Source organism: Cynocephalus volans, chromosome 15, assembly GCF_027409185.1.
Source record: "Cynocephalus volans isolate mCynVol1 chromosome 15, mCynVol1.pri, whole genome shotgun sequence".
In the NCBI taxonomy this organism is placed as follows: domain Eukaryota; kingdom Metazoa; phylum Chordata; class Mammalia; order Dermoptera; family Cynocephalidae; genus Cynocephalus; species Cynocephalus volans.
The window spans coordinates 71,367,452-71,511,630 of record NC_084474.1 but is presented as its reverse complement, the minus strand read 5'-3'; the positions used below and the strand labels follow the sequence as shown (position 1 = coordinate 71,511,630).

General features: G+C 37.7%; 1 protein-coding gene across 1 annotated transcript; it reads right to left on the bottom strand.

Moving 5' to 3' along the window:
* Positions 1 to 49,033: 49,033 nt before the first annotated feature.
* On the bottom strand, positions 49,034 to 103,819 carry SLC30A8 (solute carrier family 30 member 8). Its single transcript, XM_063080121.1, has 8 exons — positions 103,749 to 103,819; positions 89,835 to 90,034; positions 75,370 to 75,516; positions 71,154 to 71,307; positions 60,730 to 60,880; positions 58,972 to 59,077; positions 50,642 to 50,776; positions 49,034 to 49,179 (listed from the first exon to the last, which is right to left on the bottom strand). Exons 1-8 carry the CDS (start codon positions 103,817 to 103,819, stop codon positions 49,034 to 49,036), a joined length of 1,110 nt encoding a protein of 369 aa, XP_062936191.1.
* Positions 103,820 to 144,179: the final 40,360 nt, after the last annotated feature.

The following is a 144,179-nucleotide window of genomic DNA, read 5'->3' as shown; positions in this document are numbered from 1 at the left end:
GTCTTGATTTTGTATCCTGTCACAATACTGAATTCATTTATTAGTTCTAGTAATTTTTTGGTGGATTCTTTGGGGTTTTTATGTATAGGATCATGTCATCTGCCAAAAGGGATAGTTTGACTTTCTCTTTTATGATTTGGATGTCCTTTGTTGCTTTCTCTTGCCATATTGCACAGGCTAGAACTTCCAGTACTATGTTGACTAAGAGTGGGGAAAGTGGGCATATTTGTTTTGTTCCAGATCTTAGAGGAAAAACCTCCAATTTTTGCCCATTCAGTATGATATTAGCTGTGGGTTTGTCATATATGGCCTTTACTGTCTTGAGTTACATTCCACCTACACTAATTTGTTGAGTGTTTTTATGATGAAGTGGTGTTGGATTTTATCAAATGCTTTTTCTGTGTCTATTGAAATGATCATGTGGTTTTTTCCCTTCATTCTGCTGATCTGATGTATCACATTTATAGATTTGCATAAACTGAACCATCCTTTCATCCCTGGGATGAATCCCACTTGATCATGGTGTGTGATCTTTTTAGTGTGTTTCTGGATTCTGTTCACCTTTGTTTTATTGAGAATCTTCATGTCTGTGTTAATTAGGGATATCGGTCTGCACTTTTTTTGTTGTGTCTTTTTCTGGTTTTGGTGTGAAGGTAATGCTGGCCTTACAGAGAGAGCTTGGAAGTATTCCCTATCTTTAATTTTTTGGAAGAGTTTGAGAAGAATTGGAATTAGTTTTTCTTGGAATATTTGGTAGAATTTTGCAATAAAGCCATCTGGTCATTGTCGCTTCAACCTCGTTACTCATTATTGATCTGTTTCGGTTTTTTTGTTCTTCATGACTCAACTTCAGTAAGTGTTACGTGTAATTTACCCACTTTACCCATTACCAGGAATTTACCCATTTCTTCTAGATTTTCCAGTTTGTTCACATATAGTTGTTTGTAGTATTCTCTTATGATCTTTTGTATTTCTCTGGTATCAATTGTAATGTATCCTTCTTCATTTCTGATTTTATTTATTTGAGTCTTCTCTTTTTTTTTTGTTAGTTTAAGCTAGAGGTTTATCAATTTTGTTTATCTTTTAGAAAACCCAATTCTTTGTTCTCATCAACTTTTTCTTGTTTATTTACCTCTAATTCATTTATTTCTTCTCTGTTATTTGGTATTTCTCTCCTAGTGATTTTGGATTTGGCTTATTCTTGTTTTTCCAGCTCCTTAAGGTGTAACGTTAGGTTATTTATTTAGAGTCTTTTTTCTTTTTTGATGTAGGTATTTATTGCTATAAACTTCCCTCTTTGAACTGAGTTCGCTGTATCCCACAGGTTCTGGTATGATGTGCTTTCATTTTCATTTGTCTCCAGAAATTTTTAAATTTCCTTCTTGATTTCTTGTTTGACCCATTCATTGTTTAGGAGCATATTGTTTAATTTCCATGTATTTGCACAGTTTCTAATGTCTTTGGTTGTTGATTTCTAGTTTTATTCTATTGTGATTGGATAAGGTAGTTGGTATAATTTTGATTTTTAAAAAATTTGTTGAGATTTGTTTTATGTTCTAATATATGGTCTATTCTAGAGAATGTTCCATGAGCTGCTGAGAAGAATGTGTATTCTGCATGAAAAGTTCTATACATGTCTGTTAGGTCAGGTCAGCCTATAGTAGAGATTAATTCTGATGTTTCCTGGTTAATTTTCCTTCTGGATGATCTGTCTTTTGCTGAAAGTGGGGTATTAAAGTCCCCAGCTATTCTTGTATTGAAGTTCATCTCTTCCATTAGGTCCAAAAGTAATTAGTAATTGCTTTTGATAACTGAGTGCTCTGGAGTTGGTTGTGTACATATTTAGAATTGTTATATCCTCTTGTTAAACTGATCTCTTTATTATTATATAATGACCTGCCTTATCTTTTTTTACTTTCTTTGGCTTGAAGTCTATTTTATTTGAAGTAAGTATAGCTATTCTTGCTCTCTTTTGGTTTCCATTTGCATGAAGTATTTTTTTCATCCCTTCACTTTCAGCCAGCATGTGTGTTTATTGGTTAAGTGAGTTTCTTGTAGGCAGCATATTGTTGGTTCTTGTTTTATAATCCATTCACCCACTTTGTGTCTTTAATCCAGGCATTTAATCCATTTATGTTTAGGATTATTATTGATATATAGGGACTCATTGCTGCCGCTTTTGCTATTTTTTTTTTCTGGTTATTTTGTGGATTCCCTTTTCTTTTTTTTCTGGTCTTACTGTCTTTCTTTGTGGTTGAGTGCTTTTTTCTAACTTTACATTTTGCTTTTTTATTACTTATTTTTAGTATGTATTTTCTAAGTTTTTGTGTTATGGTTGCCATGAGGCTTTAAAAATCATGTTATAATTATAACAAATTATTTTAGACTAATAGCAACTTAAGTTTGATGTCTAAGAAAAAAGAAAAAAACAAAGCCAACTCTATGCTTTGGCGTCATTCCCTCCCAATTTTTGACAATTTGTTGTTTTGAGATACATCTTTTAATATTGCCTTTCCCTTATACAGTTGTTGTATATGTTAGTGTCTTGTTAGGTTTGCCCTTTAGTCCTCATACTAAGGATGTAAGCTGTTTATTCACTACTCTTGTAACATCAGAGTATTCTAAGGTTGTCTGTGTACTTACTTAACTAATGAGTTATGCAAATTCATATGTTCTCTTGCTGCTCCTTAGCATTGTATTCTTTCAAATTGAAGAATTCCCTTCAGCATTTACTATAATGCAGGTCTAGTGCTGATGAATTCTCTTAGCTTCTGTTTGCCTGGGAAAGACTTTATTTCTCCTTCATATTTAAAGGTTAGTTTGCCTGATACAGAATTCTTGGCTGACACTCTTTTTTCTTCAACATTTTGAATATATCATCCCATTCTCTTCTGGCTTGCAGGATTTTTACTGAGAAATATACTGAGAGAAGGATTGGAACTTTACTGAAAGTTAATGTTTCTTTTCTCTTGCTGCTTTCAGTATCCTCTCTTGGTCTTTGGCTTTTGATAATTTGATTATGATGTGCCTTGGGGTATTCCTCTTTGGATTGAATTTGACTTTCACCCTCTGAGCTTCCTGTCTCTGGATGCTGTCACCTTTCTCCATATTTGGGAAATTTTCAGCCATTATTTTCTTAAATGTGCTTTCAACATTTCTTCCTTTTTCCTCTCCTTTGAGTATGCCAATCATACTGAGGTTATTTTGCTTGAGGGAGTCCATATTTGTTGCATTTCTGTTTCACTTTTTCTTATTCTTTTTTTTAACTTTGCTGCTCTGCTTGGATAATTTCTTGTTTTGTATCTTCAAGCTCACTAATTCTTTCCTCTTATTGATTAAGTCTGCTGTTGAAGCTTTCTGTTGAGTTTTTCAATTCAGATTGTGCACTTTATTTCTAGAATTTCTATTTTTTTATTGACTCTATTTAAATTTTGTACTCTTTAAATATTTTATCCTTAACTTTTGTCTATTTTATCTATTAATTACTAAGTACTGTAAGGAAATCTCCATCTATCAATTTCATTTTAGCAGTGTTTACTGATATGAAGCACATCTATTGAGTTTTTTTTTTTTTTAATTTTATTTTCTCGATATACATTGTAGCTGATTAATGCTCCCCATCACCAAAACCTCCCTCCCTTCTCCCTCCCCCCTCCCCCCCAACAATGTCCTTTCTGTTTGTTTGTTGTATCAACTTCAAATAATTGTGGTTGTTATATCTTCTTCCCCCCCCCCCCGGTTTGTGTGTGTATGTGTGTATGTGTGTGTGTGAATTTATATATTAATTTTTAGCTCCCTCCAATAAGTGAGAACATGTGGTATTTCTCTTTCTGTGCCTGACTTGTTTCACTTAATATAATTCTCTCAAGGTCCATCCATGTTGTTGCAAATGGCAGTATTTCATTCGTTTTTATAGCTGAGTAGTATTCCATTGTGTAGATGTACCACATTTTCCGTATCCACTCATCTGATGATGGGCATTTGGGCTGGTTCCAACTCTTGGCTATTGTAAAGAGTGCTGCGATGAACATTGGGGAACAGGTATACCTTCGACTTGATGATTTCCATTCCTCTGGGTATATTCCCAACAGTGGGATGGCTGGGTCGTATGGTAGATCTATTTGCAATTGTTTAAGGAACCTCCATACCATTTTCCATAGAGGCTGCACCATTTTGCAGTCCCACCAACAATGTATGAGAGTTCCTTTTTCTCCGCAGCCTCGCCAGCATTTATCGTTCATAGTCTTTTGGATTTTAGCCATCCTAACTGGGGTTAGATGGTATCTCAATGTGGTTTTGATTTGCATTTCCTGGATGCTGAGTGATGTTGAGCATTTTTTCATATGTCTGTTGGCCATTTGGATATCTTCCTTAGAGAAATGCCTACTTAGCTCTTTTGCCCATTTTTTAATTGGGTTGCTTGTTTTCTTCTTGTAAAGTTGTTTGAGTTCCTTATATATTCTGGATATTAATCCTTTGTCAGATGTATATTTTGCAAATATTTTCTCCCACTCTGTTGGTTGTCTTTTAACTCTTTTAATTGTTTCTTTTGCTGTGCAGAAGCTTTTTAGTTTGATATAATCCCATTTGTTTATTTTTCCTTTGGTTGCCCGTGCTTTGGGGGTCGTATTCATGAAGTCTGTGCCCAGTCCTATTTCCTGAAGTGTTTCCCCTATGTTTTCTTTAAGAAGTTTTATTGTCTCAGGGTGTATATTTAAATCCTTAATCCATTTTGAGTTGATTTTAGTATACGGTGAGAGGTATGGATCTAGTTTCATTCTCCTGCATATCGATATCCAGTTATCCCAGCACCACTTGCTGAAGAGGCAGTCCCTTCCCCAGTGAATAGGCTTGGTGCCTTTGTCAAAGATCAGATGGCAGTAAGTGTGTGGGTTGATTTCTGGATTCTCTATTCTATTCCATTGGTCAGTGTGTCTGTTTTTATGCCAGTACCATACTGTTTTGGTTATTATAGCTTTGTAGTATAACTTAAAGTCAGGTAGTGTTATGCCTCCAGCTTTATTTTTTTTGCTGAGCATTGCTTTGGCTATTCGTGGTCTTTTATTGTTCCATATAAATGTCTGAATAGTTTTTTCCATTTCTGAGAAAAATGTCTTTGGAATTTTGATGGGGATTGCATTGAATTTGTATATCACATTGGGTAGTATGGACATTTTCACTATGTTGATTCTTCCAATCCAAGAGCATGGAATATCTTTCCATCTTCTTGTATCCTCTCTAATTTCTCTCAGCAGTGGTTTGTAGTTCTCATTATAGAGATTTTTCACCTCCTTGGTTAACTCAATTCCTAAGTATTTTATTTTTTTGGTGGCTATTGTAAATGGGCAGGCTTTCTTGATTTCTCCTTCTGCATGTTCACTATTGGAGAAAAGAAATGCTACTGATTTTTGTGTGTTGATTTTGTATCCTGCTACTGTGCTGAAATCATTTATCAATTCCAACAGTTTTTTTGTAGAGGTTTTAGGCTGTTCGATATATAGGATCATGTCATCTGCAAACAGGGACAGTTTGACTTCATCTTTTCCAATCTGGATGCCCTTTATTTCCTTCTCTTCTCTGATTGCTCTGGCTAGTACTTCCAACACTATGTTGAATAGGAGTGGTGAGAGTGGGCATCCTTGTCTAGTGCCTGTTCTTAAAGGAAAAGCTTTCAGCTTTTCCCCATTCAGGATGATATTGGCAGTGGGTTTGTCATATATGGCTTTAATTATGTTGAGATACTTTCCCTCTATACCTAACTTATAGAGGGTCTTTGTCATGAATGAGTGCTGAACTTTATCAAATGCTTTTTCAGCATCTATAGAGATGATCATATGGTCCTTGTGTTTGAGTTTATTAATATGGTGCATCACATTTATTGATTTGCGTATGTTGAACCAACCTTGCATCCCTGGGATGAATCCCACTTGATCGTGATGAATAATTTTTCGTATGTGTTGCTGTATTCTGTTTGCTAGTATTTTAGTGAGGATTTTTGCATCTATATTCATCAAGGATATCGGCCTGTAGTTTTCTTTTTTGGTTATATCTTTACCTGGTTTTGGTATCAGGATGATGTTTGCTTCATAGAATGAGTTTGGGAGATTTGCGTCCGTTTCAATCTTTTGGAATAGTTTGTAAAGAATCGGTGTCAATTCCTCTTTGAATGTTTGGTAAAATTCTGCTGTGAATCCATCTGGTCCTGGGCTTTTCTTTGTTGGGAGCCTTCTGATAACAGCTTCAATCTCCTTTATTGTTATTGGTCTGTTCAAATTTTCTACGTCTTCACGGTTCAGTTTTGGGAGCTTGTGTGTGTCCAGAAATTTATCCATTTCCTCCAGATTTTCAAATTTGTTGGCGTATAGTTGTTTATAGTAGTCTCGAATGATTCCTTGTATTTCAGATGAATCAGTTGTAATATCGCCTTTTTCATTTCTAATTTTTGTTATTTGAGTCTTCTCTCTTCTTTTTTTTGTTAGCCATGCTAATGCTTTGTCAATTTTATTTATCTTTTCAAAAAACCAACTTTTTGATTCGTTGAACTTTTGAATTGTTTTTTGGTTTTCAATTTCATTCAGTTCTGCTCTGATCTTAATGATTTCTTTCCGTCTGCTAACTTTAGGATTGGATTGTTCTTGTTTTTCTAGTTCTTTAAGGTGAAGTGTTAGGTTGTTCACTTGCCATCTTTCCATTCTTCTGAAGTGAGCATTTAATGCAATAAATTTTCCCCTCAATACTGCTTTGGCAGTATCCCACAGGTTTTGGTATGATGTATCATTGTTTTCATTAGTTTCAATAAACTTTTTGATTTCCTGCTTGATTTCTTCTTGGACCCATATGTCATTAAGTAGAATGCTGTTTAATTTCCATGTGTTTGTATAGTTTCCAGAGTTTTGTTTGTTATTAATTTCTAGTTTTAATCCATTGTGGTCTGAGAAGATACATGGGATAATTCCAATTTTTTTGAATTTATTGAGACTTGATTTGTGAACTAATATGTGATCTATCCTGGAGAATGATCCATGTGCTGATGAGAAGAATGAATATTCTGAGGTTGTTGGGTGGAATGTTCTGTAGATATCTGCCAATTCCAATTGGTCTAGAGTCTTGTTTAGATCTTGTGTTTCTCTACTGATTCTTTGCCTAGATGATCTGTCTAATATTGACAGTGGAGTGTTCAGGTCCCCTGCTATTATGGTATTAGTGTCTATTTCCTTCTTTAGGTCTAATAGAGTTTGTTTTATAAATCTGGCTGCTCCAACATTGGGTGCGTACATATTTATGATTGTTATGTCTTCTTGATGGATCAGTCCTTTTATCATTAAGTAGTGTCCCTCATTGTCTCTTTTTATGGTTTTTAGTTTAAAGTCTATTTTGTCAGATATAAGAATAGCCACTCCAGCTCGTTTTTCTTCTCTGTTTGCATGGTAAATCTTTTTCCATCCTTTCACTCTTAGTCTGTGTGAATCTTTATGGGTGAGGTGGGTCTCTTGTAGGCAGCATATAGTTGGGTCCTGCTTTTTGATCCAGTCAGCCAGTCTGTGTCTTTTAATTGGGGAATTTAAGCCTTTAACATTAAGAGTTGTTATTGAAAGGTGTTGATTTATTCCTAGCATTTTATTGGTTGTTTGGTTGTCTTAGGTGTCTTTTGTTCCTTGCTTTCTGATTTACTGTTTGGTTTCTTTGTTTGTTGGTTCCTTAGGTTGTAGATAGTGTTTTTGTTAGCTTGTTTTCTCTTCATGATTGCCATTTTTATTGTACTAGCAGGTTTAGATTTTTCTTAGGTTTTTATGGCAGTGGTAGTTATTTTTCAGGAACCAAACCCAGTACTCCCTTGAGGATTTCTTGTAAGGGTGGTCTTGTGGTAGTGAACTCCCGCAGTTTTTGTTTGTCTGAGAAATATACTATTTGCCCCTCATTTCGGAAGGATAGCCTTGCAGGGTAGAGTATTCTTGGCTGGCAATCTTTGTCTTTTAGTATTTGGAAAATATCATCCCATTCCTTTCTAGCTTTTAGGGTTTGTGATGAAAAGTCTGATGTTAACCTGATTGGGGCTCCCTTATAGGTGATTTGACGTTTCTCTCTTGCAGCTTTTAAGATTCTCTCTTTGTCTCTGAGTTTTGCCAATTTGACTATGACATGTCTTGGAGAAGGCCTTTTTGGGTTGAATACGTTTGGAGATCGTTGAGCTTCCTGGATCTGAAGATCTGTGATTTTTCCTATACCTGGGAAGTTTTCTGCCACTATTTTGTTGAATATGTTTTCAATGGAATCTCCATTTTCCTCCCCTTCTGGAATACCCATGACTCGGATATTTGAGCGCTTGAGGTTGTCTGATATCTCTCTCAGATTTTCTTCCATGTCCTTGATTCTTTTTTCTTTCTTTTTGTCTGCTTGTGTTATTTCAAACAGCCCATCTTCAAGTTCAGAGGTTCTCTCTTCAGCTTCGACAAGCCTGCTGGTTAAACTCTCCGTTGTGTTTTTTATTTCGCTGAATAACTTCTTCAGTTCAGCAAGTTCTGCTACATTTTTTTTCAGGACATTGATTTCCTTGTATATTTCCTCTTTCAGATCCTGTATACTTTTCCTCATTTCATCATGATGTCTAGCTGAGTTTTCTTGTATCTCATTCAGTTTCCTTAGAATTATCACTCGAAATTCCTTGTCAGTTATTTCAAGGGCTTCTTGTTCTATAGGATCTAGAGTATGAGATTTATTAACTTTTGGTGGTGTACTTTCTTGATTTTTTGTATTTCTGGTGTCTTTCTTTTGGTGTTTATTCATTGTGGCAGGGGGTTTCACAGTCCACCGGTTTAAGACTAATGACTAACTAGGATGTTGCTGTGGTTCCCAATTTGGTATGGCTCCCGCCGTGACTGCTCAGTTGGCCTCTAGTGTCTTGTGTGTGTGGTTGCCTCGGGTCTTGGGCTTCTCCGGGGATCCACCTTTCTGGTCAGCTTGTACTCTGCTGGGCTGGTGGATCACGTACCACAGGGTGTGTGATCTCTGTTGAGCTTTCACTTTCTGTACAGGACTTCTCCCCGTTCCGTGTGCTCTGGCCCAGGCTGTTAGATCGTGCAGTGGCGACCCCACTGGGTGTGTGGTTTCTGACGAGTCTCCGCCTTCCTGGCCGCACGTCTCCCCACTCTGTGCACACTGTGCTGGGCTGGGGCGTGTCTTCTGCACCCCTCGTCTATCAGCTGGGCCTTCAAGACCCTGCTCAGCACCGCCTCGCCCAGGAAGTCTACCAGGTTTCTGCTAGGCACAGACGACCGGTCTCTCTGGGTGCCTTTGTAGCACTGTGTAGATCTTTCTCGGGTCTTGTTCACCTTTGTATCCCCCCGGTATAAACCGAGTCTAGTGCCCGCCTGCAGCCTGCTCTCCGGCAGGTTCAAGCGGACCTGGGAACTCTCCTACCACACTATTCCCAACCAGAAATTCATTAGGCTTTTTTCCAAACTGGTGGTTGCAGAGATGGTATCTGTCTCCCAGTAACAGGAAGTTTACCGGGGCCGGAGTCCAGGGTGTGGTGGAGTGACAGTCGGCCCGCCCGTACTTCCTAGCCCTCCCAAAACTGGTCGGGACGCCCCACACCCCCAGCCCTGCCAGAGAACCGCGGAGGGAGTGGGAGAGGAGGTCGGCCCGCAGGGTCCGAAAAGCCCCGCGCCAGGCCAAGCAAATGGGCTCAGTGATGGCCGAGCAGGGCGGAGCTGCCCGTACCTGGGAAAATGGAGGCAGCACCGTGGCAGTGAGTGGCCTGGTGGTGCAGGCGGGAGCCGCGTGGGCATCCACCCCCCGAACAGAGCTGTGCCAGAGATCACTCACAGTGCTGTGCCAGGTCGGGCGCTCGCTCTGTCTCTGGTTTGTTGCCTTCCGTGTTCTCGGCGCTGCCGCCTCGGGCTGTTCAGTCGCGGCGCCGCTCGGGCGCTCCCAGGAATCTTCTTTAATGCCGGCCTGAAACCTCGAATCCTGAATAGGGCAGCTGGCCGCCTTCAGCGCGGCCCCGGCCTCCGGGATCCTGGCTGCATCCACAGCAGCCCTGGCGCCGTGTTCCCTGTTTCAAGACTCACTTTTGCAGCTAAGAATCAGTTCTTTTCCTGCTCCACACTTCAAAGCTGTTGCCTGTAAATGAGGCAGCCTCTCCTGCCGGGGGCAAAGTGGCGTTGAGCCCCCACGACCGGCCGGCAGCAGCAGTCCTCCCTTAAGAGATGGCCAGAGGAAGGTCCACAAGTTTCCCTGCTGCCTGAGGCCCAGTGGCCACCTTTTCCACCTCAGCTACTCCGCACCAGCCGCCGCAGCCGCCACCATCTTGAAACTTCACATCTATTGAGTTTTTAGGTCTAGTGATTATTCTTTTTTATTTCTTGAAGTTTTATTTACTTTTCTAAATCTTCTTATTCTTTTCATGTAATATCTTGTGTGTGTTTGATGGTTTTGATTTCTTTAACTCTAATTCATCATAAATATATTTATTTTATGTTCTCTTTCAGGCTGTCATTCTAATACCTCAAGCTTGTATGACACTAATTCTGCTGTTATTTTATGTGTTGACTTTAACTCATTTAAATTGCTTTCTCATATGTTTTCTTAAAAGTAGCTAATTTTTAGCTGATATCTTTCAGGAAGTGAAAAGACAATTAAATTTGGAACAAAGATGAGATACAGGGAGGTGAAAGGTTGCCAATTCCTGGCAATGTAAAGATGAAAACAAAAGGAACAATCTTTTTTTCAAAAAAGTGTTAATTTATTATACATATATGTGGGGTACAAAGTTGACTTTCAGTAACTGTATACAATATGTGATGGTCAGATCAAGATAGTTGGCTCATTCATCATTACAATACATAATCATTCTTTGTATCTGTTAACTAACTTCTTGTTAATCTCCCTTCTTCTCCCCCTCCTCTCCTCTTTTCCACCTCTAGTATTTTATGAAAAGTTTTCTTTTATGAAGCACGTAAAGCACAAATCATAAAAGAAAAAAAATTGGTAAATTAGACTTCATTAAATTTAGAAACTTCTTTTTGAAAGACAGCCATTAAGAAAATTAAAATACAAGCCACTCACTAGGAGAATATATGTGCAATGCATATATTTGATAAAGGATTTGTGTCCAGGATCTCTAAAGAACTCCTATATCTCAGTAAGAAGACAAAAAATGGACACAAGATTTGAACAGATTTCCCAAAAGAAGATAAACAATAAACAAGTGAAAAGATACTTAATATCATAACCCATCAATGAAATGCTGATTAAAGCCAAATTGAGATCCCACTATATATGTCAATTAGAATTATCAAATATTACTAACAAGAATGTAAAGTACAGTAATCACTTCGGAAGCATGATTAGCAGTGTCTTATACAGTTAAACATATACTTACTGTATGACCCACCAATTCTACTTTACCAAATAGACAGAAACATGTATGTCTGCATAAAAACTTCATTCAAATGTTCATGGCAACTTTATTCAGAATAGCCAAAATAAACAAACTACAGATACACACAATAACATGAATGAACCTGGAAAAACATTACTAAGGCAAAGAAGCCAGATCAAAAAGAGACATACTATATTCTTTCCATTTACATGAAATTCTAGAGGACTCAAAACTGATGTATACCTGCACTAGAAGAACGTGATCAGCAGTCCCCTGGACCAGAAGTATCAAGGGTAGATTCAATGCAGAGAGGTACCAGAGAACTTTTTGGCATGATAGAAATGTTCAATGTTTCATGTATGGTGGTAGTTTGCATAGGTGTGTAAATTCATCAAAACTCTTACAACTATATACTTGTTTATTTTTCATATCTAAGTTATAGATCAATAAATCTGACTCAAATAAAACTATAAGAATCAAAGTAACTTGTTAATACACCAGTGGTCAAACATCAGAGCGATTCCAGCAACAAAGCTGATGATATTGATTCACCAAACTGCTGCCTCAGCATCCCTCACTGTCCTAATTCTGTACAAGGAAAATAGTGTCCTCAGAGTCTGAGGAGGAGTTATAACCAAAGGACGGATTAAGTACCCGACTCACTCACAGAGGTCGGATGTAGGAAACCAGGCAAGTACTTATTTTCATGTCTTTCTTTTTTTGTAGTGGCCACCAGTCTAGATTTGTATCTAGGGCTGACCAAGTTAAAATCAGGGGACCTCAAGCACAGTGAATGAGAAAAATGAAAATACAGTCCTATCCTTAGGAACTTTTAAAATTTTTTATGGCAAGATACTTTGTTGAGACATTCAGTACTGTTTTCTCATCTTGTAGCAAGTTCTTAAAAAATTATCGAAATAAAATTTTCTTCCTTCCTTCATTTCCTCATAGATAGCTGACACTAAGTTGTTTTGTGTTTCAGAGACTGAATGAGAGATTCCAAGTCCCCAGGCTTTTGTATGGGAATCTAGAGCAGGAGTTGGTAAACTTTTACTTAAAGGTCCAGATGGTAAATATTTTAGGCATTTGGGGCCAAGAAGAAATATTATAGGGGTCCTTATGTAACCATTTAAAAATGTAACTATTTTAAAGGAAAAAAACATTTTTTTGATCACAGTTCATAAATAGACGGGCTGTTGGCCAGATTTGGCCCTTGCTAGATCTTGTAGTTTGTCAGCCCCTGGTAGAGACCTACTGAGGAGGATTAAAGTTCATTTTTTCTTAGGGACATTTTTCTTTGGGGCCAAAGAGAGGAGGAGAGGGGTGATAAATTCCAAGGGTATAGAAGCTGAGCTCCACTTTTGTTCAATATTCAGGATAGACAGTACCTTTGACAGTGTTTGGTGTTCAAAGGGGATGGGGTGGGGAGCAAATGTCAAGGACAGTGGCCTACGACACCATAGGCAGGTTGCTCTGTAAGCCAGCTTAGCACTGAGTTAGTGAAGCTAGGTCTCTCTGAATGGACTGTGGAACCTTAGGCAAAGAGCACCAGGACTAACAGGCCTGATGCAATGAAGCTCAAAGGCCCTTGCTCAAGTTCACAGGATTGCATAAGTTCAGGATCCAGGACAGCCAAGGTGAAAAGTGCAGCTCCTCTACAAAGACAGACATTTGCTATCCCATCGTGGCTCTGGGGGCTCTCAGAAGCAGATTTAATTTGATTTAGGAAAACAAAGAAGTGTGATGTTCCATATGCCGGAATATTGTGAAAAAAAAATCTACCATATACTATTAATTGATATCATATTTTCAGAATCCAGGAATGTGCTAACTCAGAAGCAGGATAAATACCCTATGTAAGCCTATTATATTCTCCAGACTCCATAAACTGACTTGTTGCTGAGGCAATTAGCACCAAATGGGCAAAACTCACAATATTTTCTATGGTTTTTCCACTTTCTGACTCCTTCAGAATAAAAGAGGCTTTATAAATCTTAACTAGCTTATCACTGTCATAGCATAAAAGTGCCATCCAGCCTTTCTTGGTATTACAGTGAAGGAGCATTCAACCCTTTTACTGTCAAAGAAATCTGTCAGCCCCTACTCCAAAGGATGCTTCTGTTGCTGGGTCTTATTATTTTTCTTACCATTGTTGATAATGTGCACCCCTTCTTCTCAGCCTTCTAAAGTGTTTGGTAGATTCTGCCAAGGAGACCACAGTGGCAGCCCAGTGCCTGGTGTGTGAAATAACATGTCAGCGTTCAACCTTGCTCAGCAATGAGAATTGGCATTTCTAGGACCTCAGATTCTCCAGAGCCAGCGCCTTTTGCTCAGAGTGGATAAATATATAGATGAAAAGAGCCTTTATCGCACCTATTTCTTATTTATTTGATTGCATATTGTGCTGTTTTGATTTAAAACCCTCTCTCAAATTCCTGATTGGATGGTATCTATTATCTGTGGTTGTCACTTGCAAGAATTGAACTTTCTTTTCTTTACTGCTCTTATGTTCCTGTGGTGGGTGAGAAATGGCCTTCTCTGTGCTTTCATTTTCACAGGCTATCCACAAAAACGTTGACAGGAAAGTCCCACAAATGCACATCTGGAGTGTGTATAACAAACAAAAAAATAGTCTGAAAGTAAAAATAACGAATAGAACTTGAGCACTGAAACAAAGGGAAAGAAGAAAAATATACTGAAGTCATGTTTTTATAGTTAGAAGCAAAAGGAGGCTAAAGATCTCAAAATAGAATGTCAAGCTACTTCTCCCACTTTCTAAGCTAGTTAATATTTCAAAAATGAATTATTTTCATGCTTAAAGAAGTGATTATAAGCTCTATTCCACAAGTTTGTTTTGAAGATTAAATCAGAGAACATGCAATATGTAACTGGCACTTTGAAAGTACCTATATAAGTTTTGCCCAGTAGTAAATAGCACTTTTACTACCTGGAGTCATTGATATTGCATGTTATCAAGTGACTAGAAGAGAGGAGATCGAATGTCCTCAATACAAAGACATGTTAACATTCTTTAATGATGAATATGCTAACTAACCTGATTTTATCATCACACATTTTACACAGGTATTGATACTCAAGTCTGTATCCCCCAAATACATATTATCAGTTATGTTTCAATAAAAAATTTTTAAAAATAAACTGAGTCATTGGAGAATGTCTAATTGTTGGACTCTTTACAAAGGTGAGGGTAACGTTTAGGGAGCTATAAGGGAGTGTAGTTTCCCAGGGCTAGCAACAGTGGGGAGCCATTACCTCTCCTAGCCTTGAATGGGTGAGAGGTGGTTACCAGTACCGAGGGGAGCAGGTGTGGAAAAGCTCACCTAACAGGAGTTGGGTGCAGTAGAGAGATCCAGTCAGCCCATAGCAGCCCAGCAAGGAGATAAGCATACGAAATACCCCAGTCCCACTCTCCCGCTGTTCCCCGATCTCCTGCTTGTGTCCCATCCCCACTCTTACCCCACCCCAGTTAGTGTAGAAGCCAGAGAGCTAGTGTGGATACTGATGCAGGGCAGGGCAGAGAAAGGTGGAGAGCAGATTAGGAGGGGCAAGTGAAGATATCCCAAATAGCAATAAATGCTGCTCTTTCCTTCCTTTCACACTTTCCACTTAAGGATTTTGGGAAGGTGGGCATACATTTATTCTAAATATCTGCTCATCTTCCTGGTTCTTCACTTTCCACTGAGCAGCTAGAGTAGTCTTACAAACTTGTAAATCTGAAGGCCTCACTGTCTGCTTAGAACTCTCAATAATTTACCTTTGCTCTGGAAAAGCCCTATGTGATACAGCTGTGCTAACCTCTCCAATCTCACCTGGGCCACTTTGCTCCTCTCTCATGATACTCAACTCATTTTGCCCCTTCTTTAAAAAGCCACCTTTAAGTCCACTCCAGGGTCTTTGCTCTCACCACTTTGCTTGTGCTTTTCCTAGAGCTGTTCAAGTGTCTCTTCCTCCTCATCCCTCAAGCTGTACCTCAAACACTATCTCTGCTGAAAATCATTTGTGACTATGCATTCTAAAGGAGCCCTTATGGAAGACATTGTCGGTTTTCTACAGAAAATCCAATCTTCTCTTCTCTTTCAAATGAACAAAACTGCAGCTTTTCGTTGAACACATTGCTACATGACTGAAGGGCTACATTTTGCAACCTCTTGCAGGTATGTAAGACCAAGTGACTTAGACTGATGAGAATGTGTCCTGTAGGAATACTAGAAAGTCTTCCAAAGGGATGAGGTGTTTCCTTGTCCTCATTCTTGTCCATCTTGCTGCTTGGAACACAGATCTGATGGCTAGAACTCTGCAGCCATCTTGGACCATGAGAACAAGGGTGATACCTTGAGGATTAAATAAGACTGAAAAGCTAGAAGAATGAAAGATCTCAAGTAATCAAGCCTGAACTTCTAAAATGTAAAATTTCTGTTCACTGAGTTTAAAGTATTATTGGGTGTTTGCTTTTTTTTTTTTTTTTCCTTTCCCTGTCTCTTCTTACATCTCCCAGACTTTCCCTGGTACTCTTCACAATATTGTTTCATTTATTTCTTTCATTGCACTTATCACAATCCGAAAGGATCACATTTATATATTTGTTTAGCTGTGTGTATCACTTGTTTCTCCTAACTAGAGGATGAGGGTCTTGTCAGTCTCACTCCCTATTTTACTTCTACTCCCTAATCAGTGCCTGACACACAATGTAGCATTCAATAACTACTTTGAACGAATGAATAATTTTCTTCTAACTTAGTCTGTAGATGACAATGGTTACCTGTGGGCCATATTTTCTTAATGATTTTCTTATTCTCCACTGGAATGGTTAGAGTGAAGAACACAGCCACTGTGGCTGTTTAGAATCGAAGTAATAAAATCATTTCTAAAGTAGAGTGACTTTATATTTAGTTCATTGAAAAACCAATACTCTGTTGGGAATCAGGACCTAAAGTCACATAGTTATTGTCATTGTACCAAAGACAGCCTGAAATTAAATTTCTTTATTAAATTGGTCTTATACCTTTTAAAAGGATCAATTTAGAACTTTTTTCATACAGCTTCTAAGAGGAGCGTTCTGCTAATGAAAGTCTCCAGGAACTGCCTGAAGGTGAATACATATGTACATTTAAGATTTAATCCTGTGGGGCTCTTTGTACAATAATTAATACTGTGGGGATTTTTCTCCCAAGATAAGATATTTCGTAAATCTTAATGAGTACTCCCTGAAGCTTGTCTATAATACAGTCTTTTCAACCCCATATGATGTAATTCAACTCTGATTTTGTCCACTCAATTTTATTTCTAGTCTTCTGGTGGCAATGAGGAAAAAAATGTGCAGTTTGATTTCTCCTGAATTAGCAGCTCTTTGATCATCTGCATTGCTCAAGATAATTTGGTCTGGGATAGGTTTGTTCCTGTTAACAATAGGAGATGTTGACAGAGGTGGTTGGGATGTGGGTTTGCGAATTTGGCTAGATTTTCAATGTAAAGTGCTCTGGGAAAACTGAAATAATGAAAGATTCTTCATAATTAGATATTTATAGGTATATAATAATAATAATGCTAACATTTATTTAGCATGTACCAGGCACTCTTCTAAACCCATTTCACTTATCATCTAAACTAATTGTATTACCAAGAGGTATTATTTTCATCCCCATTTTACAGATGAGAAAATTGAAGCAAGAAAGTTGGTCAAGATCGTACGGAAAGCAAATGGCAGAGCTAGGTTTGAACACGGGCATTCCTGGCTCCAGAGTCTGTGCTCTTAATCAGCATGCTAACATTACTTCTAAAAAATCAAATCTTACTTTCTGAAGCACTTTCATATGTGAAACTTTATTGGACTGTCACAAAATCTATATTCAGGAGGGTGAGACAGACAGTAATATCTTCATTTTTACAGTTTACATCACAGATAAAGCAAATCTTTCCAGGGTGAGGGCATTTCTGGCTTGTCTCTGTTCCTAGACAACCCCCTTTGTTAAAAACTTTTACACATTCCCTATTTTATTCTCTACAAGTGGCTTTCCCAAATTTGTCCTTTGATAATTGCAGTCTCTTCCTTTCTACTGGCTCCTTTTCTCTTGCTATCCAATTTTTAACTTCTAATTCCTAGAATATCACTCATTCACTTCTAACTTCTTGAAATTTGACCTCCAACTTAATCATTCTACTAAAATTGATCTCTCCAAAGCTATCAGTTTATAGACTGCTATATATAGCCTGAAGTCCACCCAAACTGGTTATTAACCATTCCCCTTACATGATATCTGACATCCGTACCATTTCCTATATCCACACCTGTCCTCACTGTCTGAATGCTCCCATTCCACTCTGATGTTCCTAGACTTCCATTAGCCTCTAGGGTTTCTTTGTGCAAACAAAAAAAGATATCTCTTGCTCTAGGTCAACGGTTCTCAAACTGTGGTACCAGCACCAACAGCATCAGCTTCTCAGCCCCACTTGGACCTACTGAATCAGAAACCTCAGAGTGAGGAAAGTAATCTGTGCTGTAACAAGTGCTCAAGTGATTCTGATGCATGCTAAGGAGGAAGAACACTGCTCTTGAGAAATAGTGCCAGAATTGCCAACAGGAGACAGAGACAGGATGTTGGCTCCCACCAGCACCCCTCAGCCAGGTTCCCCTGCCTTCCTTCCCTCTCTGAACTTTTCTCCTACTACTGTTTCTTCTCACTTAGTTCATTGCAGTCTCACTGACCTCTGTTATTCTTCTAAGAAACAAGGTGCATCTTGATTTCAACCACTTTCCAGTTGTTCTTTATCCCACAAAGAATATTCATTCCCCCAAATAGCTAATCTCTTACCTCCTTGAAATCTCCATTCAAATGTCACCCCAGTAATGTCTCACCTAAAAACCATTCCTTCAGGGTCCCTGGCACTCTGATTCCCCCTTATCTTTCTCTAGTTTTCTCCAAGTCACTAATTACCTTCTAACATGTCATATTATTGAAGTAAATTATCTGTATCCCCTACCAAAAATTATAAAAAATTTGATCCATTTAAAATTTTTTTTCAGCTTTATTGAGGTATAATTGACAGGTTAAAACTTAAATATATTTAAGGAGTATAATGTGATGTTTTGATGTACATAGACATTGTGAAATGGTGACCACCATCAAGCTAATTAACATAGCTATCATCTCACATAGTTAACAATTATGTGTGTGGGGGTGGGTGTGTGGGTGGGTGGGGGTGGTAAGAACACTTAAGATCTACTCTGTTAGCAAATTTCAAGTATCCGATACAATATTATTAACTATAGTCACCGTTCTGTACCTTAAATCTCTACACCCAATCCATTTATAGCATCTGAGTCATCTTTAAGTGTTTGGCCAAACTATTGGCCTTTGGTCAATACTTTGATAAAAGCTGTATTATGAAAGGGTCTCATTACACAAGATTTATATACAAAACAGATTTTGACTACAATTTGGAAATAATGCTTGGGAATAACTAACCTGAATGCAGAAGGGTCCTCTCCCTGAGTAGAGTAACTCCCTTATCTCTAAGTGAAAAAGCTTTGTTAATAAATGTATTAAGGACTGAAGTTTCCCACTTACTGGTCAGCAGAATTAAGTTAATTTCCCATCATTGAAGATGAAGTCATTCAAGGGCAACCACAAACACTCTGGTTTCTGGCCTTTTTTGGAGAATCAAATGAAAACACTGGCTTTCTAGGAGAGTGCTAATGTCAGTGACCCAAGCTGCTGTGGAAGTGACAAACAAATTGGTTAGCTTGGGGCAGGGCATGACCTCCATACCCTGAAGTAGAGACTTCTGAGAGCTGCAAATGAGCCTCCTTTCTGTAAGAAGCAGTGTTTTTGAAAGAAGCCAGGCAAACGTGGGTTCTCACTCTGGCTCTGATACATTCAATAGGTCTGTGACCACAGGTGAGTAACTACCTATCCCATAGGGCTGGTGGGAATATTAAACAAAACAAAATATTCACATAGTCAACTTCTATTTATTTAGTGCCTGCTATTCACCTGACATGTTTGGTGCTAGGAACATGGTGATGAACAACAGAAAAATTAGAAAAGATACTTATGAAGATTTTATACAATCAGATATCACACAAATAAGCAAATAAATGACATAACTACAGATGGTGGCTAGCATCATGACATACAGAACAGAAAATTGTGCTCAATAACAACTGGTTGGGGTGGTAGGAGTATCATTTTACATAGCGTAAGCTCAGCTGTGAAGAAGCCTATCATGGGAAGAGGTCAGGGGAAGCATATTCCAAGCAGAAAATTTAGTAAGGGCAAAGATTCCCTGAAGAGAAAAGAGCTAGCTACATTGAAGGAAGTCAGTGTGGCTGGAACATGGGGAGTGAGGCAGAGGGTGGCGTAAGATGCAGTAATTGAGGCAGACACTAATTGTTTCCCATTATGCCCTTGTTTGCTCCTGACAATATCCTGATTTTGTTTGAAACAGTGACAGATTACCTTGGATGTGGGTGGCCATGTGACACAGATCTGGCCAATGAGATGAGGCATGACTCCCTAAGGAGAGCCTTTCTCTTTGAATTAAAAACAATATCAAGATCTCAAGCAATAAACTCTTGCCTTTGTCCTTTATGCTTCTTCCTTCTTCCTGTCTGGAACACTAATGCAGTACCTGGAGATGCAGCAGCCATTTTGTGGCCATGAGGACAAAAACTCCATGGTACAGACACCATGGAAGAAAGATAGAAGGAACCTGGGTTCTTGGATGACTCTCTTGATTAGCTGCTTGGACTTGCTACTTTTGGAAAACTGTTATATGAGAAAAGTTGATCTCTTTCTTTTTTGACTCATTTTGTCAAGTTTTCTTTTATTTAACACATAACATTTTGTCAAGTTTTCTTTTACTTAACGCATAACCACAATTCCTAACTGATATAGTCGTACAGGTCAACAGAAGTCAGACCATACAGGGCTTTATAGAACATGACAAAGAATCTGAAGTTTAAGGATTATAAGCACATAAAAAACAACCAATTACATTTAATGATATATTTTAGGTTTTTAGTAAATGGCTAGTACTACTATTAAAATGGCAATATTCATATATTTTATGTCAGTTTTTAAAAAAAATCTTAGATCAGATTTTATACAATTACAAATTTTTTTTTTCTCAAAACTCTTCTCCATTCTCCTCTCCAAGGCAAAAATCTCAGAAAATCACCCTTAATGTACATTGGGTTAACACCAGTGTATCATGCTACATTAGGCGCCAATGATTAAACTGGCACCATCTGGACTAAAACATGTTATCTTTGCCTGATGTCAAAAGAGCAAAGACAGCAGAAGTCATATTCAGTGTACTGGAAACTTCTAAGTATCAATCCACAGAAACCTGCTGAGGTCGAGAAAGCATAATCCCAATAGTGACAAATGGCTCAGAGCCCTGGAATTGTCCAGTAAGCCTGAAGGAAGAAATGGACAGAGAACACAGCTTGCAGTCGCAGGAGACATCACTTCCCTGTAGATGAGAAATGGAAAAGCTGCATCTGTCCTCTGCTCCCTGGCACAGACAGCCCCTGAGATATGGGTTAAGTGAAAACCTGGATCTCCATAGTTATGAGGTGAGGCCTCTAGCACTTGCATCAGGATCATCACGAGGTTGTGTTCTGTATAATACATATAATATAATGTGATGTATACACAGTTGGAATGTTTAGGTACAGTGGCATAAGAGGGTATCTGCGGAAGACGCCCTCCTCTTTCTGTCTGAGAAGAACTATAGAAATATTGTTTATGAGTTGTAAAATGTACAAAGTAAGTTTATAATAACTACATAAATTTACTTACACTGACCATCATATGTATACATACATAGATACATGTGCATACATATTTCATGGACGTATATATGTTACATTTGCATATGTATAGATATATGTATGCATGCGTGTATATATATAAGGGTATTTCAAAAAGTTCATGGAAAATAGAATGGACAGATAGTACAAATGTTTCCATGAACTTTTTTGAAGTGCCCTCATATTCTTACGCACATATATTTACAAGAGTCATAAATTACCTCAAGATGTAAAATTACCTAAGATGGTGGCAGGTAACTGTTAAAAATATGTCTCAGGCTAAAATTCAGCTGAGATAAAAGTTATCTGTAAGATTAAGTAAAAATCATCATGGCAATGGGTCTCAAGTCCAGAGAAGGTGAGTAGGGATGCCCCACAGGTAGGTAGATAAAGCAAATACAACCCTACACTAAGTCTAACATCTGGAATTCAAGACTTGGGGCAATCACTTTATCACCACACCCAGACTCAATTTAGTGGATTAAGCATCCGACAAGCCACCCAAGATAAAGAACATGCATGTGCCCCTCTCCCTTGAAATTCCACCAGAGACAACCTTATCTTCTACTCATCTGCCAGTGAGCCTGAAGATCACCGTGTGTGATCCATTTGACAGCCACAAATGAGCCAAAAATGAGGGGGGAAGCAGGGATAATGACCACCTGCACGGAAGCCCACCATCCCTCTTTCTTTGTTCTCTACCGTCCCCAGTAGCCCTGGGGCAAAGATGTCTAGTGCTGACAAACAGTAATTTTGAAAATCACCCCCCAAACAAGAGCCTATAAAAGGTACTTCAAAAAGTCCATGGAAAAATGTATGTGTCTTTTAATTCTATTTTTGCATGAACTTTTTGAAGTACCCTGTGTTTTTGTACGTAAATATATATTACACGTGTGTTTATATACTCTATGAAATAAATTATTCTGAATATACGGTATACGTAAGAAACTCAACAAAATCTTACTTCCTGCTGACTTGCTAGCTAGTGAAGCTGAGCTTTTTGGAAATTTAAAAAGCAAACTAATTTGCAAAATAGATAGCAAGGGCTTCCATGTGATTATCAAGTATAACTTTCAATTTACAAGTCTTTCATCTGCCCTCACTTTTCATTTGCCCTTCTTTTCTTCAACATTATTTGAACCTCAGCAGTTCCATCAGCATGAAAATTCTGAAAAATTGCCTAAAGTCTTCCCCAAAGAGTACAGAACTGTTTATTTGGGTATTTTAAAGTACTTTAATTGTAGGACAATAGTCTCTGGATACCTGCCTCATAGGTCATATAGATTGGTAAATTCAAACAGCTCAGGATTAACCTCAAATAATAATAATAATCATAGTAGTAGCAGCAATAGTAGTAGTAGTAGTAGTAGTAGTAGTAGTAGTAGTAGTAGTAGTAGTAGTAGTAGTAGTAATAGCAGTAATAATCACCATGTTGATTGCTTTACATACATTGTTTTAGTCAATACTTTTGACACAGCCTGCAAGATACTCTTTTAAATCTGAAGAAGTTGGCTCAGACTTATCAAAACCACACAGCTGATACATGGCAGAGGTAGGATTGAACCCAGGTCCATCCTACTACAAAGTTGATTTTCTTAACTACCTCTCTGTGTTGTTTTTGAAGGGACTAAAATCATGCTAACTTGCATGTTGCACAAGAACTATGCTGAAACCACTGGACCAAGATTATTGGTGGTTTTACCTACAGATGCCCAAACCAAAGTTAATAGAGAACCAACAACAAATAGGGCAGGTGGAGACACTAATACAGGAGAACTCATCCAGCTTGAAGCAGCATAGTGCAGCTGAATGCTAATGTGGCAGAAAGACACACTGGCATATGTGGTAACTTGAGATAGGCTGATTCTGAGCAGAAAGCATTTTGACAGCCACTGGAACAAAGGAGCAAAACAAAGTGACAAGTGACATCCTATCATAGGCAGAGCTGCTTATCTAGAATGTAGCTCAGAGAGGTCAAGAGCTTCACTCATAACCTTGGGCATTATCAGCACTCAGATAATTATAAGTAACAATACCCCTATATTGTCAACTTCTAGGTGAGTTCATATGTATGCACTTGTAATAGTAAAAATTTATTATTCACCAGGCCAGGTGGCTGTGTGGAACACAGAATAACCAATTGTTTTTATTATTTTTAACTAAATTTCTGCAGACTATATGTTAGATTTAACATATTTCAACCACCAACTTTTGTCTTTGAGGACTATAGAATCTGGTGGGAAGATAAGCACATAAACAGCTACTAGGATACATATCAAAACATGCTAGAAGTACTGGCATTCAATATTCTCCAAAGACTTGTAATATTGGGCCCATATTGATAAACTTGGAATTATATTTATTATTGTGTAACACAATTTACCAACCACTACAAAGTAGGCTTTCATTCATTCATTCAGGCAGGCAGTATTCCTCAAACCTCTATTAAATGTCATCACTGAACATATACTTACAGTCAGTATAGAGTGGGGGGAATATTTTTTGAATGCAGAAATATTTAATCATATGTGATCATTCCTACAAAGGAGAAGTTCAGGATGCTACTGGAGTGCAACCTACAGGATCTGAACCAGGCCTTATCGTGTGTCATTTAAATCAAGACTTGAACAGGAATTTAGCTCTTTTCGGTAATAAAGGGTGAGACTCTTCTAGGCAGAGGAATAGAATATGCAAAGTTCCTGAAGGAGAAACTTGGGACTTCTGATGAGTGGGAATGGGGCTGGAATAATAACAGAAGGGAGGAAGAGGTGCCAGATGAGGCTGGAGAGATGGATCATGAGGGCGGCATTGTCAATCTTATTGCCTATTTCAGACTTTAAGGGCACTGAGAAGTCACATGAAGGATTTTAAGTTGAGGTAAGACATAATTACAAGCCAAAAATTCTTCCAGGCACTTTGCATTTGTTAGCTCTACCAGGTGGATAATCTGATCATCATTATTGCACAGATGGGGAAGTTCAGTCTTAGAAAATTTCAGTAACTGATGTCAGACAACCAGCAAAATCTGAAGTGGGATTCACACCAGGACAGTCTGGCTCCAGGATCCACCTGACACCGCCTCTAATGAGTAGCTTTGTGTTTCAGAAGACTCTGGATTATTTAACATGTTCCGTACATATTTCTTCAGTTAGAAATGTCAGTGAATGAGAGTAAGATTTCAAGAAGAAATCATCGGGCATCTATCTGCCTTGGGTGTGGACAGCTAGTGGAGGCCTTTTAACAAATGTGAACGTTACTACCAGAAGTACTTTCTGCAACTCTTAGACATTTAGCACTTAAGAGGTTCTGCAGAAATGGGAAGCAGTCCATATTTCAGCAACTTCCATTAAGTTGTCATATGCCTTCCTTGCGTTTCCTGCCATATGGCAAGCCTTGGATTAATAAGCTCTTCTTTACTTAGTGGAAGTTTTCTCCTTTCACCTACCCAATCATCCTGTATTCTGCTTCTACCATCACAGTCCAATAATTTTACTGTGAGGTGCACAAGGTCAAACCCAGATCTTGGGCGGTGGTGCTGAATCATTTAGCAACTGCAGCCAACCTTTAATGAAGGCTAGAAACATACTGAGCTTTTCCTTCCCTGGAACCACCACTACCGCCCATGTTATAGAACAGTGAGAATCACCTTCATAAGCAAATGTGCCTTTTCTGAAATAGTACGTGAAACTCTCTCCCACCCAATTCCTGAGTGTGAGAAGCAAGGAAAACGTAGTACAAAAAGCTAATTATTTAGTTGTGTTTTGTGTATGTTTGTATATGGAAAATTCAGGGACTAGAGTTGTAGAACTCTACATTAATTGTATTTTAACTAAGCATTTTAAGCTGTTGAAAGTGATTGCTTTTCAAAGTTAACTTTTAAAATAAGTCATATATTCACAATACAAATACCAACACAATTTTCCACCCATCCCACTAATATATTATATACACACACATACATATGTGTATATACACATCTACATGTACATATGTATACAAAGAGAGAGAGACTTTCAATTCTTCCCTCCCTAATTTACTCAGTCCTCACCAGACCTCCCCCAAACAGGTAACTTCTGTTATTAGTTTCTTGTACAGTATATCCTTCCAGAGATTCTTCAGGCATAAACAAATACAAATATATATTCTTATTTTTCCTCATTCTTTCACAAAAGTCAACATACTATACACACTATTTTGCAGTTGTTTTTCACATAACATATAAGTATTTAGGGAGCTTCTTTCTTTATTTTTTAAACCATAGGTGACCTGTGACTCTTGAGCATGTTGCTAGTGCAACTGAGGAACATTCTGTTTTTTAGTATGTTTGTTGAGATACAATTTACATATCATACAATTCAGTCATTTAAATTGCATAATTCAGAATATTTAGTATATTAACACAATTGTATACCATCACCACAATCTAATTTTAGAATATTTTATCACCCCCAGAAGAAACCTAATACCCAATAGTACTCAATCCTCATTTCCTCCCCCAAACTCCCCTCCCTTAGTCCTAGGAAACACTAATATACTATCTCTATAGATTTGCCTGTTTTTTACATTTAATTTAAATGGAATCATACAATATGTAGTCTTTTGTGACAAGCTTCTTTCACCTAAGATAATGTTTTCAAGATTCATTCACATTGGAGCATCTATAGTATTGCATTCTTTTCATAGATGAATAATATTCCGTTGTATGGATATAGCACATTTGATGTATTCATTTATCAGCCAATGGACATTCATTTCCACTTTTGGCTCTAATGAATAATGGTACTATGAACATTTGTGTTCAAGTTTTTGTGTGGAGGTATGTTTTATTTCTCTTGAGTATAAGAGTGGCATTTCCAGCTTATATGGGTAACTCTATGTTTAACATTTTGAGGAACTGCTAGATTGTTTTCCAAAATGGCTGTACCATTTTACATTCTCACAAGCGCTGCATGAGTTTTCCAATTTTTCCACATCCTCACCAACACATGTTATGGTGTGTCTTTTTTTATTACAGCCATCCTAGAGTGTGTGAAGTGGTATCTCATGGTTTTGATTTTCATTTCACTAATGACTAATGATATTAAGTATCTGTTCATGTGTTTATTGGCTGCTTGTATATACTTGGAGATAGGTCTATTCAAATTCTTTTCCCATGTTTAAATTTGGTTATTTGTCTTTTTATCATTGAGTAGTAAGATTTCACCATATATTCTGGATAAAAGTCCCTTAATCAGATATATGGCTTGCAGATATTTCCCCCATTCTGTGGTTTTGTCTTTTCTCTTTTGCAAAAAAAAAAGTTTCTAATTTTGTTAAAGTCAAATTTGTCTATTTTTGTTATTGTTGTTTGTGTCTTTGGTGTTGTATCTAAGAAACCATTCCCTAACTCAGCTTTATAAAGATTTACTCCTAGGTTTTCTTCTTCGAGCTTAGTAGTTTCAGCTATAGGTCTTTGACCCATTTTAAGTGAATTTTTGTATGTGGTGTGAGAATGGGTCCAATTTCATTCTTTTGCGTGTGGATATCCAGTTGTCCCTACACCATTCTTCGAAAAGACTCTTTTTCTCCATAAATTGCTTGGCACCCTTGTTGAAAATCAATTAACTGTAAATGTAAAGGTTTATTTCTAATTCTCAATTCTATCCCATTGAGTTATATGTCTATTCCTAACGCTAGTACCACACGGCCTTAATTACCACTTCCCTGTAGTAAGTTTCGAAAGTAGAAAGTGGGAGCCCTACTTTATTCTTTTTCTAGTGTTATTCTGGGCCCCTTGCACTTTCATGTGGATTTGGGATCAGCTTATAATCCTTCTCATATGCTACTGGATTTGGTTTGCATCTCCAATGGGTGGATAGTTTATTTAGTCCCATATTGATAGACATTTGGAGGTTCTTAATTGTTTGCTGTTAACAAATAATGCTGTGATGAGTAACATCATTTTGGACATTTTAGTAGAATTACTATTAATAGAGTACATAAAGTAACTACTTTGATATATATTGTTAAAAATCCTTTGTAGAGCTTGAACCCATTTTCACTCCTGCAAGCAACGTATAAAACTGATTATTTGAATACAGGTTTGACAACTGAATATTATCAAACTTTTGGATATTTGCCAATGTAATATGGGAGAAATAATTCCACTTTAGTGATCATGGACATGTTTTCATGTGTTTAAGAGCCATTTTCATGTCTTTTGTTTCTAGTGTCTGTTCCTAGGCACTGCTTTTGTTTAATGAGAATACTGGCTATAATTATTTTTTTATGAACTAGATATTGTTATAGGAGCATTTTTTTTTTTTTGCATTAGAGACAAGTGCAATTTGGCCTTTGTTTTTAATTTATTGTTTGTTATACAATTTTTAAAAACATTATTTAGTAAAATTTAGAGACATTTTCTTTTATGGTGTCTGAATTATTAGCCATAAAAAGAAAGGTGTCTGTTACTTCAATGTAATAAACCATTTCCCTTATCTTTTTTTTATCCATAAGATTTATGCTTTTGTTTATCACATTTAAATAATTGATCCATTTGAAATGTAGCCAGGTGTAAGATGTGAGGAAGATTTACAAAGATCTTTTCCAGAAGTTTCATTTTTTTGTCTCATCAAAACTCATTGTATAGTGTGGAGGTTCATCAAACAACTACAGATAGAACCACAATATGATCCAGCAATCCCACTACTGGGTATATACCCAAAGGAATGGAAATCAACATGTCAAAGGGATATCTGCACTCCCATGTTCATTGCAGCTCTATTTACAGTAGCTAAAATATGGAACTGACCTCAATGTCCATCGATGGATGACTGGATAAGGAAAATATTGTATATATACACAGTAGAATAATACTCAGCCATAAAAAAGAATGAAATTCTTCCATTTGCAGCAACATGGATGAGTCTGGAGAAAATTATGTTAAGTGAAATAAGCCAGACAAAGAAAGAGAAATACCATATGTTCTCACTCATAACTGGGTGCTAAAAAAGAAGGAAAGAAGAAAAGAAGGAAGAAAGAAAGAAACACAAACACAACAATATGTTGAACTTTCAGAATGAGTGAACAAACTGAAGGATACTAGAGATGGGGGGCAGGGAAGAAGGGGGTTTGGGAAGTGACAGGTAGGGTAAAGAGCATAAAGAAAAATCATGATTTGTAATAATGAATCTGCTAATAATAAATAACAAAAATTTAAAAAGATTTACTTACAGTCATGCATAGCTTAATGTCAGGATATATTTAGAGAAATCCATCATTAGATGATTGTGTCCTTGTGCAAACAACAGAGTATATTGTGTAAATATCAGACTATCTCAGAAACCTAGATGGTATAGCCTACTACACACCTAGGCTACATGGTATAGCCTGGTGCTTCTACATGAGTAATACTTCGTGCTATGTTGTTACAATGGCTATGATGTCACTGGGCAACAGGAGTTTTTCAGATCTATTATAATATTATGGGACCACTGACAATTATGCAGTCTATTGTTGGCTGAAATGTTATGCAGTGCATGACTGTATTTTTATTTACTTGAGCTGTTACCATTTTATATACTATAGTCCCACACTAATATAGATCTATTTCCTGATTTTTCTATCCTGTTCCACTGGATTGTCTTTCTATTGATGTCTCAGCACCATGCTTCTTTATTTGTTGAAGCTTCATAATGCATTCTTTTTATTTTCTTATAATCTAGTAGGTTGATTTCCCAAAATCATTTTTATCTTTCTATATATTCCTTGATATACTTATTTGCTTATATTTCTACATAAACCTAGAAAAAGCGAATCTAGTTTTTAAAAAGTTAATACTTTTATCAGGTTGGCATTATATTTATAAATTGACTTGGGTAATCTTGACAGGATTACAGTTGTGATGTAGACTATTCCTATCCAAGTCATAATATTTATCCAATTTTCAATTATTTTTGATGTTCCTCTACGATGTTTTATCCTTTCCTTTGTATATATCTTGCACATTTCTTCTTAAGTTTATTTCCAAGTATTTTATCTCTTTTGTTGCTATTGTTTATGTTTATAAGATTTTTTTTCTATCATATCTATTAACTTATTCTTGCTTTGATATATGAAAAATATTGATTTCTGCATCATAGTTTTGTAGCAGTATATTTCTCTGAAAACTTGTTTTCAATAGTTCTTAGTTTCCAGAGTATGTACATATGTGTGTGGATATATATATATATATATAAAATCATTATCATCTGGAAATAGTGATGGTTTTACCTCTTTCTAATTTTTAAAACACTTTCTCTTATGTAATTGTGTTAATTCATATCTGCATAGTAAATCAAATAAGTGTCAATTTGTGTGCTTATAGTGGGTATTTTTATAAGTGGAATTTAGTAGGATCTCATCTTTTTTATCAATTGTAACTATTTTTGTCTTCTAAGTTGGGTCTTTAGGCCATTCACATTTAATGTGATGTTGATATGGTTGTATTTAAATCCATCATCTTGTTATTTGTTTCTATTTATCCTGTATATTTATTGTGCCTTTATTTTTCTGTTTTTGTTTGGGTTAATTGAATTTTTTTAATGATTCCATTTCATCTCTTGTTGATGTATTAACTAGAACTTTTTGTTATATTATTTCATTGGTAGTTTGGGTTTATATTATACACATTTAACTTATCACAGTCTATCTTCAAGTGATAGTGTTTCACATCACATATAGTATAAACATAATATAGCAATTTACTTTCATTCCTCTTTTCTGGCCTTTTTGCTATTGTTGCTCTCTTTTACTAGTAGAAATTGTGTAAATCCTATTAAAATAATTTTTTAGAGAGTTGACTATCTTTTAAATAAGAAATGCCTTTAGTTTTATTTTTGTACTTACCATTTCTGGTGTTCTTTATTACTTTGTGTAGCTCAAAATTTAATTTTTATTTCATATGATTTTTCTTCTGCATGAGAGACTTTAAAAAATTTATTTTTTATATTGTAGGTGTACTTATGATGGATTTCTTCAGCTTCATTATGTTTGAAAATTTTTACTTTGTCTTTGTCTTTTATTTTTTAAAGATATTATCACTGGATAAGAAGTATAGGCTGACAGGAATTTTTTTTCATTATTTTAAAAATGTTGCCATATCTTCTAACTTGCATTGTTTCAAAAGAGAAATACAGTATTAGCTTTGTCTTTGTTCCTCTGTGGACAATGTCTTTTTTCCTCTTGCTACTTTTAAATTTTTTTCTTTATCATTGGTTTAAACAATTTGATTATGATAAGCATTGGTGTAGTTTTCTTCATTTATTGTGATTAGCATTTGTTGGGCTTCTTGGACCTGTGGGTTCACAGTTTGGAAAACAAATTTTTGGCTATTTCCACAAATATTTTGTATGCCTTTCACCCCTGTAATTGGGGATTTCAATTACACACACAATTACTCTTGAAGTTGCCTCACAGTGTAATAATATTTTGGGGTTTTTTTCCTCAGTTCTTTTTTCCATTTCATTTTGGATAGTTTCTTTCTGCTATGCCATCACATTCACTAAACTTTTATTTGCAATGTCTCTTGAACTTATAATCCCATTTAGTATTTTTTTGTTTTGTTTTGTTTTTTATCTCAGACATTATACTTTTCATCTCTAAAAGTTAGACTCGGGTCTTTTTCATCTCCTTATTTCTACTTCACATGTTCTATCTAGCTCCTTAAACATATGAAACAGCCGTAATAACTGCTTTTATGCCCTTTACTAATTCTATTACCTGTTTTATATTTTGGATTAGTTTCAATTAATTGATTTTCTACTCATTATAGATTGCATTTTAATGTTTCTTTTCATTCTTATTATTTTGGGGGGTGGGGGCCCCAAACATTGTGAGTTTTACCTGTTGGGCACTGAATACTTTTATATTTTCATAAATATTCTTGAGCTCTGTCCTGGGTACTGGTTTAGTTACTTTAAAGGAGTTTCATGCTTTGGAGTCTTGTTTTTAAGCTTTGTTTGGTAGAATACTATTTAACTTAGAGTTAATTTTCCCTACCATGTGGTAAAACCACTTCTTTAGTACTCTAACCAGAGCTTCTCAAATTATAAAGATTTTCATTACGATTGTTGAGAACAGTCTTGTTTGAGTTATGGATTATTCCCTTTTGTCCTTTCAGATGGTCCTTTCCAACATTAATTAGCATTCTCAATCACACACACTGATCGGTATTCAGGTGAGGACATGAGGAAGACTTCCTGAGCATCTCCAGAACTCTCTCTCATCACCAGTACCATGCCCTGTAAACTCTTGTCACTTTGGCCTCCTGGCTCCATCTCTTCCACACAGGGAGACTGCCAGACTCTGACTGGATTTTCCCTCCCTGTACCATAGCCTGGAAACTTTTTCAAGGCAATAAATTAGGAAAATCATTGGGCTCACTATTTTGTTCCCTGTGTCTTCGGAATAATTTTTCTTCATTGCCTGATGTTCGATGTCTTGAGAGCCATCGCTTCATATATTTTGTTCATTTTTTACTTGTTTAAAACAGGAGGGTAGGTCTCTGGTAAGCCATTTTGGTTGGAAGTTAAAGTCTCAGATTTACTTTTTGTGATCTGTGTTCTACTGGCCTCTCTCTATGCTTCTCCATTTCTTTCCATGTTCCTTCAGCTTAATTCTAACTAATGCTGAAAGCTTTAGGTATTTACTAGAATCAATGGATTGCATCTGCCTCCTAGGGTGACTGGAAATGGCACATGAAAATTTTAATTTCTCCATTCTTCTTGTGTTGCCTGATAATCTAAAAGAGAACATGAATGTTGTTGACATTATCAAATAAAAACCACTTCGGTTTCCATTTCAACAGCAACTAATGAAGTGCACAAAATTCTAGTTTCCCATTCTTTAAGTAGAACAGATTGAGACATATTCAAGACCAACCAGTTTCTCAGGATATTTAATGTTTCCAGGACACAGCATATAGGGATTGCATTTATAAATTCTATGGTTAATGAACCTTGATACTATTTTGAGTATTATTCAATAGCTGGGGAAATTTTCTCTGGAGCTATGTGACCATCATTATCACCATTATTATTAGCATAATTGGCTTTCCCAAATGAGGCAAAATTCACTATTCCTTGGGGTAGTGGGCTCAGGAGACAGAATGCAAATACATAGTATTACTTTCCTTCTTCATTTTCAGTCTGTTCACTCCAGCTCCCAACTTGTCACCTTACCTTCTCCTACTGGGGAATTTTGCTCCTTTGGTCCAAATCATTTTTCATGTTTTTCACGTAGCCATAATGAGCAATGGGATGGAAGAGGAGTTTAGAATAAAGTTTTAGAGCATATGTTTTGGAATGACACAAACTTGGGTTTTAATCTTAGTTCTATTACTTGTTAGTTTGGGGCAAGTCACTTAAACCCTTTGAGCTATTTCTCATCGGTAACATGAAGGTAATCACACATACATCATGAAATTCTGTTGAAGGTTAAATACAGAAATGTATTTAATTTCTCAGCCCAGTGCCTACACCTTGCCAGGCACTGCTGTCATTATTGTTGATATTATATTAATAATATATTGTAATTATGATTATCATTTATAATAAGAAAATCTTAAGACCCATTTTTTCCCTCTAGCAACCAGTTCAGTATCTCCTGTCCCCTGTTCGAGACTTCTAAAAGAATGTGCCAAGCTAGGGCTGTTATTGCCATTTTTGGTTATTTCACATTCACTGAGCACTGAGATGGTGCAGCGTTTGTGGGAACACAGAAGGAGGTGGGGGAAGGTTCTTCCACTCCGAGTTGAGCAGAGATCCTGTAGCTGGATGGATGTGTGGTGGAGAACAGCACAGCCAAAAAAGACCATCTGGACCAGTGCAATCAGAGTTCAGAGGAAACTTGTGGGGCCTCCGAATAAACCAAGTTATTTGGCTTTTAATCAACTTAACATTAAAATTCTCCAAGCCCTCCTGTCTAATATGCTAATTCCTCCTAAAGAGGCATGTGATGTACAGGAGCCCACATCAATCAGGCTGCTGTTTTCTTCCACTTCATCTCATTTTTGTCAGCTGGATTGATCCACTGGAAAGCAGAGACTTTCCCATTAAAATAAAGCAGTACTCTAATTTGAATAAACACCCCTCACTTTAAGAGACCTGAACACACTTGGGGAATTAAGGCCTTGACACTTTAATAATATTTCTCCTAGAAAAGACGGCAGATTCCTGTTCTTGTTAGAAAAGCAGGCAGCCTTTTTCAGGCCAACAATACCTTCCAGAATCACCCAGTCCTTGACCTCCTACCCTCCCTAAAATTGTCTGGGAGCCAAGGGTGCCCAGAATTCTGGACATAACATTGGTACAGAATATGTCTCCTCCACTTGGTTAATTAGTGATAGGATTTCATTCTAAGTCAAAAATGTATCCTGTAACTGTTTTCTATACTTCTTTACTTGCTTCAGCCCAGGTAAATGGCATTCAGAGAACTCTGTGTCCACGTTCCCACAGCAAGTTAAGCAAGACCTTCCTATTAAACCTTGTATTATAAATTTGAACTGTTTCACCGACAATGCTGGTGAAAAGTTAGATCACACCCTCTGCTTCATTTTCCATGGAATTACCTTGACTTGCCCAGATACAGTGCCACATGTATAAAAGCTGCTCAATCAATATTTGCTGAAAAGAGCACAACAGTTACAGTCTGAAAAATCATTTCTCAGCATCCATGGATTTGTATTTGCAACTTTAGCTCCATCAGAATTTACTTTATTTTATTTTATTTTATCAATATACAATGTAGTTGATTTTCACGTCACTTTAACAATTCCTCTTTCTTTCCTCCCTCTTCCCCCTCCCCACCCATCAACATCATATCTGTTCACTTGTCTTAACAAGTTCAAGGAATTGTTGTGAACTTGTGTCTTAACAAGTTCAAGGAATTGTTTGTTTGTACATTTATTTATTTATTTATTTATTTTTAGCTCCCACAAATAAGTGAGAACATGTAGTATTTCTCTTTCTGTGTCTGGCTTATTTCACTTAAAATAATTTTCTCTAAGTCCATCCATGTTGCTGCAAATAGTAGTATTTCATTCTCTTTTATAGCAGAGTAGTATTCCATTGTGTAGATATACCACATTTTCCTTATCCAGTCATCTGATAATGGACATTTGGGCTGGTTCCAGCTCTTGGCTATTGTAAATAGAGCTGCAATAAACACTTCAACATGATGATTTCTATTCCTCTGGGTATATTCCAGCAGTGGGATAGCTGGATCATATGGTAGATCTATCTCTAATTGTTTGAGGAACCTCCATACCATTTTCCATAAAGGCTGCACCATTTTGTAGTCCCACCAAGAGTGTAGGAGGGTTCCTTTTTCTCTGCAACCTCACTAGCATTTATCATCCTCAGTCTTTTGGATATTAGACATCCTAACTCAAGTGACATGGTATCTCAAAGTGGTTTTGATTTGCATTTCCTGAATACTGAGTGATGTTGAGCATTTTTTCATGTGTCTGTTGGCCATTCGTATATCTTCCTTTGAGAAATGGCTATTCAACTCCTTTGACCATTTTTTAATTGGGTTACTTGTTTTTTTGTTGTAAAGTTGTTTGAGTTCCTTGTATATTCTGGATATTAATCCTTTGTCAGATGAATATTTTGCAAATATTTTCTCCCATTCTGTTGGCTGTCTTTTCACTCTGTTAATTGTTTCTTTTGCTGTGCAGAAGCTTTTCAGTTTGATATAATCCTATTTGTTTATTTTTCCTTTGGTTGTCTGTGCTTTGGGGATGTATTCATGAAATCTGTACCCAATCCTATGTCCTGGAGTGTTTCCCGTATGTTTTCTTTAAGGAGTTTTATTGTTTCAGGATGTATATTTAACTCTTTGATCCATTTTGAGTTGATTTTGGTATGGTTAGAGGTATAGATCTAGTGAAACTAGGTCCATCAAAATTTATGTCTAAACCTCGTAGTCAAGTAGTATTACAGGAAGATCTCAATAAGCAATTCTCTACGATTCAGACTAGCAAATAGTCAGCATGTATATGAATGTGTGTGTTTTAGATATTTTGGAGGTTGGAGAGAGGGGGAGAGGAAAGAGGTACATCTATTGTAAAATTTCTACATATGACAATATATTGCCCTACAGTAATCATCACAGTTAATAATAATAATAGTAACCACTGCTGATTATATGATGGTCTATGCTTCACAAAGTGCTTTTGCCTGTGATATTCCATTTGATCTTCTTAACAATTGAAATAAGTAAGAAGGATCTGGATTCTTATTCCCATTTTATCTGTGGGAAAACAGAGCTCCTAGCGTCTGCTGTAAAATAATTTACAGTAACAGAATTGACTATGTCAACACCTATTCTATTACACTTTCTATAACCTATTCTCAGCTGACACTCCACTTTCTTAAGGTCTCCGTCAGGGATCACTGAAATCACTCCTATATTTTAAACATTGATATATTGCATAATTGTTCAACAAACTATCCACTAATTACTTAGATACTAGGTACCACAATGAGTTGGGGGGAGGAGAAAACACTAAATGAGAAAAAAGATCACTGCTTTTTCAGAACTCAAAATCTAGTTAGGGAAGTCAAAATTGTAAATAAATGTCTTTGTTGGATGTTATAAGTACCTACAAAGTGTCAAATAAGCAAAGAAGAAAGCATGACTCTTCTGAAGGTGGAAGTCAGAGAAGCTTCAAAAAGAGTTGATCTATGGCAGGGCCTTGAAGGATAAATAGACGGTGTGAGGAAGAGAAGAGAAAAGAAAGGGCATTTCAGGTAGGAGAAGTGAGCAGGGTCACAGAGTCATGAACCGTGTGGCCAAATTGTGAAAAGATGAGAAGCTCAGTGTGTTACCCACATAGGATATTTGGGAAATGTGATAGTAGATGAAACTAGAGAAAAAGTCAGGCAAGATGATCCGTACTGAGAAATCTACTTTGTAATACACTGTGTCATGTATATTTCCAGAATTTATTTTTTTTAATGAATTAAATTTTGGTTTTTTAAAAGAGCATATTTTATTCCTTAGCTAATCTTGAAAACTATCTTTTTAAATTGACACATAATAATTGTACATATTTATGGGGCACATCAAATCAGGATAATTGGCATATCCATCACCCCCAAAATTTATCATTTTTTTGAGTTAAGGACATTCAAACTTTTCTCTTCAAGCTATTTTGGAATATACAAAAAAAATATTAACTATAGTCACATAGACCATGAGAACTTAACAAGACTTGATTTTTAAAAAGACAAGGTTTTGTCAATAAGCATTGCACGTAAGTGTTTGATTAATAAACATTGAAATTTCTTCTCTAAAGGAGGACAAGCTTGTCGCAAGGCAGGTGTAGATAGAATTTGGGTCTTGGGGTCAACAATGGAGATAATCTGGGCACCATGGGTTTTCCTCGGTGGCTGCATATGGGAGAGAGATGGCTCCTGCAGATCCAGAGAGGGAAGCCATGCCTTAAAAGGAAAACAAGAAACAAAAACAAAAGCCCCAGAACAGGTATGGGTCTATTTTATTATAATCTTGTTTAGATATTGGCAATGGCAGATAGAAGAAAGGCTCCAATAAAGAGATGCATCTCAGGACTACAGAGATGGGACTAACTAGTCATCCAGCCACCCACCTCTCCAACTGATGACTCTCCTGACACTGACTGTGGGTTACATTTCCCTGTGTACTGTCGTCTCTGTGTGTGTGTGTGTGTGTGTGTGTGTGTGTGTGTGTGTGTGTGTGTGTGTGTGTGTTTTAATAAACAAATCACTTCCTTTTTTAATCTTCTTTCAAATTTTAGTCTTATTCAAAAGTTTTAAAAGTTTTAGTCTTATCTTACAACACGGCATTTCTTTGCAGGGGGGGTTTGGGTACTTAGTAAATCTTTGAGCAATTTGTCTGAAAATGCATTTTACCAGAATAATACAAACCTACAGAACTGTGGCATGACAAGCTTCTGCTGTGCATCCAGTAGAGAGCTTTACAGTTTTAGGGTTAGGTAAACTCAGCCCTACCTTGGCATCAATATTTCAAACACCGCAATTTTTATTTGACTTTGCTAAATATGGAGGGAAGTGGACATATATTATTCCACTTTCATCACATTAATATCCTCCACCCAGGGTATGTGTAACTTATGAATAAATTTTATTACATTCTCCTCAATTCCTAACCCTTCTCTCCACTCCACCCCATTCTCCACCCCATGTCTCCACTCTCTGAAGCTATTCTATCTCTGTGAGTGACAGGGAAGGAATTTACACCTATCTCATCACCTGAGACAATGCGCTAGCATACCAGGCACTATGCTAAGATTTTATAAGCATTATCTCTAAATGCAATTTACTATAAACACCTTCCAAATATTGCCAGGCTCTACACATTTGCCTTATAACTGCCCCACACACGCACCACGTTTGCTTGAGAAAACTTCTTTTCCCTTTCTGTCTTTTCCACCTCCCGTTCATTTCTACCAATTTCTTAATATTGTTGTATATTTAATAGAATTGGGAAAGGGCCACAAAAAATGATTACATTGTATATTGATAAATATAGTGATTATCCTGTCTTAAACATCACATATTGCACACAGGTACTAATATTCAATGCTGTACCCCACAGATACGTACAATCAATTATGATTCAATTAGAAAGATAGAAAGATAAAGAAAGGAAGGAAGGAAGGGAGGGAGGGAGGGAGAAAGAGAGAGAGAGAAAGGAAGGAAAGAAGGCAGGCAGGCAGGCAGGAAGGAAGGAAGGAAGGAAGGAAGGAAGGAAGGAGAGAAAGGAAGGAAAGAAAGAAAGAAAGAAAGAAAGAAAGAAAGAAAGAAAGAAAGAAAGAAAGAAAGAAAGAAAGAAAGAAAGAAAGAAAGAAAGAAAGAAAGAAAGAAAGAAAGAAAGAAAGAAAGAATCTAACTTTTAAAAGTCTTCTGATAAGGGTCAGAAAATTTTTCATGGTATATTTTGATCACTTAATTCTTCAAATAAGTCTGTCCATCTTTCTTCTTTTTAAGAACTCACACCTTCTATGATACTATCAGTGTGGTCCACAAGTTCATATTTTAAGAGCAGAGATCTAGTTCAGAGAGAAAGAAACTTTCATGCTCTCAGTCCATGCTCTGTGCCAGCCACTGGACTGAGAGTGTCACATTAGTTATCTAATGATAGCAACAACCTTGTGATATCGTGTCATTGTCCCCATTTTATTGTGAAGAAACTGAACTCCACTTCCTAATGTGGCCAAAACCATGCAGCTAGAAATAAGTTCTACTGGAATAGAACGAGGGGCTGAGTGAATCTAAGGCTACAATTTAAATGCAGATATCTGGTGTTTGTAATGAAACATGTGAAGGAATTAAAATGCCTCACTACTGATAACTGTTGAGGGTGACTAGAAGAGAATATGTGCTCCAGATAAGATAATTTATTGAATACTATTCTGTGCTAAGTGTTATTATTCAAAGACAAATAGAAATTCACATTTTAAGGAGGGAAACACACAAAGTGAGAAAAGCCAAAGCACAGGCAGGTGAGTAGTGGAACAGGTGGCAGTGAAGACAGAGGGATTGGAATTGGGTAGAACATCAGGGAAAGCTCTCTGGATGAGGAGCCATCTGAGCAGGTTCTCAAACGAAAACAATAACTGGAATTTATTGAGAACTTTGGTACAAGAAGCACATTGCGTCAAGTGTTTTACATGCAGCTTCCCATTCAATCCTCACAACTATCCCAAAGTGGGTATTATTAATTCCTTTACCAAGAATAAAACTGAGGCTTAGACAGGTTGACTAGCTTGCCGGTGCTAAGACAGCCACTGTATCAGATAAGGACCAGTGAGACCACATCAATTTATTTATATTATTTTATATTTCATTACAATTTTAGCTAACCATTAAGGAACCCCTCAGTGGAGCTAAAACTCTGCCCTCTGAGCAGGAGGCACTGATCAGCTGATGCTGGCATCTTGGCCTGGAGAAGGTCACCATGGAACTGGGATCTGAATCTCTGATGAAAGAGTCCAAGAAGCTGGTGCTTTTCTCTGAGGTGGTGTGATAAGGCTGGTTCTGTGAGTGTTGGGTAAACTGCAAGCTGGAAATACTGCAGGAAAGAGAACACACTGCTGCTGCCAGGGTGAAGAAGCATTGCCGTGTTGACACTGATCAGGAGATGATTGAGTAGAAAGCAAAATGAGAAGAAAGCCCCCTTTTTCTCCTTCTAGGCTTCTGATCTCTCCGTAGGGTCTCCTAAGAAGGAGCAGCTAGCAAAGGAGAAATTAATTAACACATTCCCTGTCCCAGCATCTTGAAGACAACTACAAATGAGAGAGCTGGGAGCTGAGAGACAACAGCTTATTAACTGGCACAACCAGGCAATCCCACTTCCTTACAGTCTTTTCACTCTCCACTCTCCTAGATGACTATTTCACTCCTGCTCCTCTTGGTTTAAATCTCCAGTACCTCCTCCTTCGTTGTCACACTCAGCTGATGACCGTGCTTCCTACCTCACTGAGAAAACTGAGACAATCAGAAGAGAGTGCCAGGTCACCTCCACCACATCTACCCACCCACCAGCAGAATTCCATTACTCTAGATTCTCTGTTCTTTGTGTAAATGCCACTGTCCAGCCCAAGCCCACTATTAATACACTAGATTTCGTCCTTTCTCGCTCACTCGTGTATGCCACTCCAACTATGCTCTCCTCTTTCTCTGAGATAGTGGCAGTTTGTACTCACCAATAATCCATGCGCTTCCCTATGTTTCCCAGCTTCCTTCCAATTAAGCTAGGGCTATATGATTAGTTTTGGCCAATGGACTCTGAGCAAAAGTGAGACACGTTCATTAAAAAGGCATGGTGACAAGTTTATGATGCAATTAAAAGCCGGTGTTTCTCTCCTGTCTCTTCCCCTGTTCCCTCAGAGGTTAAATGTTCCAGATCCACACTTACAAGGTGGCAGAAGCTTCATCACCACGGACACCTGCATGGTTGAATGGCCCCAACAAGACTATGACTTTTGTAGCTACAGCCCAGACTTCTCTCTTGAACTGTAGGCTCATATAAACAACTGTCTGTTTGACATCTTGTTTGTTAATAACTCAACTTATTTAATACCAAACTCCTAATCTCACCCCACCCTGCCCCACAGACATACTCCCCTCTAACTTTTCTCAGCTCCATTTCTGAAATCTGTCCTGGCACAAACATTCCAGGCCTAATGCTACCACTCACATCATTGCCCAATACTTGGTATCATACGATGCAGGCACTGACATCTCAATAATTGCAATTCAGCAATATTTTAAATCCCTGATATGAATTGAAGTCTGCTGGACTAATATAAACTTATTTAAAGCAATATTGTACACCCTGACACTTCACTAACATGTAGTGGGTCAGTAAATATTAAAATGAGTTGAATAAATGAAATGAATGAATGAATGAAGTCTCAGGATACAGAGTTAGAGGTTTTCTTCAAAATCTATACATTAAAGTGTCTCTACTACTGTGAAAATGTTTATATTTAGGTAAAAAGATCCTCATAGTTGAGGGATAAGTGATAAATTCTAAGGTGTTTAAAAACCACCAAAATAATAAGAAAAAATAATTGTATGTCCTCATCAGCTGTGTTTGATCACAGTACCTCCCTTAGAACTTTCTTCTTAGTCAATGTGAAAGATTAATATAAGATCTCGAAAAATCCTCTTTGTGGCTTTACATTGATAAAGGATGGGAGATTGAATGGAAAGGGAATCTTGTTTATGAATTCAGAGCTTCCTGACCCAGGGAAATCTGAACTATCCTTTCCCCATCTAAATTGATACAAGGTGCTGAACTCTATGAAAAGGTGGAAACCAGAAAAAGAGGCTTCATCTTTCTAGGACATTAATTATTCATAGAAAATATTGCTCTAAAAAAAATGCCAACCCAGGGTATTCACACTTTTCTGATCGTGGATTTTTGCCATGTCAGAGTTGATTTTAGAGTGGAGAATAGGACAGTAACAGAATTTCTTTTTCATCAATCCCATGTATATGCTGAATAAAATCCCCTCTCTATTTTTGAAAGAATGGGGGAGGGGTGGAAAAGAAACTGGGCATTGGTTTATTAAATCCTTACTAATTCCCATTTGTAGAATGTAGTTTAACTTCAAAGGAGAGCCCAAAGTCACATCTGATCCTAATTCCATTGCACAGGTTAACTCACCACGGTTTACAATGTCTTCAGTACAGCTGGTGCCCTTTCTTCTGCAACACCCTCAAACACTCCTAAACTCTACAGATCTAGAGAAATAGCATTTGATGGTATCATTGGACTGTGTGCAACAACCGCATGGTTTTAATGGCTGTAAATAAGACAATTAATGTTTTTAGCAAATGGGTACCCCTTTGAAGAAAGGAAATACGGGGCATTTATCTCAATACATTATCTCCGGGGCTTGACTGACACCCCTGCAGGGGGTGCAATTCAGTCTGACATCTCTCATCACTTCCTGGCCTTTATGGCTGATGAAGCACAAGGTTGTTTTTTAGGACTGTCCAGGGCTACCTACCACTGCCTCTTACCACCAACCTCTTACCCCACTGGGGTTTCATGTCCATGAGCAGGATGATTTCAAAAGTGCCCCGATCCTCAAATCATCTATTATTTCTCCTAGACTAATTTGCTCCCTGGTTCTTTTGTCCCCTAAAAGATTGAGAGTGGAAGAGAGTACTCTTGTTACAGTCTCCACCGATGTCATGAAAAACATTTTCTGCCATGATTTTGGTGATAAAAAGATGATGATGAATTAACCCCAATTCTCTCTTTTCCTGATTTTGTTTTAAACAACATACATTAACATTTAAAAATAGAATTTAAACAGGTGCCCAGTGCCAGAATGACAAACACTAAGTGTGAAATTTCAAAGTTAGGAAACTGAACCGCAGATGGTCACCTTTTATTTTTTTATTTTTTTAACATCCGCCTTCACTGGACTCTTAAGTGGCCTCATCACTGTCAAGCCAAACAGGACTTGTAAAACTTGGGAAATGGGTATTCAAACACAACATTTGCTAGGTGCCTTTAATGATTTCTGTAATTAGTCATTTAAACAGATTGCCCTGTGATACAAAACAGGGAATGCAGGGATCTGAGCTGAGAAAATTATTTCCTAAAGGCACTTTAGAGCTAATTGAGGAAAGAAAACTTTTGTCTCTTTGCTGGTGTTCTGGATCGTATTTCAGTGGGTGGGGGTGGAGCTGGAAAGCAACATTCTCCAGGAATCGATAAAATGTATATGCCTGGGAGCACGTTTTTCTTTTTGACACCAGAGCACTAAAGGCCTTTGTAGGTTCACAAAATTTAACAGACATTAAGTGATCCAAATTTGCCAATGGCAATTTAGAAACCAGAAGAAGGAAAGAAAGCCAAAGAAGTGATATCTTACAGAATAGAGTAAGACCTGGGAGACCTAAGGCTCTGCCTTCATTGAACTGGAGAGTTGTACTTCTTGTTAACAAATGTACTTTGAGTGACTAATTCAACATTTACTTCAAAGAAAAAAGAAATTTTCAGAAACTATCAGAAAGGGATTCAACTATTTTAATTGATCCATGACTCCCTCACCAGGTAACTCTCTGTTAGTAAATGTCTTTATCTCAGCAAGCCTCAGTTGCTGCATTTTAGAGAAAGGGCTGTTTAATTCTCTCCAATAAATTTGCCTCTTGCTTGTGGGAGTTGGGTTGATGACTCCACATCTTGTAAAGGTTAGAGTGATTTACAATGTGCCTCTGTTTGTGCCACTTACTTTTGTATATAATAGTAGTAGTTCATATGTAGTGCATGTTAACTGCATGATATGCACAGGTCAAACCCCTTTAAGTGTTCTAATTTATAAAATTCTCATACACCTGAATAGGGAGGTTTTACTGATCAGGAAAAAGAGGGTCAGAGCATTTAAGTCACTAGCTCGGGGTCACAGAGCTAATAAAGGGAAGCGCTAAGATTCAAACTCAGGCAATCTAACTTCAGAACCAATGCTTAATATATAAATATCCTTTCCTTCATGTCCTTCAACATTCTCATTTCCCATCTGTACCTAAACATATGGAACACATAAATTTCTTTCATGGGCCCTAACCTCACTGTAGAGCCTTAGATAAATTTTAACTGGGTGCTGGTCGACAGAGAAGCATATTAAAGATGGAGGGTGGTGGTAAAGTTGACCTGATTTCAGTACTCAGGAGAATAAAGCACATTGCTTTGAAAGACATAAAAGATCATTAATGTCTCAATAGCCAGACAGAATACAATGCCACAGAGTAAAGAATTGTCCTGCACTATTCCACTAACTTCAATGACCTGGAGTTCTGACCACACCAGGGAAAGGGCAAAGAGAGTCAGGACTTCAAAACTGATGGACGGTACATAAAGCCCCTTGGTGGCATCTGCTTTTTCATCTTAAAATCTCCCTTATAAATTGTCTTTCACTTTGCAACAAAAACATCAGCCATCCAAAGTTTTCAATCTTGCCAACTAAAAAAGTAGAATTTCAGGGAAATAGCCGAAATAGCCAAGGGCAGTGGGACACTTCCTCTGTTTGACATACAAATCTCTCCACTTTATGATTACCTGGCTTTCAGTGCATTTTAGACATAAAATCAAACCTAAATGTGGTTTGTAAAAGGAAGCAGAAGCAAACATTACACTAGAACCTGTGTTTGCCAGGTCATCCGAGTTTCAGGGTTCTGTCTGCACAAAATGCCAAAAAGCAAAATCATTCGGTGGCCCTTGAGATAGAGGAAATGATTTGGCATGAACTCTCCCTTCTGTTTTGAGAGCCAGATGTGGCAGGAGACGCTAGGAACCTGAGCCACTCCAAACCTGGTTGCCTAAGTGTGTGCATTGAGGTGGGGAACACGTGTACTTGTCTCCACTGAGCAGGAGGAGCTGTCCGTAGAATGCTAAGTAGCTGTTTCAGTGGTGCTGATTGATTTGCAGACATGGCACAGATGTGACCTTCTCCATCAAAGTCAATGTTTTCTTGGCCCTCGAATTTTCAGAAAAATATAAATGTAAATGGAAGATAATGATGAGGCCCACACCTAGCCCCAGAGTCATTGCCTCAATAATTATGAATGCCTGCTAGGTTTTCAGCACCTTGCTAGAGGCTGACATGAAATAAAAAATCACCTAAGATGTAACTCCTGCTTTCTATAATATTAATAACTATAAATTTGCAAAAATTATATAGTTTTAAACATCACAGAGAGTTTCCTTTTCCACGCATATTTGCTTTTCAGATTAAAAATGAACAAACACAAGCATGCCTTGAACATGGTTTCCTTTTGTCTAGAATGTCCTCCTCTTCCTCATCTGCTTGGAGAACCTGCATATGTAATTCGAAGTCCAGCATGGCTATCCCCTCAATGACATGAAGCCACCATACCCATTCAGCAATGCTCATTACTTTCTCTTTTTACCCCCCACACCTTCACAATTCAAGATACTGTTGTCGTTGTCTATGTGTGTGTCTGACTCCCCTGCTCAGTGACCTCCTATGGTTGAGGTTCATCTAAACTCTGGCTATTCTTTAGAGCCATCTCTGGGTAACTTTAAAAAAAAATGCAGACGTTCAGGTTCCAAAGCAGACCCATTGACCTGGGATTTCCAGGATGTTGGCTGAACATCTTCATTTTAGTTTACGCTCAACCAGGACTTAAAAGCATTCATTGTGCCTGATTCCTCTTAATAGCGCCAATGCTTAGCACAATGCCTAGAACAAGGCAGGTGGCTCAGATCATGCATGTGGACTGAATGGATTAATCACATCTATTTTATTCCTCCTTGCAGGTGAACATTTAATTTATCTGTGGCGCCAACTTGCTAGGGTCAACTAGGATGTTTTTGTAGATTCTTCTTGAAGATCTCTGGGTTTCTACAACCATATTCTTTGGATGGCCCCAGTGTTTGAGCATTCTAGTAGGTGAAAATATTTTGTTTTGAATCTTGATTTTATAAAGTTTTGCAATAAGCAGGTTAGAATTTAAAAATAGGAAGGACTTATTGCCAAAATGTGGTGGGAAATAAAGACTGGCTGTAAAAGACCTCTCTGTATATTCATACTTATGTCCAAGTCCAGACCAGAAAAAAAAAAAATCCCAAGAAATTATCTATTCAAAGGTCTGATAGATATTTACATGTTCAGACTTAACATATTCAGAATGAAACTTATTAACTCCTCCCCTAAGCAGCTCTTTCTCCTTGTTAGAAGCAAGGGCTGAAGTATAGATGATAGTGAGATGGTATCATATGATCAAGGTCCCAGAATGATAGAGTGATGTCTAGCCAACTGCCCCTCTTCCCTGTGGGGGTCCTGGAGAAGTAGCCATTCAATGAATAATAGCAGAACATGAATCAAAATATAACTGCACTAATATCTAAGTCAGGATCCAATAATCCAGTGAAATACCTCATGGTTTGGAACACACTGCTTGGGCTGGAGGTTGAAGTGAGCCATCCATTTCTTTTCTAGTAGGTATTTAAATCTAGATCTTGATAACAGTACATTTAATTCTTTCTGTGCAAAGAGTCAGTGAGAAGGAGGGATGGATGGCCAGATCTGCAGAAAGGGTCTAATTTATCCACTTAGCTCTGTGCTCAGAGGAGCTAGAAAATAAAAGGAGAGAACTATGCCTGGGCCTGGCTCAGGGAGACACATTCTGCCTAGGTTTATTTACCAAGGAAGCAAGTAGGAAAAAAAAGAGAGAGAGAGCTGGTTGTAAGACACAGTAACTCTGTCTAGTCATAAAACTTAGCCCAAAGAATGTCCTAGCCTCAGACAGATCATATTAAATATTCCTGCCCCCTTGATGGAGAATCTGGAAAGTAAGTGGGAAGAAGTGATCCCAGAGTGAATGGAGCAGCCTCAAGTTACCTCTTTTAATCCTGCTGGCCTCTTGTTGAAAGGCAGCCATCCCAGCCTCCAAGTTTCCACATGCCAGGCAACCTCCATTCTTCTTTTAAAGCCTGTAAGTTTTCTTTTTTTTTTTTTTTTTTTTTGTGTGTGTGTGTGTGTGTGTGTGTGTGTGTGTTTGGTTATTACAACTTGGGAGTGGGGAGTGTGACTAATGGGTAGAGCAGCCCAGGGCTACTGCTAATCATCCTACAGTGCACAAAACAACCCTGCACAACAAAGAATGATCCAGCCCAGAATACTGATAGTGCTGACTGGATTGGAGAGCACATTTACTCTCCAATTCTATGTTAGAGAAAATATTTACCGCTACTTTTACCATACAATGAGTCTTCTTCTTTACATTTATTATCTCATGTCATTACAAGAGAAACCCTTCGATGAAAATAGAATTCCCATTTTTTTTTATATATATATATTTTTTTATTTTATTTTGTCGCTATACATTGTAGCTGATTATTGCTCCCCATCACCAAGACCTCCCATTTTTGGATAAGGAATCTGAAGCTCAGAGAAATTGAGAACCAGCTCGTGGTCAGACATCTGAAGAGAAGCAGAAAGGGATGGAACTTGTATTAGTCCGTTTTGTGTTGCTACAACAGGACACGTGATCATTTATAAAGAACAGAAGTTTATTTGGCTCACAATTCTGGGCCAGCTGCATCTGGTGCGGGCCTCAGGCTTCCTCTACTCATGGAAGAAAGTGACAGGAAGCCAGCAGGTACAAGCAGATCCCATGGAGAGAGGAAGCAAGAGAGAGAGAGGGGAGGAGCCAGGGTCCCATAAATAACAAAGTTCTTGGGGGAACTACCCCCAACCCCCCAGGGAGAGCATTAATCCATTCATGAGGGATCCACCCCGATAACTCAAACAGCTCCCAACACTGTCACACTGGGGATCAGATTTCCACATGAGTTTTGGAGGGACAACACATCCAAACTCTATCAGAACCCATGATCTCTAATTTCCTCTCATGTTCATGTGCATGTTCAGTCCTCTACCACGGAGTTGATTTCACCCATGCCACTCGATCTCCTCCTTTCCTATCCCCATTGCCAATGGCATAACTCAAGATCTCTGGAGTAAGATCTTTTGCCAGGTCAGCCCATAACCATTTCAGTTAGTTCAGGTGTTCTCTTTCCTTAACCGGACTCTTGTGTAGACAGGGTCAAATTCAGGGCTACCTGGGACAGGATACCTCAAGGAAACACTGTTGGTCCTTTGCTTTTAAACTCAATTTATTTATCCCAACTCTTTTGAAGAATGTAGACTCATCTTTTGCATACAATTCTGAAATAATGACTCACAGTTAATGCAGATTATTTGGTCAAAAAGCCACAGGAAAAAAAAGAGTTCAAAGAGAAAGCATAGATGGGCTTTTAGAGAAAAAAGATCTGGCTCTCAGCTCCTTACTGACTTGACCTTGCTTCTCTCTCCTGCTTCATGTATATTTCCTTTAATTCACCCTTTCTTTACTACATTTTGGCCAGAAGGGCCTTCCTCAATTCCTCATATGCAAAGAGTTCTTTCTTCAGGGTGTCTACTCATGCTCTTGCTTCTTCTAGAACATATTTACTCCTATAATTCACTTGGCTAGCACCTACTGTTTGTTCAGATCTCAACTCAGATGGTATTTCCTCTCCTCCTATCTAAATCAGCCTTTCTTCCTTCGTATCACTTGCCACTACTTGTAGTATACAAAGGTACCTCAAAAAGTTCATGGAGAGATTCATATTATATTTTAATTCTATTTTTCCATGAATTTTTTTGAAGTACTCTTGTTTTGTTGGGTGTATTTATTCATGGAATGCCTGTCTCCCTCACAGAATGGAAAGAGCTTCATGATGCAAAAGCCATGTTGGTCTGGTTCACCAATTCTCAGTCCACAACTACTATCAAAGAATATTTTTTGAATGAATAAGTAAATGACATTGGTTAAGTTACTCAGCTTCTTTGAGTCTGATGTCCTTATCTTGGCAATAATAGCATTAATTCCAACTTTCCAAAGTTGTCATTAGAATGTAATGAGGTGACACATTTAAATAGCCCAGTACAGTAATTGGGCAATAGCTGGTGTTCCATAAATACTACTCAAGACCTGTGAGTTCTTAATTCATTGAATAAATTATTTTTCATGTGACCTGGGATAAGTACTCTGCCTCTCTGTGCTTCCTCTTTTTATGGTTGTTACACCATATGAAAACAACCAAATAGCAGTAATTTCAAAATTTTTCTTTTGTCCAGAACTTTTATCCAGAGAAGTAAAATATAATGTGATAGTTTCAGACATACTACAACAAAATTCAATGCAAAATTGAGAGAGGAATTTCTACACCATTCAGTAAATAGTGACAAAAATGTTTCCCCAAGTCATGCATGTCACAGGTTGGTGGGAGAGCCGAGTTCTAGTGGGATTTTAGGCATCCAGATTCTCTTTTATCCGTGATGTGGCTCTTCTTATTTTTGCTACTCATATTTTGGGGGACTTTTGTGACTACTTGTTCTTGCCACTGATTCCTGATAAGATTTTCCTGAGTTCAACTTTATCCACTCATCCTCAGGATGCATTACTGAAGGGAGGTGAACCTTTCATTGCTTGTGGTTATAAACAGCTGTTATTTCAGCCCCAGTTAGCATTAACCTGTACACACATTCCTGTAATTGAACACAGCTACTGATGAGTATGTAATCCAACTGATAGATGGATCTAAAGGCGTCGTCATTCGTGGTGGATGGAGCTAAATAAAGAAGAATAAAATGTGCATTGCTGTGTCATGACTTTTTCAAATGTCTTCTTTTGGTTCCAGAAACTGCACAGCAGCATACAGTCGCTTATCAAATGTGGGAAGCTCACAGTGTTACTGAGCTAGTCCCGAGGGTCTTCACAGAAAAGGCAGTCAGGGTCCTGGTCAGCTGGAGATTCCATTTGAATGGTGAGTGAGTGCACAGTAAAGGTATTGCTAAGGGCTCTCGCAATCTCTCTCCGAACAACCTGGCTGTCCTGGCTGGCTGCTGTTGATAAAGAACCATGGTAAGATTAGCACTGATTGCACACACATGGGTGACTGCTAAGACTCCAGCTTCAAGTGCTTTGTCTTTGATTCTGTGGGGGCACAGGCAGAACAGTTAGAAGAGGCCATGTTGGCTCTGACAATCAGCTACATGCACAAAGACAAGGCAGGGGGAAGTTCTAGCACAGCAACGTGCCCTGTCGCTATGGGAATTCTCCCTGCCCACAGTTATCTCTGGAGTCTGGCACTCCTAGGAGAATGGAAGAGGAGACAAGCCCTGGAAAAAGCTAAGCCAGAACTATTATTTCTTACCCAACTCCCCCCCCACACACACACACCAGCCTCCAGGGATCTCTGGGTTGCAGCCCTTATCTGTCATCAGAGTTTATATCAAGCCTAGTGACAGGAACTAGGAAGCATTTAGAGCTCCCCATAGACCTTTCCTACAGCAGCAACCCTCACTGCCATCTTTTTTCCTGTCCCGAATGGTATCAGGAGACTATAAAGTCCCCTCAGTAGAAACCTGATTGTTTACCAGATTCTTCCATTTGCAGTGAAATATTGGTCTAGTGAATACTATAAATTCCCTGGAGCCAGATCCGAGCCCTGTGAGAAGATGAGGATGTCTGAGAAAGCACAGTCCTCAAATGACTGTCACTGATGTTTGTGTCCCCTGCTTCTAAGTAATTTCTTGAGACATTTTGAGCCTAACATATCACCCTTGGCCTGAGTGCCCTCTGAGGCAGTGAAAGACCTTTCACCACCTATTGTCCCTGCCCTAGGACAATATCATAGGCAAAATTACCTTCTACTTGAAACAGTAGTTTTAAGCATAAACCAATATCCTAAGAATTATCTCACATGGTTACAGGATTTCTAACTGTACAATGAAGGACCGACTATTAATTCCTACTAACACAATAATTTAATGCATGTTACCAAATGACTAGAAGTGAGGAAATAAAATGTCCTCAACACAAATGATTACATTATGTAATGATGAACATGCTAATTACCCTGACTTTGTCATCATACATTGTACACAGGTATTGATACCCAACTCTGTACCTCATAAATATGTATAATCGATTATGATTCGACTTTTTAAAAAAAGATTAATTGTTGAACGCATTTGTATTATTTGACTGATGGGGCACTAAGCCAAAGAGGTAAAGTCAAATTTTCAGAGTCCAAGGCCATGAGGTTGGGTGGTACTTTAGCTCTTCATTCTGCCTATCCTCTGCCCTCTGCAGTCAGCCCCAAGTCTGTCATCGGTATCACTGTTGCTATGACAACATCTATAAGTCAGTTGGTCTTCAAAGGCCCTCAATAGTACAAAATACTTTAACGGTTGTTTTGACAGACAACAGACACTAAGGGCAGCCCTACAAAAAGAAGGCAAATTACTGACTGTAGTTAACAAGAACTGAACTTTTTCCAGGCTATTTATAAAACTTACTGACCTGTAGCAACATGAACCGAGAGAATCACCTGGTTCGTTGTTAGAGACCAGATGTGCAGGCTGTGCACAGACTCCACTCCGTCGACCGTTAAGATGAGCTCTTTCACACCATTGTAATCCAGGCTCTTTGGCACACCTGACATAAGGAAAGAGTGAAGGGCTGTTGTTATCCAGTTAAATACCGCAGCTCATCGAGATGACTAAATGGGCTGCCAGGTCCTCACCGAAACGTCAACTTGCTCTTCCCTTTCTTGATGTCTTAATTCAAATGTTTACAAATCAGCTTCACCTGACAATTTCAAAGGATTTACCATCGATCCAAAGTTCACAGACTGCTATGGTTTGAATGTGCCCTCCAAAACTCAGGTTGAAATTTAATTGCCACTGTAACAGGATTAAGAGGTCATCAGGCTATGTCCTCATGAATGAGTTAATGCTGGAGTGAGTAGGTTATTGCAGGAGCGGGCTCATTATAAAAGGTCAAGTTCAGCGTCCCTCTGTCTCTCCCTCCTTCCTTCTCCCTTCTCCTCTTGCTCACTTTTTCCTCCTTTCTGCCCCTCTTTTCTCTCTCCCTCCCTCCCTTCCACTTTCTCTCCCATCCTCTCGCCTTCCACCACATGAAGACGCAGCAAGAAGGCCTTTGTCCAGATGCCAGCACCTCGATATTGAACTTCCCATCCTCGAGAACTATGAGCCAGTAAATTGCTGTTCATTATAAGTTACCCAGTGTCAGGTATTCTATTATAACAGCACAAAATAGACTAAGACGCAGACCAAGAATATTTTCAGAATTTACTGTAGTAAACAACAGTAATTGTCCTTACTTTTTAGGGCGTATTATTAAACTCATTGTGCTTTTCCCAATTTTCTTTGCATACACTTGGAATGCAAGATAAAATATTATGGGATTTTGTATCAAATAATCCCAGGTTAGCATTTTGACTACAACTATTGTGAATTTACCCAAATTGTGGAACTTCTCTGATGCTCAGCACATTTATAGTAAAATAGGGGTGATAAGATCAAAAGGTAGACCACGATGTTCTCTGAAAAGCAAGTCAGAAAATATCTACTCTTTGTAAACTGTATACAAAAGTTGGTTATCCAAGAGGTCACTTAATGAACTGTGTTAATAGGGGATTCTAACACTGTAATGCCATCTTATAATTTGGTTTCTAAGTTTTCCATTATTTTAGCTACATTCACCAGCATTCAATATCCAGGAAACAAAATGTAATAGTTTGACTGTCACCCTTGTTTCTAAAGTGACAGTGTGGGGCACACTGGGAGGTGGAGAACCTGGCAGCCAATCAGCTATTCTTTGGTGCAGAAGGAACTGGATGTCTCTAGCCTGGAGAAGAGAAGGCTAAGGGAAGTATGACCACTTTCCTCAAATATTGCAAGATTTGTCATATAGAGGATAAGAGAATATGAATGTATAAGAATGCTTGCTCCGGCTAACTCTGGAGACAGAAGCAGAGCCAATGGTGAGTTGGAATAGTAAAACAGATATCAACGCAATACAAGAATTTTGGGGGGAAAAAAAAGTAAAAAACAGCACGAAAGTGGTAAAGCCGTTTGTTGAGATAGATAAATCCCTGTCAACCAAGGATGAGAGAGGATGCTGTGGAAAAGATTTCTAAGCACAACTCTTTTTTAGCCTCTACTTCAGTACATACACACACACACACACACACAGACACACACACACACACACACACACACACACACACCACAAACACCTGGGGTGTTTATTAAAAATAAATATGTCTCTGCTCAATTTCAGACCTCCTAAAGGAAATTTCTATGGATGGGTGTAGGGAAAATATAGGAAAATGGTCAGGGCCCCTCAGATGTTCAGAATCTTGCCAAGCATTTGATGTAAATGTGTGCCCAGGTGTTCCTTGGTTATTGTCTAATGTAATTGCACATGTGTGCCCAGGTGTCCTGGGTTATGGACTTTAGTGTAAAGGATGAGTGGCTCTGATCCACAGTGCCCACCCTGCCCTTGGGCGGGGGGGGGGGTACAGGGAAGCTGCTACTGCTGCTGGAGGGAGGCTGTTACTGCCAGTGCCCCCGGGACCCTCTAGGAGGCCACCACCGCTACTGCTTCTGCTGCAAGCTGCTGCTGCTGCTACTCTTGAGGACTGAGCTCATGTCAGCAGCCAATGGCTCCCGGGATCTTTCCCAATTACCTAGCGTGGACCTGTGTGTGAGGGGTCTGGTGATCCAGCCAGGCATGTGAGGGGTCTGGGGACCCAGCCTGGAATATGAGGGGTCTGTGACCCAGTCTGTACAATGGGTTTGAAGGGTATGAGCCCTAGCCTGGACAATACAAATGGAAACTTAGTATAACTAAAATAATGAAACACTTTGGCTTTAGTTATGAAATCCTAGCCATACAATAGTCATGTAGCAGTACGATGGGGCTCTGAAATCTACAGGTTTTCAGAGTGGTTCTCAATCTTGCATGCATGTTAGTATTACTGCAGGAGGCTTTAGAAATCCTAATGATCAGGTTTCACTAAGACCAATTAAATCAGAATCTCTGGGGATAGGCCCAACACCAGTGCTCGTTTGGTGGTTCTGGCATGCAGCCAAGATTGAGAACCATTGCACCAATGAGCCACTTATGAGCCACTGAGCAGCTCTACCTTGCAGTGGCTCTCAAGCCTGGCTACATGTTAAACCAAAGCCAGCCCCAACCCCAGATAATTAAATCAGAATCTCTGGCTACGGGAAGCCTGGGAAAAATATGTTTTAAAAGCTTCCCAGGTGATTGTTGTGAGTAACCAGAGCTGAGAATCACCTACTTAAAGAAATAGGGAAACTTTTCACCCTCCTTTTTTGGGATTTAAGAAACTTTCTCACGGAAGATTTCTTCCTTGTGGCTAACTCAAAATTCCCTACAGTTTGAGCTACTTTAATACCACTTTATACTGTTTCATGGAAGTAACAAAAAGCTGCTCAACATGTTCTTTTACTCTACAAGCAGCAAAAGTCTTAGTGTACTAGAAGCAGATTCAAGGAGTCCTTGTCTCAGATTAACCGTAAAATGCCCAGAAAGGGTAAAATTATTACACAATAATAATAATAATAATAATTGAGAACCTACTTCTTTATGGAGAACCTACCATGCATCAAGGTTTGTGCTAAGCACTTCATAGTGATTATCTTATTTAATAGTCATAGGAATTTTACAAGCTATTTATCAATGTTATAACTCCTATTTAACTGGGGAAAAGGAAATCGGAGTTAGGGAGGTTAGGAAACATTGCTAAGGCTACACAGGTAAGTGGTAGAGCCAGGGATATCAGTTCTAACACCCAGGCTCTCAGTGCAAGGTGTTATACAAATGGGGAGTCTAGGTATGGCAATCAAAAAGTTGACTATTGTGCCTAATGTGTGTTATCTGTCATTCTTCTATGACCCTTGAAATGAAGTCATGATCCTACTACTCATTTTCTCTCTTGTCTTGTTCAACTCTTTACTGTTATGGAAACAGAAGTCCCATCACTTATTTTACTGTAGGAAATAATGTTGACAAGCAAGAGTCAGACCCCCACCGGCCTTAATGCTCCATCACACCCTAGAAACTTCTTTTACTGAGGGGAGAAGTCTAAAAAAATATCAATGTATCCAGAAAATTATTCCAATTGGTGTTTTAAAAAATAACTTCCCAGACTTATATGAAAAATCCACTCAACACACTTATCATTAAAGAATTGCGTGTAAAATCAATAAGAAAATGTCTCACCTATAGTTAGTAAAGAATCAACAGTTTGATAATACCCATTGATAGTGAGGATGTGAGGGAATGAGCATTCTCACATGCTGTTGGTAGGAAAGAAATTGATGTGGTATCTTGGTAGAAATGGTGATATCTACTTAATTTTAAAAGGCACATAACTTTTGAAACAGCAATACCACTTCTAGGAATCATTCCACAGACATACAAGTGCTGCAAATATATATTCACAAGAGTGGTAATTGTTTTTAATGTCTATTGTAAGCAAGTACTTCCATACAGTGGAGTAACTGCAGCTATGAGAAAGAATTGGGGTATATATATGTATGTGCTAATATAAAAAAACCTCTAAGTGAAAAAAGCAAGGTGCAGAACAAAATACGGATCAATATGTAAAAAGATACATATATCTATCATGTAATTATATATATATGTATATATATGTAAATGCATAAATATCTTTGGAAATATATGTCAACTAATTAATAGGTATTAATCCTGAAGAATGGAACTGAGATATCAAAGGTAGAAAGATGGGGAGACTTTTTTTATTGTTTTATACTTTTCTATATTGTTTTTAAGTTGTACTAAGTTTAAGTATTATTTTATACTAAGCTAATTTTAAAAAGTAAGTGTCTTCCAGAAAGGAGTTACCTACCAGTTTCAATAATTAGCTGACGTAGCCCAGTCTCTGCACTGCTCCTTAAACACAATAAGAAAGATAATCACCAGGGAAAGGCTATACTGGGACAGAAAAAGTGGAATGTAAGTCATCTGAAACTGTATACCAATTTGTCTTTTATCTCCTTTTAAGTCAATAACTTCTGTAATAGCAGCAACAGCTGCAGTTCAGCACTTGCCCTTCAAAAAAGAAAATGGATGCATCTGTGATTTAACAAACTAAATATTCTCATGTTCAGAGCCAGAAAGTTCACTTGTTAGTGACGTCTGACGCCATTATCTGTTTCACTGTTGTCAACACTGTCATCTGCCAACAATTTTGCTGCCCACCAAGAACAAACCCTTAAATGTATAATCAGCAGTGAATACTAATGTGAGCTGTTACTGAAGGTGACAGCACTCTGAGACTTTGTCTACCTTATGTCAAAATGTGCTGGACAAAAAAAAAGTTCAGCCAATCATCTGGGTGTTTGATATGATACAAACCTGTAGTTCTGATTGAACTTTCCAGATGACATTCCCAATGCCACTGTGTAGGAATCCCTTAAGTGGTATAAAAAGATGAACCCAGTGATTCTAAACGTATGGTCCTCGGACCAACAGCATCAGCCTCTTGCTAGAAATTCAAATTCCTGCCCCTTCCATCCCCTGAAAGACCTACTACCTCAAGAACTGTCAGGGTGGGCTCAGCAATCTGTGTTTACCAAACCCTCTAAGAAATGCTGATGACACTAAAGTTTGAGAACTGCTGGCTTAGTCTAAAGGATTTTAGGCAAGTCCTTTATAATACCTATTTTCCTGGAATATAGAATAGAAAATAATGTCATTTGTGTCAATTACAAATGGTCAGTATAACAAAGATAGATCACCTTGCAAATATAATCAAGTACTTTATGTCTCTAATATATTTCCATCTACTAAGATAATGTCCCTAGGAGTTAGTAGTTCTCCCATTTCAAGCACCATTAAATAGTTTTTCTGCTTATAAAGATGGATTTCTTCTGCAGGACTCTCTTATCTGGTCCTTCTGAGACCATCAGCACTGATAGTTGGCCACTGCTGTAGCCACAGTCTGTGGCCAAAAATTGGGAATTTCTGGTGTGAGGATAAATATGCAGCACAAGGTTCATCTCCATAACCTAGTTTCATATTTCTAATATTCTAGCCAACTGAAAGAGCTAGCTGATGATTTATGTTTACTGAGTTCTTACTGTGTTCTAGATATTATGCCATTTGTTTCATCTAATTGTCCCCAAAACACTGGAGAGTTGCTGTGGATTGGATGTCCCCCCAAATTCAGTGAGGCTTGCTCCCCACTGTGACAGTGTTAAGAGGGTGGGAAATCCTACTGTAGTAGTTGAAAGGTCGGATCTTGAAGAGATGATTCGATTGTGAGGACCATGCCCTAGTAAATGGATTAATCCATCGATGCCATTGATGGTTTAATGGTGGTTGTTGGCATGGTTCTGAGGGCTTTATTTTTTAATATTGCTATCCACCTTTATTTTTTTTAATTGAAACATAGTTGATTGTACAAACCTCTGGGGTACAGAGCTGAAAATCAATACCTGCAATACGTGATGCTCAAACCAGGATAATTAGTATAATCAACATTATACATTGTAATCGTTTTTCATGGCCCTTTACCAATTCTTCCCTTAATTCCCTGTCCCCCTTTCCCACCTATGGTAACCTCCCTCCGAGGGCTTTAGAAGGAGAACCATTGAGGAGATCAGCTCTCTCTTCTGCCTCCTCTCACAATGTAATACCCCCTGTGCTGCTCAAGTTCCCACCAAAAAAGGCCCTCACTGTAAGTGTTCCCTGGACTTTGGATTTCCCAACCTCCAAACTGTAAGCAATAAATATTGTTTCTTTACAAAGTACCCAGTTTCAGCCTTTTTCATTATAAGCAACAGAAACTGACTAATACAAGGGTGGATGTTCTATTCCCACTTTCGAGTTGAGAAAACTGAAGTTCGGAGGAGTTGAGGGTCTTGTCTAAGGTTCCACAGCTGCAAACTTGCATGACTAGAATTTGAACTGAGATTTGTCTGATACAAAGACCTTGTTTTTCCAACTACATGATGTGCCTCTCCAAGATAACCCTGCCAGTCAGGATGTGGCCTAGAAAGGGCAGAACCAGCAGTTCTTCAGCACTTCATGCCACATGGAAAGAAAATCACCAGAATACAGAAGGGGGAAGGGAGGCAGCCAGTAAGCTTTAGGCATAAGAAAGAATTTCTTAGAGTGAGGGTTATTTATGTCACTTGCTCCTGGATGATTGGAAGACCCCAGGAGCCAGACAGGGATTCCATGAGCCCAGGAGAACAGTCAGGGTTGGGCCCTGGCTGTGGGGAATGAGGTTAATAAGCATGAAATCCTACTCCAGGCTGAGAGGGGGACAGAAATCACCACTCCCTCAGCAAAGCCTCTGTGTCCACTGCCCCTATTCCCCAGCCACGTTAAAATCCCCAATAAAGAACCACACCTCCTTGTTGTAGCACTTACCACTATTCTATTTCTGTGCAATTATTTGAATTACAGAAGTATTAGCTCCATGAGGAGAGAGCTGGTCTCTGCTTTGCTCACCCCTGTAATTCTGGCTTTGACACACCACCTAGCACAGAGTCAGAGCTCAGTAAACATCTGCCAGACGAATAAAGAAAGGGGCATCCTGGTGCTCTTGCACTATGTGACACGATTTGACTAAAACGTTCAAGTTTTATGCTACCTGAGGGGTAGATTAGGTCTTTTCCAGATATACTTACAGATAAATTTATATTTTTGTAGTATCTCCCTCCATATCCATCTTTACTTTTTTTATTTATTGTTTTTACACTGTGAGATGTCATTTAACAGTTGCTACAGAAAAAATAGAAGCCAGTTCTTCCCATTTGTTCCAATATGAATAAAAATCAAATATTTTATTCACAAAAACTCTTTATTAATGTAAATTTTCTCTAGACACATTGAGCATCCCTAATCTGAAACTCTGAAATCCAAAATGCTTCAAAATACAAAACTTTTTGTTATTGGGCTTCCAGTCTTTCAGTAGTTCCTTTTGTCATAGTGTTAAGATAGACAGCAATGAAACCGTGACTACTTTAGCGTTCTTCTTGGGCTGTATGCAACAGAAAAGATCTCCGGTTCATTTATTTGAAAAATAGATTCATTGGCTGAAATCTATTGAACATACTCCCAGACAGAAATCAAGGTAGAAATAAGGGAAAATTTTGGCATCTAGATTTCAGAAAGTACCCAGCTTCTGCCCCAGACACCATGCTGACATACATGTGACTTAACCAATTTTTTCCTGTTCTTGTTACTGCTGAAGATAGCACGATGCCACAAGTGGAAAATTCCACACCTGAACATTATTTTTTCGCTGTATTTAATGTATGTCATTTTTTTTTACTGTTAAGTACTTATGTATAAATAAATGCAAGAAAATGCTTATCAGTAGCATATAAATTTAAAGATAAGAATGATGGTGATGCCAAACAATCACAAATTATGCACTTGGGGGGCTGAAATAGTGACACTTTTGCTTTATGATGGTTCAGTGTACACAAACCTTGTTTCTTGCACAAAATTATTTAAAATGTTGTATAAAATTACCTTCAGGGTATGTGTATAAGGTATATATGAAACATAAACAAATTTCATGCTTAGACTTGGGTCCCATACCCAAGATATCCCAAGATATCTTATATGCAAATACTCCAAAATCCAAAAAAAAAAAAATCCCAAATCTGAAAAACTTCTGGTCCCAAGTGTTTTGGATAAGTGACATTCAACCTGTAATACAAATTAACAGTGAGAATGACTTGTGACCACTCTTTTTCATAATCATAGGAAAGAGAAAACATTGATCCTGGGAATAATAATAAAATTACTCCTACCTTCCATGAGTAAGATGAAGAAGTCCTTTAAGATAGTGATGGTGCTGGCCAAAACCAGGATGGAAAAAATAAATGTGCAGATTGGGTCGGCTATTTTGTAGTCTGGCTATAAAATACAGAGACTTTGGTTAACTGAAGTTATACCTCTCATCCAGAAAGTCTGATTAATATAGTAAGTAAACCTCCTGTTTCCTTCCTCTCTGTCACCCATTCACCCTCCTGATAACCTGACATCCAAACTTCAGAGGCAAGACTTTTTTCCTGAAGACCTGATCCTTCTTTTCAGCTTTAAACTCCCAGTGATTGAAGAAGAAAGACTACAGGACATGCTTTTTCCATAATTTAAGAACTAAAGGAAAAAGTATTCTTAAGTATGTTCTCAAGAGGCCAGATTTAATTTCTCTCAAATTAATAGACTAGAAGTACAAAGTCACTAATGAAAATATGCACAAACATGCCTACAATATCCAATGACTTTTCAGCCTTAATTATAGTAGGAGAGAAAAGTTGCAGATGGCCAACATGCAGCTGGACCTTGGTCTTGACTGGCTGGAGTTAGTTTATTTCTCTCCCTCCCAAGTCTGACACATACTCAAGGCACATATCACTGATACCAGCCTAAGGGTATGAGCCAATGTGTCCTTCTTGCTCTCTCCCCACTGGAGCCTTTGGCCTCAAGGTGAAACACTTACTCCTTTGCCCTTGATGAAGTTCTGTGCCACAGAAATATTCATGCCCCACTATCTCCAAGAAACTCAGCATCAGCCTAACCCTTGTAGGGAGACTTTAAATTCCACTAACCCACATACTTTAGACTTGAACCTTTCAGTGATTATTTTGCTTGGTTGAATTCAGATATGTCTTTGTAATTTTTATTTGCATATGTTCACTTTTTAGGAAAAAATAGTAAAGAATCCCTGTAAATTGAACAATCATGATGCAAATAGAACTAAATGCTCTTTTCCTTCATTCCCTGTCCTCAACCCACCTCTGTTCTTAGCATTTATACATAACAATCTGTAGTGAATATTTATTTGTTTAGAGTTGGAGGTCCATCCAGGATCCATTCTCACTTTTCATTAGCACCCTGGCTTTTTGGGGAGAACTTACCTCTCCCCCATTATGGGCAATATTGATGGAATAGTGAATCAAGTGCTATACCCTTCCTCCAGCCAAGCAGCAGGTACAAAATACAACTTAGGTCAACTGGCCTCCCCTTCCCAGAAATATGAATCAGCAGTGACAAGAAGAGAAAAAAAGTTGGTTGAGTCACATTTACATCAGCATGGTGCCTGGGACAGAAGTTGGATAATTTCTGAAATCAAGATACCAAAATTTTCCTTTATTTCTACCTTGATTTGTGTCCAGAAGTACATTTAATAAGTTCCAGCTGATAAATCTATTTTTTGCTCAGCTGAGGCAGAGATCTTTTCTGTTGCTTACAACCCAAGACACTAAGGTATTCACTGTTTTATTGCTGTCCATCTTAACACCATGACAAAAGGAACTACTTTCTTGAGAGTCTGGCAGCACAATAGTGAAAGACATAGCTCTTAGAAATTTGAGGAAGTCTAAGTTTTCAGGCTTTGGGTGTTTTTTGTTGTTGTTGTTGTTGTTTGTTTGTTTTACTATTGCAGTGTAGTTTATATAGGAAAACAAGGCTGCCCACCTTCTGTTAAGTTAATATTGGAGGGTCAACTTATGTACTGCCTAATTCGTATAATTACTATGATGATAGGTAAACTCAAATATACTCACCTTAAAGTAGATTATAAGTGCACTGATTAGCACACTGACACTCTGAAATAGATCTCCAAGGGCATGCACAAAAGCTGCTCTTATACTGGCATTAGTTTGCACTTCTTTGTGATTGTGTCCAAAGCATCTCTGGTGCAAAATCACAGTTAATCTGAAAGAGAGAACAATGTTCTTGGCATCTATGAGATTAGCCCTTAAAAACATATGCAGCATAATGGAGGAATTGGCAATAACATCCACTTTTTTAAATGGTGGGTAGTTGAAATATTTATGCTTTAAGACGTGCTATTTTGGACTATTCAAACACAAGTGTACCAAAGAATTTTGAAATTTTCACACTAGGCCAGACTATGAAGATTCACCTCAGTTTTCTCGTTCATCCACATAATGCTACCCTGTTTTGCATAAAACTGGAAAGCATCATTTAGATGAAAGTTAAGCATTTGAAAATGAAGAGGGAAAATCTCATTTATTGAGAGTCTACTAAATGTCAAGCACTGAACTAGGCATAAAGCTGAGCTTTGGTGAGAGCTTAATTAAATGTTTTTGCTTCAAATGCAAAAGGCAGCAGAAAGAGATAAAACAAATAAGGAGTAATAAATTTCATCAATGTTAAATTTTTTAGCTTTTAGTTAACTAAATTTTGTTCACTTCCATGAGAATTTGAAATTTGCATAATTTCCTAATGCCCAATATGAGAGTAGTGTGCTTAAGTGTGTGTAGCTATTTATCCAGAGATATTATTACATTAATGTATTATAACTGCACTTGTATGTGTACATATACATACAAAGCATATTGCAGACTTTACCATATTCTGTTCAAATCAAAGTGGTAAGTATTAGGCACTATAAATTATGTACCTGATTCTATTCATCTACAACTTTAAGAAGTATTAGACCAAAGGTAAAAAGAGAACTCTTTTGCTGACAGTTAACAAGGAGTATTTTGCCTAAAATCCCTTTCTGGACATTTTGAAACAAAAGTTAAAAAAACAACAACTTATTGTTCAATACCATGTATCCCAGACTATTTGCAGGTAAAGTGTCTGTCAAATCTTAAGCTATCACCACAAAGTGGAATGACTGTTACCAAGATTTGACCATTAACAGCATGTACAGTTTTCAGATTGTCAGCGTTTAGGTAGAAATTCACCCTTCACCCTCAACTAGAAGTCACCGTTTAAGGTTCTTTATACAGCTAGCAGTTAATAGACTCTCATCTGGATTTGCCATGAGTGCATATGTGCTCACCATATTGTCATCCATTCTTTTACTCATTTTATCAAAAAAAAAGAAAGAAAGAAAAGAAAACTTACTTAGGGACTCAGGGACTGTAGAATGGCTAAATTCTTGGGCCATAAAGGTGAGTAAAAACATGGTCCCTCTCTAATGTAGCTTTAAGTATGATGGAGATGGCAGAGATTAAACCCACACACACAAATGGAAAATTCTAATTATAATAAGTCTACTAAGAATGTATGGTCAGTACAATATGGGATGTACTATGTACGGTTAGTACAACATAGGAGTCTAATTTAGTTAGAGAAACAGCAACTGAGCTGAATCCAAAGGTTATGTTAAGTAGGGTAAGGGGTGAAGGGGTGGGGATTTTTCTGACAGAGAAAATTTAGCATACAATAATAGCCTTAAAGCTTGTCTATAACCTACATCCTAGAATCTCTTCACAACTTCTACTGTAACTTTCTGTCCTGATTTGTAGTCCCTAACAAATAGATTTATTCCCAAGTTGCAGTTCTGATATCTCTATATTCAGACAACACAGCACTAGCAGCACTTGAAAACCATAATCCCAGTTCTTGAAGAAAACAGTCACTCAGCATCTCTATCCATAAGTAACTATCTGCTTGTACAAGGAAGGCAGAGCTTTTTATGTCTTTCTAAGCATGAAAAGCACCTGCAGAGCTAAGGTCAATTTTCAAAAGCAGTTGCACTAAAAAAAAAAAGAAAGAAAGAAAGAAAGAAAAGAAAAGAAAAAAAAAATTGGATGGTATCTAGTCAGAAAGTCAAACTCAATTATTGAGGTCCCGGATTGGAGTGGTAGTTGGTTAGGTATACCTGTGAGACATAGGAATCTCGGGAACTTATTAACACTTTTCTTTTCCCTGCTGCCTTAAGGACATATTGTTCTCCTTTTGCAAAGATGATGTTATTGACTCCAGTCAGGAGGATACATGCTCTGGTGTATTTGTCTCCTAGAGGTGACAGATTGCATGGCTCTGCCCACACTGTTTCTCCCAGTGCTAGTGGGAAACACATTTTCAAGTTAACTGGTTGGAGATAAGGATCTAGTCAGTGACAGCTGATCAAACCCTCTTCTAATTTTTTAGCTCAGAGATTTGGAGCAACAGCTGACAACCGGGAGGTGGGGAACTAAGGCAGCCAGAGTGAAGGCTGTTAGAGTGACCTGAGGAGAATCTTCACAGTGTACAGTTCAGCTTTTCCACTAATTCCAGAGATTCCATTGTGTCTCTCTTAAAAACAACTATTGAAAATGCCATTTTTCTATCACCATCTTTTCCACTTTCATGTAAAAACCTACAGCGCAGCAGGTATCAAGTTGCATGGATAGATATAGGAAGATGATGTATAGGGGATATGTGAGTTTCCTATTGCTGCTGTAACAAATTACCACAAAGCCTTTGTGGCTTTAAACAAATTTATTTTTGTCTAGGTCTGGAGGTCAGAAGTCTACAGTGGGGCTGCAGCACTGCATTCTTTTTGCAGGCTCTAGAAAAGAATTTATTTTCTTGCCTTTTCCAGCTTCTGGAGCCCACTCATATTCCTCGGCTTCAGCCATCCTCCATCGTCAGCACCAGCAGCCCAGCAGCCTCTCCTCTGACATCCTGCCTCCCTCTCATAAGGACCTTTCGCCTGGGTAATCCAGGATAACCTCTCCATTTTTAACCCTTAACTTAATCACATTTGCAAGTTCCTTTTGCCATGTAAGTCAACGTATTCAAGAGTTCCAGGAATTAGGATGTGAAAATCTTTGGGGCTGAAGGGGAGAGGGTAGAACAGTCATTCTGTCAACAACAGATGATAGATAGGTATGTAGTTAGGCAGACAGGTAGATATATAGGTAGGTAGGTAGGTAGGTAGGTAGGTAGGTAGATAGATAGATAGATAGATAGATAGATAGATAGATAGATAGATAGATAGATAGATAGATAGATAGATAGATGATAGATAGATAGATAGATAGATAGATAGATAGATAGATAGATAGATAGACAGAGTTTTAAGTAGGGTTGCCAAGAATCAGACCTTAAAAGGGAAGGAGAAATTTGACCCAAAGGGATCAAAGCCCTTGCCTCAAAACCCCATTGTCATGAGCAACCAAGTAATTCACTGTGGGAAGAACAGACACATGGGGCAAGGGACATATGATCATCTCCTATAAGAATTATTTAAAACTGCCTGGATATGAGAATGGACCAACAGGTGGAAACTAAAGAGAGAATTTAGCTAATTCTTTAAGGAAGAATTTTCATAGTCAGAGTAATGCAAAGATAAAATAGACTGTTTTGAGGAAACTAAATTTCCTATTATTGGTAAAGGGCCACAAAAAATGATTACATTGTGTGATGTTGAACACACTAATTATCCTGATCTGAGCACCATGTTGCCCACAGATATTGATATTCAATGCTGTGCCCCTCACATATGTACAATCAATTATGTTTCAATAAATAAATAAATAAATAAATAAATAAATAAATATGCAACTAATGACCATTTTATGAGCATGTTGCAAAAGAGAATTTAAAAGTAGAATGGAGACTGAAGTAAATAAATTTTAAGGTCCCTTCTAACCCAGCTGTCTGGGAACCCATAATCTGCTCACCTAACAAAAATTAAACAGGAGTAAGTCACATCCCCAATTGAACCATCAACATGCTTGAGAGAGCAGAATGGCTAGGAGCTCCATCCTGGGCCAGTGGATCTGGATTCAACTCCTGTCTCTGCACTACCTAGTAGATAATGTGTGAGCTTCAGTTTCCTAATCTGAAATCTAGAGGTGTTATGGATATTAAACTTGATCATGTATATCAAAAGATCCCATCCCAGTCTCTGGCACATTGGAAGTTTCAAAAATGGTAGCTAGTAGAAGCCAATAATTAAACACTCATTAGCTTAAACTAGAACAACCAGCCTTATTTTTGGTCTTAGAGTATTCAAACACTCTGTCAGGTCTTCACAAGTAAAGGAGTTTAAAGCAAAAAAAAAAAAAAAAAAAGTCTTTGTCCAGACAGGATTAAAAATAAGCCTCACTTGGACCCGGAGGGGAGTGCCAGCCCCCACAGCCAGACCTGCCAACGTGAGCCCAGCAGACCTACATGGTGCTGGCAACTCCTCACCTCCCCTTGGACCCGAAGGGAAGCACCAGCCCCCACGGCCCAACCCACCAAGGTGAGCTCAGCACTAGTGCTGGGGGCTCATTCTGTGACCACAGATTCTGGAATAAGACCCACGGTGGTTTAAAATAACCACCACCATACCTACTGTCAAGCAAAGATAATTCACCACCACAGCAGCAGCCATGGCTACTCCACAGCCAACCTCAGTGTAACAGAAGAAGCAAACCCTCTACAAAATGACCAAAAATCAACAAAAAATACTAGAACTGCATATAAATAAGAAGAAGTGAAACCACTGAAAGAATAAAGTAATGCTCCAATGTCAGACTGCATAGAACAGGGAATCTTTGAAATGTCTGAAAAAGAATTGTGAGCAATGATCTTAAGAAAACTTGAAAAATAAAAGGAAGACTTAATTAGAGAACACAATGAAACAAGAAAAAATATCCAGAACATGAAAGAGGAAATCTACAAAGAGATTAATATCTTTAAAAAAAAGTGTAGCAGAACTTTGAGAAATGAAAGATTCACTCAATGAAATAAAAAACACAACTGAGAGCTTGAGCAGCAGGGTAGATTAAGCAGAAGAAAGAATTTCTGATCTGGAAGATGGTCTTTTTGAAATAACTCAGTCAGACCAAAAAAAAAAAGGAAAAAAGAATTTAAAATAATGAGGAAAATCTAAGACAGATAGCAGACAACCTCAAGTTCTCTAACATCCAAATTGTGGGTATTCCATAAGGGGAGGAGAAAGGAAAAGCTATTGAAAACCTATTCAAGGAAATAGTAACAGAAAACTTCCAAGGAGTAGGGCGAGATACAGACCTTCAGATCCAGGAAGCTCAAAGGTTCCCAAACAGATTCAACCCAAAAAGATCCCCCCCAAGACACATTACAGTCAAATTTGCAAATCTCAAAGACAGAGAATTCTAAAAGCAGCAAGAGAAAAATGTCAGGTCATTTATAGGGGAACCCCCATCAGACTAACAGCAGACTTCTCAACTGAAACCCTACAGGCCAGAAGAAAGTAGAATGATATATTCAAAACATTAAAAGAAAAAAAAATTGCCAGCCAATAATTCTTTATCCAGCAAGGCTCTCCTTCAGAAATGAGGGAGAAACAGCGTATTTCCCAGAGAAACAAAAATTGTGGGAGTTCACCACCACATGACCAGCCCTGCAAGAAATTCTTAAGGGAGTCCTTCACCTGGAATCTGAATAATGAATGTCACTACCACGGATACACAAGAAAGAGCAAAACCTGCTATTAAAACAAAAGTGCCAGTGAGAAAGAGCAAGAAGCTAAATCATGCCACCTCTAATATTTCTCTCTTATTGAAGAAGAGAAATAAAAGGGGAAGTAAGGATCAAAAGATATTTAAATCATCTAAACAAAAAGGAATTAAATGACAGGAATTAAACAATATCTGTCAATAACCACCCTAAGTGTGAATGGATTAAACTCCCCATTCAAAAGGCACAGATTGACTGATTGGATTAAAAAGCTAGACCCAAGTATATGCTGTCTTCAAGAGACCCACCTCACCTGTAGAGACACACGCAGACTAAAAGTGAAGGGATAAAAAAAGATATACCATGCAAATGGAAACCAAAAATGAGCAGGAGTAGCTATTCTTATATCACATAAAATAGACTTTAAATCAAAAAACAAAAGGAGACAAAGAAGGCCACTATATCATGATAAAAGGATCAATATAACTAGAACACATGACAATCTTAAATATGTATGTACCCAATACTGGAGCACCCAGATATATAAAGCAAACATAACTTCTTAGACCTAAAGAAAGAAATAGGCCCTCATATGTTAATACTGGGTGATCTGAGCACCCCTTTCTCAGTATAAGACAGACCTTCCAGGCAACTAACCAACAAAGAGACAAAGGATTTAAACTACACCCTGAACCAACTGGATCTGGTAGATATATAAAAGAACATTTCACCCAACAACTAAAGAATATACTTTCTTCTCATCAACTCATGGAACATTCTCCAGGATACACCACATATTAAGTCTCAAATCAAGTCTCAGCAAATCTTAAAAAATTGAAATCATTCCACATGTCTTTTCAGACTACAGTGGACTAAAATTGGAAATTAATAATAAGCAAAACTCTGGAAACTATACAAATACATGGAAACTAAATAATAGGCTCCTCAATGACCTATGGGTCCAAGAAGAAATTAAACAGGAAATCAAAAATTTCTAGAAACTAATGAAAATAAAGATACATAATACCAAAACCTGTGGAATACTGCAAAAGCAGTGCTAAGAGGCAGATTTATTGCAATAAATGCTTACATCAAAAGAAAGGAAAGACTTCAAATAAATGACCTAACATATGCCTCAAAGAACTTGAAAAACAACAACAATCCAAAGCCAAAGGTAATAGACAGAAAGATGTAATTAAGATCATAGTAATACTAAATGAAATAGAGACCCAAATAACAATAGAAAAGATCAAAAAACCAAAAAGTTGGTTTTTTGAGACTATAAATAGAATAGAGAAACAATTAGCTAGGTTAACAAAAAAAGAGAGAGAGAAGACCCAAATAACAAAAATCACAAATGAAAAGGGAGACATTATAGATGATACCATAGAAATACAAAGAATCATTAGAGACTATTATAAACAACTCTATGGCAACAAATAGGAAAATCTGGAAGATATGAATAAGTTTCTAGACACATACAAAGTACCAAGACTGAACCAAGAAGAGATAGAAAACCTGAACAGACCAAAAACAAAAAAGGAGATTGAAGTGGTAATTAGCAATCTTCCAACAAAGAAAACTCTGGGTCCAGATGGCTTTACAGCTGAATTTTATCAATCTTTTAAAGAGGAGTTAATACCAATTCTCCTCAAACTACTCCAGATAATTTAAACAGAAGCTACTCTTCCAAACTCATTCTATGAGGCCAACATAACTCTGATACCAAAACCAGATAAATCACAACAAAAAAAGAAAATTACAGGCCAATATCCTTGATGAATATAGATGCAAAAATCCTCAACAAAATATTAGCAATCAGAATACAACAACTCATTAAAATTTATACACAATGATAAAGTGGGATTCATCCCAGAAGTGCAAGGGTGGTTCAACATGCAAAAGTCAATAAATGTGATACATCACATCAACGAACTCAAGGACAAAGACCATAAGATTATTTCAATAGATGCTGAAAAAGTATTTGACAAAATTCAACATTCCTTCATGATAAAGTCTCTCAACAAATTAGGTATAGAAGGAAAATATCTTAACACAATAAAAGCCATTTATGACAAGCCTACCGCCAGTATTACTCTGAATGGGGAAAAATTGAAGGCCTTCTCCTTAAGGACAGGAAAAAGACAAGGATGTCCACTCTCACCACTTCTATTCAACATAGTGCTAGAGGTACTAGCTAGAGCAATCAGGCAAGAGAAAGAAATAAAGGGAATCCAGATTGGAGAAGTTGAAGCCAAACTTTCCCTATTTGCAGATGACATGATACTATATATAGAAAAACCTAAAGACTCTATCAAAAAACTCCTAGAGTTGGTTAATTACTTCAATAATGTTGCAGGATACAAAATAAATGCCCAGAAATCAGTAGTATTTATATACTCAAATAATGAATTAACAGAAAGAGAAATAAAGAAAGTAAGCCTATTTACAACTGTCACCAAAAAAATATGATACCTAGGGATCAATTTAACCAGGGAGGTTAAAGACCTCTGCAGTGAGAATTACAAACCACTTCTGAAAGAAATTAAAGAAGACACAAAAAGATGGAAAGATATTCCATGCTCTTGGATTGGAAGAATTAACATTGTGAAAATGTCTATACCACCCAAAGCGATGTACAGATTCAATGCAATCCCCATCAAAATACCAGTGACATTCTTCACAGAAATGGAAAAAACAATCTTACCCTTCATATGGAACAATGAGAGACCCCAAATAGCCAAAGCAATCCTGAGCAAAAAAAATTAAGCTGGAGGCATAACACTACCTGACTTCAAATTATACTACAAAGCTATTGTAATCAAAACAGCATGGTACTGTTATAAAAATAGACATTCAGACCAGTGGAGTAGAGTTGAGAACCCAGAAATCACTCCTCAGGCTTACAGTGATCTGATATTGAACAAAAGCAACAAAAATCTACATTGGGGAAAAGACTGCCTCTTCAACAAGTGGTGCTGGGAAAACTGGATATCCACATGGAGAAGAATGAAACTAAATATGCATCTCTCACCATACACTAGAATAAACTCAAAATGGATGAAAGACTAAAGTATAAGCTCTGAAACTGTAAAATTACTAAGGAAAAATATAGGTGAAACACTTCAGCAACTAGGCCTGGGCATGGTCTTAATGAACATGAGCCCAAAAGCACAAGCACCAAAAGAAAAAAATAAACAAATGGGACTATAACAAATTAAAAAGCTTCTGCACAACAAAGGAAACAATCAAGAGAGTGAAAGGACAACCTACAGAGTGGGAGAAAATATTTGCTAACTATGCATCACTTGCGAAGATTAATTCTAGGTGTCAACTTGGTTAGATGAAGGAATGCTGAGAAACCTGGTAAAGCAATCCTTTTAGGTGTGTCCATGAGGGTGTTTCCAGCAGAGATTAGTATGAGAGTCTGATTGGATTGGGTGGGAAAGACCCACCCTCAATGTGGGTTGGAGCCATCCAATCTGCCAGGGCTTTGGAGAGAACAAAAGACAGGAAAGAGGTAAAGCTCTCTCTCAATCCGCTGGAGCTGTGATACACTTCTCTCCTGTCCGTGGACATCAGGGCTCAAGACTCTTCATCTTTTGGGATCCAGAATTTACACGAAGGACACCATCAGCTTCCCTGGTTTGAGGCCTTTGGACTTAGACTGAGCCACGCTACCAGCATCCAGTTTGCAGACGGCCTGTCATGGGACTTTTCTTCATAGTCACATGAGCTGATTCCCCTAATAAATCCCTCTCATATAATTATGACATATCTTATTGATTCTGTCTCTCTGGAGAACCTTGACTAATACAGAATCCAACAAGGGATTAATACCCATAATACACAAGGAACTCAAACAATTATACAGTAAACAATGGGCAAAGGAGCTAAATTCACATTTTTCAAAGGAAGATACCAATGGCCAACAAGTACATGAAAAAAATGCTCAACATCACTAGTCATCAGGGAAATACAAATTAAAACTACATTGAGATACCACCCTGCCCCAGTTAGACTGGCTATAATCAAAAAGACGGTGAATAACAAATTCTGAGAGGGTGTGGAGAGAAGGCAACACTCCTACACTGTAGGTGGGGCTGTAAATTAGTAAAACCACTATGGAAAACAGTATGGAGGTTTCTCAAACAACTACAGATAGATCTTCCATACGATCCAGCAATCCCACTTCTAGGTATATACCCAGAAGAATGAATGGAAATCATCATGTCAAAGGGATACCTGCACTCCCGTGTTCATCGCAGCTCTGTTTACAATAGCCAAGACATGGAACCAACCTAAATGTCCATTAGTGTATGACTGGATAAGGAAACTGTGGTATATATACACCATGGAATACTACTCTACCATAAAAACAAACAAAATTCTCCCATTTGGAACATGGATGAACCTGGAGAAACTTATGTTGAGTGAAATAAGCAAAGCACAGGGGGATAAATACCACATGTGCTCACTCATATGTGGGAGCTAAGAGAGAAAGAAGGAAGGAAAGAAAGACCACAGTAGTGCATTGAACTTGCAGAGGGAGAGAACATTCCTTGGGCTACAAAGTGGAGTGAGGGGGAACGGAGAGAGAGAAGGAGGTTGGGGGTAGTTGGGTGGGAGACACAGGGTACTAATCCAATTTGTGGTAATGAGTATGCTGCCAGTATGAATCTGTCCCTCACATCATGAACACGAGGGGTGACAATTAGCTTTGTATCGCATGAATATTCATAACCAATAATAAATAAGTAATAAATAAAATAAAGATAAGCCTCACAGGCACTGTGTAGGGGTGACTTACACAGCGTTGGCCACCACTGCGCAGCCGGAAACGATGATCATCACCGTCGCCTGGATGTGGTAATCGGGGTGCAGCAGGCGCTCACATGCCAGGTACACCAGCACACCAGTCACTGCCCAGATGCACAGGATGGACAGCAGGGCACCCAGGATCTCTAGGTCAAACACACAAAGACGCACACACAAACAGCTCTATCACCTACCCACAGCCCCACACACCCCCCACAAGAGTAATAACAATTTTTCCTGCCCCCCCTTCCAAAAAAAAAAAAACAGAGGTTTCAAACTCATTCACTGATTGATTCAGGAAACAGAAGTGCGGATGGATGTTAAAACTCAGATGAGGCATTTTAACGTCGCATTCATAAAACACCAGCACCTGAGTTCATCATGTTTCCATATTACTAAGCAATTTCCAGCAAGTTTTTAGAACATATTAATTGCTGCCTGTCCTCACTGCTTTCCTTGGAGATTTTAATTTAAACAGGTACTAAAATGACTGAAATGTATTAGAAGGTGAAATAATGAGACACAAAGAGTAGAATGTGTTTAGAAACTCTTAATTTCACCCTAAAACATTTACACCTTGCCAGTACCAGCACCTTCAGCGGAATGAAATAGTAAAAAGGGCAGGCTTTAGAGGGTACTTGATGAAATGAGTTTTATCTGCCAACCCAACATATTACAAGCACAGAGGCGAGTTCTGAGGTTTATCAACACTAACTACATTTTAAGAGCAACAGCAAGGAAAATAAGCATCAGAATAGAGACACTTACATTAATATTTAAAGTTAAGATAGCACTCAATCTGCCCACTGAGGAAAGCACATTTGCTCACTTAGGAGTCCTTTAACACTGCACCCTGATCTTTAGCTTAACCTTGCAGATAGATTCTAAAAACCACAAGGGTCTAGAAACAATTCTGTGAGTCAGTGGTCAAGCACATTCCATAATTTTGTTCTTCCCCACTTTAAACTATTCCCAGATATCAGTTCCTTTTAAAGCAGAGTGCTGTAATGCATTGTTACCTAGTGTGTGCCTATTTTCCCAGACTTCAGTCATTTAAATACAACCTTCCTGATTTTTGCCGTATTCATATGCCCCGTCTTATTAGCCACTTAATATTTTCTACAAATAAATTCAGTTTTTATACTTAGCTTCTTCCTAGACAAAGTTATCCATGAAATAACATGTTTGATATGCTAGTTCATTTTCTAATACATATCAGGATGTGTAGTTATTGTCCGTGCGACAGTAATAATCACCTGACTAGCCACCCATGGAACATTATTCCCACTATCGAAGATGCTGGTACAGATGTTTAGGGCATAAGTGCAATTGTCAGACATATGTGGTCTGCCAGTGACTGTTTATGTGACTTTAGACAAGTAACTTAAACTATCCAAGCCTGAGTTTCCTTATCTATAAGGTAGATACAATAATAGCATATATGTATAACAAGTTGACATACATTATGGGTTGAATTTTGTCCCCCTAAAATTCATATGTTGAAGTCAATACCTCAGATTGACCATATTTAGAAACAGGGCGATTGCCAATTTAAGTAGTTAAAGGTGAAGGCATACTGGAGTAGGGTGGGCCCATAATCCAATAGGGCTGGTGTCCTTATTTAAAGACGAAATCTTTAAATGAAGATTTAAGAGAGATTTAAGAGACATGCACACAGGGAGAATGCCATTTAAACATTAAAGCAGAAATTTACAAGCCAAGGAAAAACAAAGATTGCCAGCACACTACCAAAAGCTAGGAGAAATGCACGGAACAGATTTTTCCTTACAGACCTCAGAAGGAACTAACCCTACTAACACCATGATTTTGGACTTTTATTTTCCAGAACTGTCAGACAAAAAATTCTGTTGTTTAAGCCACCCAGTTTGTAATACTTTGGTAAGAGAGCCCTAGGAAACTAAGACAATGTAAGGAAACACTCAAGATATTGTTATTTTATCAGTCTAATCAGGCTATTTAAAACTCATTTTTGTGGATGTTTATGAGGAGCAGGCCCCAGAATTTCTGGTTAGTCAGAAACAAAGATTAGGTTTGTAGATGTCAAGTCATGTGCTTTCTAGCCATGAGAATCCAAATCAAGTTATGCATGTAGAACATGTCCAAGTGTAAGCCCATGATTAGAGAGGTGTAGTGAGATGAGAGCTGGAAGGATAAAGCCCAAACACCAAGTGCAAGAATCAGGAGTCAGCTCTAAACATAGGACAAAACAAAGAGCCAGGAATCCAAAAGTAACCAGTTAAAAAAGGAAACACATGAGCAACCATCAACAAGTGCTACTATGATTGCTAAGAAAACTGTTAAGCCAGCAGGGTCCTCAAGTTGGCCAGACCAGTCTGTTGGTGTGTTGGGCTCCCCTACATGTCTATAGCGGTGCTGCTTAATGTGGTAGCCTCCAATTACATGGGGCTACTTAAATTTAAATTAAGTAACATTAAAACTTGATTCTTCAGTAGCACTAGCCACATTTAAAGTGCTCAATAACCACATTATAATTTATGTTATAGAATATGACCGTCGTAACAGAGAGTTCTATTGAACAGCCCTGGTCTTCTGGAGTATCAATGCTCATGGACCTCCACAGCCAAGATGACAAAATGTAATGAGTGATCTAAATTCTGAGTCCACCCCATACTTACAAACCATCTTACATTTACAAAACAGCTTTGACTAATATCACAAAGGGTCAAGTACACATAAAAATTTATACAGAGAAATGATGGGTGCTTAGCCAAAGGTACACATTTTCCAAGTGTAGCTCTGCTCAGAGATTGGCTAGAGCATTCTCAGATCACATTGTCATGAACTCTTTTTATTGCTGTTTATTGCCTCATCTCTCCCTGAATGTTAAAGAGAAGGCAATTAAAAACACCTGCAATGATAAATTGTCTAGTATGAAATTAGAACTTCCTAGCATTCCAAGCTTGAAAACCTGCAGTCTACAGTTGTCAGTCTACAGGGTGTGGTCTGTGTCTTAGAGGCAGCTTTCAGTGAAGGCTGGCCAAGTTGGTATGTCGCCACCTTTGCTCTACCCTCAGATCTCCTTCACACTGATTATCTCAACCAGTGTGAACACATGGAATTGTGACTATTTATTCACATGATTTGCACAAAACATTCAGCCAGAAGCTCCTGCAGCTGGTACAAGAAATAACACAGAAAGAGACACAAACAAACAAGAGAAATAACACAGAGGAAGAGAAGTGGAATTGCAGTGGGGAAGGGTGGAGAGGGGGACAGGAGCTTGTAAAAGAGAGTCTAAGTAAAAATTTCTCAGACTAAACCCACCTCATGACCTGAGTCACTTCTTAGACAAGAACAAGCAGTCACTTAGTGAAAGAACCAGGACTGAGACAGGAGAAAAAGTAAAATTTTGTTTCCCCCTTCTCCTCCTCCTCTTCCTTTTTCATTTTGTGGGGTTTTTTTTTTTATTGAAACATAATTGATTATACATATTTGTGGGGTACAGAGTGGAATATCAATATGTGTATACAATGTGTGATGATCAAATCAGGGTAGTTAGCATATTCATCATTGCAAAACTTAATCATTTCTTCATGATTTCTCGCCATTTGATTACATGCAATAAATTAATGTTAATTATAGATGCCTAACTCGAATGTATGCAATAGAACTTATTTTTCCTGTCTAGCTGTTTTGTATCCATTTACTAACCTCTCACTATCCTCCCCTCCCTTCTTTCTTTTTTGTTGTCATTGATTGATTGAGCAAGATAGATACCTGAGCCATTCACTGAACGGTGTATGACCAAGAAAGCCCATAGCCCATTCCTGTCTTCCCTATGAGAAGTTCCTCAATCTCGGCAACTCCCTTGGGCTCTCTGTGCCTTATTTCCCAATGTGTTCTCTTTTCCCTATCCTCTTTCCCAGGGATGCAGAGTGATAAAATGAATAATGTCATAGCTGTTATCACACACCAAGACCCTGGGGCTGGGGTGGCTGCTAAAGTGATACACGTGTTGCTGTCGTCCCAAAGAAGTAGAGGTAACACCATTCATCTGGCCATTATTTGAATTAATATTGAGAACACACATTTCCACATCTGTGTTCATTTGATCCTGTGCACCAGAGATTTGCCTGTAAGGGATTTCTGAGCAAGGCTTTGCTTTGTACCTTCCATTTTTACTCTTGGTTGGACTCTGTTGTTATTGTTCAATCAGTGAACTGTACCTGCTCGGTGCCATCCAAACGTCAGCCTCTTGGAGGGGGGTTTCGATGACAACCACAAGGAGAAGAGACTGAGCAGGAAACTGGTCAGGTCAATTAAGAGGTGGGCAGCATCTGTGACAACAGCTAGACTCCCAGCAATGTGCCCACCTAGGGGATGCAAAAATTACACTGAGTTAAGTCACCAAAATCCAACTAGATTCATGTGCATACAAACAACAGTTGGTGGAAATGCCACAGACTTACAATACTTTAGAAGAGAAAAGGATCTCAAGGTTGATTTAATACACCTCTTCTTTCCAATTTAACAAATAAAGAAACTACCACCCAGAGAGTGGGTAGGATTTGAACAGGTAGAAATGAATTTCAGAGAAGAGGCCATTTCTGGGGGAGCTAAGGTACAGATTTTGGAAAGTGTGGGGCACATCTGGAGAACACCCCAGTTAGACTGGGGCATAAGGATTCAAAAAAGGAAAATAAGAGAAGATAAGGCAGGAGAAGTATAGGCCAGATTCAGAGTGTCTCATAATCCAGACTGAGGATCTAGACTTTTGTCTGTAAACCAAATGTTGCAATATGGCCCACAGATGTGTTTTCATTTGACTTATAATTTTACCACAGTCTTCACCACTATCTTTTGCTCTACTAATTTGTATTGCCCACCTAAGTTTGAGATCCCTGTTATAAATAGTGCAGAGCAGAAAGGAGAAAGGGCAAGCACCTTCCAAAGGGCATTGTGAATACAACCACAATCCAACAAAGCACAGGAACAGAACCCAAGCCACATGAGTCCTGCCTTGCTTTTCTCCCATGTGGTGTGCTCTCTCTATGTCCCTCTAATTCTCCTTTGAAAAGACCTCCAGCCTCCAAAATAGAAGCTAAAGGAAAACCTTGTGCTTTCCTTCCTGAACAGCATTTGCTGTTTGAGAGCAATAACCTTTATTGCTCTTATTACATCTTCCCAGCAAAGAGCTTTTGCTGACTGATTAGTCCTGCTTGCAACTGTTTATTGCCTTATGTGCTGCAAAGCAGCAGAGACCATCAGTCATCAGCCCTCCATCATCAGACTCACCTTGTCTTGCTAATGATTAAAAAAAATTACATAGATGGCTCATAATTGCAATAATCCCCACAGACCGTTGGCTCTAGCTGTAGTTAATAACTGGTTTGTCAAAGTTTAATGGTCTGAAGCAAAGTAGTCTTCAAGCTTGTTACTGAACTGTCAGTGCAAAAATCGGAATGATTCATTAGCCAAAAGCAACATTTTGCTAACAAATCAGCTGTCTTTCCAATTATCCTCTAATGTTGCTCTCTCTGCTGAACCTGATCCTGATAATAAAGCTGTGTTAATAATGCATTATTTCTTGCCTGGAGAATGACTACATGCAGATAAGCAGCATGCTTCAATCTCAGCCATGAATGATGATGATTCTATATGCTGGGCTGAAATCATTGTCTAAGTCAAGGAAATGAAGTCTTATACAGTTTCTTTAGCAGGCTCAGCCGAGTCAGAAGGCAGCTAAAAAAGAAAAAGTGCTTGCTTGGGAAGAAGCATGTTAATATGGAGACCTGGGAACTGAGAACCATTTTGCAACCATCAGAGCTACTTATAAGAACCATCCAGAAAACCATGGGCAATCTTACTGAATCCTATAGTGCAAACTGTTTGCAAGAGGTAGTTTGTGACTGAACTTGCATTTGCTTCTGAAAACATGGGGTATTATTGACAATTAATTCAATTATTCAGCCAGTATGTACTGAGCCCTAACTGTGCGTGATACCAGGGATGGGATATACAAAGAAAAACAAATCACAGTCCCTCTTCAGTCATCTCCTTGTCTAACACTCACTGTACTGAAGACATGCTAATGGACATGGGGATCAGGGGAGCCACTCCCACTGGTAGCACTGAGGAACTTTTCACAGAACAGATGGGTAAGATTTGGCAAGAAGAGAAGGAGTTTTTTGGGAAAAGATAAAAGCAGGGGCAAAACCCACAGAAAAATGAAAGAACATTGGACCTTTCTGGAAAAGCAGCAGGTGCAGAGTGTTGGAGGAATAAAGAAAAATTAGACTCGAAAAGTGGGTTGAGGACCCTCGTATGCTGCATCATATGACAAGCCAAGGAATTTGAATGTTATCCTCTGGGTTAAGGGGATCTACGTGTGATGTTGAGTCAAGGTTGTGCATGTTTAGATCTGAGTTTAGGAGAAAGATCTTTGCTAGCAATACTGAGGCTGACTTTAAGGGAGGAGAAGCTGGAGGTTAAGAAGCAACAGTGATAGGGAAATTATGGTTAAGGCATGGACTAAGGCAGCAGCAATTGTATTTCTGGAATATTTGGCAAGATGTAGAGAGCAGTGCACTTACAGCAGGATGAGAGAGGCACAGAAAGGACTCAGACTCTACTTAGGGCTGTGGAGTGAAGGTAACAGCCCTAAGTTACCTTTACCCCAGGAGAGCTGGGGGCCATGAGGACTGGGTCTCATATTCACAAACCACCTCAGATTTAGGCAGCTGGTATTAAGTCCCCGTGATGTTTTCCATGGAGAACAGAGACATACTGACGGGACTGAAAGAAGCGCTCATCTGACAACATTAGCCTTGTGCCCCATTACTGGCATACACCATTGTATGCTGTTAATTCATATTTTAAAAATTCTTTAATTATCTATGAATAACATTATTATACTCTATAACAGATTGTGGCAAAACATCATTGAGTTATTATTTACCAAATATTTAAAACATACCACAGTTTTCATAGCCATGGTTTGACATTTCTTAAACTTTTAATACCAGGAACCTCAAAAAATATAAGTGGCTTTAGATTCCGAGACACCCTGGCTAGAGGACAAAGTAAGTACCCCTACCAATAAAACATGGTTATCACATCACCCAGCTGTGTCTTTCTCTTACTAAGAATATTTTTACCCTGAGATACTTACCATCTTCCCCAGCCTACGTCTAGCTCTGTGTTCCTGTCTAGCAATCTAGTGTTTGCCTCCATCTGTGCTTACCTCTGAGTAGTCCTGCTGTAGATGCCCCTCCCTGACCACTCTCAGTTTCTTCCAGCAATGGCCATACTTGAGTTTATTTTTCAGGGTTTTCAGTGTCTCTATGTCTATCTTTTCAAATAAAGATACGTGTTTACATCTGCAACATAACTCCTCTCTGTGGCCTTTCTACAATTAGGAATTTCCAGAGCAATCAGAAAGAGTCCCCAATTGACAGGTTGAAAGGCCCATTAACAGTGAATGCATATGGCCTCTTTAGTTCTTTCTCCAATCTGCTGTGTACTCTGTGGCCAGTTCTCTCTCTAAACAACTCACAACTCTATGACCTGTTTATCCCTTCATCTAAACATAAATGTCAAATACTCCCTAAAGTCTACAGAATGAATCCAGATACCCCAGCTGGGCTTCACCATCCTTCTCTATCTCCCCACCCGCTCTTGTCCCAGTTACCATTCTAGTTTTATTCTCTGCTAACCACATTTCACCCTACACCACTGCCTTAGATAGGCTCTTTCAGCTGTAAGTCATCATTGCCTGCTTGGGTTGAATGTGGCCCCCAAAGGTTGACGTGTCGGAGACTTAATCTCCATTGTACCACTGTTAAGAGGGTGGGGAATCCTATTATGGTAATTGAAAGGAAGGGCTTTTCAGAGGTGATTAAATTGTGAGGACTACCCTCATGAATAGATTAATTCAGGGATGGTTTAATGGGAGGTCATTGGTGTGGTTCTAATGGCTTTAAAAGGAAAGCAAGTGAGGAGTTTAATCTCTCTCTCCTTCCACATGTGACACCCTGTGTTGCTGTAGAGAGTTCCCACCAAGTAAAAGGCCCTCACTAGATGTGTTCCCTGAACTGTGGACTTCCTTCCTGGCCTCTGAAAGTGTAAGAAATAAATTTTATTTCTTTATAAATTACCTAGTTTCAGGTATTCTGTTGTAAGCAACAAAAATGGACTAAAACAGCGCCTGATTCAAACTAGGTTAAAAAACAGCAAAATGATAGTTTACTGTCTCAAATAACTGAGAACAAATCTGGGTGGGACTGGATAAAGTGCAGCCTAATTCTAAGTTTCAAAAACTGTTGTAGGGGCTCTGCTCTGTCTCCAGTTATTGTTATTTATTATAATGTTAAAGACAGATTTTCTCCCCCTCACCAAGAAAGGTGAAAGTCTTTCCATGGAAGCTCTAGACCTATATCATTTTACCTCAATATTTGTAAAGGGGAGAGAGAGAGCTTTTTTCCAGCCCCTCTATATAAAGACCCAGGGACTCTGATTAGTCCAGCTTGGCATCTCACACCCAGCCCTGACTATGAGCTTGAAGTATTTGGGCCAGGAGGGTCAGAATTACTACCAGAGCAAAGAGTTCAGGTACGAAAAACCTTGCTGAACAGGAAATACCAGTCTGCTACAAACAGCGGCACTCAAATTTCTAAGAATACAAATTTCCTGTCCTGTTTCACACCCACCACTTAGAATCTGTCAAGGTAAGGTCTGATATTTACTACCTGCCAGGTAACAGCAGCAACTAGTGTGCTGCTCATTCAGTCCCCTCCATCTGTTAGGCCCTTCTCATTCTCCTTTTGGCCACATGTCAATCCTATCCATCTTTCAGGGTCTTGTTAAAATCCCATATCCTCCAGAAGGTCTTTTGGACTCCCAAAAGTGATCTGAGAATAATAATTGCTTTCTCTGATCAAGATTGGCGTTGGGGAGGAGGTGAGCTTTGGATTGGGGTCTTGAATAATGGCCAGGATTTAGACGAGTGTGGAGTAAAAGGAGAGACATAAGCCAAAGCTACAGGAACTTTAAATAAAAAGGCATAAGCCAAAGCTACAAGAACTATAATGAGCAATGATTATTTTGCACAGAATGAATAAATAAATTTGGCTGAAACAGAGAAGTCATGTAGGGAAGTAGTAGGAGAAAAATATTGATAGTCAGTTTGATAGCCTGATGGCAGAATGTTTTGAAAGCCACATTAAGAATTTTTCATTTTTTCTGGGATGACAGAGCTTTCCAATATACCGATCTCTTTTCACTTGGGGCAACCAAGTTGGGTCCAGCACAGTGGGAGCCTTTGAACCAGTTTCTTCGGTGACAAGCATCCTCGTCACTTTAGCTCAGTGCTCAGAAAACCTTTCTACACTTGCTATGATGGGGAAAGGGTTGTAAACCACTAAACTAGGCAAAGGAGACACACTGAAGAATTTTGAAGACAGGGGTAGTATGATGAGAGCAATGCTTTAGGAAAATTAGCTCAATATCAATACAGGTCAAATTTCAAATGATTATCAGTATCCCTTTAATTTCTTTACTGACAACATCACTGTTTTTGGACTCTAGACTAAAGTCAGAATAGAACTCATATACTAATTCATAGGAATGACAAGAAGAAAAGAAGAGTGATTTGCTGACTCCAGGTGAATACTTGCCCATATCCCACCTCCCCACCCTCCCACAAAATAGAAGGTAAATTAAAAGCAAAATGGCAAACACTCAACAAATTAAGCACAGAAAGAATGTACCTCGACATAGTAAAGGCATATGTGACAAACCCACAGCTAACATCATCACACTGAACAGTGAAAAGTTGAAAGGTTTTCCTCTAAGGTAAGGAACAAGACAAGAATGCCCACATTCACCATCTCTATTCAATTTATACTGGAAGTCCTAGCCAGAGCAATTAGGCAAGAGAAAGAAAAAGAAGAGATTCAAATTGGAACATAAAAAGTTAAATTGTCCTTGTTTATAGACAACATGATCTTATACACAGAAATCCCTAGAGACTCCATCAAAAAGCTCTTAGATCTAATAAATGAATTCAGTAAAGCTGCAGGATACAAAAACAATGCACAAAATTCAGTAGTGTCTCTATATACTACAAGAAACTGTCCAAAAAGGAAATCAAGAAAAAAAATCCCATTTAGCTACAAAATAAAATAAAATAGCTAGGAATAAATTTAACCAAGGAGGTAAAAGACCTGTACACTGAAAACTATAAAACAGTAATGAAAAAATGTAAGAAGACACAAATGTTCATTGATTGGATGAATTAATATTGTTTAAATGTCCATATACTCAAAGCAATCTATAGATTTAATACAATCCCTTTCAACATTCTGATGATATATTTCAATTTTAAGAAAAAAAAATTTTTTAATTTATATGGTACCATAAAAGACCTCAAACAGTCAAGACAATCTTGAGCAAAAAGAAAAGGCTGGAGGCATTACACTACCTGACTTCAGAATATACTACAAAGCTATAGTAATCAAAACAGCATGCTACTGGCAGAAAAGCAAACGTATAGATTCAATAGAACAAAATTGAGAGCCCAGAAATAAATCCGCACATTTATGTTCAGTTGATATCTGACAAAGATGCCAAGAACACACGGGGAAAGGTTCATGTCTTACTGTTGGGATAACTGGTTATCTACATGCAGAAGAATGAAATTATCTCATATCACATACAAAAATCAACTCAAAATGAATTAGAGACTTACACATAAGACCTGCAACTGTATAACTACTAGAAGAAAACAGGGAAGAGCTCCATAACATTGGTTTGGGCAATGATTTTTCTGGATATGACTCCATAAGCCCAGACAACAAAAGCAAAAATAGACAAGTGGGATTACATCAAACCAAAACTTGCATAGCAAAGGAAATGATCGAGTGAAGAGACAACTCAAGAAATGGGAGAAAATATCTGTAAACCATAAGACTGATAAAAGATAAATACCCAAAGTATATAAGAAAGTCAAACAACTCAACAGTATAAAAACACACAACCTGATTTTAAAAAGGGCAAAGGACCTGAATATACATTTCTCAAAAGAAGATATGCAAATGGCCAACAGGTGTATGAAAATATGCTCAGCATCACTAATCATCATGAAAATGCAAATTAAAGCTGCAATGAGACATCTCACACCTATTAGAGTGACTATTGTCAAAAAGACAAAAGATAAGTCTTGGCAAGGATATGGAGAAAAGGGAACCCTTGCACACTGTTGGGGGAGAATGTAAATTAGTGTAGCCACTATGGAAAGCAGTTTGAAGCTTCATCAAAAATGAAAAACATAACTACAATATGATCGAGAAATACCACTACTGGATGTATACCCAAACAAAATGAAATCAGTACGTCAAAGAGATATCATGTTCACTGAAGCACTATTTACAATACCCAAGATATGGAATCAACCTAAGTGTCCATCAGCAATGAATGGATAAAGAAAATGTGGTGTGTATACACACACACACAGACACACACACACACACACACACACACACACACAATGGAATACTATCTGGCCTTAAAAAAGAAGAAAATCCTGCCATTTGCAACAACATGGGTGAAACTAGAAGACGTTAAATGAAATAAGCCAGGCAGAGAACAATCAAATATCACATGATCTCATTTATATGTGGAATCCAAAAAAGTTGTATTCATAGAAGCAGAGAGTAAAATGGCAGTTACCAGGAATTGGTGGTGGGGAGAGGTTGGGGAGATATTGTTGAAAGGATATAATTGGAGCTGTTATCAGAAGGCTCCCAACAAAGAAAAGCCCAGGACTGGACAGGTTCACTGCAGAGTTCCACCAAACCTTCAAAGAGGAGCGGATACCATTTCTCTGCAAACTGTTCCAAAAGATTGAAACAGAGGCCATTCTCCCAAACTCATTCTATCAGGCAAACATCACCCTGATACCAAAACCAGACAAAGATGCATCAAAAATAGAAAACTACAGGTCAATATCCTTGAAGAATATAGATGCAAAAGTCCTCAATAAAATACTAGCTAACAGAACACAGCAACACATAAACAAAATGATACACCATGATCAAGTGGTTTCATCCCAGGGATGCAAGGTTGGTTCAACATATGCAAATCAATAAATGTGATACACTATATCAGTAAAAGCAAAGACAAAGACCATATGATCATCTCCATAGATGCTGAAAAAGCATTTGAAAAAATTTAACATTCTTTCATGATAAAGACTCTCTACAATTCAGGCAAGGATGGAAAGTATCTCAACATAATTAAAGCCATATATGATAAGCTCACTGCCAATATCATCCTGAATGGGGCTTTTCCCTTAAGAACAGGAACTAGACAAGGATGCCCACTCTTACCACTCCTATTCAACATAGTGTTTGAAGCACTAGCCAGAGCAATCAGAGAAGAGAAGGAAATAAATGGCATTCAGATTGGAAAGGATGATGTCAAACTGTCCCTGTTTATGGATGATATGATCTTATACATTGAGCAGCCTAAAACTTCTATAAAAAAAAAAAACTTCTAGAGTTGATAAATGATTTCAGCAAAGTTGTAGGATACAAATTCAACACACAAAAATCAGTAGCATTTCTATACTCCAACTGTGAACATGCAGAAAGAAAAAAATCAAGAAAGCTAGCCCATTTACAATAGTCACCAAAAAAATAAAATACTTAGGAATAAAGGTAACCAAGGATGTGAAAAATCTCTATGAAGAGAACTACAAACCACCATTGAGAGAAATTAAAGAGGACACAAGAAGATGGAAAGATATCCCTTACTCTTGGATTGGAAGAATTAACATTGTGAAAATGTCCATACTACCCAGAGTGATATACAAATTCAATGCAATCCCATCAAAATTCCAATGAGATGTTTCTCAGAGATGGAAAAAGCTATCCAAACATTTATATGGAATAAAAAAAGACCACACATAGCCAAAACAATCCTGAGCAAAAATATAAAGGTGGAGGCATAACACTACCTGACTTTAAACTATATTACAAAGCTATAATAACCAAAACAGCATGATACTGGCATAAAAACAGACTCGGATAAACAGAATAGAATAGAGAACCCAGAAATTAACCCATATGCCTACAGCCATCTGATCTTTGACAAAGGCAGCAAGTCTACATCCTGGGGAAAAGCCTGCCTTTTCAACAAATCATGCTGGGAAAACTGGATACTCATTTGTAAGAGAATGAAACTAGACTCGTACCTCTCACCGTATATCAAAATCAACTCAAAATGGATCAAAGAATTAAATATACATTCTGAAACAATAAAACCCCTTAAAGAAAACATAGGGGAAACACTCCAGGAAGTAGGAGTGGGTACAGACTTCATGAATATGACCCCAAAAGCATAGGCAACTAAGGGAAAAATAAACAAATGGGATTATATCAAACTAAAAACCTTCTGCACAACAAAAGAAACAATCAACAGAGTAAACAGACAACAAAAAGAGTGGGAGAAAATATTTGCAAAATATACATCTAGCAAAGGATTAATATCCAGAATATACAAGGAACTCAAACAACTGTACAGCAAAAAAACAAGTAACACAATTAAAAAATGGACAAAGGAGCTGAATAGGCATTTCTCAAAGGAAAATATATGAATGGCCAACAGACACATGAAAAATGCTCAACTTCACTCACCATCCGGGAAATGCAAATCAAGACCACTTTGAGATACCATCTCACTCCAGTTAGGATGGGTAACATCCAAAAGACTGAAAATGATAAGTGCTGGAGAGGTTGCAGAGAAAAAGGAACCCTCATACACTGTTGGTGGGGCTGCAAAATGGTGCAGCCTTTATGGAAAATGGTGTGGAGGTTCCTCAAACAATTACAGATAGATCTACCATAAGACCCAGCTATTCACTGTTGGGAATATACCCAGAGGAATGGAAATCATCATGCTGAAGGAATACCTGTACGCCAATCTTTATTGCAGCTCTATTAATAGTAGCCAAGAGTTAGAACCAGCGCAAATGTCCATCAGCAGGAAAATGTGGTATATCTACACAATGGAGTACTACTCTGCTATAAAAAAGAATGAAATACTGCCATTTGCAATAACATGGATGGACTTAGAGAAAATTATATTAAGTGAAATAAGTCAGGCACAGAAAGAGAACTACCACATGTTCTCACTCATTTGTCAGAGCTAAAAATAAATAAATAAATAAATAAACACACAAACAATTAAAGGTTGGGGGTAAAGAAGACACAACAATCAGAAAAATTCCTTGAACATTTTAAGAGAAGTGACCAGATATGATGTGGGGAGGAGGGGAGAAGGTGGGGAGGAATGGGTAAAGGGGCATGAAAATCAACTACTATGCATAAAAAATAAAATAAAATAATGTATACCCCTTGCAATCGAAAAAAAAAAAAATTTCAGTGGAACAGGAGGAATAAGTCCAGGAGATCTATTGCACAACATGGCAACTATGGTTAATAATAATATATTGTATTACTGAAAATCACTAAGAGAGTAAATTCTAAGTGTTCTCACCACAAAAACATGTTAAATATGTGAGGTAATGCATATGTTAATTACTTTGGTTTAGCTATTCCTCAATGTATATATATTTCAAGATATCATGTTGTACACCATAAAAATAAACAATGTTACTTGCCAATTAAAAAATTAATTAATTTTTATAAAAAGCAAAATGGCAGTATATGAGCAAAAGTATGACAAGAAAAGTGAGTTTTGTGAGAGGAAGACCACCTCATTTTAGGCCATTGATTAAACATCAGCTGGGAGAAAATGCTATTCATTCTTAGCATCCATACGGATTCAGGGAAAAGCAGAGGAAGAAAGTAGTGGAAAAAACAAGTCAGTTTCTACATCATCCTGAGCTGTGTTTGTACTTCATCTGGAAGGCTATGAATTCTAAGAACATCACCTTTTTACATCATGTTTTGAATGGATTCTGGTATTAGGTTTTCCATTTCGTTAGTCTCTTACATGAGTAATTAAATATTGTCCACAATCTTTTGAATTACAAAAGTAAAAAAAGAATACTCCACTGTCATAGATGCTAGTGGATTTCCAAAGGGAGTCTTCCTGCCTGGAAATGCTCAAAGTAAAATCTTTGCAACTCTATCAAGCTATTGTCAGTTTGTTCAAAGAACTTAATTGGTCTCTAAAAAATGTGTGGTATTAATCAGTTTTGCAAACTTTGACTGAAGGTTATTTATTAATCCTGGAGTTGTTTTGGACTGGATGAGTCTAAGTTCTCTTCCCATTTTCAAAACCTATACAAGTCTGAATATGAGTATATAGGTCTTTCAACTCCCAAGCTAGAAGAAACCAGCTAAATCTGGTTGCTAGATATTGTAATGCAAAAAATAGCTTAGCAGAATCTGTCTTCCTCTTGTCTCAGATTGTTATCAATTTAACCCTCCTTTTGGGTAATAGAAAATATAGCCACCAAAACATTGGCAACAGGAGTGACAGGTGACAGTAGGAACAGAGTGGTAGTATTTTACGGTCCTATATCTCAGGTAGCTTACAGCGTTCTTTTTTATATTTTGGAAAAAATATAATAAATAAGATAGTATTGCATATCAAACCCTTTGAACTGAGCAAATTTTAATGTAAGGCTATCATGTTCCATTGTGTGATAATAAATTTTAAAATTTCAATAAGATAAATGGTTTGGGATAAATATAAATGGCTGAAGTGTATCCAAGAAACAGAAATTCAGAGTAAATCAATGAATGAGGATGAAGCTATAAATATATTAAAAAATTATCTCCAAAAATGTATTCAAGTCCAAACAGACACCCAGGGAGTTCTTTGAAAAGGAAGAGATAATTACAATGTTACACAAATGTTTAAGTTTCTTAATAAAAAGAAAATTATTAAAACTAAACTTCCATCTTAGCATGCATAGTTCTGATTCAAAAACTTAGAAAAATAACACCAAAACAGAAAACTATAGTTAAATTTCAGTTATGAATAAAGATGTAAAAATTTTAACAAAAATACTAGTGATTCCGGTTCAGCAATACATTAAAAGAATGGTTCCCCGCAGTCAATTTCAGAGGCATCATAGTTAGAGACTAAGAACATGAGCCCTGGAATTCAGACTTCCTGCCCACTTAGCAGGTATGCTTCTGAAGGAAAGTTACTTGATTCTTTGTGCTTCAAGTTCCTTGTCTATAAAGTGAAATTAATAATAGAACTGACATTTTAGGGATTTCACCAAGATTATGTAAAGTAATACATGGAAAGCACTCATTACAGTTCCAAGCACATAGTGAGCATTAAATAAAGAAACGAAAAGATCATATCATATTAAAAAAACTCTTTATATAATACACCTCAACAATGGGTCAAAACATTTTTTTTTTAAATAAAGTTAAAAGAAAAGGTATTTGATAAAAATCAACACCTATCCTTGATTATTTGTTAATCATTAAAAAACTAAGACAAGGGGCTGGCTGATTAGCTCAGTTAGTTAGAGCATGGTGTTACAACACCAAGGTCAAGGGTTCAGACCCCCATACCAATCAGCCCCCCAAAAGAAAAATAAAAAAAATAAAAAATACTAAGACAAGGAGAATGCTTCACTAACATAATAAAAATACATAAACCTTCAGGAATCATTTTGCTTAACAGTTTAACAGTAAAACATAAGATCTGATTTACTACAGGATATTGTTTAACATGACAAAAATATGAAACATACATATGAAAGAGACATAACTATTAAAAATGTAGAGAAATATGTTTTTTACAAAAGAGAGGATTATTTCCTGGGGTGGGGAAGAGGCATGAAATAAAAGCATGGAAAATGCACTGAAATCCATTTAGGACTGACAATAATTCAAATACATTATTGAGTACAAAATGAATATTCAAAAATCAAAACTTTCTGGAGTACAAAATGTAACCATCTAGAAAACAGGATATGAGAAAAGGAAGACTGAACTCACCCTTGGAAAGAATAAACCAAACACATAAAATAACCAGAAATAACTCTTGAAAGAAATGGGCTGCCTGATATTTAAATAAACACACACCACAAAACCTCGATGGGAGATGAGGTTGAATACTTGAATAAATGGAGAAATATACCATATTCCTGGAGGGAAAACTGAATATTTTTAAAGTACTTTGTTCCCAAATTAATTTATATACCAATAAAATCATAATTAGATTTGGGGGAGAACTGAACAAAATGATTCTCGTGTTTAATTAGGATTATAAACAGAGATGAATAGCCTTTACCTTTTTTCTGCTAAAGAAAAAAATCATGAGGAGGAAACAACAGATGTTATAGCATATAAATCTACATTAATTAACTAGGTTACTGACAGGGAATAGGGACACAGATCATTGAAACAGCTTAGAAACAGACCCAGCTATTTATAAAAATTTGATGAAAAAGAAAAGAAACATCCAAAATCAATAGGGAAAATAATTATTCCATAAATAATGCTGAAAACTTTGTTGACTATTCAGAAAAATAATTTTCAGTCCTTAGAGCATACAGTCTACCTAATTTCACATCGATTTAAAAATTAGATGCAAAAATTTGAACAACAAAAAAAGGTATTTATTTTCTCAGTAGAGGGGGAAGGATCACTAAACACTAAAACAGTAAAAGAGTAGAAAAAATCAGCTCAAGGTGAAAAGTTTGATACAGTTACCTATATAAAATTCAAAACTCTCTAGGTCAAACTAAAAATCAATCAATCAATAAATAAATAAATAAATAAAATGTGAACAACTAACTGAAAGAGTACTTATAACTAATATAACAAGGTTCTACATCCTGACTATATAAAGAGCTACCAGAGATCAATACAGACAATTACAAAATTCTCTAAAAAAACAAATGAGCAACAGACATTAAGAGGCAAGGAGGAAATATATCAACAGAGGGAAATATAGATCGCTAATAAGCATGCAAAAGATATTCTAACAGTAACAATTAAATAAATGAATATTAAAATAAAATATTCATCAAGAAAGATTTTTAAAGGATTAAAATAAGTTCTGGTAAAGATTTGGCAAGAGAAACATTCCCATGTAGAGCTGACAGACATGAATTACTTTAAGCTTTCTGGATAGTAGTTTGGTGATATGAATCAAGAAGTAATAAAAATGCACATATCCTTCAACCAATTATTTCCACTTCTAAAGTCTCTTTGAAGGGATTAACTAGAAAGGCAGGCAGAGTTTTATTCAAGATTTTTCATTGCAACGTTGCCCATAAGCAAAAAAAAAAGCTCCCTGAATTTCTAACAATGGAGAGATGGTTATGTAAATTACAGTGAAGCATATTACAGACTATTGTTCAGGCATAAAATGTTTTTGAAGAGTATTTCATGGTATGGTCAAAAGCATTTCAGTATGTTCTCAATTTTGTAAAAAAAAATCTGTGAGCTATGAATAAAAAATAAGATGTACAAAATACTCCATAATGTTATTGAAGGTTATCACTCTAATGAGGGATAGTTATGAATTTTATTTTTTTTCTATTTTCCAACTTATCTATAATGGGCATATTGTTACTTTATACTTACAGAAATATCAAATTTTACTTTAAAAGAAGAACTTAGCTGACCCTCCTATAATGATGCAGGGTTTTGTTTGTTTGGTCAGAGAAATCTGCTTGATAAATACTCACCCATGACCTCTGCAATCATGAAAACAAAGCATATTGCTGAAGCAATGCAGAGTTTCCACTTGGCATGAACTTGCTCATTTGCCCGGTTCTGCATGGCCTTGGAGTTGCTGTGGCAGTGATAGATGCCTGCTGACTCCAGCCCCTCTGGCCTTTCTCCAGGACACTGATCTTTATTCACAGGTTTCTGTTGAAGTTCCACACTGTTGATGAGTTTGACAGAAGCAAGACATGAATATGGCTGCAAACAAACACCTCACTGATAGCCCTACTCATTCTCAAAACCGCTATTAGGACATTTGGTAACTAGCTAGGAAGTTATCATTCACAGCTCCTTCTACAAAAAATCTCAAATGTAAGGAACTAGCAGCAAATTTCCTTCTGAATTCACAACTACTTAAAGTTTTACTTTTCTTCAGTCAAGCTCTTATTCAGTTAATACTATCAATGATTAAGAGATATCAAAGGAATAGGTGAAAAGAAGCAAATACACTTTAATGCAATGCCTTCCCAGTTATTTCACTTTGAAAAGATTTCAGACACTGCACTACAACAAAATAAATCAGGGGACATTGTAAGATATGTGTATATGAGCCAGGCTGAGGATTCAAATTCACATCAACATTGTTAACAGATCATAACACTTTTCCTGCTGAGTCCATATGGATCCTCAGAAAACTTCTTACCACTGCTTTACAGACAGTATCTACCAATTAATATTATTATGAGAGGTGAAACCTACTTAAACTTCCCAAAGCAGGCAGTGAATGTTCTGCTCAAACATAAAGCATGATTTAGAGCCATTTATAGAATCATAGAATTTCACAGATGAAAACTTGTAGATAACATTTAGTTCCACCCCCATAATTCCTTGGTTGAAGTAACTAAGGTTCAGAGAGGTTAAGTAATTGCCTGAGGTCAAATAGTCAGGAAGGGCACATGGAGATTCCAAGTCCAGTATTTTTTCCACAATGTCACATACAAGGATACTTCAACAAGTTTGTGGAAAAATAGAATTAAAAAATAATACGAAACTTTCCATGAACTTTTTGAAGTACCCTTGTACTGCCTCTCTGCCTCCACACCACTATATCTAAAAACAATTTTTACTAGTGCAGATGTCAATGTCCACAGATCTTGAACTAATCAGATTTTAAAATTTTTTTAGTAAACTCATCTGAAGGTATTAATGAGATTCTTGGAATTAAAAACTTTGCATTACTGGCTTTGAAAGGTTAGAAAAGAAAAAACAGTAATAAATTACCTTCCACTTGAAGAGTTATTTCATTTGGCTTATCATCATACAGAAGTAAAAGTTTGACGGTTTTAGCTTAGATGATGATGATGATTATTACTGTAATTTGGTTTTTTCTGGGTAAAATAATATCTACTCATTATAGATAATCTGGAATTACAGAAAAGCACAAAGCTGAGGAAAAAATCGCTGGTAATCTTACCTCTAAGAGACAAGTATTATTTATATTTTGTTGTATAGCTTTGTAATATATGAATATACATTTTTTTACAGTTAGGATCCATATTAATTAGAATGCTTTGGGCTTCAACTACAGAAAACAAAGCTCTTGCTAGAATAATATAAATTAGAATTATTGGTTCTGCAACTAAAAGCATCTAGAGGTACCCAGCCTTTAGGCATTGTTTGATCAGGCTTCCAGATCTATTTCTCAACTATGCTCAAGCTGATCTTTTTCACAGTAGTGGGATGGTTGCCAAAGGTAATCATATACTTGCTTTTGCATATACAGACAGAGAAAATATCCCCTCTCACAACTGCTAAACAAGAGTCTCGAGCTACATGCTAATTTGGCCAAATGATAACCAATCACTATAGCCAGAGGAAATCGAGGAGCTGATTGGCTTCAGCCTTGTTATACTCAGAAGACTGGCTAACCCCAACCATGTTGACTCCTAGAGCTGAGAATAGGGTAAATTCTACTTAAATCACATAGCTGCCACTCAGTAAAAAAGGGCTGTAGTGGTTATGAATAACACAACAGTGTCAAGGCAGGATCCTCCCAAAGATAGGGCTTCAGAACCTGATTCTTAGCTATACGTATTGTTAATATTTTCTCAGTTAATTAAGTCTTCTATGTCATTATTTCTAATGAATGGAGAGCACTATATTTAATGTAGATATCTCATAGCATAATTAATGAATTTATTATTATTGGACAATTCATTCTTTTCTGATTATTTGCTCACATAAGCACTACTATGATTAATATCCTTACAGTTAAGCTTTCCCCAATATATTATTATCTCCTTAAAATGCCATCCTAAAGGGAGAATTACTTGTTCAAAAGATTACCTACATTTTTAAGGATTTTGATGTATATTGCCAAATTGGCTTTGTAATATTTGTATCGATGATGTTAATGGCACTCAGGATTTTGAGCAGTTCCAAATAATTTTCTTTGTTGGAATAAGAAATTTGATAAGCGACACACAACGTATTTATAAGAGTATACTTTTGCCTTTGTCATGTAATGCTTACCCTGATATTAAGCAACCATAAAATGTAGTTGTGTGAATAACCATGGTCATCACCTCTTATAGGAAAGCACAATGGAGGTTCTTTCCTTGTGCTGAGAAGGCAGTATGAACAAGGCAGGGTCACTGATTGTTCTAGCACTGTCTGGTGTGCTGTGGGCATATGAAGCTTTGCTTTATTTTATGTTTTTCATGAATCTTGTGGCAGGAGAAAACCAGGTAGTAAGTGACCAGGAAGAGAGGACTTATCCTGGAGCAGCTTAGAAGCCAGGTCAAGGCGGGAATCCCACCAGTGGAACAGCCTCTGGGCAATGCCACAAGGGGAAAAGTGTTAAAACCTGCACAATTTTTACTTTTGACTACAGATTACCTGTTCTAGACTCTAAGATTAACCAGCGTGGATATCCTTTGAGTCAAGACTGCTCCTGGAAGCGCTAAGCCAGAAGTACAAAAGTGGGCTTCAGAGGACCCATTGAAATTGAATACAATGTGTGTATGTGTGTGTTTTACAGGAGAGGCAGGAGAGCACAGTCTTCATGTGCTCTCAAAAGTGTCTATGACTCCCAAAGAAGTTAAAAACCAAAGTTAAAATACATTCCTCATCATCTCATTAGAGCAAAGTGACCTATGTGTCTCTAGATGCAGAACAGGCTCTTGATCTGAAAAATGATGTGAATTCTAAAATGTATTCCTTTAAGAAGGTTATAAAAAGCAAATGCTATGATGCATCAAAAAATACAATGTGAATTTGCTATTAATGAATAAATCCCAGTAGATCCTCATGCACTGAAATATGCTCAAAGCTTTGAAGAGTGGAAATAATAGGCCAAAGAAATTTACTGAAGCATCAAAAAGGACAAAAGGATGAGAAATAGAAAAAAAGAGAAATATTAGAAAATTTGATGCCAATATCATAGAACTTTATCTCTCAAAGTAGGATTTAAAAAATGGGGCTTTATTTTTGTAATCTTGGAAAAGCTTTTATTTTTATTTTCTATTTTACTTTTGTTTTGTGGTAGAAGTTAAATCTTTTCATTTTTATATCTCTGAAATGGAGCCACTAATATTATCATGTTTTACTCTCTTCTTTCACATGTCAGCTAAAATTGCTTTGCTTTTGCAATTTCACATCACTTCTCCCAAGAACCTCAAATTCCTATTTCTGTTAGAAGAGGAGGTGAAAGCTTCGGTCTCACCATGTATCTCCAACACTTTATGCACTCATTCATTCAGTAAATACTTATCATATGCCTATAATGTTCCTGCACTATCCGAGATGCTACTGATACCATGCTCTATGAGACAAAGTTCCTAATCTAAGGAGAGGAGCTTACATCCTAGTAGGAGACAAACAGTAAACAAGTCAATAGAGGCTATGTAGTATGATGGATGGTGACTGAGAGAGGAAGGATGAAGCTACTTTGAATGGTGTGGTTAGGAAAGGTACATCTGTAGGGGTGATATCTCAGCAGCAAGTTAAAGGATTACCAGGAGAAGACCTATGTGAGTGAAGAATATCAGAAGCAGAGTGCATGGCTGGTGCAAAAGCAAGAAAGATTCTTCTGTTCAAGTGCTTGTCTTAAATGGAAAGGAAGTACGTAGGTGAAATGTGATGAGGTCAAAGAAGTAGGTAGGGTCAGATCTACAGAACACTGCAGGCCATCGTCAAGGGTTTAATTTTATTGAAAGCCTAAAGTGAGGAAGTTGGAAAATTTCAAGTAGGGAAGTAACATTACATGGTTCACATTTCTAAAATAATCACTTTGGGTGCTTCCTAGAAAGCTAGAGTGTAGAGGAGCGAAACATGGAGACCCCTTAGGAGGTAGCCACAGCCAAGATGCTGATAGTTTGGACCAGTGTGGTGACAATGAAAGTGGAAAGAAGTAGACATATTTGAGGGATGTTTGGAGGTAGAATCAACAGGACTTGCTAATCAACAGCATTAGGTAAGGGGGAATAAGAAAAGTGGGAGTCAAAGGTGGCTTATGGGTTTCTGTTTAGAGCAACTAGGAGAAGGGCATGCTGATACCTGAGACAGGGCTGAGTGGACGGCAGTGTAGTGTGGAGGCTGAGGACTGAGGCTCTAGCATCCCACTGCCTCAGTTCAACTCCCGGCCACTGTAAGAAAATTACTTAACCTTTCTGTGCATCAATTTTCTCATCTACAAAAGCAGGAGAATAATAGCATCTCTCTCACAAGGTGGATGTGAGATTTTTAGCTAAGTCATATGAACACTTCAAAGTGTGTCTGGAACAAGATAAATGGACAAATTTTAAAGTTTTTCTACCATTTTTGCAAACCGATTGCATTACTATCATTGTTTTTTAGAAAGGATAAAGTAGGCTGTGCTGTGAAACAATTTTGGGGACAAGTATTTCTAAAAGTCCTGAATAATTAAAAAGCAAACATTTTTTGTTTCCCCTTTGTCTGCATCCGTCATTCTAGATTCTACTCCAGTGACAAGAAGACATCAGTTTCGTATGGACTGACCCTCCATTTCCAAATAGAAGATAACTATCAAAGAGGAAGAGGACATTCCTGTAATCTCTTAGCAGTTCCTGGCTTCTGTATCCCCTGCTTAACCATTCTCTTCTGTATGCCATAGAAAGAGTCCTGTGTATTCAGTGCCTGGAACCTTGTCTTGAATACAGTAGATGTTCAGTATGTTTTTGCTGAGGTTATATTTCATTAAATGTTTGTGAAATAAATGAGTGTTGTAAAAGAAGTGGTTTGAAGGGAGAGAGCTAGAGGGAGTGGGGAATAAAAATGTTCACAGAATCAGAGGTAACTTCTTGCCTCAGACCAGGTATCCAATCACCCACCCTTTTTAACAGCTTTATTGAAATATAATCCATGCAGATGACCCATTTAATGTGTACAATTTCCTGATTTTTAATACACTCACAGAGTTGTGCAACCATGATTCATAAAAGAAACCCAATACCCATTAACCGTAATTTCCCAATCTCCTCACACCCCCTTCCCTAGGTAATCAGCAATTTGCTTTGTCTTTACAGATTTGCCTATTCTAGACATTTCATGTAAATGGAATCATATAAATTGTGGACTTTTGCAAATGGCTTCTTTCACTTACCATAATGTTTTCAAGGTTCATCCATGTTGTAGCAAATATCAGCACATCAGTATTTCATTGTTTTGTATTTCCAAATAATACTTCATTATATGAATATATTCGTGCAACATTTTATATATCTGTTAATCAGTTGATGGATATTGATTTCTTTCCATTTGGGGCTATTATTAACAATGCTGCTATGAAAAAATTTTTGTAGAAGTGTGATTTCTTTTCTCTTGAGTAAATACCTACATTGAAATTTCTGAGTCACAAGGTAACTCTGTGTTTAATATTTTGTGGATCTGCTGGGCTGTTTCTTAAAGCACTGTACAATTGTACATTCCCATATACAATGTGTGAGAGTTCCTATTTCTCCATATCCTCGCCAATACTTACTATTGGGGTTTTTTTATTATAGCCATCCTGGTAGGTATGAAGTAGTATCCCACTGTGGTTTTGATATGCATTTTCCTAATGTTTAATGATATTTCATGTGCTTAGTACACATTTGCATATCTTCTTGGAGAAATGTCTATCTAAATTCTTCACCTATTTTTAAATGAGCTTATTCATCTTTTTGTTATTGAATTATAATATTCCTCTATATATTCTGAGACATATTCCTTATTAGATATATAATTGGTAAATATTTTCTCCCAATCTGTGGCTTATCTTTTCATTTTCTTGATAGCATTGTTTACAGAACAAAATATTTTATTTAGATGCTCTTTAATTTATATAATTTTTTTTATTATTTATGCTTTGGGTGTCATATCAAGAAACCATGGCCTAACCCATGATCATAAAGATTTATGTCTGTTTTCTTTGAAGAGTTTTATAGTTTTAGCTCTTAAATTTAGATCTGTGATCCACTTTTAGGAAATTTTTTAGTATGGTGTCAGAAAGGTATAAAATTAATTCTTCTGCATATGAATATATCCAGTTGTGCTAGCAATAGTTATTGAAAAGACTATTTTTTCACCATTGTCTTGGAACCATTGCTGAAAAACAATGACCATGCATAAAAGGGTTTATTTCTGGACTCTCAATTTTATCCCGTTGGTCTACGTGTCTATCTTTATGCCAGTATAGCATTGTAGTGATTACTGTAGCTTTGTATTAACTTTTAAAATCAGGAAATCAGTCCTCCAAATTTATTCTTCTTTTTCCAGAGTGTTTTGCCTTTTCTAGATCCCTTTTGTTTTCATATGAATTGTTTGATCACCTTGTCAACTTCTTCAAAAAGGCAGCTCAGAATTTAGTACTAAGTAATTGCATCAAATTTCTACATTAATTTTGGGAATATTGCCATCTTAACAATATTTAGTCTTCCAATCCAAAAATATCTTTCATATCTTTTCATTTATTTAGATCATCTTTAATTCTTTCTTAAATTTGTTTAATTCTTTCAATGACTTGTAACTTTTAGTATAAAAGTTTTATTCTTAATTTGTTAAATTTATTTCTGAATACTTTATTCTTTTTCACGCTATTCTAAGTAGAACTTTTTTCATCTCATTTTCAGATATTTCATTGCTATTATATAAAAATACAATTATTTGTATATTGATCTTGTTTATTGTGACATTGTTGAACTTGTTTACTAGTTCTAAAGTTTTTTTAGAGGATCTCCTAGGATTTTTAATATACAAGATGATGTCATTTGCAAATAGTGATAGTTTATATTCTTTTCCAATCTAGATGTTTTTTATTTTATTGTCTTGCACAATTTTCCTGGCTAGAACACACAGTACAATGTTGAAGAGAAGTGGTGAGAGTGGACATCCTTATCTTGTACCTGATCTTAGGGAAAAGCTTTCAGGCTTTCACCATAACTATGCTGTTAGCTGCAAGTTTTTCATAGATGGCTTTTATTGGTTAAAAAATTTCCCTTCTATTCCTAGTATGGTGTTGAATTTTGTCAGATGCTTTTTCTGAATCTAGTGAGATGATCAGGTGGTTTTTTTCTTCATTCTATTAATATGGTGTATCATCACTTTAATTGTATTTCAGATGTTAAATCAAGCTTGCATTACTGGGATAAATTCCACTTGGCTATGGTTAATAATATTTTTTTTGTATGTGGCTGAATTCAGTTTGCTAGTATTTTCTGAAGATTTTTGCATCTATATTTGCAAGGGATATTGGCCTATAGTTTTATTTTCTTGTGTTCTTTCTTCGCTATCAGCAAAATACTGGCCTCACAGAATTAGTTGGGAAATGTTCGCTCTTCTATTTTTTGAAAGAATTTGTGAAGAATAAGTGTTAATTCTACTTTAAATGTGTGGTAGAAATTGCCAGTGAAGACATCTGGACTTGAGCTTTCCTTTGTGTGAAGTTTTTGGTTTGTTGTTTTTTTAATTGTCTGATAATGCAATATTTTTACTTATTATAGGTTTGCTCAGATCTTCTATTTCTTCTGAGTTAGTTTGGTAGTTGGTGTCTTTATATAAATTTGTCCATTTCATCTAAGATTATATACATTATATTTTATGTGATTTATCTTTAAATCAGTTAAGAGAAGAAAAGAGAGTAAATACGTTGTCTTTTATAATTAACTACATAGTTACCATTACTGATGCTACTTGAGTGTGTGTGTGTTGATTTGAGTTACTGTATGATGTTATTATATTTTTTCTTTACTATTTCTTTTGCTATTTCAATCTTTACTATTTCTTGTAAAGTGAGTCTAGCAACAAATTCTCTCAGTTTTTACTTGTCTTTATTTCACCTTCATTTTAGAAAGATAGTTTTGCTGGATATAAGATTATTGGTTGACAGGTTTGTTTTTTTCCTTCTGCACTTTGAGTATGCCTTTCACCCTCCTTTGTTTCTCATAGAAGTCAGCTGTTAATCATAATGAGTGCTCTTGTACATGATGAATACTTTTTTTTCCTCTTGCTACCTTCAATATTTTCTCCTGTTTGCTTTCAATATTTTTACTATGATGTATCAGGGTGTTTGCTTGATTCTTCTTAGAGTTTGCTGAACATCATGAATATGTAAATTAATACCAAACTTTTTAAGTTTTCAGCCATTATTTCTTTGAATATTTTTCTGCTCTTTTCTCTCTCTCTCTCTTTCTGGTACTATTGTTATGCATATATTAATGCATTTAACAATGTATCACATTTCTCTGAAGCTCTGTTAATTTTTCTTCTTTAAGTTTTTCTCTCTGTTCTTTATGTTGCATGATGTCTATTGATCTATATTCAAGTTCAGTGATTCTTTCTTCTGTCAGCTTCTACCAGTAGAGGAGCTCTACTGTTAAGTTCTGTCTAATCAATTTTTAATTTCACTTATTGTACTTTTCAATCCCAGAATTTTCATTTTTTTAATAATTTTCATTCCTTCATTGATATTCTCTATTCGATAAGACATTGTCATTATACCTATTTTTAACTATTTAAATATGATTTCCTTTAATTCTTTCAACATGTAATAGCTGTTTTGAAATCTTTGATTTCTTTTCTTTTTTTTTTTTTTTTTTTTTCCCTAAAAGATGACCGGTAAGGGGATCTTAACCCTTGACTTGGTGTTGTCAGCACCACACTCTCCCAAGTGAGCTAACCGGCCATCCCTATAGAGGGATCCGAACCCGTGGCCATGGTGCTACCAGCACCACACTCTCCCAAGTGAGCCATAGGCTGGCCCTGAAATCTTTGATTTCCAAGTCCAACATCAGGCCCTCTCAAAGATAGGTTCTATTGCCAGTTCTTTTTACCACATATAGTTTATTCTTCCCTGTTTCTTTGCATCTCATAAAATTTTGTTGAAAACTGGACATTTTAGGTAACACATTATAGCAATTCTGGATATTGATTCCCACGGGCTTTTTGTTGTTGTTTAATTGTTTATTTTTATTTGATTAGTGACTTGGCTTGTTCAGTGGAGTCTATTTCCTCTGACTTTCTCTGCATGTGCAACCTCTATTGTCATTTCTCAGATGGTGCATCATTGGGCATGTGCATAGCCATCCTTATCCTCCCTTCACAACCCAGGAATGATGATAATTTTATTTGTGCTAACTTTGTCTCTTTCCATTGTCTTACTGTCAAGCTTTGACTTCTCTGCTTATATTGGCATTACACCCAGATTTTGTCCTCCTTGAATGCTTGCTGATTGCTCTACTTTTTAAAATAATGCCCCAAGGCATAAATTGCTCTACAGGAATCCAATTAAACTTGGGCCCTGTATTCATCTGCTTGAAATGCTATAACAAAATATCACAGACTTGGTGGCATAAACAACAGAGATTTATTTTCTCACATTTCTGGAGGCTAGAAGTTCATGATCAAGGTGCTAGCAAATTCAGTAGCTGGTAAAGATTCTCTTCCTGGCTTATACATGTCTGCCTTCTTGTTATTGCTCACATGGCCTTTCCTCGGTGTATGCATACAGAAAGAGAGAGAGAGAGAGAGCTCTTTGGCATCTCTTCTTACAAGAATGCTAATCCTATTGGATGAGGGCCACACTCTTATAACCTCATTTAACATTAATTACTTCCTTAGAGGCCCCATCCTCAAATATAGTCACACTGTCCATTTGGACTTCAACATGTGAATTTTTGGAGGATGGAAACATTCAATCTTTAACAAGCCTTTTTACAGGGGTGGCATTTGAGGCCAACCTTCGTGGCTAGTGACAACTCTAGGAGGATTCTCTGTCTTTCCTTGACTGTCTCTATTAAACTTCTAGCTGGTCTACCATTGGCTTGTTGCTATTGTGGAGCAACCAGCCTACTCTTAATTTCTCACCATAAATATCTTTATTGTTTTCAATAGTGCCTTTATATGCTTAAAATTCTCCATGCTCTGTTGCAAATGAAATTTTAGCTTGTGTAGCATCAGTCCTCTAAGGGAAAAATGCACAGCTCTCTATTCTTATGCCTTTCTTTTCTCGCAGCTAGTACTCTTACACCACTGCACCACAGCTGGTGGAAGGAACAGGGACCTACTCCTCCTGGACTGACACTCTTGTTCTATAAGTAGAGTGTGTAGAGTGTTGAATGGGGATGGTAGCCCCTTGTTTTCTTTGCTTGTGCCCCTGGAATAGAACCTCCACCCTATGAGTGAGCCAGGGCAGGGATATTTAGGAATTTGCTACTCCTGGGATAGAGATTTTGTCCTATGAGTGGGGGGTGGATGGAGGAAGAGAATCATGGTCCTCTTGGCTACGTCTATGTTGAATAGAAGTTCTGCAACATTGAGCTGAACAATAAGAGATTCCAGCAGCCTTCTGCTCTAGGGGTGAATTATAGCCCTCAACTGGAAGCTTGGAAAAGAGGGAACCCTGCCTTTTGGTTACAACGACTCAGGGTATTGCTTCCATCACACTGAGCTTGGGGAAGCAGGGAAGTTACTGAAGCAGGTCCTAGCTCGAGTGACACAAACTCTCCCTTCTTATTGAAATTTAGCATATTTTCTTGAATAAGTAGATTTTAATTTTCTGCATGCCCTTAAGACAACTTCCAGAGACTGAAAAAAAATTTTTTTATGATTTTTACCAGTTTAATGGTTGTTGAAAAGATTCCAGCAGTTCATCCCTACAATCTTTCCCTGCCCTCACTTCCCTTGTACCTCTTTAACATTTGACTTGGGAAAAAGAGAAGCATGATCTTCCCACCCAGCATCAAGAAAAACATGTTGATTGTATAGGTCAATTTTCGTGAGTATCTTTTTGCCACCATGAACACAAAAGCATAGAAAATACCATCAATGGAACAGGACCGGGGCGGAGGGAGGGGGAGCGTAGGATCCACAATAGTGTTTATCGCACCTACAGGGACTAATATTAATGCTTCCTGTCATAAAATGTCTGTAAAGATGACCTCTCACAAATTATCACAATTTATGTCACCCTATATGCACATGACATCAAGAGGCAGAATCTATTGCCCTGCCCTTAGAATCTGGGCCTTCGACTTGCTTTAACCTATTAAATGTGGTAAAAATGATGTTGCACCAGTTCTGGGCTTAGGCTGTCTGAAAACTGTCAGCTTCCATGATTGCTCTCTTGCTGTGCTGAACTGCCACTTAAAGAATTCCAGGCTCACCTGATAAAATGAGACACCATAAGAAAAAGAAGCCATGGGAAGGAGAATGGAGATCCCAGTCAAAAGCCTGAACAAAGACCCCAGGCATGTAAGTGAAGCCATCGTGGACCTTCCAGCCCAGCCAGAAACCAGCAGAAGGCAGCCTCCTGAGCAAACCCGGCTGGCGCCACGTGGAGTCCTGCCGAAATCCTGACCCACAGAATTATGAGTAATAAAACGATTGTTGTTTAAGCCACTAAATTTTGTGGTAGTTTGTTGCACAGCAATAAATAAATGAAACACTCTCTTTGTGGAATTAGATAACAAGGTTTCCTTCAGATTACGTTTCTTAATAGCAGGTAACAATTTAAATAAAAAACTGGTGATAAGTATTTAAAAAGAGGAGGAAAGAGAAAAGGGAAGGAATATCAGGGGACAAAGTTATCTACGAAATAAAGACAGAACAAAGTACATGAGAAAGGAGATTAGAAGAAGAGAGGGAAGCAAGGTACATTTGACCTCGGGAGGAAATAGCTGAAGGGTTCATTAGGCCACATGGTGGATGTGGGGATGCAGGAGAGGGCAGAGGACAGCATCAAATTAACCAACAGGGGGCATGGGTCCAGAGCCCAACTCTGCCGTGATGAACCATCTGACCTTAGAAAGGCATTTACTCTTCTGGCATTCAGTTTCCTACTTGGTAAAATGAGGAATCAGGATAAACAATCTCCTCCAGGTTTAATCTTTTTATGCAACAAGAAAATAAAAATGAATTTGACAGTTTTTATAGATACTGTGTCTTGAAAACCATACCCATTTATTAGGTGAATAAGATCCTGTAACTATAAATGGTTGGCTTATTTGTGCACCAGAGTGCTGATAGTGTATTTTAATGAGAAGAGAAGTAGTGTTATTCCAATAATGTAGGGGTGCTTTATTAACAGAGCCCATAGGGTTAATAATTTGTTGTCTAAAATTTCTACCTGAACTAACATGAGGCTTTTGTTTGTTTGTTTATGACCTCAACCAATCACATCTAATATTATTTTCTAAGAAAAAATAATTCTAATGTGAGAAAAGAGATCTACTAGATACTTTATTGTACATTTTTAAGCAAAGTTGTAAATGTACTTTAAAAAATTCTTCTGCAGTTACTAAAATATTTGATGCTATTAAACATAATATCACCACTCTTTAAAATATTAATTTGGTTCCATGAAACAAACAAAAACATTATATATATTATTAATAGGCAAGTATTTTCTTAAAGTCTGCTCATAACATGAATTCATTTCAGATTTTCATTCATTCACTTGTATATACTGCATGTGCTTCTCTTTGTTTTCAATTTGGATTGAACCGCCCCCCTACCCCCTCAAAGCACCAAGCTCTCATTTTTACTTACATGTCCATCTTTATTGTGCGATTATCTCAATCTGGAAAACTTTCCTAAAAACTACTTTCTATGTAGGGTTTCTCTAATCTTACTCTAATTCCTTTTGATTTTTCAGTTCTTAGTCCTTGCTTCTAAAAAAGTTTTCTCTGGCCCCAAAGTTCAGGTAAGACCTACGTTCCCTTGTTGTATTCTCATTGAACACACCCAGCAAGACATTAACACGAGATTTTTAAATTGACTATTTCTTATATGTATCCCACATTAGACTCTTAAGTTTCAAGAGAGCAGAGATCTGAGACTAGAAATGTCTTCCCTTTTATTATATGTCCAGCATTTAGCACAGGTGTGTTCAACTAATAATTATAGTGAAAAATGAATGAATATATTGCATGTGGCACTATGGGAGATATCAAAAGGAACTGCAACTAAGTAGAACATTAAATTCAGTTATATTTATTATAGGTGTGTATATTGATAGTGGTAATTTGTAATAAAGAAAATAGCAATTAATTTTAAGATCACTATGACCACAATTTTGCCACATAGTTTTAAATTCTTATTTTTTCTAAATATAATTTAATAAAATTTACTATCTATCTTAAAAGTCAGAATGAAAAAAGGAAAAGTAAATACATTAGATTGTCTATTCTCTGGAATAAAAACTGCAGATGAAAAATACATTATTCTTCATGCACTTAGGATATTTAAGGAATAAAATTGACTACATAGAGTATTGCATTTTTCAAGATATGAATTATGCAAGTCAGTCAACAGCTTATAAAATATTCAAAAATGCCCCCAAGTTGTAAAGCAAAAGTTTACAGTTTGAAAGCAATAGGATCTAGGGATTTAGTGAATATTCAAGACATAGAAATTATGAAGCAGGCACAGTCTATTACCTGTCTCGTGTGCAAGCATACATCTTGGTGGCTTTGTCATTCACAAGATAAGTTCTTTCGAGAAACTCCATGGTGGCCAGGGCAAGAGCTGTTGTCGTTGTTGTTGTTGAACTCACTGTCCAGTTTTAGAAACAAAACAGCACTGCAATTATTTATACACTTTCCAAAGGAAAAAATTAAAAAGTCTCCAAGAATTAAAATAATGAGCCTCCTATGTCAGTGCTCTTGGTAGGTCTGCAAAAATTACAGCCTCCTTGGAATGTCAACTGGCCTCAATCTTTCACCCACAAAAACTGCTTTTCTAGAGAGACTTGCAGGTGGGTTCATATGAAGTGTGTGTGTGTCTTTCCCAGGCTACCTCATTCAATTGTGCTTTCTACAAGGTAGACAAGCTCAAGGGTTTTGTACTAATTGCTGATGTAAGGGTTTGACCTTCAGAGCACACCTGGGTGAGTTGCAAATAACTTTGCCTCTGTACACTAACCTAATTTTTTCCTTTTTTTTTTTTTTCGGTCTCTCTCTCAACTAAAAAGCATTTCTTTTGGGATTTAGTTTTAGGATGACCTCTAAGCTGCTGTCAGGATTTTCTTCTCCTTGCCAAAGACCATTTTGGGATTTCATTATTGAAGGGGAGGACAAGGGTCATTAGTTACCGAGGTCTGTGATCTGAAACAGTTCCTGGTGCGGCAGCTTTGAAACCCTTCTGTTAGGCAAGAGAAGGGCAGACTCAGCTCCTAAGTAATTAACAGCCCCCAATCATTCAAGAACCAGAGTGAGCTGTGTTCTTTCCAGCTAGGCTCTCCTCTGCTGAGGATAAAAGACTCACCCAAGGAAACCCTGTTAGATATATCAATCACAACTCTTAGGAATGAAGCCTTCTGAGTTGCTCCTGAGACACTTTCAATTCCCAAATTCCTAGGAATTGACATTTTTCTTCACTACAAAGCATTTTCCTTTCCAAATAAGAGAAGGGACTATAGCTCAATGCAAGAGCTTGGTCAAACAGAAGGCATTTGTGTGGGAGCCAAAGAGCACCCAAGGCCCACAGAGATGCATGCAGGGCTGGGCGGGTGTAGAAGGGAGAAGAGCCTGATGGAGTTTGGATGTGTCGTCCTCCCAGAACTCACATGGAAATTTGATCCCCAACGTGGCAGTATTGGAAGCTGTTTCAGTCATGGGGGCGGATCCCTAATGAATGGATTAATGCTCTCCCTGAGGGATGGGAGTAGTGAGTGAGTTCTTGCTCTAATAGTTCCTGGGAGAGCTGGTTGTTTAAAGGACCCTGGCACCTCCTCTCTCTCTCTCTCTCTCTTGCTTCCTCTCTCGCCATGAGATCTGCTTGTACCCACCGCTGCCTGCTGCTTTCCACCATGAGTAGAAACAGCCTGAGGCCCATGCCAGATGCAGCTGTCCCAGAGCTGTGAGGCAAATAAACCTCTATTCTTTATAAATTACCCAGTCTCAGGTGTTCTGTTATAGCAACACAAAACGGACTAATATAGAAAATTGACTAATACAAGTAGGCAAGCTCCAGACCCCTGCGTCCTCATTGCCTTCCTCCTCTGTCTTCACCAACTTCCCAGTGAGAAACTGTAGATCATTTTAGTCCCAGAATAATCCAGTAGCCCAGTATCATGGGAATCTGCCCATCTTGCTGAGCAGAGATCTCCCACATGGCCTAATAAAATATTGTCCCCTAGAAGGAGAATGGGGTTTAGTGGCAATTGCAGTAAGCACTGAGAGGAGAAGTCACCTTTGGCTATGAGAGAGCACATTAGGTCTACTATCACATCTGTGGTAGAGCTGTGCCTCTTGTTCATCTTGAGATTCCAAATGCTTTCATTTATATATAAATTCTAAGGTCTTCTCCTATGACCCCATTGGCAAACTGATTGTTAACTTTGTTCTGACAGTTGAGAATCAGAGAAATAGCTCTAGAAAGGCCATTTTTTTCTTGCAGGAGAAAGCATGAAATTCTGGGTCTAGTGTTAGCAGAATAAAAACCAAAGTATTTTCTTGTCATATATCCTCAATCTCAACTTGGCAAAATTATAGGTTATTCTGTGGAGACAAAAGTAGGAATCCAGAAAAAAATGTACTAATCCACTTATGTGACACAATGTCTTACTTTACAGCTTAAATCATTTGTTTCTTGCATGTATGAGAGAAATAGAACTCAAGTAAATGAATGTCAAAAAATGAGGAAACTAAAATCAGCCTGAAATGCATTAAGAATAAGTGGGAAAAAGAGAAGATAAGCAATATTCAAATGCAGGGAAGAGAATATTTGGCCATACATACCAACAGGAAAAAATATGGAAGTTTGAGATTCACAACACAAGCTCTGTCACTAGCACAGATATGGATACATGGATATATTTGCATGTGTTTATGATTCTACGAGTATGGAGAATACATACTAGATTGTAATGTGGATTGCCTGTGGGGCAAGGATAGAGTGAGGGGGGGATAGGGTTGATACAGAACAGATTGGAAAAGAGGGAATGGAAAGCCTAAGTCAAAAAAGGCAAAAAATGCTGCACTAAAAATAATGTATTCTATGATCAATTTGTTTATTAGTTGAACTATATAAAATTGCCATTTTCATAGGCCCTATATGGTCTAGTATCAGCAATTTCATATGGCTCAACTTAAATACATATTCACACATATATACATGCCTATAAAATATATATACGGACATTTTAACAAAAAATTAATTGTGCATATTTTTAAAGATTTGGGAAATTAAAGTACCATTTTCATCAAAAGTTTACAAATTTCTAAGTTCTACCCTTGAAGATGATTACTTGACTATAAACCAGACTTCTGGTGTGAGTAGCATAAGAACAGGGAACAGTGGATTACTACAAATAAAATTTTTATGTTAAAAAAGTAACTTTTTCTGCTGTAAGTTTAGATGCAGATAAGTTATGATTAAAGAATTGCCTACATGGTATGTTATGCAAAATAATCATCTGTTGATCACTTTATCCTCTTACAGACTCATTTTAATTGCACCATCATTCATCCTCCCAAATATTGTCAGCATGATGTTTTTGAAAAATTTCCCATCCTCCCTGACTAACCTTGGTCCACTTTGTCATGAACTACCTATCAAGGGCCAATGGCCCTCAACAGTCTCTACAAGAAGCACCCAGATATGTCTTTGAAAAGGAACTTGGATCAAAAAAGAAAATCTCCTCTTTATGTGATAGTTTTGGAGGGCATTATGCTGCTCATCCTAGTTTCCTAGGCAACCGGCTTCCAAACCATCCTAAATTACAGGTTGTCCTCTCCACCCACTCTGTATCACTACGAGCTTGCAGCAACCGAAGAAGCAAAGTGCAATCCATAACAGTCACCTCTGGGTATAAATATTTCATCAGATACAAGAACACCACTGACATAGCCAACGAACTGGTTCGGCTCCCCAGTGCTAGCTGTTGTCAGCAACAATTTCTCAGTAGGTGCTATGGGTCAAATGTATCTTTCCAAAGTTCATGTATTGGAAACTTGGTCCTCAATATACAACAGTGTTAAGAGGGTGGGAAATCTGATTATGATATTTGAAGGTAGGACTTTTAAGAAGTAATTGGTTGATGGTTTAAAGAGTTGGCCTGGGCGTGGTTCTGATGGTTTCATGAAGAGAGCTAAGTAAGGTTAGTTCTCTAGCTCTTGTCATTCACCAAGTGATACTCTGATCGTCTGGGACCCTTTAGAGAGTTCCCATCCAGAAAGTCCTTACCAGATGCACACCCTGGACTGTGAACTTTTCAGCCTCCAAAACTGTAAGAAATAAATTTTGTTTCTTTATAAATTACTCAGGTAATTTATAATTAAGGTATTAGGCTATAAGGAACAGAAAAAAGACTAATAAAATAAGATTTTACAAACAGTAGCTAAATACTTGGGGCAAAAATAATTTATATAAGTGTCTTATGCATTGTTCAGTATTTCACTTGCAGAAAGAATTGGTGTGTTTATGAAAAGCTACCATGATTATCCCTAGACACTAAAATACTGAATTCTCACAATTTGTCTTCCGAAAATTTAAACTCATATTTCAGAAATACTTTATGTTTCCATTGTTTGCATGTAACTATCTTATAAAAAGAGACACAAAAAGCGTGCCTGTTTTTATTTTTATTTTTTTTATTTTTATTTATTTATTTTTTTTTTATTTTTTTTTTTAATTTTTGTTAAAATTTTATTTTGTCGATATACACTGTGGCTGATTATTGCTCCCCATCACCAAAACCTCCCTCCCTTCTCCCTCCCCCCCTCCCCCCGAACAATGTCCTTTCTGTTTGCTTGTCGTATCAACTTCAAATAATTGTGGTTGTTATATCTTCTTTCCCCCCCCCATCCCCGGTTTGTGTGTGTGTCTGTGTGTGTGTGTGTGTGAATTTATATATTAATTTTTAGCTCCCACCAATAAGTGAGAACATGTGGTATTTCTCTTTCTGTGCCTGACTTGTTTCACTTAATATAATTCTCTCAAGGTCCATCCATGTTGTTGCAAATGGCAGTATTTCATTCGTTTTTATAGCTGAGTAGTATTCCATTGTGTAGATGTACCACATTTTCTGTATCCACTCATCTGATGATGGGCATTTGGGCTGGTTCCAACTCTTGGCTATTGTAAAGAGTGCTGCGATAAACATTGGGGAACAGGTATACCTTCGACTTGATGATTTCCATTCCTCTGGGTATATTCCCAACAGTGGGATAGCTGGGTCGTATGGTAGATCTATCTGCAATTGTTTGAGGAACCTCCATACCATTTTCCATAGAGGCTGCACCATTTTGCAGTCCCACCAACAATGTATGAGAGTTCCTTTTTCTCCGCAGCCTCGCCAGCATTTATCGTTCACAGTCTTTTGGATTTTAGCCATCCTAACTGGGGTTAGATGGTATCTCAATGTGGTTTTGATTTGCATTTCCCGGATGCTGAGTGATGTTGAGCATTTTTTCATATGTCTGTTGGCCATTTGTATATCTTCCTTAGAGAAATGCCTACTTAGCTCTTTTGCCCATTTTTTAATCAGGTTGTTTGTTTTCTTCTTGTACAGTTGTTTGAGTTCCTTATATATTCTGGATATTAATCCTTTGTCAGATATATATTTTGCAAATATTTTCTCCCACTCTGTTGGTTGTCTTTTAACTCTTTTAATTGTTTCTTTTGCTGTGCAGAAGCTTTTTAGTTTGATATAATCCCATTTGTATTTTTCCTTTGGTTGCCCGTGCTTTTGGGGTCGTATTCATGAAGTCTGTGCCCAGTCCTATTTCCTGAAGTGTTTCTCCTATGTTTTCTTTAAGAAGTTTTATTGTTTCAGGGTGTATATTTAAATCCTTAATCCATTTTGAGTTGATTTTAGTATACGGCGAGAGGTATGGATCTAGTTTCATTCTCCTGCATATGGATATCCAGTTATCCCAGCACCATTTGCTGAAGAGGCAGTCCCTTTGCCACTGAATAGGCTTGGTGCCTTTGTCAAAGATCAGCTGACAGTAAGTGTGTGGGTTGATTTCTGGATTCTCTATTCTATTCCATTGGTCAGTGTGTCTGTTTTTATGCCAGTACCATACTGTTTTGGTTATTATAGCTTTGTAGTATAGCTTAAAGTCAGGTAGTGTTATGCCTCCAGCTTTATTTTTTTTGCTCAGCATTGCTTTGGCTATGCGTGGTCTTTTATTGTTCCATATAAATGTCTGGATAGTTTTTTCCATTTCTGAGAAAAATGTCTTTGGAATTTTGATGGGGATTGCATTGAATTTGTATATCACTTTGGGTAGTATGGACATTTTCACTATGTTGATTCTTCCAATCCAAGAGCATGGGATATCTTTCCATCTTCTTGTATCCTCTCTAATTTCTCTCAGCAGTGGTTTGTAGTTCTCATTATAGAGATTTTTCACCTCCTTGGTTAACTCAATTCCTAAGTATTTTATTTTTTTGGTGGCTATCGTAAATGGGCAGGCTTTCTTGATTTCTCTTTCTGCATGTTCACTATTGGAGAAAAGAAATGCTACTGATTTTTGTGTGTTGATTTTGTATCCTGCTACTGTGCTGAAATCATTTATCAATTCCAGCAGTTTTTTTGTAGAGGTTTTAGGTTGTTCGATATATAGGATCATGTCATCTGCAAACAGGGACAGTTTGACTTCATCTTTTCCAATCTGAATGCCCTTTATTTCCTTCTCTTCTCTGATTGCTCTGGCTAGTAAATGTAAGACTTCATTGTGTTTGGCTCTTTCTGTCTGTGTGGAGAGGCAGAAAGTTGAAGTAATTTAATACATGGGCTTTCAAATTAGACAGACTTAGTTTTGATTTCTGGTTTGAATTGTTCCTTACATGTGTGACCTTGAACCAGTTGCCTCACCTCCGTGTTTTTCAGTGGGGACATTAATAGAATCCATCTTACAGAGTTCTTGTGAAGGGGAAAAGAGATCATGTGCATAGAAGTTATTAGTGTAGTCTCTGGCATATAATCAGATTTATACAGCTGTGAGTTGTTACATACTTGGCCATGTCCAAGTAAAATGTCTTGACTGTCCCTAAGAAATTGGCCCCAATCTTAGGGAAGGCCAAAAGTTACCCAAGAACAGAAAAATCCATCAAGGAAGTAGAGGTTTTTGAAAAGAAGACCTGGGGAATTGAACTTGCCAACAGCTGTATAACCTTGGGTAGATTTCTCAAGCTCTGTGGGTTCAACATTCCTAAATAATAGATTTATGCCTGCCTCATACTACCTCCTTACCAGTAGAGTATATCAGCAGGGAGCTTTCTTCCACAACAGGGGAGGAAATGCAAACTCAATCAGTGTAATCACCTACTAAAAATTCTGGACTTACGTATTCTCAAATACACTACACAGACCTTATTATTTTCAAGTTGGATAGAATGTCCTTAACAAGGTAGTTCTATGGTTATTACTACAGGGTGAGTTTTTGTAACGTTCCATCAGAAATGTGAAAACAAAGACATTGGAAATTTAATTGGATTGTATTTTAGAAAGCATAATCAAAATTTCATTTCGATAGAAAGCAAACATGTATAAAGCACAAACCATTTGTGATATTTTATACATTACCTGGGAAAAGACTGAAAGACAAATGACTTTTATTTCCTTCTTGATAAATTAGAACCATATAACTTTTTCCTCTTACCATTTATATTTTTAAAGAGATTGAGCTGTAGAAATTTTCCAGTGAAAATGCAATTTGTATTTGTTGAGAAAAGAAAAACTTGGTAAATATTAATATTAAAACAATAAAAGGAATATTTTATTAAGTCTCATAGATGCAAACAAATAATACAAAAATAAACTAGCAGTATTTTGGTGGGGAGAAATATTGAAGCTAGAAGTGTACATTTCCAAGCACTCTGCAACTTTGAGCTAATTAACCCTTAAAAGCACCCTTAGGCTAGATATGGTTACTATGTCTTATAAACTCCAAAATGATGGTCTTCTGGCATCAGAATCTCACAACTACATGTGTCTCTCTTTATTTTATTTATATAGACAAGTGAGAGAGAATTACAAGGATTTAAGCAATGATTTTAAGGTATTAAATACAAAATGTAGACAGAAATATTACTTTCTAATATTCTAACTCCTTGGTCTATAATTGCAGAGTGTCACTAAAAACTAATGCACTAAATTCCTGAATTGAAACAACAAAAAAAAATAGAACTTTTTGTCATTATCTGGAATGCCCGCATTTAATTTTCATAAATACTGTTTACTTTCCTTTAGTAAAAAGCATTAGGGGCCCATACATTGCCTTAGAGAGAAATATTTTCACAGAGAGTCTCCAATGAATGCCAAGAGAGCAAAGGCATAGTTCATCTTCTCCTCTGAATCTGGAAACCCAGATTTATTTGACTCCTGGATGACAAGACCGCCTCTCAGGAGATAGTTCAGGAGACAAGACAAAAGCCACCTCAGAGCTTTCCCCTGAAAGACTGAGCATTGCTTTTTACGTGGAATCCAAAATGCATCAAGGGATGGCAGCTGTCTTTTCTGCTTGAAGGCACAACCACAAGACATTGCAACTAACTCCTCTCTTCCTTTGGTATTAGTGAATTTGCTTCCAGTGAGTCTACATTTTAAAATGCTGCTAATTCAATTGTAGCGAATCTCACCACTGCCATCGGGAAATGAATTCTTTGAATTTGCATCCAACAAAAGCAAGTGAGGAATCATGTCACCCTTTGCAACCCTCGACTCTACCCACTCACCCAAATCGTGGTCAGTGAGCAGATGACAGGAGCTTCCATTTCCTTTGCAGTCAGCTAACTCCCAAAGAGAACTAAAATGTTTAATTATAAAAAGCAAACACAAAGCATTATTGAAAATATGATATTTAGCAACATATTTTTAAAAGCATTATAATATTCCCCTTTATCATTCATAATCTAAAACAAAGATTATTCTCTGTCTTCACCAGAAATGTGGTACTACATGATTCACAAAATAAAAGTTTCATTTTAAACATTGTAAATATTCATATTAAACTGTTACAAAATAATATTCAAGGCACAATGACAATGTTCCTCTATTTTAAGTATTATTTATGCAACAAAAATCAATATGACAAAACAATATGGTTTTTGATAAGAGTTGGTCGGAATAGGATTTGACATAATTTAAATTTTCTAGTTACAAGTTAGTTTCCAAGAAAACTAGTAATGGTAAACTCAGATCTCAGATATCCCTTGAACTCTTTCTATTGAAGGAAACAGAAGTAGAAATTGATTCTATGATTAATATAATGTCTCAATGAATACTAATCTTCATCACTTCTTAGAATCATCATTATCATGAATGCTGCTGTCAACAAACGAGGAACTGTTCTTTTTAATCACCTTTATACTATGTAGTCATTTCTCCTTAACTTTTTAATAAAGGACCAGACCCCTAACTAAAGTGAGGTACACTGATTAGTCCTAAAGTTTGAAAACAACAGATTCATTGTCTACTCAGATACATCTTTGCACTGCTGACTGGCCAAATTAAAAGCTTTGGAACATTCCACTCTAATTCATGTGGTCAATAGCTACTAATTCAAACTTGCTGGGTAGATGTGATTATCTAATTTCTACCCAATGGTGTACTAAAGTCTACTCTGAGAATAATTCTTCGAGCTAGCATATTTGACCGTGAATTCAGCCCAACCACCCATTTTAACTCATACTGCTGCCATTTCAGCCATGTTTTCATGCTAAATGTATTCAGTTGGTAAATTTGGAGGCTGTGAGTTCTAATTCTGTCCCTCTCACTGATTTCAGTGTGTCAATAAATATAAGTAAATTTGCTTCTTTCTGCCCAATTTTCTAACCAGAAAAAAGTATGTGATACTATGTGCTACCTCAGAAGAACTTTGTCAATAAAAATAATCCTCTTCCTCCTTCAGATTAAACAAAAGTTTCCAAGTATTTTGTTGTGTTAAATATTCACATTAAAGATTGAGAAATCATTTATTCATAAAATAAAGTATACTATCAGGTAAATGCCAGCTAAAAAAATTTTTTAACTTTTTTTAAGTAAAAAGTAACACATATGTTTAGCAAAGCATGTTTAAAATTCAAGAAAGCAGATGACAAAGAGTAAGTCCTCCTCCTATCTAAGATCCTAGCCTAAGGTCCAGAGAATAAATAAATTCTTCAAAAATATTCTGAATTTCTTTATGGAGCTCTTTGTGCATTTATGAACACACACACACACACACACACACACACACACAACACACACACACAAACATGCCTTTTTAAACCAAATTTGCCAGATCTTTGTGAGGCTGTTGTCTGGTGACTACCAAGGTAGCATCAGTAATGAAGCTATTTTCTTTCTGTTTTTGCTGCTAGGAGCCCTCCAGGCCTGTCCTCTACCTCCTGGACCAAGAAGGTTTGATGCTTGTGGCTGCTGTTCCATAACCATTCATGAGATAGCAAGTGTGTGAAGGTTAATTCTAGGTGTCAACTTGGTTAGATGAAGGAATGCTGAGAAACCTGGTAAAGCAATCTTTTTAGGTGTGTCCGTGAGGGTGTTTCTAGCAGAGATTAGTATGAGAGTCTGATTGGACTGGGTGGGAAAGACCCACCCTCAATGTGGGTGAGAACCATCCAATCCGCTGGGGGTTTGGAGAGAACAAAAGACAGAGGAAAGAGGTGAACCTCCCTCTCTCTCAGTCTGCTGGAGCTGGGATACACTTTTCTCTCCTGTCCGTGGACATCAGAGCTCAAGACTCTTCAGCTTTTGGGTTCCAGAACTTACACCAAGGACACCATCAGCTTCCCTGGTTTTGAGGCCTTTGGACTTGGACTGAGCCACGCAACTGGCATCCAGTTCATAGATGTGGGGCTTTTCTTCATAGTCACATGAGCTAATTTCCCTAATAAATCCCTCTCATATAATTATAACATATCCTATATATTCTGTCTCTCTAGAGAACCCTGACTAATACAAAGTGCAATTCCACTTCTCATCTCACGTCTTCTTTACCAGCAAATTGAGTAGGCTCAAGTACACAGAAGTCTCCTTTCACTGGGAGAAAAGTGAAAGAAGAAAGCAAGGAGCCCTAAGACACAGCTCAGCTCCTTACTTCACCAGCAGCTGCCACATCCTCTTCCTCCCAGGCCTTAACGAAATTCCTACTTCTCATGGCTAAGCTCTGAACTCATGCTAAGCTCTAGCAATTTAGATAAACATAACATCTGCTCTCTGAGAACTTAGAATATAAGTTTTGGTACTGGGTGAGATATGATAGTAATCACAAGCTAGCAAATATGTCACAGTACTGCTAACATTACATCCTGAAAATATATAAATTTATTCACAAAAACTGAACAAAGACAGAGGAAGGTGAAAAGTGAATATCACCAGCCCTGTTACCTTCACTGTCAACACTAAAAATTAGAAACTCCTATTTTACCCCTTGGATTATTAGATCTGACTCTGTCGATCAACAACAATATCACATATTACACATTATCTTACCATTTCTCATGAATTAAAAAAAAAAAAAAATCACTCTCTAGAGCCTGAAGTTACAAGTCAGTGAAACTTATAACATTGTTCTGAACAGTTAGATGACTTAAAATGAAACATTTGCTTTGTCACATGAATCCAAATATTTTCCTATCTTGCAGGGAAATGTCACAAGAAGGTGAATCTTTTCTGGCTTTGTCTAATTGTGGGAGTAATAACAGTGCACAAGAAATAATATCTCTTCCAACAACACCCTAAGGGCAAAATGATCGCTGTGGATCTACACCGCAGATCTCTCTTACGGAGAGTTTCAGTTATGACTCTTCAGCACAGTGTTTACAGACACTTGGCAACTTATTATTCAGTAGATGAGAGGAAATGGGAAGGCTACCAGAAATAAGTAATTTAACTAAGACATTAAGTCACGTGAAAAGACTAATTAGAAGTGTGATCTGCCCATCATTTTCCCCTAAGAACTTCATAGGACACTCCTTTCTCCTTCGTTTCAAAAATGAAAGTGATACAAATAATAATTAGACTTTAGAGTTGCTCGGCTAAAATGAAAACCTTTGGATATAACAGTGCCTTAAGGTTGTGGGTAGATTTGGGTATCACTCACCAAGTGGGTTATCAGAATCTTTCTGAACCATTTTGTCTGTAAAATGTAGGTAATTAGATTTTTTTGTAATCCTAGTTTCTTTAGGACCATTATAAAAATTAAATGCAATAACTAGAAGTATATTTTACATATAAAGCTCATAGTAATTGCTCAATAAATAAAAAATGTTCATATTAATACTTCATATACAAAACCAGCCTGTTATCATATAAGCAATTCTGCCTATCAAATAAAAAAAAAAAAAATCACAAAGTACTATCAGATCTATTTGTCAAGTCAACTAGCAAGGAGAAAAAGCTATGCTATTTTGGACTTTCCTGCCTTTAAAAAAATAATATTTGGAGTTGGCAGGGATGTCAACCTTGAAATTGCACTGTTAACTACCAGCTCTTAGTACCTCTATGCTTACTTGAGGGGAGAAAGAAGAAAGCTAGGGAAAGAAGAATGTCATTGAAGCTGATGCAGTTTGGAAGAAAAAAAAATCCTCTAACATTTACTAAGTAAATTATTACATACCCAGATCCTATTTTAAATATTTTTTTCTTCTTAAAATACAGAAATTTTATTGCCTTCTCTTACTAAACCTCACAGAATATACTTTATTCTAGTGCTACTTATATTTCTAAATACACTTAAACAGTAAATATGCATTTGAAAATATATGTAGAGACAGCCAATTTATTATAAGACATGAGGAGTTCTGCGTTATTTCTCATTGGTGCAAAACTAATTGGCTTTTCTCAGTCATTGCACAAATATTTATTTTTCCATTTTATTATCTTTATAGTTGCAGCTGAAATTAGTAAAGGGCAAAATCACCTGGCAAAGTCTGGCACGGAAGGCTTTTCATTTCCAAGCATACTAGACACATGGATTTTCCAAGCCTCCAGAGCTGTTGTGTATAGAAGTCTTTTATTCTGCACAGTGCTACCCCTGACCATAGCACAAGTTTCCCGTGCACATGCCCATTCATAAAGCATCTGGTGCATTTTTTCTTGAGCTGTAAAGAAAGTCCTATAATGGATGTGTTATCTGAGGCTCTAGAAGTAAGAATGAAGATTGGTTGCATGAACTGTGGTTCCTCCCCTGACCACATTAGAGTCATGCAAATCAGGGCAGGTGTCTCTTCATGTGAAATGGAGAAAGAATGATAAAAAGAGTTCTTTTCTATTTTTCTTAGAATCATAGCAAATTCTTCTGTTGCCTGGCTTGTTAGTTCTTAACTCTCACACCAAGATGTCTATCAAGGTATTTTCCCGAATGAAGAGTTCTCTCACAGAAAAGAATTCTGTTGCTAGAATTTTGGTATCTTGATATTTTTTTTGTTTGTTTCCTTATCTCATCAAATGGTGCTATAGTGGCAATCTTTACTGCTAATCACAGATTTTCTAATTTCTTTCCTTCTGGACACAGGTGGAGGATTTCTCTGCTCCCTTGAATTTGGAAACTGGATATGGTCGTGTCGCTAATTCTGTCCAATGGTTGAGAGTGAAAATCACATGAACTCCTTTCTGGCTGAAGTATTTAAATACCAATGTGAGATCCCACTGCTCTGATTTTGCTCTGCTGTGGCAGCCATGAGAGCATGTGCAGAAACTGAGCCTTCCTCAGCCTGGGTGACTGAATGACAACAGTGAATCAATGCAACGTTCCTAGTGACCTGCATTGGACTTGCAACATGCAGAGAAAAAAAAAAAACTTTGTTGCTGTAAGCATCTGGGGTCTGTGGATTCTCTGTTTTTGCAACATAAAATACTCTTTTCTAACTAATCCAATATCCTTATTTATCCCCCCTATATAAAGATGACTGGTAAGGGGATCTTAACCCTTGACTTGGTGTTATCAGCACCACACCCTCCCAAGTGAGCCACGGGCCAGCCCTAAGCCAATATCCTTATTGTAAAAGCTTGGTGCATTCCTTTGTTCCTCTCTCCCTATGACCAAAGATTGCATCCTCTTAGACCAGGTTTTATTCTCAGGGGAATGAGTACTAAAAATAGGTTCTATCCCTTGACAATATTCTCTATGAGTCTCAACACATGAAAAGGCACCACTTTTGGAGATTGTGCTCTTGGGAACCAGTTGGCCCCTCTCCCCATCAATACTCCTCCCCAGTTTTGCCTCTGCCTTTAACATCTCCTATCAAGAGGCTATCAAGTTGAAATTAACCAGGCATTTGTATTCCAGGGATATAATAAGGGTGTGCACACAAAAGGTGAAGGAAGGGAGGTTTCCTGACCAGTTGTACCAGCCAATACCAAGTTCTTTGTTAATTTTTTTCATTAATAGTTCTCAATATCTTCAGTGTCCTTTCTGTGTTTGTAATTGAATAGAGAAATTAAAATAAGCAACTATCTTGTATGTGAGGTACATCAAGAATGACATACTGTGCTCTGAAATTAACATGTGGTAATATTGCACAACTGTAAATTTACTAAAAACCATTTAATTTTACATTTAAAACAAACAAATTTTATGGTAGGTGAATTGTACCTCAAAGCTATTAAAAATGTCACAGTGAAATTTATGATTGCTTTAAGTTATGTGTAATTTTAAAATCAAATATTGCTTTATGTTGTAAATTTTCATATTGCTCTGCACTCAAAAGATACCACATAAACGTTTATTTCAGTATTTCAAGAAGTATGATCATGTTTCCAGGGTATTAATGGCTAATAATGAAATTTTTCAGGTTTCTAATTAATGTAACACTTAAAGTTTCCATCATGTTATTTTAATATTGATAGCCTGTTTATGTAAATGTCATCTATGAGTCTCATTCTGATGTCTATTTATGCATTGCATAAAATCAGGTAGGTCACATTTTTAAAACATGAGGGTATCTGGTTCGGGAGTAGACCTTTAGTCTCTGTGTCATCTGAATAAATGAGAAAGTTTAAATGTTGGCACATTTTCTCTGTGGTCATGTTTTAAAACTTAGGTCCATCAGAGGATGGTTAATTTCCCAGTGGCCGGGAGTTAATGGTGAAGTTGAAGAAGATGAATCCTGGCCTGAGGTCTGCTCTCTAAGGTGAGAAAAAAAAAATGGAGAAAGTTCTCATTCGTTTATTCAATGTCTGCTCTAAGCCAAGCAATGTGCTCAGTGCCGAAGCTGCAATGGTGGATAAGTCCAGCAGGCCCCTCTCCTATGGACTGAATATATAGTATTCTAAAGGTATAGAGGAATGCCCAGGATGATGACAAAAACCATGACAACTCCATCATGATTTGGGGAGCAATTGACTCATGGATTTCAAAACAGGAGCAGAGCCCCATGGAGGGGAATGGAGACTGCAATTCTCTGTGGAATAAAAGCAGAGTGTGGTCAGCAACAAGGACTCCAAAGAAACCACAAGGCTTAGTGGCCCTTACCTGTCAGAAAAGAGACTTAGACTTCATTGATGGACCAGGCTTCTAAGAGGTCTGCACAGGAACACCCAGAGCTCCAGTGTGGTATGGGAGCTATTACCAGGTCCTACGAAATGAGAGTGTGGCAATGTTTAAAATTGCCTGCCTCAACTGTGGGTTCATCTGGGGCCACAGTGGATGTCAGCCCTCAGGTGAAGAGTGCTTATAGATGGTAAGCCCAGCTGCTGGCAGCTGTGAAGGGTGCACACAAGGAGAGGAGGAGGCTGTATGCCCGTGGTTACAGGTGAAAGCCCCAGGGGCAAAAGGCCTGGGCTTAAAGCCCAGTCCTGCCATTTATGAGCTAGGAACTTTGGGCAAGTGGTTTAATCCATTTCCTTATCTGTAAAAGGTGGACGATTAATTTATTTATTGTTGTAATTATTTAAAAAATGATGTATGACCGTGCTTAGAATATTGCCTAATACTCCACAGGCTCTCAAGACATGTTTCCTATTATAATAGGATGTCAAGGCCTAACTTTTCCAGCTGCAAGTAGGTCTCTTAATCTCATTTTCCTACATAGGATCCTACTATAAACCGATTAGAATGTCTGCAGGCCATACAAAAGCCAGTCTTATCACAGCTTCTAAGCCTTTTTTACTAGCAAGTAATTACCTTGAGTATAAACACCCAATAAAGCAGCATCAAATGTAAATGACCAACCTAATACCTTGGTTTTCATATCAGTAAAATTTCACATACCATAATGATACTGCAAGAACCTCAATAACCATAAGCAAAAGAATAAAATTGGACCCTTACACAAAAATTCAATTAAAATGGACTCAGGACTTAAACATAAGGTTTAAAACTATAAAGGTACTAGAGGAAAACATAGGGGGAAAAATTTATAATATTGGTCTTAGCAATAATTTCTTAGATATGACACCAAAAGCACAGGCAACAAAAACAAAAATGGACAAGTGTGTTCTTGGCACCCTTGCCAAAGATCAGTTGTCCAAATACGTGTGAGTTTATTTCTGAGACCTCTATTCTGTTCCATTGGTCTATATGTCTGTCTTTATACCAGTACCATACTGTTTTAGTTACTATAGCTATGAACTATATTTTGAAATCAGGAAGTATGATCCCTCCAACTTTGTTCTTCTTTCTCAAGATTGTTTTAGTTATTTGGGGTCCTTTGTGGTTCCATGTGAACTTTTGGATTTTTTTTTCTATTTCTGCAAAAAATGTCATTGGAATTTTGACAGGGATCTCATTGCATCTGTAAATTGCTTTGGGTAGTATGGACATTTTCACAACATTAATTCTTCTAATTCATCAACATGAAATATCTTTCCACTTATTTGTGTCTTCTTTAATTTCTTTCATCAATGTTTTGTAATTTTCAGTGTGTAAATCTTTTCCCTTTTTGATTAAGTATTTTATTATTTTGATGCTATTGTAAATGAGATTGTTTTCTTAATTTCCTTTCCTGATAGTTCATTGTCAGTGTATAGAAGCACAACTTGATTTTTGTATGTTGATTTTATGTCCTGAAACTTTACTTACTTCATTTATTAAAGACACCTCAAATTTTATCTTAATATAGCACTGCACCTTCCCAGTACTACAGCTTCTACAATCTCCCATGATTCTTGGCCTCCTGAGAGCATTTTAAGAATGAGGTGTTATATGATACAAGCCCTGTAGAATGAAACTTAGACATGATGACTGTGCTTATAGCCAGATAGTGTGATATGGGAGTGGGGCGGGGAGTACAAGGGAAGAATGGCTGAATGAGTGGTCAAGATAAAATGGTAGAATAATTCTTAAGAGAATGTATTCTTCTCTCATTCCCCTTAGCTTCCTCTTTGACTAAACTGGATGTGACAAATGGAGAGGGATATTTCAGCAGCCAGACCCTGACATTGGCCAAGAATCTCCTTTTCTTTCTCCTTTGGAAACTCAGTCTAAATTATGAAGATAAAAAGAGACAACATGAACTGACTCCCAAAGAGTAGGTCTCAAATATTTCCATAACACAAAGTGGATGAACTGAGGCTGAGACAACAGCTAAAGCTGTGAGCTGCTTTGTGAACACAATGTAACTCTTAGGTTATTTAGAAAGCACCCTTGACTGCTAACCTCACAGCCTATCAGCATCATAATTAAGTTTCTCTTGGCCTATAAGTGCAGTCTACCTGAAACATTTTCCAGGACACTATTTTTGACACATGTAATCAAAACTTGAATTTGTCCTTTTCAAATTAGGGCTTCTATCTTCCTTGGCATGGAAGCCAAACCAAAGGGGACCACTGTGACTTCTACCACGTCTGAATCCCCATGGACATTAGGCCTGTCTCATAAGCTCATAGGCATTTGTCTGATTTCCAATAGTACATCCTTGAGTGAGTTTCACCATTGACTGAATTGTTTACACTATTTTTTCCTACAAATTCATGAAAATTTTACTCTCACCCGACAGCAATGCATAGATGAATGACTCAAATTGTTGTTTAAGTAATAAAAGACCAGGCAGATGAGAAATTTTACACATCAAAAAAAAAAATGATGATGATATCTTTCAAGTGAGGAGGTATGCTGAGGCAAGGAACCAGATATGTTTAGAGGCATTTACACTTGAGATGGCTGCTATTTTTTAATAATTTTTTTTAAAAAATTAAAGGAGCCTGCTGTAAAACATTCCACCAGATCTATATTAGGCTGCTGTAGACTTTCAAGTTCTGAAAATATGACTTATCTGGCCTGGTCATGTATTAAGAATGCTCTGTGTTAAAAAAAAAAAAAATGAGCTATTTCTCTTAGAAGATTTTAATTTAGATTAGTTCACTTAAAAGTGTAATAAATGGCAGAGCTCACACGTTGAACCACTAAGGCAGCAATTATTATAAGAGTATCAGTCATCTGTGCTTCCAATTTAATCAAATCTCTTTGTGGGGTTTTTAGACAGTATTTGAAATAACCATATAACCTGTCTGTGAAAAGGTGTTTTGAGTTGTATGTCAAAAGTTGAAGAGAAATTAGAAAGACAACTTGTGGTTTTAAAAGACCAATGATGACAGATGGGCAGTTGCTTTTATTTTATATGAGCAACTGTTGTTTTGTAAGGCTTTTTTTTTTTTTTTTTTTTTTTTTGAGACAGAGAGAAAAGGTATAGCATTTGAACTAAAAAAATAACACAAAATGTTTCTGAGTTAAATGTGCAACAGCTAAAAGTTTCTAAGAAGTTAAGACAAGAACAGTTCGTAATTCTGGTAACCTCTAGCAAATGAATTCTTGGTCATGTTTGAACGGAAAAGGAAAAGGCAAATATAATAAAATGGAAAGAGAAGAGATAGTCCTTGGTGTTAGCATTAAACTTGCAGTTTTACTTTAGAAGCCAAATATTTAGCCTGAAAGGACTTTCTACCTCTGACTTTTTCAGGTTTCAATGAAGCCTTCATCATATCGGTCCATGAGGTACCTGTGATTCCCTGCTGAGATAAAAATGAGCCTTCATCCCTAGATCCAGGACAACAATCCTTGCCTTAAGTCTTATAAAATTCATTTAGAGCCATCTTTCTGACATCTGTACATACATAAAGGAACATAAAACATTACAATATAAATTACATCTGGGGGATTCATTTGAAATTCTATTTCACTTTTTAATAATTAAAAGTTGAAAACCTCTCTGTAGCTTTATTGCACTAACGAATAAATTTTTTTGATAAAGTATCTTCCCCCCAACAGTGGAAGCCTTTGGCATCGGCAGAAATTAGTTTATTGATTAATAAATCATATCCTCTGGGAACTGACTTCATGGCTGAAGCTATTATTGAGCTGATGTTACAGTTTTAGAGCTCCCAAATTATCCAAATATATGCAAGTGTGTGAATCTAGTATAAGTGTCTCCATTTTTTGTTCATAAAATGGAGATGGCAATGGTACCCCTACACAAGGTTGTTGCAAGGAATAAATGAGTTAATATTAATGTAAGTAAATTGCTCCGAACAGAAGCTGGCGCACAAAAAAACAATTCACATGTCAGCTATTGTTATAATTGTTACAGTTTTTTTGTGTGTTATTTAAAGAGCCCTTTTGTTTCACATGAATGAGAAATTTTTCCAAAGAGAGGTTCTTCCTAGAAGGATAAAAGTGCTGGTAGCTACAAATTATTTTTTATTACATTTTGAGTCTAAGCACTTCTAGAATTTTACAGCATTCATTTTTAAGCATTTAGAAACCGCAAGGTGGTAGAAAGAGGGAGCAGAGTTGTAAAACATTAGGATTGTAGACAACACTGTATAGGTGGAAAAGATCTACATAGAGTCATGTCAGGAGCTCTAGAAAGGGCTGTTGCCCAAATATTGCTCTCCTGTAACCCTGGCTCTGCTTGAACTCACCCATATCCAAACACTTTCTACTAGTGAAAACATTGTTCCTATTCAAATGCACAGACTTGGAGAATAAACATATTAAGTCACTGTCTCCTATGCACACCTGGGTGTAAACTAAACCATCAGAACTTTTCCAATTTCACTGTAATAGGTACCTAAGAAGAGATTTTGATGGTGGCAAGATGAAAGTGTAACCAGAGGACAGTCAAATTACCTACCAGTTTGTGAGGTACACTGGGAGTAAAATGTCATTTATAGTTCTAATTCTAATCTTTAAAATAAAAATCAAAGCTGACTTGAACGCAATACCCATAATTATGCTATTTATGCATTCTGGTAATTTTTTAGAAGAATAGAAAGGGGTGCACTTAAAGGTAAGGTACTTGGAGTTGCCTTTGTTCTACGTAGTGTTATATCTAAGCCATTGGCCTTATGAGAAAGAGTCACACATATGCTGTTGATAGCTTCAGTGATAATAAATGATTGTACAGAACTTCAATTGTCTGTGATATTAGTACTGGTATTAATATTTTAGTTCTGTTTAACCAGAATCTGGATATGCTCATGAATCAGGTGTATTGTTAGAGCAAACCATGAAAATCACCATTATGTCACTTCTAATTAAAGCTCGCCAGTGCCACCCCATTGCACTCAGAACAAAATTCAAGCTCCTTGCTATGGTCTCCCTGTGCAGTCCTGAGGAATTCTCAGGCCTCAGCTCATCCCATCCTCACCCTCGCACAGCAAACAACAATCACATCTCCCCTCTTGTCATTTCCTATTTTTATTTGAATCTTTACCAAAGTCCACAAGAAGGGTGTACAGAAGATTGATAGGGGAGCTCTTCTCCTGCCATAAAAATCTCCCCAAACCTTCCTCCAGCCATTCACAGTAAAAGCGCACAATCAACACACAATGTCAGTAGAAATAATGTGCTTGCCCTGAAAATGCAGATTCCAGGCACATCCTGAAATTCCCCCTCCTATCAGCTTACCCTCAAGCACCTCCTTTATCAAGAATCTGGACCCACCAATGGCTTTGCAGCTGCACTGGTTCTGTGTGGAATAGTCCTCCCCAGCTCGCAGAATAGCCAGCCCTTCCCACAGATTAGGTCTCAGCTCACATGCCACTGTCTCAGTGAGCACTTACCCAAACACTTTAGAAAGTGGCCCCAGCCTTACCCCCGCTATAGTCCTATGACTGTTGAACTGTTTTCCTTCTGTTTGTTGCTAAGTGAAAATTAACTCATTTCACTTATTTGTTTGATATTGGCTTCCCTCACCCAAAAGGAATCTTAATGGCAGAAAGGACCTCAATTTGTTTTCCGCCTAACACCAAGTAGGTCCTCAATGCTTACTTGTGGAAGGCAATGAAACTACAATTATGAAAAAAAAAAAAATGCAAGCCTGGTGAAGGGCTTGGGGATGTGGGCACGCAGGGTGGAGGTCGCATGAGAGAAGAAGTAAGTACCCCAAAAAGGGACAGAGAGAATTAGAACAGAAGACTGATGGGAGAGGATAGGAGCAGGATAGCAGATAGGGCAGATACTTGGAAGAGATAACCTTTAGCTGGTCATGACTTTGCCTACATCACATGCTAGCTAGACCAGTTCCTCCCACTGGTTTTCCATTTAGAGAAGCAAAGAAGGCCGAAGATAGAATTTCCATCTCTGCATTCTCGTTTCTGAGCCTGCTTCAGGCCTCTGTGGCTGTCATTCTGGAGGGCTGGCTTGGTCCACTTCACTCAGCCATGGAATATTCTACTGCCGGGAAGCATAACCTACAGGAGGACAGCTTTCTGTCACATCTTCACTAGTTCTCTAGTGGCCCCCAGTTGCTAAGTCTCACATAGCTGCAAATCTGCTAAACGAGCAGAGGCAGGAAATCCCGAATCCCTGACTTGCTGAACAGCTAATTAATTCCCTTTCTAAAATGAAACACTGTGTAATGGGAAGGCTAGGAATTTAAAGCTGACAGGAGTCAGCTTAACCTTTGATGCGGGAATTCACTCTAGTGGTTACCCCACGGCTTAAGTGTTCAGTAATAAAACTTAATTCCTCCAGATTGATTTTCCACCCTCTATCATCACCGAATTGTTGCTGTACCACCGAGTATTCTCCCTCGATGTTCCGACTCTGTGCTGTACAATTGGAACAGCAATTCGGAGCGACGAGATGGAAGGGGATGAGACAGGAATGTAAGGGTTCAGCTAGAGCTACTATCACCTGAACATTGGCATTGTTTCTTTCATCCAAATCCTAGCCTAATTGTATCTGACAATTATTCCTAGGTGTAAAAAGGCAGTAAGATAACACATTTCTGCAGAAACTTTATAAATCATGGGAGAGAAAGAGTTCTTGTTCCTAAGTGATATGTTTCTGAATTCTCTACCTTGGTGGCTAAGACAAGGTGTTTGCTCCCACCTGGAGCTGGACCATCACTTTCTAGTGAGCTACTGATAGCTTTTCCCAACACACGTGGAGACTTATGACCCAACTGCCATGCGAGTTTGATAAAGGCAGGTGATAAAAATGTAGTTTCTAAGAAATCTGTTGTGTTCTCGTTTTACAAATCTTCTGTTTTATAAATCTACACGTCTTCATCTATTGTCTGAACTATGCACAGAGCACCTACATTATTTATTTTTAATTATTATTTATTATTGTATCATGAATTTTGTACACTACATCATCATCCTAAAATAAACACTGCTTGAGGGCAGAAACCAAGCCCGCCCTCGATAGTTTTTGAGTACTGGAAAAAACCCAACAGTTTTTCTCAATAGTCAAGCCCTTGGTAAGTTTTACTGAAATGATTAGAATACATAAACCATCTACCACGAAAATTTCTACATACCCATAGCTAGAAACCACTAAAAACTCACTGTGTGCTGGTGCCTTCACAAACCTGTTATCCACATCTCTGAATGGTAGAGGTAGAAATGACGTTAACACAGAATCACAGTGCAGGAAACTGTTAAATCAGAATCATATTCCAGTTCCTGGGCAATGCAACCAGGCCTGATACACAGAAGTTTCTCCAAATCTTAAATGTTACAATAGTGATGTCTTGCTTTTGGATAGTGCTAAAAATTTTACACCTATTTTCTCATCTGATCGTCACAATAACACATGAGGGAGGAAGGGCAGGTATTATTATTTCTATTTTGAAGATAATATATTGAGTAATAACATAGGTAAGTTCCATTACAAGCGTCAGTGCAGAAAATTGGCAACCAGTACCAGCCAAGCTTCTACACCACCAATTCATTCTTTTTCCACTAAACCACATGAGGACATAAGCCTTCTGAGAGCTTTGCTTCTCAAACTTTCATGGGCATACAGATTGCCTGGGGATCTTGTTAGCATGCAAATTCTGATTTGGTATGTCTGGAGCAGGACCTGAATTCTATATTCCTCTAACAAACTCCTAGGAGATACTGATGCTGCTGGTCCCGACCACAATCTGAGTAGCAAGACTGTAAAAGGTAATGACCATGGCTCATCCATCCTTATATCCCCACCACTTCACATGTAGTGGGTGCTCAATAAACATATTGTTGACTTAAAAAATGGCCAACCATGCTTGACCCACCTTTTGAATTTCCAGTGCTGAGCAAATAGTAAAACACTTAGGAATTAAGTACTAATTAATGAATTAATCAACAGTCAATGAAACAGAACTGCATGCAATCATACTTGATGAAAACACAAAGGACTTGCAGAGCAGAAGAGCCACATGGGGACACATTCCAGCATTCACCCTGTGCAAGCCATTGAGTCCACAATAACACATTTTGCTTACGTGATTGCATCCACTAAAGTATATTCTTAACTCTGTAACTAATATAACTTTTTTTCTAAGTACTTTTAGCACTTTGAAGACATTCCCTCCCTAATACTTTCTGCCAAGGTTCAACAAAGTAAGCCAATTTCAGCATTCTCATTTTTGCTCTGGGAAAAGAAGGCTGAGCTGTCTCTGTCTCTCCAACAGTGCTGAAATTAGAGTCTGGGCTTTCTGCCTCCCAGCCTGGACCTTGTCTGACACTCGGCTGAGTCTCAAGGACTTTTTCATATACACCAACCCCTTTATCTGCACAACACTCCTGTGTGGTAGATGGAGCGTCATTCTTCAAATGAAATATTTAACTATTCCGAACTGAGTTATGAAATAAAGGGCTTTATGAAGAGTAAGAAATGAATACAACAGAGCTTAATTAAAATTGTCGGAACGGTCGGTGAGATAGAACAATACAACTCACATTAAACCATTTTCCAGGAATCCCATATTTCAAGAACCAGAGCATAAGGCACTCTGGCACTTTGAATCTGTCTCAGGAAAGTATTAAATTACCTGTCATTTATAAATTAACCCATGAGGTGGGGCCTTCACGAACTCCTAGCAGGGAGCGGGAGCAATAACTGGAATAGAGAGGGATGGAATGTCATCTGCTTCTTTACAGAGGGACACAGCCCAGATGCTTCTGTTTGTTTCCTAGTCTCTGCAGCCTTCTTCTCACCCCATCTGGGGCCACTTGGCTCCCACCTGAGGCACAGACTGGCCCATTATCTAGACATTTCTAGATGTTAGGCAAGAAAGACATTCTAGAATTGAGAATCAAAAAGTCTCCAATTACATAGAGGAAGAAAAATCACCTCAACCAGGAGCAGAGCTGATTTTCAACACAGCTACCTCAAACTCTGTCTTAGTTTCCCTCCATCTCTCAGCTCTTTCCTCCAGATTGACTACACTGTCATAAAGGTGCTCCCTTCAGGGTGGCAAGAAGGCCTCCAGCCCCTCAGACCTACATTGTGATAGCTCAGCAGCCCCAGTGGAAAGGAAGTGCCTCTCATACTAGTAGTTTGAAAAAAGTCCCAATACTCACTCTAATTAGATTAGCTTAGTCTACTTCCCCAAGGCTAAATCATTCACCGTAGGTAGAGACAAGGTGCACTCAGTAGCCAGGCCTGGTTGAGTAACCCTCCCGGGCTGGAGAGTGGAGCCCCACTGAAGCACACCAGCCAAGAATTTGAAAGGGGTAGTTCCCCAAGGGAAACTTGGGGTGCTGTTACTCAAAGAAAGACTGGATGGTGAGTAGGCAAACAAGAGAAGTCTACTGCTAATGTCCAATCTTATATTTTGGCTGAATTCTGATAACTAGGTTTCTCATGGTTCCAAAACCCAGTCCCTAACCTGAATACCATTTCTGACAACTGGCTCCCTAGCTGCCCTTTTATATGGGTCCTGTCTTGGTAACCTGCCTGAAAACAACAATAACAATAGCTGCTAATGTTTATTAAATATTCATACTTACTTTGTGCCAGGATTTGTGCTAAATGTATTACTGTATGTACTTTATCTGTTTTATCTAACTATATCATCATGAACACCTACAAAAATATATTTTATCACAACTCCATGTTTACCTGACACAGCTGGGGCTCAGAATTAGGTAGCTTTCCTAAGATAACATGATAGCCATGAAAGAACTAGGGTATAAAACTGTTTGATTTCAGTCTAAGCCATTAATCACTTCTGTGTTGCCTAGCTACATTTCACAGACTTGCCTACAATTAGTGCTTGCCTGTTTTAAGGCAAATTACCTGACCTCATCTGCAAAGTGAGAAAGATTATACCTGCCCTGCTCTGCCCGTCTCATCTCCCAGGGCTATCGTGAGAATTAAATGAAGCAGTGTCCATGTAGCATTATGATTATGATTTTCCCTCATACTATCAAGAAAAATGACAGACACAGACATGAATTTGGATATAAAAACACATACACCACACGAGTTCCCATAGTCATTCACATCTAGTTCTGCCAAGAACAGATGCCCTTTTCAGCCAGTTCCTGGTCCTCTCAGATACTCTGGGACTCGGTGCACTTTGTCCCCTAAGAGGAGGAGGATCATGTGTGCCTCATGCATGCCCCAGTGTCCTGCCAGCTCCTACAGATCCCTCACTGTCCGCTTTTGACAGTCCTGCTCTACAAGTCTGATGGCCACCCTGGGAGGACATCTTGCCATTCTCTGGGTCACCGTTCCCCATCCAGGGCACCATGACACATGGCAACGTCTGTCATCATCCCTGTTCTTTTTATCATTCTGGCACTTACACCCACAGGACTAGAGAGAAGTCCTCAGCTCTGTCAATCAGTATAAGCAAGTGACAGAATGCACAGTGTTAGACTACTATTTCCACCTCTTTGATGGCTTTAAAAAAAAAAAATCTTGCTGAATCCCTATAAAATTCAGAGGAGTGAAAAGAATTTGGACGAGCCTCAACATCTCTCTGTGGGGCCCACCCCAAACATCAATAGCAGCTGCATCTTCTGGCATCTTCTTTGGGGGGAATTTTTAATTAACATATTTTTTATTCTAAGACCTAGAAAAAAATAATACCAGTTATATTTATCTTATAAGGTGTAATGGGGATTTTTAAAAATTCAGAAATTCTTCTTTAAGTGAACAAAATGCCTTTGCCCTTCAGTTTAGTTTTCCAAAACAGAGAGAGCTTAGAGAAGTCAATAAAGAAAGGATAATTCTGAACACTACAAATGCTGAGCTGGCTCTTCCACAAAGTCATGTCCTGATTGCACGGAGGGTGGTAATTCCTCTTAGATCCCCCCTCAGAAGAATCTCTTCTCCGAATCCTCAGTATTTGTCCTTAAAAGCACAGAGGCTCTTTGTTGAAGAGTTTTTACCTTGGGAGACAAAGTTGAAAAGCATAGAGTCCGTTGAGATAGCGCTTTTTCAACTTGAAAACAGTATGTCTTCAGCAGACGTAAATACAGATGTTGTAGTTTAAATGGGTGTTTCAGCACTGTCAGATACAGGGCCATTCATTAAATACAAGTGAACAAACAACTTTCCAGCCAAAATATACTCAGGGTTATTGAGAATTTACAAAATCCGATTTTTACTTCTCTTGTTTTTGTTTTGTTTTTCTATGTGCGGTAGATGGATGTAAAAGGTAAACAGAACATGTCTTCCTGACCTCAGTGATCAGAAATGCGATAGATGTCTGGGAAGATTTTCTCAAGAGCTAGAAATTAAGGACTTTGTCCCTACCGCCCATCATTATCTTTCTCTTATCCAAGCTACTTAACCTCCCTGAGCCTCGGTATTCTCACTTATAAAATGGAGATTGTTTTATCTTACCTCTGGAGGACAGCCATTGCCTGCCTGTTGCTATTCCCTCCTCTTTCTCACAATACCTTTTCTTTGAAGATTCCTTCCTTCCCCATTCTAATGAATTTTTCATGGGGCTGTCCCCACACACCCAGCCTTCAAGGTTAGGCACATGACACAGGCCTGGCCAATCAGTGTGTCTGATTCTTTGGCCACTATGATTGGTTTGGGTTTGGACACATGATGCAGATCAATCCAGTAAAACTCAACCTCAGGACTTCTACTGGAACCATCAGTAAAGACCACTTCTCTTTCTATGGAGTTTCCAGGCTAGGAGAGTGAGGGGCTGGAGCCATGGAATTCTTAGAGTTTGCCTGAGAGCAAAATTGACACAGGAAAGAAAATTTTCAAACAAAATCGTGGTACTGAAGCCAGAAATGTAGGTTTGTGAAATCCTCAGATAGCCAACAGCCCTGGGACAGGATCATACATAGTAAGGTGCTCAATAATGATTTGTTACAAGAGTAGATGATAGAGTTTGAATGTGTTGTCCCCACCAAAACTCATGTGGAAACCTGATCCCCAATGTGACAGTGCTGGAAGCTGTTTGAGTCATGGGGGTGGATCCCTCATGAATGGATTAATGCTCTCCCTGGGGGAGGGGGGACTAATGAGTGAGTTCTTGCTCTATTAGTTCCCGTGACAGCTGGTTGTTTAAAAAGACCCGTACCCCTTCTCTCTCTCTCTTGCTTCCTCTCACCATGTGATCTGCTGGTACCTGCCGCTTTCCACCATGAGTAGAAGCAGCCTGAGGCCCGTGACAGATGCAGCTGTCCAGAACCGTAAGCCAAATAAACCTCTGTTCTTTATAAATTACCCAGTTTCAGGTATTTCTGTTATAGCAACACAAAATGGACTAAAACAGTAGATAAGAACATTTTACATCCTGCATTGTTCAATTCTTAGAAATGCTGCTCTGTATCCTGAGAATTGTTTTATCTTCTTGGAGAGTGGAGCCATCAGGACTAAAGCCTGGAGCTGCAGGCTTATCCACCAAACTCCACAGATTCCCAGAAACTTTTGTAATCCTCTGTCTGTCACTAAGAAGCTGTGTCAGTGAGGCAGGATATATACCTTGGCATCGCCATCTGCGAAAGAGGGGTAATGATGGTTTCTTAAACTTTTTTTAAGATGGTTGTGAGAACCAAATGAGACAGTGACAGGGAAGGGACCATTGTCCATTCATCAGTTCAGGTTAGACACTGAAAACGTCTCCTCTGAGCCTTTGGGGCCATTTCTAGAAAAAGTTTCTATGCAAGAAAAATTGGAAAAGTTCAAATACAGCACATGAGAGCTGTGGTGGCCACTGTTAGATATTACTCTAAACACTATTCTGCTAATTCTTGTCATCTAGGGGTATTTAATTTTAATTTACCTACTTAAATATTGGCATCCTATATAAATTCTTCTATAAATTTTCCATCCTGCAGTCCTTGTGCAGGCAAAACTCTCATGAAACTTAATAAAAGTTATAAACATGGAATTTGTTAGGAGGTGGCTGATATTTTATTTATCATGCTTATGATTATTTGAAGTGTTTTATTTACCCTCATTGGTGCCCCAGGGTTAAGTAAAAAACATAATTTTGTCATCAAAATAAAATATTATACAAATACAAAATGATGCAGATAAATGATAAACAATAAATTCTCCTAGGGGTTTTTTCCCCTAAAAAGTTGGAGACCCTATGCAGCACTAATTATATATTTCAGAGCAAACTGGTTTAGAACAGAATGGTAAAGGTGACAAAAATGAAGGAGAGGTAATTTGGGTTGACTTGGTTTTGCTGCACTTATTATGTGTAGCTTATGAGACTTTCCCATAAAAGTAAAATGAAAGTAATTATCCCAACCCCAAATCACTGTCTTTAAATTGTAGTTGATTTTATAATGCCTTATCTTTATCCCAGAGATTTTTCAGTGTTCGGTATTGCTGGTTTTTCACTGAGAGATTTGGGGGAGTTGTGCTTATGGCTCAAATATCCAATCTAAATTTGGTTCTCTGATAGCAATGGATGGATGACTCACCTCTCATAGGAATGATGGAACTTGGATTGTTGCGTCAATCACAGATAGTGGATTGGACGTCTGGCCCCAAATAATAAAGCTCTGCACCAAGGGATAGTATCATCTCCTTCCCTTAAATAACAATCCTCATTTCTGGCTGGTATGAGAATTTCATCTTCAATAATTGATCAGTGTGACATAAAATCTGTTGTTGGCAAAGCATGTTTAAAATTATATTATTCAATCATTCTCATCTTAGAGACACTTTCCATCTGCTCCTCAAACCCAATACATATTGCAAGACACAGGTCCATTTCATGAAGCAACTGATTGCTATTATTTTTTAAATTTATTTTATCTAAAAACAGCCAAGGCAAACTTTGAGGCTTCATGGTCTATATTTTATATACTTTGATATTAAATTAAATGCAGAGTCAGTATGACATCCTGCTTTTGGTATAGCGCAAAATGATTTCAAGCTCATTTTGCTAAGGGCAGTGTCCTGGCAAAGGTGCATTGTCAACATAAATATCTTTATTTTGCACAGTGGAAATGAACAAAGAGAAGTTCATAGTCCAAGCAAGTAGATCAATGACCCTGTGAGAAACCCTTAGGATGACCCACTCACCTTGTTTCTGTTACCTAGAAATTTATTGAAGAAAGTGCTATGGCAAAATTGCATCATGTGGGCCAAACAACATTTTCCTCCAAAGAAAATACTTATGACTAAATGCAATGCAAATAAAATAGTTTTCTTCCTCCAACAAAGCATATGGGGGTCATGCATGACCGGAGAGAACATCCCTTTGGCATCATTGCAGAGGTAAAACGTGTCATAAGCCAACTGACTTCTGAAAGAGAAAATGCCAGATCATTCTGCCATGGTGCAGGCAAGATGTAGTCATTCTGAAACCATGTGCATGGCTGAGTTCTATTTTTAGAGGCCTTTGTTAAATAGAGTCAAAGTGGGCTGGGGATTCCAAGCAGAAAATCAAGTGGTCTAGTTAGATGAGGATGTAGTACAGAGTCAGGGAATAAACACTGGATTGAGGCAGCCAATCCAAATTCTGGGTCTTGCACTGCTGCTCACAAGTTTAACCCTCAGCAGCTCAGCTGACCTCTGAACCATCATCTACAAATGAGGATCTTTAAAATTTTCTCATACTCTTAAGTTCCTTCTTACTCTAACATACTCGGAAGCAATAATCAGAATTTAATTTATCCTTATATGGTAGTAAAAGAAACTGAGTAATTTAGAACTACAATCCCCAAAACAGGTTGTCTCATTTGGGTATTTAAATGTAAATACAAATTAATTAAAATTAAATAAAAATGAAAATTGGCTTTCTCAGTCACACTACCCATACTTCTAGAGTTCAATAGCCACATATGGCTAGTGGCTGCTGTACTAAATAGTGCAGATTATAAAACATTTCCATTATCGCAGAAAGCACTGATTTATAAAGACTATTTTCTGCTTCCTAGAGGCTGGTGGTATTCTATAAATGTTTGTGGAATGAATAAGCAAGAGAATGAAAGATGAAAAAAGTCAGTACTGATACCAGTCCAACAAACAGCTACAACTTTAAAAATATCTGAAAAATTATGATGTATATTGAAAATGAAAAGGAAACTCTATTATATTCTTGGTGAAGTTATACCTGGACTGCTATGCATAATTCTGCTCTCTGAAGTTTAAGAGAAGTAAGCTAGAAATGGAAAAAAAAAAAAACAGAGACAATCACCTGTAATGGTTAGTTTTATGTGTCAACTTAGGTAGGCTATAGTACCCAGTTATTTAATCGAACACTAATCTAGGTGTTGCTGTGAAGACATTTTGTAGATGTGTTTAATATCTACAATCATTTGACATTAAGTAAAGGAGAACACTCTCAATAATGAGGATGGGCCTTTTCCAATCTGTTGAAAGGCCTTAAGAGCAAAAACTGAGGTTTGCCAGAGAAGACATTCTGCCTCAAACAGCAACATAGAAATTTTGCCTGAGTTTCTAACCTGCTAGCTTACCCAGGAGATTTCAGATTTGCCAAGCCCCATAAATGTATGAATCAATTCCTTCAAATAAATCATATATCTATATATGTATATATACACAAACACATACATACAAGTATATGTGTGTGTGTATATGTGTGAATATGTATATATTAACATATGAACTCATATAAGAACATATATTTATATGTGTATATGAGTGTATGGATGTGTGTGTATGTGTGCAAGCATGGGACATTAGAGTCAGGGGACAGGTCTGTACTGAGGGCTTAGAGCCTCAAAGAGGAATTAGGGAAGAAGGTAGATATGTACTTGGAGAATAAGACATGGACACCCCCCCCCACAACACACACACACACACACACACACACACACACACACACACACACACACACACACAGGTGCTCACAATATCTTTATGGATGAAGTATGGGACAATTGAAAGAACATGGTTCAAATGGGTCTTTTTCACTGCAAGACCTCTTAAACCACTCAACATCCTACATCCTTTATTTCTCTACCTATTAAATGGTGACAATTACATCCATCTGATGTCAGAGGAGAGGGTCTGGCAAGCTTCAACCCACCCCCAACCTCTTACCAGGTTCTTGACTCCACCACAGGAAAGAATTCAAGAGCAGAGTCACAGTAGAAGATGGAAACAGGTTTAATATAACTTATAAGAAACTCAGACTTCACAGAGAAAGTATGACCTAGGTCCAGAAACTGAGCAAGGCCCATACCAAGTTTAGCACAAAAGTAAGAAATACACACTTAGAGTTCGGTACAGAATGCAGGCTGGCACAAGAAAGTGAGCAGCCACCTGCTAAAAGTAAACTTAACACAAAAGTAAAGCATACACACTTCAGCTGGGAAGGTGCAGGTTGGCCCCAGGAAAGTGAGGAACAACCTTGCCTCCTACCAGGATTCAGCTTTTATAGTTTCACTATCTAATATATATTCATCCTATTGAATGAATATTCAACTAAGGGGGTGGTTCTCTGTATTGTAACACAGTCTTGCACATGCTCAGTTGGTCTCTTTTTGGAGCATGTTCTTTGGTCAAATCCTATGACATGCACTGAACATATTCAAGAATACTCTGTGCTTTTTAGCACCTCTAGTGGAAGTCATTCAAGGGATAAACTCCACTCTACTAAGCATGCTTGGCTACCATGCTTATATAACCCTCTCTACTGAACATGCCCAGACACTGGATTTACATGAGCCAGCCCCCCGAGGTCTCAATTTTCTTGTGTTGGTGCTGAAAAAAGGTGTAAGTAGCAGCAATAACTTTCCTCTAGGGGAGGGCCTAGCGGAGGGGCTTGAGACCTTGGGGAATGGCTTGAAACTTGGACCTGTGTCCTATAACCCAAACCCAGGTAAACTGAGCACCTTCTATCTCACTTCTGCTAAAATTTTTGTAAATATTAAGTTATACATACATAATGAAGTCAATGAAATAGATAAAAAGCTGTGATGTGGTACATGAGATACAGTTGTCAAATAGTAAATAATTATTATTTTAAATTTGTACAAAATTGTTGGTAATACACATTGATAGGCAATAAAGTGTATTTTTTATAAGTATGGTCCCTTCAGACTGTCTGGTTTATGTCTTGTTCTCAGTACCTACTAGCAGTGTGACCTTCAGGAAGCCATGAACCTCTCTAAACCTCAGTTCCCTCATCTGTAAAATGGACATACAGCAATAGTAGGCACCTCACAGGGTTGTAGTCAAGATTAAATGAGGTACAGCATGTAAAGCAATTAGTTCAATATACGACTGCAAAACAAATAATAAATACTATTTAATTTAATGATACAGTACTCAGAGTTTATTATTTAATTAATAACAGCTTTAGTTAGTTAGCACACAGTCATTCTCCTAAGAAAGTCTGAGAATATTTAGTTAGCAGGAATCCTATTTACAATTATTTTGGTGACACTTATGAGAAAGCCCATTCATTTGACATTTTGTAAACTGGTGGCTCTTCTACAAGCTCCCGTCCATTTTTGCCATAAAGCTTTCTTCAAGATGCCCCAAATGATGACTTGTGATCACCATGGATACATTCTCTTGTTGTTGCCGTTATTGTTGACCTATTCTTGACTAAAGATGGGAAGCTGTTACCTTTCAGTCTCCTATGATATCAACTAAACTATATTTTCTTTCATTGAAATGTCTATTTTTTATTCAGTAAGGCAGCACTGAGACTGGGGGCTTGGGTTCTGAAGTGAGACATGGTATGATATTTGTCAAGTTACTAAACCACTCCAAGCCTCATTTTAAAACAAGGAAAGGTGACTTTGTAGCTGAGACAAGAGACCTGAATAAGAAGGCAGCCATTCAAAGATCTTGGGTGGGACAGAGAAGAAACGGGAAGTGACTAATCTAGACAAAAGGAACAGCAGGTGCAATGACCCTCAGGAGAGAACAAAAATTGTTCAGGGAAAAGGAGAATGGCTTAGCTTTAGGCATTCCATAACTGAAAGTTTATGAGGTAAGATTCATGTCTCATATTTTATATTAAGCTGCTTCTACTTCTAGCATGGTGACTTAATTTGCTGATAAATTGATTCTCTCTGCTAGAAATTTCTCCCTAAGTTTAACCTATTTTCTGATACTTTAAAGCATATACAATTATTTTCCACTAAATCTCTGTGCACCCAAGTCATTTCACTCCTCACTTGGTGTTTCTGGTTTCCAGCATTGTAATGGGAAACTACTACGGCAGTTTCTCAAAAGCATTATATGTCGTCACCTTTTCCCCCAGAAGCCAATTATCCATCCCATTCATGACTCTGCTCAGAACTTCCTACAACTCATCTCTATCCTTCTGCCACTGAGCTCACAAAATGGAATAGCCTTTTCTCTGCAAACAGAATTACCAAAGAACAGAGGGACATTCTCCTCTAAATGCTGCTATTCAGTGTTTTTTTGTACCCCATCCCAAACAGTCTGCTTATTTTCTGTTACTGGATTCCATTACAAAATCAAATTTGCTTTTCTGCCCACTGCTCCAGTGCCATTCTGGCAGCCAGTGTCCCAGGATTTGTCTTGCCCACTTAGAGTCTGTTTCGGATATCTTCTCTCCAGGTGGTGTTGCATTTTTTGGAGTTGAATTTCAACTTCAACTCTGTGCATACTTTCTGTCATTTTATGCCTGGAAGCATTTCTCATTTCTCATTATTTCTGTGTTCAGCAGTGTTTTAGGAAACCCAGCCAACCGTGAGCATCTAATCCTAATTCTTAACTGTGATGTTCCCAGAGCAAAAATCCACTAGAAAGACAGCTTTTTCTGAGATGGGGTAGAGGCCAGAGGAGAATAGAACTCCAAGTGTGTCGGACTATGAGCCTGGATTTGGGTCGTGACTATCTATTCTATATGGTTTTGAGCCAGCCGTTTTCCCACTCTGGTGCTCAATTTCGTCTTGTGTAAAAGAAAGACTAGAATTATTTTTGGTTTCCAAGTATTTTTTTAACACTGGAACTATTTTAAAAAAATGTTTATATGAAACACCAATTGAATTCATTGGACAAAATGGCACTGTCAAATTTGGAGTTGAGGACCACTAAGTCCATCCATTTGCTCATCATCCCCTTGATAGTCCTCCCTGGATCCCTGGGAGCCCTCAAAATGAACTTATAAACCCTTGGACTGGATGGTTCTGTATGGATTCCCTTTTCACTCTCTGTATCTACAACTACTAGATTGTAGCTGGGGGTGGGGGGTGGACAGAAATTAATTCAAGAGGGAATTAAATGATAGTGGAGAGAAGAGGCAAACTAGCATGAGTTGAGGGTCTGTAAGTCCAGGCATTGATAAGATTGAGAGGTGGCCACAAGGCCTTCGCCAGTAGGAGATTCATGTGGATTCTCAACAGTTTATACCATTAACATGTATCTCTACCAACAAATAACCCAAACATTTCTGACATGCAATGAAATTATATCTCGAATATAATTAAGTATCCACATCTTTTCCTCTCTGGTTATAATATGCCAACCACCCTTCCCCACAGAGCATTACTGAGTATTCAATGTCCCTGCGGTGTATTCAGTAACAGGTTATCCCTGACATGAGTTGAGAGAGAGGAAGAAGCCACACTCTTTCTTGAGAATCTGATTTTATATGAAGAGAAAGGTTAAAGTGAGACAGATGAAGTGACGCTTGATCAGTGCTTTTGAGTGCAATGTTTTTAACGTTCCCATTCTTCCACCAAGAGCAGGGCAAAAGGAGGTAGGTCTGGTGACTTGTCTCTATTGATCAGAAAGTATGTTTATGTCCTTCCGTGTGATAATACAATTGGCATATGTGAAGAAAACCTTATTCCACAAGCATATATTCATAAGAAAAATGAGACCACCCTCAGCTTAAATTCTACATTCCCAGATAGGTCTCCATTGACAAGATGCTCCAATTTTAAATTTGATTTCTCTGTTTTTCCCTCTCTTGCACCTAATTACTTAGCTTCATAGAACTTTTATGTTTTAATTATGTATTTATTTAATACCTCTTCCTCTTCCAGACTGCAAGCTCCATGAAGGCAAGAACGTCAACTTTATTCACTTATTTTCCTTACTTCTTTGCCTCCCCACTAGAATGTGAGCTCATTAAAGACAGGGCAATGGTAATTTTTCTTAGCATTGCAAGCTCTCGGTGGCATTAATAAAGCAAAGAGGGCCAGATGACCCAGGACCCAATGATTTTATGTGTAAGAGAGAGTTGAGGAGAGGTGCAGGCCACAAGGACAAGTAGAATGTGAAGCTAAAATATTGATAAGAAAAACCTAACAGCACTCATATGACCATATACCTTCCCTCACTCTTTGCTACATTTCTGCCCACAGTCCCCACTCTCACTGCTCCTTAAGAGTAATGGAGCACTTTCTCTTATAATAATGTTACCAATTATGATGAGTGTTTAAACTGGTATTTATTATTTATTTACCAAATACTAGGTGCCAAATACTATTCTAAGCAGTTTACATTATTAATTTAATAACTGACATATGTGTTCCAGGAACTGTGTCTGAGTCTGATTTGAAAATCTGGGAGAAAAGATTCACTTGACCTGGATGTTTAATAAATCTTAAATCAGGGTAGACCCAAGCTTTTATAGAAGCATCCAATTTCTCCAAGACCATATAGAACCAATTGTGTTCTACCTACCAAGCAAGGCAGAAACGTGGAATGTGAGATGGCAACTAAGCTTCATTCCTTATTGCAGCTCCAATCATTTGGGGCAACACAGTAGACATTTTGTAAGAATCGTTCATCTAGGCTCAACAGGAACAAGTGCCTCTATTGATTAGCAATGTCTGCACACACACGAATAAAGAGCAGCAGGGCTCACTTAATATATTCACCACACCTAGCAACTCTGCAGAGAAAGGGGGTGCTTCTCAGCCTGGAAAGGGCAAAGTTCAAACTCCACCAGTGCAGAAGAAACACTATAACTTCAAGACTATCCTTTCACCTCTCCCGAATCCCTGGGCACAGCTACGACCACAGGATGAGAATATGCAAAGGAAGAGCTGAGAGCTGTGGCTCTTTCTACAACCACTCAGTATTTTGGCTCATCCCACTCACAGAAAGTTCCCTGAACTGTCTCCCCTCAATGAGGTCTGACTTTGTTCTACGATACTGCAGGTTTTCATACACTTACTTCGTAGTATGAAGCACAATTTATAATTACATAAGTGAATGATGAGTTAGAAAAATGTATGTTTCTCCTACTAAACTCTGAGCTGAGCTCCACAAAGGCTGAAACTGTCCATTTTGCATCATTCACATCCAGTAACCCCCTCACTGCCTAGCAAGCAGAGGACCCTCAATAAATATTGCATATGTGACTGAATGAATGAACAAGGCAGTGGATTTTTGTAAAGCCTTATTGGGAGGTTTGGATCAGCTCACTATCCCAAGGAATATCATTTGTACAAGGCTGTTGTTGCTTTTTAACTCACATTGTGGTGAACTCAGTTTAGGAGATAAGGGAAGCAGAATGAATGACAAGTTTGTGTCCATCAAGAAAGTACCATTTTAAGAAAAATTAAGAACAAGTTTCTCATAAAAAATGCTGTGGAATATACTATAAAGCATATGTACTTCACAGGGCCTGGTTTGCCAAAGCCTTGCAGTTTCAAATATTGACCTTGCGGAGGACTGGAAATTTCCCTCAGGCTGTAAGTCTCTGTTGCAAGGTAAGGATTGTGGAACAGCAGGTTGCCGGCTCAAAGACAGACTGGTTACTGATTGTTATGTAAAGATACTGAGAAATTGCTATAGGAAGGAATGTTTGCTAAGATCAAACTGTTGTTGATAGGACCACTTAATTGCCTTACTGTAATGTCATCTGGCTTGTTTCACTGAAAGTTACCAGCCTATATTGTTAAACTATAACCCCACCTTTGTTCTCTTCCTGTAACTTCCTAGTCTGGAAAATAAATGCAGGAAGAGAACCCCAATTCGGCATTAATTTCCCAAATGGAAGGATTGGATCTCGCTTGAGCATTCTCAGGAAGTTAACCTCTTCGGGGCTTCTCACTGCTCAAAAGAGATGGGCTTTGAGTAATCCTTTGCATCTCTGTCACCCAGGGGAAGTGGGGTGACAAATCCGTGGGGGGCAAAGCAACGCAAAACAACAAAATGCTGTCCTCAAGTTTTAATTCCTGGTGTTACTAAAAGTTATTTTAATAGGACAAAAAAGCTGAACAAATTTTTTTTAAAAAGGCCCCCACTAGCAATGACTAAACCACAAAAGTATATAGGCCAATGTGAAATAAGTTCCTGTATCTGATGCAACACTTTTGGGGGTCAAGACCAATGAGGAGCAGTGACAGAGAAATACTTTATAAGAACCATGACCAGATAGTACTTAACAAGAATGGGGACACACTTGTCCTATTTGGTTTAAGTTTCAAACCCCGTCTCAACTCCCTGGATTATCTTTTTAGATAAGCTGTTCAAGTTGTGGATCCAGAAGCTGTCAAGCCATGGTCTCAGAGGAGTCACAAACATGGTTGTCCATTTTGTCACCAGCTGCTTTCATTCTAATAGGAGGAGGTTATCTGGGCCATGAGAGTCTTACCTCATGAACAAGGGTGGAAGATTAGGGGACAGCACAGGTTGTCTACCAAACTTAAGGAAGCAGGGTCCTGTCCTTTTATAAAAAGTCTGGTATTGAGGGTTTAATTCTATTGGCTTCTGGTAAGAACAGGTTAGGAAATACTGGGATGGGCTAATAGCTTACTACTTGATTCCTTTAGCTAACACAGGGGACATCTCTGACTATGACACCTCCCAGGGGAATACAAACAATACTAGGAGCAGAGTGGAACTCAGACTAAGTCATGCGGCCTGTAAAAGATGCTGTTCAAGTAAGTTGCCTCTGACTTCAGTCCCAAGCAAGCAGTCACAGCACAGCTTCCACCAGCGCAGAGTTGAGCCTTGCTTAGACAGCATCCATGGGAGCCTTTCCTCGGTGTCTCACAGGGGCAAATGTGAGCAGGAGCCTCCCCAACTTGTATCACAGTCTCACCTTTGAGAGTACTTGTCTGTGCCTGCCAGGTTCAGCTTCTCACTTTCGCTGAGTAGTCTCAGTTCTTCTCTGTCTAATCTATCTCTAGGTCTATGCTTTAGTGATCACTTAGTAAATATTTGTTGAATAAATGAATGTTCACATCATCAGATTAATACTCAGGACCAGCTACATAATTTACAGGGCCCAGTGCAAAAAGAAAATATGGGGTCTCCTGTTCAAAAAAGTTGGGGGAACAGGCTATTAAAGGTACTAAGATAAAAAAAAAAAAAAAGCTTTCTCTTTCTTCCACATCTTCTCTCTCAACTTGTCATGTTGTTTTCTTAATTTGCTGTTTAATTTAAGTAAAGAAAAATAAAAAATTTAAATTATCATTATTAATTTTACTGTTTATTTTTATATCATCCAATGACAGTTTAAAATGCAAATATAAGAGCATTTAGCTTATATGAGGAATCACTGAAATTACGCAATTCATATCTCATAGCTGATACGAACAGTTGTAGTTTGTTCTTACCAGAACAGTTAAAACACTGCACAAAAATAGCTTAACTGTTTTTATTTCACTTCTTGTTACAATTCTACCAACACTCTCCCCTTTTGGGTTACTGATGATTAAGCGTGAAAAAAGAAACTGAAAAGAAAAAGAAGGATGTGGTGTTCTGACTTTCCCATTCTTTCTATGTCATCATTTTTAGCGTAAGTGATTGGCTAATAACAGGGAAGGAAATGAGTAAGAAAAGATAAGATGGGATTCCCTGGTCTTTTATGTGTCTCTGAACACCATTTCTTGTTTCTGAGAATCACAGTGAGGACCTGTGTGCATTCCCTCTAATGTTCGTAATATGCACTGTATTAGTCCTTTTCTGTTGCTTATAACAAAATACCCAGAACTGAGTGATTTATAAAGAAAAGCAGAATTTATTGCGCCCAGTTTCTGAGCCTGAGAAGTTCAAAGTTCATCTGGTGGTGGCAACAGTGACCCAGGGGTCTCACATTGCAAGATGGTGGAAGCAGAGAGAGAGAAATAGTTCCTCATTCATTCTCCTTTTAAAGCCCTCAGAACCACACCCCTGACCACTGTTGTTAATCCGTTCACTACAGCATGACCCTACAATCCAGTCACTTCTTCAAGGCCCCACCTTTCAATTGCCATAGCAGATTTTCCCACCATCAACAGTTAACAGTGGAGATTAATCATGCACAGTGTATCAGAAATTGGACCAGCCTTGAAACTACCACCGAAGTCTAGGTCAACTGAAATGTTCTCACATAGCCCTCAGAAATGCTTCCATTTTATTACATTATAAGATCTGTTTATGTGGCTAGAGGTAAAGAGGAGAGAGACAATGAGGGAAATACATAGCAGGGTATTTGTGAGGCCAATTTTTATCCATCATATTTCTAGTCCCAAGGGTTCTAAACTGTTTAAACACAAACAAAGCTCCTGACCAATGTGGCTTTGTGGGGCTCTACAGGGTCCATTTCCCTTACCACCAAGATAATTCAGTTCAACAAATATGTATTGAATTTTACCATATGTTTGCTGTGACAATGCCAAGACCAGCTAAGGAGGCAGAGCAGAAACTGAAAGCTGGCTGTAAGTCAAGCTTTTCCCCCTGGGAACCACATGGATATTTAGTAAAATGGAATAAAGAGCTTCTGAATAGTAAAAAGAAAGATTCTATATAGGAAACTATGTCTCCGTCTTCAGTGTGTGCACAATTACACACTTCCTCACCCTGAAATTGGCTTCGTCCATGCCTCTTTCAAGGTAAATAGAGTAAGAAAAAAAACCTAGTGGCATGTTAAGAGAATTTTGGCTTTCTGACTCATGTAAGCTAGAGAGGCTAGAGATTCTGGAAGGACTACTGTGGTTTTACAGTCCTGACCAGAGGCAGATGGTCATCTTGATAAAATGAAGGGACCCTACAACCCTAATTGCAAAACAAGAATGATGCTTTCAGATGAATTGTGAACCTAATCTGACTGTTTCTGTGTTCTAAGAGTAAAGAAAGGATTTGAGAAGAAATGGTTTATTCATCCATTCATTCCAGAAATATTTTCTGAACACCTACTCTATATGTCAGGCATCAATGGTTTTGCACAGAGGGTACTCTCAGTCTAGTGGGGGAGACATTTACACAAAGAGCAAATACAATGCAATGTGGCAAGTATATGGAGCTAAGTACAGAAGCTATGGGACATCTTAGGGGCTGGCACCAAACCCAAACCCAGTGCCCAAGTGTTTAATAGCTCTGCTATAGAATGAATGTTTGTATCCCCCCAAAATTCATAGGTTGAAATCC

What these genes read in the sequence shown, in the direction of transcription:
- SLC30A8 (XM_063080121.1), bottom strand. Translation starts at nt 103,819, where the DNA reads ATGGAGTTTCTCGAAAGAACTTATCTTGTGAATGACAAAGCCACCAAG. An exon ending in CACTTATAATCTACTTTAAG is followed by an intron (nt 59,078 to 60,729) that starts GTGAGTATATTT and finishes TGTATTTTATAG; the next exon opens with CCAGACTACAAAATAGCCGA. An exon ending in CTTCATCTTACTCATGGAAG is followed by an intron (nt 50,777 to 58,971) that starts GTAGGAGTAATT and finishes TCCTTATGTCAG; the next exon opens with GTGTGCCAAAGAGCCTGGAT.